Source organism: Pongo pygmaeus, chromosome 21 (assembly GCF_028885625.2).
Source record: "Pongo pygmaeus isolate AG05252 chromosome 21, NHGRI_mPonPyg2-v2.0_pri, whole genome shotgun sequence".
Lineage (NCBI taxonomy): Eukaryota > Metazoa > Chordata > Mammalia > Primates > Hominidae > Pongo > Pongo pygmaeus.
This window is the reverse complement of record NC_072394.2, coordinates 61,479,095-61,621,407: the sequence shown is the minus strand read 5'-3', so window position 1 is coordinate 61,621,407 and position 142,313 is coordinate 61,479,095. Positions and strand designations below refer to the sequence as shown.

The window sequence follows — 142,313 nt, the reverse complement described above, 5'->3', positions numbered from 1 at the left end:
AAAACAAAAAAGTACTTATTATCATATTTTGAATTTCATCAGTTAAAATTTTGTGAAATTTTTTTTTCTCTCGTTACATAATTGCCTATATAACATCCTTGAGTTTGCCCACAAAGCCTAAAATATTTACTACCAGGCACATACTTTAAAAGTTTACTGGAGTAACGTTAGTCGTTAGTGACAATTTCTGAGTAAGAACCTCTAAAAATTCTCTTCTCCAGAAGAGCAATGAGAAAACTGACAAAACAGTCAAAATCAACAATTTTTTTTTTTTTTTTTTGAAACGAAGTCTCGCTCTCGCCCAGGCTGGAGTACAGTGGCGCTATCTCGGCTCAGTGCAACAAAATCAACAATTTTAGAACTTTGAAAATTAACGAAAGGTTTGCAGCCATTAGGAAAGCATGTATTTAAGAAAAATGGCTGAATCTTGATAAGAATAGTGAGCTTTGTGGTATCTTAACTTCCCCTATTTCTATTTCCCTTTCTCTAGTTTTCTGGCAGCCTTGAAAACCAATAGCAGGCAATCAAAGTAAAAACCAGAGCTGGTAGTTACCAGAGAGAATGAAATGAGGTTGAAGCTCTTTCAAAGCCTCCTTCTCAGGAATTATCATTATTTTACCCATCTGGTTTGTTTGCCATGACTGGAAGCTTGTTTAGTGTTAAAAGCCTTTTCCTTGGGGGCATTTGTCAAAACAATTAGGAGCAATTGTTTAATTTTATGCCTGCTTGAGGCAGTAGGTAACAGTTGGGACAAGCAATAGGCTAACCAAAAAGCTGAAAAGGAAAAGTTGGGGAATGAAATGCCGTGAAAAGCCATAGGATCTTTGGAAAGCACACGCCCAAGGCTATGCACAGGCTCATGATGAACCAGTGAGGTTCTTTCATCTCTGGGTCACCTTGAGGCTCTATGCAAGAAGGAAGTAAAGACAAGGCAGATTTGTCAGCTGCCTGGTTCGGTATTGAAGGCATGCTCCAACATACGCACAAAGCTCCCTGGCAAAGACTGGGAGAGTTGTTGATAACAAGAATTTAAGAAAATGTCTTTCTAATAATTAGCTGACCACTAAGCTAACAGAGCACAGACTTCAGTGGCCACACATTATAAGAAATGCAGATTTTATGGAATTTATTCAGAAAAGTCACAAAGAAACGACGACAACAAGTAGCAATAACAATAAATAGCAACATCAACAAATCCTGGGGAAGGGAGAGAATTTGATTTTCAGAGTTGACATAATATGTTATTTTAAGAGGCCGGTTTTCAACAAAAAATTATGAGACATGCAAGGAAATGAAGTATTGCCCATACATAGAAAAAAGGAGCAATCAGCTGGGCGTGGTGGCTCACGCCTGTAATCCCAGTGCTTTGGGAGGCTGAGGTGAGTGAATCACGTGAGGTCAGGAGTTCAAGACCAGCCTGGCCAACATGGTGAAACCTCGTCTCTACTAAAATACAAAAATTAGCTGGGCATGATGGCGGGTGCCTGTAATCCCAGCTAGTCAGGAGGCTGAGATGGGAGAATCGCTTGAACCTGGGAGGCAGAGGTTGCAGTCTGCCGAGGTCGCACCATTGTACTCTAGCCTGGGTGACAGAGTGAGGCTCTGTCTCAAAAAAAAAAAAAGCAATCAATAGAAACTTCAGAGGAAGCCCATGTAATCCCTGTCAATATCAACACAGTCTCTGTCAATATCCAGCAAACATTTTTGTGGAAACTGACAAGCTGATACCAAAATTCATAAGGAATAGCAAAAAACCCAAAATAATGAAAACAATCTTGAAAAAGGACAAAATCGGAGGGCTCACTTTCTAATTTCAAAACTTACTACAAAGCTACGCTAATGAAGACTGTGGATACATCACATCATGTGTAATAGAATTGGGAGCTCAAAAGTAAACTCATGAATTCATGGTCAATTGATGTCCCCCCCCCCACCAAGCTTTCCTTTAATATAAGAGTCAATTGATTTTTGACAAGAGTGCTAAGACAATTCAGTGGTGGAAAGAATAGCCTTTAAAAAAAATGGTGGTAGAACAACTGGATATCCATACCTAAAAGAAGGAAGTTGAACCCTCTTTTGAGGTAATATTCAAAATATCATTGTCCAGATCAATGTCATGGAGCTTTTACCCTATGTTTTCTTCTAGTAGTTTTACAGTTTCACATCCTTTTTTTTTTTTTTTTTTTTTTAGACAGAGTCTCACTCTGTCTCCCAGGCTGGAGTGCAGTGGCACTATCTTGACTCGCTGCAACCTCCACCTCCTGGGTTCAAGCAATTCTCCTGCCTCAGCCTCCCAAGTAGCTAGGACTACAGGTGCATGCCACTATGCCTGGCTAATTTTTTTGTATTTTTAGTAGAGATGGGGTTTCACTATATTGGCTAGGCTGGTCTCGAACTCCTGACCTCAGGTGATCCACCTGCCTCAGCCTCCCAAAGTGCTGGGATTACAGGCATGAGCCACCACGCCTGGCCCAGTTTCACAGTTTCACATTTTTAATCCATTTTTTGTTTGTTTTTTATATGTGAAGTAAGGGTCTAATTTCATTATTCTTCATATGGCTATCCAGTTTCCCCAACACCATTTATTGAAGAGATTGTTTTCCCCATTGTATGTTCTTGGCATCTTTGCCAGAAATCAATTGACCATAAATGCATGGATTTATGTCTGGGCTTTTTATTTTGCTCGATTGGCCTATGTGTCTGTTTTTATCCCAGTACCATGCTGTTTTGGTTACCATAGCTTTGTAGTGTATTTTGAAGTCAGGTAGTATGATGCCTTCAGCTTTGTTCTTTTGGCTCAAGACTGCTTTGGCTATTTGGGGTCTTTTATGGTTCCGTACAAATTTTAGGATTGTTTTTTCTGTTTCTGTGAAAATTTCATTGGAATTTTTATAGTGATTGCATTGGACCTATAGAAATCTTTGGGTAGTATGGATATTTAAACAATATTAATTCTTCTAAACTATGAACACCAGATATTTTTCCATCTATTTGTGTATTCTTCAATTTCTTTCATCAGCAATTTATAGTTTTCAATATACAGATCTTTCACTTCCTTGATCACATTTATTCCTAAGTATTTTTATTTTGTAGCTATTGTAAATTGGTTATTTTCTTGATTCCTTTTTGAGATAGTTTATTGTTAGTATGTAGAAATGCTACTACCAATTTTTGTATGTTGACTTTCTTTTTTTTTTTTTTTTTTTTTTGAGACGGAGTTTCGCTCTCGTTGCCCAAGCTGGAGTGCAATGGCACAATTTCGGCTCACTGCAACCTCCGCCTCCCAGGTTCAAGCGATTCCTGCCTCAGCCTCCTGAGTAGCTGGTATTATAGGCATGCACCACCATGCCCAGCTAATTTTTTGTATTTTTAGTAGAGATGGGGTTTCACCATGTTGGCCAGTCTGGTCTCGAACTCCTGACCTCAGGTGATCCACCCACCTCGACCTCCCAAAGTGCTGGGATTACAGGTGTGAGCCACTGTGCCCAGCCTGTATTACAAAGCACCTAACCTGCAACTTTACTAAATTAACATATTAGTTCTAACCGTTTTTTTAATGGAGTCTTTAGGATCTTCCATATATAAGATCACGTCACCTGCTAACAAAGACAGTTTAACTTCTTCCTTTCCAATTTGGATGGCTTTTTTTTTTTTTTTTTCTTCTCTACTTGCTCTGGCTAGAACTCAGTATTGTGTTGAATAGAAGTGGCAAGAGCAGGCATCCTTGTGTTATTCCTGATCTTAGAGAAAAAACTTTCAACTTTTTACCATTAAGTAGAACATTCGCTGTGGACTTGTGATATATGGCCTTGATTGTGTTCAGATACATTCTTTCTGTACCTAGTTTCTTGAGACTTTTATTCTGAAGCAATGTTTAATTTTGTCTAATGCTTTTTCTGTACCTATTGAGATAATGATATGGTTTTTGTCTTTTATTCTGTTAATGTGTTATATCACATTTATTGATTTGCCTATGTGGAATCATCCTTGCATCCCAAGGGAAAATCTCATTTCCTCATGGTGAAGGATCTTTTTAATGCACTGTTGAGTTCAGTTTGCTTATATTTTGTTGAGATTTTTGCATCTGTGTTCATCAAGGATGTTGGCCCATAATTTTCTTTTTTTGCAGTGTTCTTGTCTGGCTTTGGTATCAGTAAAACTGGCTTTGTAAAATGAGTTTGGAAGTATTCCCTCTCTTCAATTTTTTGGAAGAGTTTGAGATGGATTGGTATTAGTTCCTCAAATGTTTGGTAGAATTCACCTGTGAAGCCATCAGGTCCTGGGCTTTTCTTTGGTGGGAGATTTTTGATTACTGATTCAATCTCCTCATTTGTTATTGGTCTGTTCAGATTTTCTATTTCTTCATGATTCAGTCCTGGTAAGTTGTATGTTTCTAGGAATTTATCCATTTCTTCTAGGTTCCCCCTTTTGCTGGCATGTAATTATTTATAATAATATCTTATAATCCTTTGTATTTCTATGCTATCGATTGTAATTATTCCTCTTTCATTTCTGGTTTTACTTATTTTAATCTTCTCTCTTTTTTTCTTAGCCTAGCTAAAGTTTTGTCAATTATGTTTGTCTTTTCAAGAACCCAACTCTTAGTTTCATTGATCTTTTTTATTATTTTTCTAGTCCCTATTTTATTTATTTATGCTCTGATCTTTATTATTTTCTTCCTTCTACTAACTTTGGGCTTTGTGTGTGTTTCTTTTTATAGTACCTTGAGGTATGATGTTACGTTGTTTATTTGAGATCTTTCTTCTTTTTTGATATAGGTATTTATGGCTATAAACTTCCCTCTTAGAACTGCATCCCATAAATTCTGGTATGTTATGTTTCCATTCTCGTTAGTCTCAAAATATTTTATTTTGTTTATTTTGAGAGACAGTGTGTCACTCTGTTGCCCAGGCTGGAGTGTAATGGCATGATCATAGCTCACTATAACCTTGTACACTGGGACTCAAGTGATCTTCCTGTCTCAGCCTCCCAAGCAGCTGGGACTACCAGCATGTACCACCACAACTGGCTAATTTTTCTATGTTTTATAGAAGGCAGGATCTCACCATGTTGCCTGGGCTCAGGCAATCCTCCCGCCTTGGCCTCCCAAAGCGCTACGATTATAGGTGTGAGCCACCGTGCCCAACCCTCAAGATAATTTTAAATTTCTTTTTAGCCTCATTTGTTGTTAAGGAGCGTGTTGCTTAATTTCCACATAACTGTGAATTTTCTGAAATTCTTTCTGTTAGTGATTTCTAGTTTCATACCATTGTGGAAAAGATAAGATACTTGATATGATTTCAATCTTCTTAATTATGTTGAGATTTGGTTTTTGGCCTAGCATATGATCTATCCTAGTGAACATTCTATGTGTGCTTGAGAAGAACGTGTTTTCTGCTGCTGTTGGATGAAATGGTCTGTATATGTCAGTTAGGTGGAACTTTGTTGGTTGGTTTGTTTGTTTTTGAAATGAAGTTTTGCTCATGTTGCCCAGGCTGGAGTGCAGTGGCGCGGTCTCGGCTCACTGCAACCTCCACCTCCTGCATTCAAGCGATTCTCCTGCCTCATCCTCCCAAGTAGCTGGGATTACAGGCATGTGCCAACATGCCCCGCTAATTTTTGTATTTTTAGTAGAGACTGGGTTTCACCATGTTGGGCAGGCTAGTCTTGAACTCCTGACCTCAAGTGATCCGCCCGCCTCAGCTTCCCAAAGTGCTGGGATTACAGGCATAAGCCACCGCGCCAGGCTTGGAACTTTTTTTTTTTGAGACAGGGTCTCACTTTGTCACCCAGGCTGCAGTGCACAGTGGTGCCATCTCGGCTCACTGCAGCCTCGACCATTTCGGTTCAAGTGATCCTCCTGCCTCAGTCCCGCCAGTAGCTGGAAGTACAGGTGTGCACTGCCACACCTGGCTAATTTTTGTATTTTTGGTAGAGATGGTGTTTCACCATGTTGCTCAGGCTGGTCTTAATCTCCTGAGCTCAAGTAATCTGCCCACCTTGGCCTCCCAGAGTGTTGGAATTACAGAGGTGAGCTACCAGCCAACCGAACCCTTTTTTTTTTTCTTCTGCATTCTTTATTTTTTATTTTTATTTTAAGTTCTGGGACATATGTGTGGGATGTGCAAGCTTGTTACATAGGTAAACGTGTGCCATGGTGGTTTGCTGCACCTATCAACCCATCACCTAGGTATTAAGCCCAGCGTGCATTAGCTGTTTTCCCTAATGCTCTCCCTCCCTACTCCCCGACGGGCCCCAGGGTATGTCGTTCCCCTCCCTGTGTCCATGTGTTCTCACTGCAGGCCGAACTCTTTAAATATTAATAAGAATAAACCTGCAATAGACTGAAGCACATCACATCAAAAATGTTAGTATGATACTAAATAAATTATAATTAATAACGATAGTAATAATTGATCACAGTTGGAGGATGCGAGGGGATCTATACATTGTTTTGAAAATGAGTAAAGAGAGGGGATCAAGCACTTATGTTGCCTTTCCTATACCAACTGTATATTCATGTAACAAAAGAGTGGATGAGAGGAAGTTTCTTTTTCCAGAAGCATAATACATGGAAAGAGAATGCTAAAATTGGATTTTGACGATTTTTCAGCCTCTGGAGAATTAGTGAATGCAGATATTCAATATCAATGGTTGTTCACAATAAAAGGAGAGAAAGCAAGACATTATGTTTTTCCCAATGGAAGTACACAGCACCGCCTGTAAAGTCATCTTGTAACAAAATCAGATTTGAATCTGATGAAGCCTGTAGGCCCAATGGCCAATCTTCGTTATTGAATTCAGGAATTCAATAAACGAATTCCAGACAGTGGGAAATAAACCATTTTAAGGAAGAAAACAGGGAGATAGAGGAGGACCTACAAATTCAGAGACTTGGAAGTCATGTCAAGGAATCTTGTTTCTTGAATTCTTATCTTTTTAATGCTAAAATAATTCATGAGACAATTTCAAATTGAAAATGGACAAGTGAGGGGTTATTTGATGATATTAAGGGAATGTTGTTGATACTTGTAGGTGTGATAATGATATTGTGATATTTTAAAAGTACTTATCTTCTAGGATAAATAACATTTTCCAACAGAGACAGAGACTGATTTGCTGACCTCTTAGTGGTAGAGAGGTGCTGTGATTAATGGGTCCGTTAGTTTTGCTACAAACAGAGAAGGAGAAATCCTTCACATGAAAGGTGAGAAGCCCTATGAAGCTGTCAACCCTCCAGTAGTCTGATATTTTTCTGCCAATTTACCTGAAGGTCCAACTTCAGTGGTCAAATGATCTAATTCTCACAAGCAAGCAGCCAGAGTTTAACACCAGCTTATCTACTGCATAATGACATTTCCAACCCACCTCATCCCACTTCAGCCAGCTCCACATTTTAAGATTCTGCTGCTTTTAACACTCTACTTCTGTTAGCAACTTTCATTTTAGTTGAGGCCAGGGGGTGGGGGATGGTTTCTTAGTCTCTTAGTCTGTTCAGGCTGCTATAACAACATACTATAGACAGGGTGGTTTGTGAACAACAGATATTTATTGCTCACATTTCTGGAGGTTGAGAAGTCCAAGATTAAGGCACACAGGCAGCGTCTGGTGAGGGCTTCTTTCTTAGAGATGGCACCTTCTTACTGTATCTGTACATGGTGGAAGGGGCAAGGCAGCTCCCTGGGGCCTCATGTTTTATGAAGGCACTAATCCCATTCATGGGGGAAGCTCTCATGATCTAGTGACCGCTCAAAGTCCCCACCTCCTAATACCATTGCCTTGCGGGTCAGGGTTTGTACCTATGAATTTGAGGAGAACACATTCAAACCATAGCAGGGTGCTTTGAATTGCAAACCTCAGAAACCTTATTCAAACTAGATTGGTCAAAAGAGAGGATTACCTGTCTCATGTAACTGGGGAATCCAGAAGCTCATTTTACACATCACTGAAACCAGACATCCGAGTTATCAGGATCAGACTAGGTCTCCTGCCTCCGTCCTCTCTCTGTGCCACCTCCTCCTGTCCCTTTGTCAGTGTGCTTTCCTTGTGACAAAGAGGATGGCTTCCAGGACCTTACAATTCCCTTTTCCCATGCCTTCCTCCCGAAAGGGATTTAGGTGGCTGGTTAGTGTTCTGTTTTATTTAACCAATACTCAATTAATGAATATTTGCCTAGTTTCAAATCTTTCAATATTTTATGTGATTCTGTGATGAAAGTCGTTGCAAGTAGGGCCAGTGGCACAATGCTCTTTTTCAGATAAAGTCCTAGAAGTAGAAATGCTGAATCAAAGTTTATACATCAGTTCCCCCCCAACCCCCACCATCACACACACACACACACACACACACACGCACATGCACACACACACACACACTGATTGTTCTCTTTCCCCAGCTTCAGTTTCATGGTCCATCCTGTCAACTACCCTCTTGCTAACACCCTAAACCCATTGCTCTTTACCCTCTGATCATACGTGTTGGCAGAACCCCAGTCTGGGATGAATCAAGTATGTATCATGCATATACCTAAACAGCTAAGTTCTGCGGACAAAAGCCCACAACAGGATAACCTGATTTCCCAGCAATTCCTGATAACCAACATTAACTAAACCATCTGTTCTCAAATCCTTCTTTCCTCAAGTCAACACATTCTCCCTTTCTCTACAAAGATATGTCAAACTTTCTATTCTCTCCTGAAACCTCTGACTTCACCATTTCCTACCTTCACCCTTCCCACTTTCTGTTGCGGAGAGAAAACAGTCCATGTGCAAGCACCCTGTCACCTGCCTAGCACTGAAGGTTCACCCCGTCAGCATCGGGCTGTCCCTCCCAGGGCCCCACCTGTGCTGAGGATCCTCTGCACTCCGCCCTCTCTGGAGTTGTCTTCTTTGGATAATTCCCCCTTCATCTGCATATTCAATCTCTCCCTCCTTTACCCTCAACATTGAAACACTCAGATTGCTTCAATCTTAAAAAGCAAGGCCAGGCATGGTGGCTCACGCCTGTAATCCCAGCACTTTGGGAGGCTGAGGTGGGCAGATCACCTGAGGTCAGGAGTCTGAGATCAGCCTGACCAATATGATGAAACCCCGTCTTTACTAAAAATGTAAATATTAGCCAGGCGTGGTGGCACATGCCTGTAATCCCAGCTACTCGGGAGGCTGAGACAGGAGAATTGCCTGAACCCAAGAGGCAGGGGTTGCAGTGAGCCGAAATCACGCCACTGCACTCTAGCCTGGGCAACAAGATCGAAACTCCGTCTCAAAAAAAAAAAAAAAAAAAAGCAAAATTAAACAGAAACAACTTTTCTTGGCTTAACTTCCTGTGGTCACTGCTCCATGTTTCTCTTCCTCCACAGATGAACTCCATATGAGAGTTCTCTCCTGTTCCAGCTCCCGTGGCTTCAAAACACACTTCAAAAAAGTGTGTGGATTACCCCCACACTCAGTGACATTGACTATTGTAATAGTTTCCATGGGTCAAAAATTCACACAAAGCACAGTAGGGACAGCTCATTTCGGCTCCACCAGGTCTGAGCTTCAGCTGTTTGCTTCAAAAGCTGGGCTGGGATCACCTGAAGGTGTGTTTGCCCACAGATATGGTGGCTGAAGGTCACTGTCAGCTGGGGCCTCAGTTTCTCCCCACTTGCACCCCTCCATGTTGTCCTGGATGACTCTGGGCTTCTTCACAGCAGGGCACCTGCATTACAGGCACAAATATACTAAAAAAGAGAACCAGAGTCAGTCAAATTCATAGAGACGGAAAATGGAAGGGTGGTCGCCAGGGGCTGGCTAGAGGTGGAATGGAGAGTTGTTGAATAGGGACAGAGTCAGGTTTGCAAGGTGAAGAGGGTTCTGAAGATAGATGGACAACACTGGGAATGTGCTTAACTCTACTGCACTGCACACTTAGAAATGGCTAAGATGGGCCAGGCCCGGTGGCTCACGCCTGTAATCCCAGCACTTTGGGAGGCCGAGGTGGGCGGATCACGAGGTCAGGAGATCGAGACCATCCTGGCTAACATGGCGAAACCCTGTCTCTAAGAAACATACAAAAAGCCGGGTGTGGTGGCGGGCACCTGTAGTCCTAGCTACTTGGGAGACTGAGGCAGGAGAATGGCATGAACCCGGGAGGCGGAGCTTGCAGTGAACCAAGATCGCTCCACTGCACTCCAGCCTGGGCGACAGAGTGAAACTCCGTCTCAAAAACAAAAAAAAAAGGCTAAGATGGTAAATTTTATATTCTGTGTATTTTATTGCAACAGAGAGCGGGAGAGAGGGAGAACGAGAATGAATATGAATCAGGAAAGCTTTTTATGACCCAGCCTCAGGGGTCACAGCAGCAAATCGCTGTTCTCTGTCGGAGAGAACGGTGAAGCCACAGGTGTGTGTGCCCAGATTCAAAGGTATGGGGGTAGAATCTGCCTCTTGATGGGGAGAGGGAAGGTTCTGGAAGCACATGTGGAACTGAACATGTTGCTAGGGGCATTCATGAGAAACACAGCCTTCCATTTTGACTTTCCTCATCTCCATTTCCTTCATTCCCACAAATCTCATTTCTTCCCAGTCTAGCTTTTGCTCTTTACCTACCTGTCTAAATTCATAAATGATGCAGGCCGGGCGCGGTGGCTCACGCCTGTAATCCCAGCAATTTGGGAGGCCAAGGTGGGGCCGATCACCTGAGGTCAGGAGTTCGAGACCAGCCTGGCCAACATGGCGAAACCCTGTCTCTACTAAAAATATAAAAGTTAGCTGGGCATGGTGGCATGTGCCTGTAATCCCAGCTACTCAGGAGGCAGACGCAGCAGAATCACTTGAACCTGGGAGGCGGAGGTTGCAGTGAGCCGAGATTGCGCCACTGTACTCCAGCCTGGGTGATAAGAGCGAAACTCCAACTAAAAATATATATATATATATTCAAACATATTCAAAAGAAGAGAGACTAATATAATGACCCTCAGTTTCCCAGCTTCAATAATTATCAATGTTTGCAAATCTTGTTTTATCTGTCCCCCTACTCCCACTGGATAATTTTGCAGGGATTTCATCTTTTCTGGCCCCTAGAAGCACTAGACAGAGGTGGCCATTCCATTCCTCTTGAAACACTGGCTTCCCTTGGCCATCTCCTAAACGCCCTTCCCTTCTCAGACCTTTCTTTCTTGGCTGGTTTCTGTTATGGTCCTCTCGGAACCTCTAGGTGTTAGAAGACTGCACCTCTTGGTGCTGCTGTTGTTCTTAGTCACCTGTCTTATGCTCTGGAGAACACTCCAGCACTCTTTAGTGAAATTAAGTGCCTGCTCTTCTACCCAGAAACCCCACTCCTGGGTATGTGTCCCAAAGCTGTGTCCTCTGGGTCTGTAGGCACCTCGTGCAGTCATGAGTCGACACAGCCTTCTTTGGAGTAGCAGGGAGTGGAAGGCAGCCTGGGGGTCCATAGTAATCATCAGGACTGTTCTAGATGTGCCAGCCTTCCTCTCCTACTACCACATGCTAGAATGGAACTTCCCTGCCATATGGGGTTAGGTGGAGCCAGGTAACTTATCTGGGCATGGAAATGTGTGCAGAAGTGATGAGTATCACTACCAAATGAGTCAGGGAATGCTTTGCTACGCCTTTTTGTCTGGCATAGCAAGCGACAGTAATAGAGAGGGCACCTAGGTCCCTGGGTGATAACAAGAGCAGAACCCTCCTGTCAGTCTACAGTGGTCATGCAGTCTGAATGAGAAATGAGCATTTGTGCCTAAACTGTTACCGTCTCAGGGGTGTATGTTATAGCAACATAACCTACTCTATCCTGACTGACACAGTGACACATGTAGACACTGGAAGCAATGACAGCACATACACAGCAATGTGCATAGATCTGAGAAACGGGGCTGGGTGAGGAAAACACAGAATGAGATCTGTAAGCATATCATTTATGCCAATTAAAAATAATGTGCCCCTTGGCTGGGGATGGTGGCTCATGCCTATAATCCCAGCACTTTGGGAGGCCAGGGCAGGCAGATCGCTTGAGCCAAGGAGTTCAAGACCAGTCTTGGTGACACAGCAAAACCTCGCCTCTACAAAAAATACAAAAATTAGCTCGGCATGGTGGTGTCTGTCTGTAGTCCCAGCTACTCACGAGGCTGAGTGGGGAGGATCGCTTGATCCTGGGAGGTCAAGGCTGCAGTGTGCTGAGATCGCGTCATTGCACTCCAGCCTGGGTGACAGAGTGAGACCCCATCTCAAAAATAAATAAAATAAATAAATAATAAAAACAATGTGCCCCAAACAATGTACATGTTTTTCAATAACACAAAGAGAAGGAACATATCAGACATACTGGAATTGCTGCCTACAGGCAAAGAGAAGTACAGCTAAGGGGAATAAGTAAATAAATAAAACAAGCACCTTGCACACACCAGTGAAAGTCTGGCCACGAAATGAGGAAGATAACGATTCCCATCTCCGGAGATCCGATAGGGGGGAAAAGATCACTGCTGTGTATCTCCTCCCTGGGGGCATCCAGTAATACCAGTTAGGCCTTTTAAGCATATTCACACAAAGATGTATTCTCCCCTCAACACCACATGCACACTAACAGCCTTTTAATAGAAATAAAAGCACGCCAGTGAATACACTGCTTAGCCCGTTGCCTGCTTCTCAGCCTGTGATGGTGAGGTTGGAAGCTCTGAAGCTTGGGACAGGCTTTGTCGCAGACTGAAAAAGAGATTTAGTCTAGGGGAATGAAGCCAAATGCAGATACACACCCTTGCTCTTTACAGAGTATTAGGAACCTTTCAACTAATTTTGCCGTTTGTTTAAGGTATTTTATATTGCATTTCTGTTACATATAACAAATCCCAACTAATACATCTGAATGCCCCTTTAATCATATATTAAATTTCCATAAACTTTGGCCGTTTCTGGTCTTCTGTTTCGTTCCCAGGCTCTGTCTATTCCTGTACTAGAACCGCGCTAGAACGTGTTATAATATGTGTGATATCTGGTAGGGCAACCCCATGGCCAACAGCCTTCACTGTTGGAATTCCATTTGCTATTCTCTTAGATAATTTATTCTTCCAGATGAACTGTAAGATGATTTTGCCACATTAAAAAGATCAGGGTACTCTGGGGTTGCATTAAATTTAGAGTTAACTTAGAGCAGAGGTGTCCGATCTGTTGGCTTCCCTGGACCACACCGGAAGAAGAACTGTCTTGGGTCACACATAAAATATACTAGCAATAGCTGGTGAGTTAAAAGAAAAATCTCCTAATGTTGTAAGACAGTTTATGAATTTGTGTTGGGCCACATTCAAAGCTGTTCTGGGCTGCATGTGCATGGCTAATTTTTGCATTTTTTGTAGAGACACGGTTTTACTGTGTTGGCCAGGCTGGTCTCGAACTCCTGGCCTCAAGCGATCCTCCTGCCTTGGCCTCCAAAAGTGCTGGGATTACAGGCGTGAGCCACCATGCCTCATCTGGGATTTTAAAAATGACTGCCTTACACACACGCACGCACGCACACACCCTCTTGCACACACCCCACACACACTGTTATACACACCCATACTCACACACATTCATACAATGGTGGCCCTTGGCAGAGCTGTTGCTACTTCCTGTCAAAGTAGCGAGTGAGCAGGCAGGTGAAGCTCCCCTCCACCAGGGAAGGTCTTGGACTGTTCCTGAGGGTTAAAAGCTGGGCTTCTGGAACCAAAGCGGGGCTGGAACCCCAGCTCTGCCCGTGAGCTGCTCCCTGACTTCTGGCAAGAGACGCCTCTTGGAGCCTCAGTTTCTGCCTTTATAAACAGTGAGATTTTAAAATATAATGTAATGTAGTCTAATATAATATAAATTGTATATGGTTTAATATGTAATATGTAATTCACCTTATACAGGTGTAATTATATGATATGAAATATACTGTGTAAATATAAATATGTAGTAATGTAAAAGTATAGTGTTATAATATATAATAAAATAAAATATAATGTGGCACAGTATAATATAAATTATATAATTTAATGTATAATATATCAAGTTATGCATATATAATTAGAAAATGTTATAAAAGTTATACATTTAAATTGCAGTTATGTAGCCTTAATCCATATAATAAAATATAATATATTGTCATATGTGATATAAATTATATATAACTTAATATACAATATCATATCACTTTGTACATGTATAATTGTAACACATGAATATATAAATATCAATATGTAGTAATATAAAATATAACAATATTAATAACTTATAAACTATATAATGTAATATAAATTATATGCAATTTAATATGTAACATATTACATAAGTATAATTACACTATAAAGTATATTATAGAAATACATTTGTAGTAATATGTTAATTTATATTATGTAACAGAAATAGGATTTAAAGCCTCTTAATTGTTATGAGCATTAAAGTATTTCAACAGGGTCTGGCACATAATAAACACTCAGTGCGTGTGGTTGTATGGTGTAAGAATAGCAAGCACTTAAGTAGCACACATGTGCATGGTAAGTACTCCATCCATGCTAACTTCTATTATTATAGTTAGATAGTATACGAGTATTAAGAGACTTAGAATGGGGCCTTGGCACTCAGTGAGTGTTAAGCTTTTATTATCGTACACCAAGAGAATTTTCTGTGGGGGTTTTCTAAGCTGTACAATCATATCATCCACACGTAATCACAATATTACCTTCTCCTTTCTCATATTTTCGACTTCAATTTTTTTTGGTCTAATTGTACTAACCATCACTTCCAGACCAAAATTAATAGTGGTGAGAATAGGTACTGTTTTGTTGTTCCTGACTTCAAGAATATTAAGAATATTGCTGGCTGTTGGATCCATACATGCACAGGCACATACATGAAATGACATCAAACAAGCATTTTTTTAATTATCATTTTGCCAAGGGCTTTTGTTTAAAAAACAAAACAAAACAAAACAGAAAGGGACTCAATGCTCTTAGATGCCTTTCAACCCTATTAAGCTGCCAAAGGCATCTTCTCTTTTGACCCATTAACATGGATGGTATATAGGCAAATTTCGTGATACTCGTCCTTTGCATTCTACGGTAAGCCCTTTTGCTGTAGTCTGAATTTTGTTTGCTGTGATTTAGAGCTTACTTTGTAAAAAGTGTGTCAAGCATGGGAGAAGGAGACCCAAAGCATCAATATCATTGTAGGAAAAATCAAATGAGCAAGAAGCAAAGCCCAATATGGCAGCATTCTTCTAAATGTTACCATTGTTGAACTAGCGCTAACAAATGCATGCAAAAGAAAATTCACTGGCATTGTTTATTTCAAGAGCAGCGACAGAAATTAATCCTCAAAACTCCAATGAATTTAAACTCTCACAGTGAAGATTTGGGTTTCAGAAGATGCACTGAATTATCTATGACAAAGCCCTCACTGTGGTCAGATGTGTAGATGAGTTAATTCTATGTCTTTTTATAATTGCAAAAAAGTGACTTTTTTTTTTTTTTTTTTTGAGAGAGGGTCTCACTCTGTCACCCAGACTGGAGTGCAATGGTGCAATCTTGGCTCACTGCAACCTCTGCCTCCTGTGTTCGAGTGATTCTCCTGCCTCAGCCTCCCGAGTAGCTGGGACTATGGAACTATAGGCACGTGCCACCATGCCTGGATAATTTTTGTATTTTTAGTAGAGGCAGGGTTTCGCCATGTTGGCCAGGCTGGTGTCAAACTCCTGACCTCAAGTGACCTGCCCACCCCGGCTTCCGAATGAAAATTTAAATGTTTATTTGAGGTATGCAAGTGAAAAAGCTTTTTTCTTTCTTTTTTTAGACATAAAGAAATAAGACTCAGCATTTCTTTTCAACCTACGTACTGCCTTTGTGGAATCAAGTTTCACTGAGACTTGAACTTGACTTGAGTGAACTTATATTGTCACAGGCTCTCAAAAGAATTCTTGGCCCACACCAAGGATTTCAATGGTTTCTCCACTACTATTACTTCTTAGTAAAAGTAAAAACCTTAAGGCAAATGATAAACTACTATTATGATTTCAATTTATTGCTGAAACTGCTATGAGAATATTTTAACTTCTATAGGAAGGTAACAGAAATGCTTATAGTTGTGGATGAAGGCAATTATATAATTCCATATGGGGTAATTTCTCGGTTGTACAATGAGCTATAATTTTATGGGTAAAGGCTTAACACTTTGTTGTCATGTACTGTTGCTGTAAATTGAACCAGGTAAAGCAAGTTTAATTCACAGCAACAGTACTTGCATGTAATCAAGTTTTGCATTTCCACTTCTAATTAAGAAAAGGCCTCTTCTCTTTTGTGAAATTTAGCCATTTCTGCATTCAATTCTTGTTCCTAGAAACAAATAAGAATTATTCTAGCTATTCTGGTGATAATAATTCTCTTCTTTGAGAAGATGAGGAAACTTTAATATTTCCTTAAAATTTTGCATATCAGCAGTCTGGTTTCTCCCTCACCTTTTACCATTTCTCATTAGGAGCCTCTGTTTCTTTGACTGATAGCTTTTTAAGGCCAATCTAAGTATGATCTGGTACAAAAAGCTTTTTGGTTTGGAATTAAGCATAACATTTTAGTACCAAATTAGCTGAATGAAACTAGATTAAAGAGCTCCCCCATACTTTAGGAGGCCAAGACATTTCAATCTCAAGAGCCATCAGAAAGAAATTTGTCATTCTGAATACTGCTACTGAAGGCTATAATTCAGACGGAAGGATGAAACTGAGAGAGGGAAATATTGAATAACTACAGATTTACCAAATGCAATGTGATTTTTAGTGATCCTTCAGTTTTAAATCATAAAAACCTAAAGAACGCAGTTCAGAATGCCCTCCCTGGCCAGTTCCTACAATTTCCAAGAATCCTGTTTACTAATGAGCTATAAAATACTAAAGCAAGTACCAATCAGGGGATAAATGATGAGAAAACACAAAAGCATTCTTAACCTTTGCTCCAGGAGCTGTTTGGTAATCCCAACCCTGCACTCAATTTTCCATTTCTCAATGTCTTTCTCCCCTCAAACTCAATTTGATGGGGGACACTCTGTTTCCTTTGAGACAACCTGACCTTGGGGAACAGGGTCACAATATTTTTTCTTTATTTCTCTCCTTTTAGAAAAAGAGAAGAACCAATTCTTATCTCTGGTTCATGGATCCTTATTTCTATTGGCTGATCTCAATTTTTCTCAAACTTGAACTTCATTTCTGAAGCAGTGAAGTGTGTATGCGAGGAGGACTGCAGGTAGACGGGGTTCCTAGACTCTTACCTTCCCATTATTGCAAAAGCCTCCTTGACAAGGCCGTCAATTTCCAGAGAAAAGTGATGGAAACGCCCTCCTATTTCCCCAGTTGGTTCATTTCACATCTCTTCAAGGACTATTGGCTTTGTGCCAGGCACTGCTTTGGGCTCCACGGATACAGCAGCACCTTTTATCCCAGACTCTGACATCTGAGCCCTACCCTTCTTCACTCTCCTCTGCATGCAACCCCAAATCCCACCTCTTCCCAGGAAAGTGTGTGTCACCAATTTTGGAAACGGAAGATCCTTAGAGATGCAAGGATCTCTAAGCAGCAAGACGTGAAAGTCATTAATTACAAAAATACAGTTGTGTCTCAAAATGTATGTTGGAAATATGTGGTGTGCCCCAGAGCCTTCCTCGTGGGGGCACCCGCGACCTCAAGCTCCTTTCTCCAACCTTCACCCTCTTCCCACCCTTTGAGTCTCAGTTCAAAGATTACCCCCTCAGAGAGTTCTTCCCTAGCCACACCTTTTAAAACGATACCCCTACAACCACCACACCACACGAGCTTGCTGTAGGTAAACTTTGTGACCGTCTGAATTATCTTAATTATTTAGTTGGTTACCATTGTATTGTCTCAGTTCTCCCTCTAGCATGAGAATGGTTTTCTACCCCATTGGCTGCTGTCACCTGACCACCTAGCACAGGGCTTGGCGGATTGTTGAGTGTCTAATAAATACTTGCTGGATGGATAAAAGTCTGTGCTATGACAAAGGATGAAAACATTTGTTCTTAAAATATGAAAAAATTACTCCTAGTAGATTTATGCCAAGAAATTACCAGACCATCATGGTGATGAAAGACTAACCCAGAAATTTATATCAATAATCCCCCTCTTCTCTGTCTCACCAAGCCCCATATAGATGAGACCCCACTTTGGAAATGTGATTTGCCTCACAGCACAGGGAATGCCCCATTTGAACAGAACCAGCCTGTCCTGGGCACCATCATCTGGTTCAGCCTTAGCTCTCAGGAGGCACTCGACAAAGTTGTGGTTGGGAGAAAGATCTCCTAAACAGCGTATTGTCTATCATTCAGCAACACCACTGCATTTCTTTCCAATCTTACAATCTTGGGTGTTTTGTTGAATCGAGCATCTTGTGTTGGGGGTTTTCTCTTTGTTCAAATCCCCCCTCCTTCTGTCTCTGTACGGGGGAGCTGTTTTCTTGTTCCTTCCTTCTTTCTTGCCTGTTAAACTTTATGCTTCTTAAAACCAAAAAAAATGTGTCTTGGGTTGGAATTTAAAGTTGCAGGAGCCTGGCTACCTGGGTTTGAATCTGGACTCTACCACTTATTAGCTATGTGATCTTGAACCAAGGAAGTTGTTCAACTTTCTTTCTTTTTTTTTTTTTTTTTTTTTTTTTAGACAGAGTCTCACTCTGTCTCCCAGGCTGGAGTGCAGTGGCACTATCTTGACTCACTGCAACCTCCACCTCCTGGGTTCAAGCAATTCTCCTGCCTCAGCCTCCCTAGTAGCTGGGACTACAGGTGTGCACCACCATGCCCGGCTAATTTTTGTATTTTTAGTAGAGACGGGATTTCACCATATTGGCCAGGCTGGTCTTGAACTCCTGACCTCAGGTGATCCATCCACCTCAGCCTCCCAGAGTGCTGGGATTACAGGCGTGAGCCACCGCGCCTGGCCAGTTGTTCAACTTTCTACTCCTTGGTTTCCTCATCTGTAAAGCAAGGATAAAAACATCTTGAGTTATTCCCCGGAAAGTACTTAAATTAGGGACAGGTAGATAGTAGGCTCTCAACAACATAGTTGCTCTTACTATTAATCATCATTCTTTTGTTTGTTTGTTTGTTTGTTTGTTTTTTTAGACAGGGTCTCACTCCGTTGCCCAGGCTGGAGTATAGTGGCTCCATCTTGGCTCACTGCAACCTCCACTTCCTGAATTCAGGCCATCCTCGTGCTTCAGCCTCCTAAGCAGCTGGGACTACAGATGCATGCCACCACGCCCAGCTAATTTTTTATTTTATTTTTTTGTAGAAAGACGGGGTTTTGCCATGTTATCCAGGCTGATCTCGAACTCCCGGACTCAAGTGATCCACCCGCCTTGGCCTCCCAAAGTGCTAGGATTACAGGCATGAGCCACTGTGCCTGCCCTACTGTCATCATCAACATTGGAAGTTTTAAAAACTTTAATCTGGAAATGTAAGATTTTTCTTTCTCTTTTTCTTAATTTATTTTACTTTATTTTATTTTAGAGACAGGGTCTTGCTCTGTTGCCCAGGCTGGAGTACAGTGGAGTAGCTCACTGCAGCCTCGAACTCCTGGCTTCAAGGGATCCTACCACCTTTGCCTTCTAAAGTACTGGGATTACAGGTATAAGCCACTGCGCCTGGCCCCTTGTTTGTAAACTTTTGCTTAAAATAGCCAACACATAGAAAATTAGAATAGTGCAATGGACCCCCACGTACTGATCACCCTGTTTTAACAAGCATCACCTCATGGCCAATCTTGTTTCACCTCCACCCTCCTATCAGTGATATGCTGGAGCTGACTGGCACTGTCTGCTCAGAGCTGACTGTGCACATCTCTTCCCAACTCCATATCCAATGGCATACTGCTGGGAGTTTGAAATCAATCATAGTGGGGGATTTACACCATGGGAATTGGCAAACACTAACATCAAGGCTCCCCACGGTTGCCCACTTACAACAGGAGAGCCTGTAGCAAAACAATTTCCAGAATGGCTCCAACTCCTGCCTTCACCCCACTGTATGATTTTGGAACATCATATTATTTTGTTTCAGTAGATATATCTGAAAGATAAGAATTCATGAAAATCATGATGCTCCTATCACACATAAAAACGTTAACACTAGTTTTCTTAGTATTGTTAAATATCCAGCCATTGTTTAAATTTATCTGATGATTTCATACTTTTTAAAAAATAGTTGGTTTGTTCAAATCAGAAGGTTTATAATATGGGGATGCAATCAGCAAAATCTGGAATATGGAAAACTCTAGAGGACAAACAACTCACTTTCTGAGTTGGAATCGTATAAGGGGCAAGAAAAAGAGAAGAGGTAACCCACAGATGACATGGGATTTAGGAGATGAATCAACCAAATGTAACATGGGGACCCTACGCAAGCAGTAGTCTCTTGTATTTTCTTCTTCTTCTTCTTCTTCTTTTTTTTTTTTTTTTTTTTTTTTGAGATGGAGACTCGCTGTGTCGCCCAGGCTGGATGGAGTGCAATGGCACGATCTTGGCTCACTGCAACCTCTGCCTCCCGGGTTCAAGGGATTCTCCTACCTCAGGCTCCTGAGTAGCTGGGATTACAGGCACATGCCACCACATCCAACTAATTTTTGTATTTTTAGTAGAGAGAGGGTTTTACCATGGTGGTCAGGCTGGTCTCGAACTCCTGACCTCATGATCTGCCCACCTCAGCCTCCCAAAGTGCTGGGATTACAGGCGTGAGCCACCACACCCAGCCTGTATTTTCTTCTTAAAGCTTTCTTGTTTTACCTTTCACATGCTATTGATTAAAAAAAATTTTTTTTCTTTTTAAGAGACAGGGTCTTGCCATGTTGCCCAGGCTGGTCTCCAATTCCTTGGCTCAGGCAATCCTCCCACTTTAGCCTCCCAAAGTGCTGGGATTACAGTCATAAGCCCCTGTGGCCAGCCTGCTATTGATTTTTAAAATATTATTATTATTTTAGAGATGGGGTCTTGTTGTTGTTGCATAGGCTGGAGTACAGTGGCACAATCATACCTCACTGCAGCCTCAAACTTCTAGGCTCAAGTGATCCTCTTGCCTCAGCCTCCCAAGTAGCTAGGACTATAGGCATGCACACTATGCCTAGGCTGGTATTGATTTTTACATGTTAATCTTACAAATCTGTACTTTGTACTTTACTAAATCCTTTCACTTTTTAGTAATGATTTCTCTGTGGATTTTTGGAGGGGAGAGTTATAATAATAATCACCTGTTATTTTTATTTTTATTTATTTATTTTTTTTTGCAACAGGGTCTTACTCTGTCACTGAGGCTGGAGTACAGTGGCACAAACATGGCTCACTGCAGCCTCGGCTTCCTGGGCTCAAGTTGTCTGGCCACCTCAGCCTCCCAAGTAGCTGGAACTACAGACATGTGCAACCATATCTGGCTAATTTTTTAAGTTTTTTTTTTTTGGGACAGAGTCTCACTTTGGCGCCTAGGCTGGAGTGCGGTGGCGTGATCTCAGCTCACTGCAAGCTCCGCCTCCCGGGTTCACGGGACTACAGGTGCCCGCTAGCACGCCCGGCTAATTTTTTTGTATTTTTAATAGAGACGGGGTTTCACTGTGTTAGCCAGGATGGTCTTGATCTCCTGACCTCGTGATCCACCTGCCTCGGCCTCCCAAAGTGCTGGGATTACAGGCATGAGCCACCGTGCCCGGACTATTTGTTAAATTTTTATTAGAGACAAGGTCTTCCTTTGTTCCTCAGGCTGGTCTTGAACTCCTGGCCTCAAGCAATCCTCCTGCCTCTGCCTCCCAAAGTGCTGGGATTACAGATATGAGCCACTGCACCTGTCAAAAAGATAGTTTTGCTTCTCCCCTTCCAATTCTAGGTCTCTCATTGCTTTCTTTTGTCTAATTGAATTGGCTTATTCATCTAATACAATGATAAAGAGCGTGATGTTGTGAGGCATCCTTGTCTTTCTTGTTTCTTATTCCTGACATTAGTGGGAAAGCTTTTAGAAGTTCCTCATTAATTAAAATGTTGACTTTTGGAGATATTATTTATATACATGATAGATACTGTACTAAATATATTATATATAGATATGTGGTATATATATAGATTCTTTATATTAGAAAATCATCCATTCATTACTATTTTGTTGGATTTCTAAAATATGAATCAGTATTAAATTTTGGCAAATATTACTGTATTTGTTCATACTGAACAAACCTTGAATTCCTAGAATAAATCTTACCAGGCATGATGTATTATTTTTAATGTAATATGAAATTATGTTTGCTTATATTTCAAAATATTTATATTGATATTCATAAGTGAAATTAATCTGTAATTTTATTTTTGGGTGCAATCTTTGGCATGTTTTGGAATCAATGGTATACTTTATAAAAATAATTTTGAGGTCTTCCTTTTATTATGTTATGGTCTGGAATAATGTAAGTAGCACTGGGATTATTTGACTTTTAAAGGTTTAATATAATTCCCCTGTGAAACCACCTGGGCCTGGTGCCTTTTTCCTTTTCCTCATTAAAAAAAAAAAAGAAAATATAATACATGTACTAAAAAGTTCCAAATCCTAAGTGTACAGCCCAGTGAATTTTCTCAAATGGAATATATTTGTTTAACCAGCATTTAGATCAAGAATAGAAACTTGCTAGCACCCCAGAAGTTTCCCTCATGTTTCCTTCTTGTCATTAGCTTCCCATCCCGGCGAGAGTCTGGAGCCTTTTTGTCATGGAGGCCTCTCACTGTGCTTTGTGTTTTTCTATGGTACCTGGTCAGCTTAGATTTATGATGTCTCTGCTGGGGTCAGTTTTGGTAAAAAGTACTTTTTTGGATGATTATCTATTTCATCTAGGCTTTCTAATTTATTTATATAGAATTATGCAAATTGTTCTCTTAGGATTTGAAAGGGTTTTATTCTCCCCTAATGTCTTCCCTAAGTCTTAAAACTACAAGCATTGGATATGTTTTTTTCAGATGTTCCATCAAGGTGCATACAACAGGAAATTATAAATCCCAGTCAACCGGGCACAGTGGCTCACGCCTGTAATCCCAGCACTTTGGGAGGCCGAGGTGGGTGATCACCTGAGGTCAGGAGTTTGAGACCAGCCTGACCAATATAGTGAAACCTCAACTCTACTAAAAATACAAAATTAGCAGGGCGTGGTGGCGCATGCCTGTAATTCCAGCTCCTTGGGAGGCTGAGGCAGAAGAATTGCTTGAACCCAGGAGGCGGAGGTTGCAGTGAGTGAAGATTATGCCATTGCACTCCAGTCTGGGCAACAAGAGCGAAACTCCATCTCAAAAATAAAAATAAAAAATAAAATAAATCCCTATCTATGTGTGTATGCATAATAGTGATATTGAAAAGATACAGCTAGGTTCAGTGGCTCATGCCTGTAATCCCAGTCCTTTGGGAGGCTGAGGTGGGTGGATCACTTGAGGTCGGGAGTTTGAGACCAGCCTGGCCAGCATGATGAAACCTCATCTCTACTAAAAATACAAAAAATTAGCTGGGCGTGGTGGTGGGCATCTGTCGTCCCAGCTACTCTGGAGGCTGAGGCAGAAGAATTGCTTAAACCTGGGAGGTGGAGGTTGCAGTGTACTAAGATCACGCCACTGCACTTCAGCCTGGGCGACAGAGTGAGACTCTGTCTAAAAAGACAGAAGAAGGAAGGAAGGAAAGGAAGGAAGGGAGGGATGGAGGGAGGGAGGGGGTAGAGGGGAGGAAGGAGAGAAGGAAGGAGGGGAGGAAGGAAGGAGAGAAGGAGGGAGGGATACTTTTCTATCTGTTACTTTTACTTTTTGAAGTATGCAAACATAGCTGGGTATCTATGTGTATTTCACATGGTGAAGCGTGAATGAAGAGGCCTCTATGAAACACTGACAAAAAGAGGACAAAAGAGATTAGTTTGGGTTGTCTCTCCCTTCCTCTTCTGCCTTCAGCTGTACTGTGATACCATCTTGCAACCATGAGAGAAGCCAAGAGAATTGTGGACACATTAGTCCTGCCATTGATGAACTGCTGAAATAACGGGAACCACCTACCTCTAGAATTCTTGATAAATGGATATAAACTTCCGTTTGTCTGTGCCACTCTGGGTCAGGATTCTGTTACTTGCAGCTGAATGCATTCTTAACTGATACAGTAAATAAAATAGGCAAAATGAGAAGACTTGTTCGTAGCATATGCGTGCATTTTTTAATGTGGGAAAATTATCCTAGAGATACAAAGTCCTCCAGCTGTGAAATAGGAACCTGTGTAACAATTACTTAAATTAAGTGCTTATTGCAATGACCTTTTTAGTGTAACCTTTATTAAAAAGCATAATTTGCTTAAATTATTCACAATGCTTTAGATATGATTTACCTTTTTCACGTTTGAGCTAACTACTGCACAATGGGATAGGACCTGTTGTACAAATGATGGGATGCTTTTTAATAGGGCTTTGAAAGGATTAAATGAGATCTTCCATATACAGAGTCTAGAACAGTACCTGGCACATAGTAAAGTCCTCCAAAAATGTTTATTATTATTATTATTATTACTGAGAGTCTCGCTCTGTCACCAGGCTGGAGTGCAGTGGCATGATCTCAGCTCACTGCAACCTCTGCCTCCTGGAGGCAGATTCTCCTTGCCTCAGCCTCCTGAGTAGCTGGGACTACAGGCGCCCGCCACCACGCCTGACTATTTTTTTGTATTTTTAGTAAAGACGGGGTTTTACCATGTTGTCCAGGATGGTCTCGAACTCCTGACCTCGGGTGATCTGCCTGCCTCGGACTCCCAAAGTGCTGGGATTACAGGTGTGAGCCACTGCACCTGGCCGTTAATTATGTTTTAATAACAATTTTAAATAATGATGTTAGCTATTAGTACTTGATGGCTGGCTTCTTCTCATCCTTCACATTCTCAGAAGAAAATGTACTACATCAGAGAGGCCCTCCCTAGCTATTCCATCTACAGTGAAATCCCTCCTCAAATATCTCCCATTCCCCACTGCCCGCATCCTGCTTATTGCTTCAGAGATTTTGTCACCATCTGTAATTCTTTTTATTATTTATTTAGTAAGTGTGTGTCTCCCTCGCTAGAACATGAACCCCATGAGAGCAGGATTCCCACTGGCTGGCATGGATCCCATAGTCTCTATGTATTTATTGAGTGAAAAGATGACCAAAGCCATCCAAGAAAGTATTATAATAAGAGGATGCCATGGTCTACATAGAAGGGCTATGCAGATGCGGCCATTTTGGGGGGCATAATTTTGTGCACATTTAAGTAAAAGTGGAGGTAAATAAAAATTCTGTCCAATTCTAGACCCTTCTCATACTGCGAATACCCTAATGATTTATTATCATGTTCAATCCAAAAGGTCAATAAATAGTCATTTATAATATTTGGCTTACACATCTCTACAAAGTGTGGTGCAAATTGTTACCTTTAGAAAAATAGGTTGCTTTGCACTTTAATAGAGATTTAAACATCAGATTAATTTTTTTTTTTTTTTTTTTTTTTTTTTGAGATGGACTCTTGCTCTGTTGCCCAGGCTGGAGTGCAGTGGCGCGATCTTGGCTCACTGCAAACTCCGCCTCCTGGGTTCACGCCATTCTCCTGCCTCAGCCTCCCGAGTAGCTGGGACTACAGGCACCTGCTACCATGCCCGGCTAATTTGTTGTATTTTTGGTAGAGAGGGGGTTTCACCCTGTTGGCCAGGATGGTTTCGATCTCCTGACCTCATGATCCGCTCGCCTCGGCCTCCCAAAGTGCTGGGATTACAGGCATTCAGATTAAAAAAATCTTTTTTTTTAATGGCTTCTTGTAATCAAAGATGTAGATGAAATTCTTTATAATTGTTTTGTTTTTTGAAGATACTAAAATTTAAATTGGAAAATAGTTCTGTAGAAGTTTTGCTTGGCACCAGGGTCAGAGGGAAAAGGGAAACAAAAATGTTTTAAATAGCAGCAATGAAGCCTCACATAGGGAAGCAAGTCTCAGACGCAACGGGGTGGCTAGTGGGGACAAAGCCCTGACCTGGTAGGGAGGCAGGAGTATGGCCGGGTGCCACGGTCTGTGGGAAGAGGCCCCACTCACTCACCTGGGTGTGGAATCCCATGGTGACCGGCAGGATTTTCGATGGGGGTCACAGGTCATGGACTCCTGATAACTGATATCATGGGAAGAACACCAGGAGACCTTTTTCTCTTTTCTCCTGGATCTTCCAGGACAATAGTGTCTTGTAGGGACCAAGCAGTGGGCTTTGGCTACTTGAGTTTGAAGCCCATCCTCCCTGCTCACTAGAGACCTCTCTTGGGGTCTCTCTGGGCCTCTTTTACTCATTGTCAAAATAGCAGCTGAACCTATCCCATTGGGTAATGGCTAGCACTAGTAGATCACCTGATAACTGTGACTTTTGTGGCCCTTCTTCTAGAAGATACCATGAAGTCTCTGTCAGTTATGACCAACAAGGTGGGGTTCTGTGGTATCATTTTCCTTGGCATCTCTATGGCCTGGGAATTTTGTGTTTTCTAATTTTGATGGACATGTGGCTGGAGCTGTGACAATCTCATGTGGATTATGCTAAGAAGGTTCCAGAATTTCTATGTAAAAGAGACATACAGGTAGCCATCTTGGAAGAGGAGCTAGGGGCTGGGGTTCAACCTTGATTTCACTGAGCACAGCCTTCACCTGGATGAATGTTTGTGTGGCACGCTGGTCTTGTGGTTGCACTTGATAGCCACTGTCCAGGTTTTAGGTGTGTTTATTTGGGGTGCTTTGGAGGATTATGGGAACTTGTGGGCTAGTCTTTCGGCTGTATTTGCATAGCAAGCCCCAATTTTTACTTGGATTGTATATTTGGGGGGCTTTTGAGGGCTTTGTACTAAAAATTGCATAGCAAGCACATGTGGACTGAATGTTATGTGAAAAGTTGGATGAAAGTGCGGGTCTTTGCTACTTTTCTGCCCCCCTTGGGGCTCATCGCTCACCTCTGGTGAGCTACACTATATGATTAATTTGGGTGAGAGTAATTTGATCTGGAAACTAGAATAGGAGTGGATTTGGGACCTGGATTAGAGAATGAACTTGAAGTCCCATTTGGCCAGCTTCAGAGAGCACCATCGTTGATGCTGATCACTTCCTCCCACCCTTCCTGGGAGCCACCCAGGAAGTGACCACATAAGTGACTACACCTTGGGGGATAAGCCTAGGGGTGAAAGTCTAGGGAACCCACAGGACCTCAGAAATAAGCCACACTCCAACCCATGAGTGTGGACCTCTATCCCCACTCCCAATTATGGTGAATATTTATTATGAGTGATGTCCCACATATCCCCAGAGGCTTATCAGCTATTTGTATTTAAGTTGCATGCTTATATACTGTGCCCATTTTTCTGATGGTTTTGCTTATTAATTCATAAGAACTCTTTGCTTACTAGGGAAGTAAACCCTTTGTTAAATTTTTACCCGACCCAGGCCCTTCCCTCATTCAAATTTTAAGTGTGGTTTTCGTTTTTATAGTCATCCCCAACCCCCTTATGGTCTTTAGATCTTAGGTTATGCTGCAGAGAGGCCCTTTATAAACCCAAGTGTTAATTATAAAATAGCCACTTTAAAAAGTACCTCTTTTATTTAGATATATGTGATCAAATTATGTCAAATTTGTTCTGGTGTGTGCAATGAGGTAGCCTAAATTTTCCCCAAATGGCTACACCATTTCTTGAATAACCCCATTGATTTGAAACACTGTGCTCCTCTATTTCTCCACATAATTTAGTCCCTATCTTATAGCAAAAAAATACACTTCTTGGGAAGACTGGGTCAGCAGGCAAAATGTGTGATGATGTAATGGTGTAAGTTGGTAGACTCTTTGGATAGGATGGCAATGATCAAAATGCAGAGGTGACTGGGGCATAGTGGTTCACTATGGGGTAAAATTTAGGAGGAACAGGAGTGGACTTTTCCTATTGTCTGCAAATTGTTTCAAGACACCTACAGATTAGGGTCACCAGAAAACATACAGTTTTAAGATTTTATACCCACTTCACCTTGGGGCCTCCCAACTTTTGATGTAAGGACCAAGTCAAAACCATGAATGACGGGAATTTGCTCAGAACCACAAATAACTCATGAGAGTCCCATCATTCTTTGCTCACATTTAATTTTTATTTTGATTTTTTTTAATGCTGCACAACACAATATTTATTTCATTTGTTTCTTTTATTTCATTTTATTTCTGTTTGTTTGCTGCTGTTATTTTATTTATTTTTACTGAAAGTGAGAGGGAACTTTTGTGGCCTTTTTTCCTTTTTCTGTAGGCCGCCTTAAGCTTTCTAAATTTGGAACATCTAAGCAAGCTGAAGGGAAAAGGGGGTTTCGCAAAATCACTCGGGGGAAGGGAAAGGTTGCTTTGTTAATCATGCCCTATGGTGGGTGATTAACTGCTTGTACAATTACGTTTCACTTTTAATTAATTGTGCTTAAGGCTTTAATTAAATTTGGGGGTTCCCTTCTTAGAGCAGCTCGTACTGACGAAGGTGCATGCGCTGAATGATGTCACGGCAGTCGTTGAACACACGGCGGATGTTCTCAGTGTCCACAGCGCAGGTGAAATGAGGGTAGCAGTAGTGACGCCCATCTCCACTGGCAGTGCTGATCCTCTGCGGGCACAAACGAGGGGACTTGTCAGTGACACTCTCGCCAGGAACCACCCTATCCCTGATGGGGACACCTACCAGGGACAGCTGTTAGCCTCTGATGTCACATGAAAACAAAAGCAAAAGGAGGGGCGCAAAGAGCTCAAATCCACGCTGGATATGCGTGAACTAAAACCATGGAACTGGGTAGTTGAACCCCTGAATTAGGAATTAAGTAAATTTACATCCATGAGAAAAAGAGGAGGAACAAGAGAGGAAACTAAAGACAGGCTCTACTCACCAGAAACTCATCTCGAATGAAGTACTTGGCCCGGGTCACGCGTGGGTCCTCTCCGGGCTCGGGAGTAGCTATAAAAAAAGGGAATACATATTAATGTAATTAAAAATTCAAGCAGAGCTGGGGTGCCAGCATCACTGTAGCTCCTGAAGTCTTCAAACCCCTGATTTTTCCATATGAGAATTAGTGGGAGTGCGTTTTTCTTGCTTCTCTTATAGATCCTTTATGGTTTAGTGGTGGGAGGGGGATGGGGGTTTTCAGCCTGACCATTTGAAAAAGAACCACCGCAATGAACAGCCAGCAAGAGTGGAAGCCATACACACCATCCTCAGGAGTAGTGTAGCGAGCAAATTCTGGAAAGTAGTCCTCAATCTTCGATTTCCCAGCAAGGACTTTCTCAGCGAGCAGATCTTGCTTGTTGAGGAACAGAATCACAGAGATGGTGCGCAGCCATCTACAAGAAGGGAGGCTGTGTGAATGCTGGGGAGAAGCGCGCTTTCGGCCAGGGGTCTGGCATGCTTGCACAGGGTTCTTTTCTATAAACAGTGCAGACCAGGGCCTCCTGGGCAAGCGCAGGGGGTGGGCGGTCACTCCACAAACCTGTTGTTCCAGATGCTCTTGAAGAGGTTCAGAGCCTCCTGCAGGCGGTTGGTCTGGTTGTCCTCCCGGATGACCATGTTGTAGCTGCTGCTGGCCACCACGAAGATGATGGCAGTCACATCTTAACCAAAGAGAGCAAAGCCAAGAGCATGAGCAGCGACACTGATCCCTAACAACACAGAAGCAAAGCGTTCTTCACGAACAGCCAAGCCCACAGCATCCTACCGTTGAAGCACTGGATCCACTTGCGGCGTTCGTCGCGCTGGCCACCCACGTCAAACATGCTGGCAGGGAGGAGGACAGCTGGTTATTCCAGAGGGACTGGGGTGAATGTCAAGAAACCATGATCTCTGTTATATAAAAAGGTAACAGTTGGCTTACTGGAAGTTGACTTTGTCCACCTGGAACTTGGTCTCAAAGATTCCAGAAGTCAGGACGCGGCAGCGAAGCAGGTCCTAGAACAAAATCAAGGTCAATGGATCTCACCAAAGCCATCCGAAATAGTCAATAATTGCCAATCTAAAGCAAAGGTCTGGAGTAGTTTGGAAAGAGGGCTCAGAGTCCTCTGGTGGTGAGGGGTTTTGCACACCTGATCGCTCGGCACATAGTCAGCCTGCTTGATCACATCGATCTTGTCCAGGAAGCTGGGAGAAAAAGAAAGACACGTGGGGTGTTCACAGCGCTCACATCAATTTGCCAACTATTTGTGTCTCTCTACAAGGTCAGGCTCAACGGAAGTGATCGTCCCACAGTTATGCAGCACTAAGTCAATGGCACATTTGCTTGTGTGTTGGCTACATTTATAACTCAAAGCTGATGCCTTAAGAAGGTTAGGGCAAAAAGGATTTAAGATAAATAATTTGAGGAATCAGGGAACTCTAGACGCGTCTAGCAGCCAGCCTGTGGCCTCAATGCAGTGGGGCCACACAAACAGCACAGCACAGTGGTGGGGCTTTGTTCTGCATGTTTATTTTTATTTTTTCTAATTTTCTTTTTTATTCTTTACTTAGCTTGTTTACTCCTGTTGCTCTCTGGCAACATTCTTGATTTTTAGAAGGTTTTATGCATATCAACCAGTAGAGAAAGGACCCCAAAACCAGGCTGGCCTATCACATTCTGTGCCATTCGGTAATGCTTGACAAAAACATTTTAATTTTCAAATTGCTTGATTAAAATGGCAAACAGTTTGAAAATTGTATACCTCTATATCATTCAGTTAAAAAAAAAAAAAAAAGTGACATTCTTAAAAACATCAAGGACTTTCCCCTCAAGGGCACACGAGATTGTTTTAGTTACTGAGAATCTGTATCCCTTCCCTTTTACTTTTTAAGAATCTCATTGATTAAAGAGAACAAAAGAGGTTGGCACAAAGGGGCCCTTCTCGCCCTAGCCATCCTGAACAGGAAACAAACACAAAGTTCTCTTCCGTTCTGTTTGTTCCATGAAATAGAACACTCCAGATATTAAGCTTTTCATTAAAAAAGCATCTTGTTTGTGTTGCTTGACTAGACAAACAGGAAAATTTACTTTTGAAAGATTGGGTAATTAATATGGAAAATTAATGTTAAAACCAGTTTATTTTTTGGAGGGAGGGGCATGCAGAGATTGGAATTGTTTTAAAGTGGGCTAATGAGAAAAGAAAATCATAAAGAGAGAAAAGTTTATTTAAAGAAACTGCCTAAGTTTTGTGTTCCCCTCTTCCTTTTTACTAGTTCAGTGTTAGTCTGGCTTAGAGGATATACTAACTTGCCCAATCAATCTGACATTACCGCACCAGTCCAGAAATAGCTCCCCAGCCGCCCTGGCCTCCAGCATGTTACCATGGGAACAGAACCACAGTTCTATAAATAGATCATCAGCACCAAATCTTGTGAGAGAGACATCTGGAGTGGAGCCAGCCAAACCCCAGCTCCACAAATAAAAATAGGCAGCTTAAGAAACGGGCACAGTACCAGTATCTGAACTTTAACATAAAGGCAGTTCAACCAGAAACGTGCCGGCCACGGCAGATGCAGGGCTGTTTGAGCCACGGGTGACGGAGGACATTTTAAAAGTTTTAAGCTGCGTTGTTCTCTTTTTCTCTGAGTTTCCTTAAAACTTTTCATGATCTATACAAATGGTGCAGTTTTTAGACAAAGTTTCAGGAGTAATTAAGTGTTGCTTAAAAAAACCCCAAAAACTTCTAAATGATTTGAGAGAGAAAATGAAACCTGACAAAATTCAACAATCTGGCTAAGCTACTGTTAATTAAGGAAACTGTGACTCCCTGCCCCGCCCCCCCAGCATTCAAAACTGGGGTGGTTAAACTCTCTTAATCTTGTACCTGTACTTAACTTCTGACTTGGATCCAAAATACAAAATGCAAACAATTCCAGGATTTCCATTTGTTTTGCGTTACTATAATTAGCGCTTCCAGCTTTCAGTTCGAACTTTTGAGAAAATCAGGGACTTTGTTGAAGAAGGAGTGGGGGCTGGGGGCCATAGGGACCAGCCAAGATGGACTGTTTTTTCTGTTCCTTGAAAAAATATACACATTTGCTTGTATATTAAACCGTGGAATATCTATGTATGTGGCAATTGAAAATAAAGGAATTTCCTATGGGAAGGCAGGGCTGGGGTTGATTGCACAGACTCTAACATAGGCTTATATGATTTATAGATGAACAGTATTACCTCTTCCTCCCTCCCATTTATTCAGGTGGTTTTCACAATCAGTTCCTTGGGCTTGAGGCTACTAAGTAAAGCAATCTTAGCCCTTGGTGAGTCAGCCTGGCACCTTGGTTCTGATTAGCTAATACTTCCTATAGCAAAATCAGTTCCGAGTTTCAGCTACTTGTAATAAGGACAGCTAAAACATCAAACCTCTACTAGACTCCCCTGGCCCGAGTCACAAGACACTCCTACTTCAGAATATCATTAACTGAGACTGCTTTGTGCATTTCTGCCGCAACAACAAACAAAAGATATCTTTACATTTTTGGCTGGGTGTGGTGGCTCATGCCTGTAATCCCAGCACTTTGGGAGGCTGAGGCAGGCGGATCACAAGGTCAAGAGTTCGAGACCAGCCTGGCCAATATGGCGAAACCCCGTCTCTACTAAAAATACAAAAATTAGCTGGGTGTGGTGGCAGGCACCTGTAGTCCCAGCTACTCGGGAGGCTGAGGCAGGAGAATCACTTGAACCCAGGAGGCAGAGGTTGCAGTGAGCCAAGGTCACACCACTGCACTCCAGCCTGGGCGACAGAGTGAGACTCCATCTCAAAAAAATAATTATCTTTACATATTTTTTAAATAACCCTGACCACCACATGCTTGCTATATCATGGGCAAGATGAGGGAAGCCATAAACTATTTCAAAGGCAACTTTCTAGCTATGGGGTACGATGTCCTCTGGGAGAGACCATGGTGGGTGACAGGGACAGAGGGCGATCCCTGAGGGAACGGTAAGTCAGGTGTTAGGCAACAAGGGAAGCAGCTTGGGCATCAGGTAGAGTTGTGCGATAAAATCTGTTTTTTAAGTTCCCCCCTTCTTCATTTGCCAACACACTATGGCAGGTGAGCCCACCTTTATGAGTGACTTTGGAGAAAGATGCTTTTCCCATTGCTACTGCAGGCCTTAACCTGTCCTCCTCGCAGGTAGTAATTTGTTTTATTTGAAAATAACCCCACCACGGTACTGTACTGCTTAGGTGTACAGTTTAGGATTTAAAATCCACTGACCACTTACCATCCTTGAATCAAGACCCGGCGGGAAGGAATAAATAAGGATATGAAATAGAGTTCAAAAGTCAAGACAACACAAAAACAAACTCTACCTAGAGTCACTAAGATCTAGTAACACTAGGCAGCTACTAGAGTCGCTTACCTGAGAGCAGAAATAGAGCAATCAACAACTACCAAGGAGAGAGGAGGCGTAGCTATGTCTTCACCGTTCCTCTTTGTTTTAAAATTACAGCAATAAAATATAGTATTTTTACATTATTCAAAATGTGAGCACTGCCCTATTTCCCTAAATGCTTGGGGTCAATTCAATTAATTACTTCCCACTAATTATAAATACTATGAAACTCACCATCATTTTGCTCTAACAGGCATTAAATGTTTATATAAAATAATGTCGCTGCACTAAAAGAAAAAAATGCAATTAAAGACTTTATAAATAAACAATTGAATCAGATTAGAACTTTCAGCCAGTGGGGTAACTGGTTGGCTTCTATGAAAGGAATCATCAACAAGTAACTTTCAAAGCAGGATCACAGGTTTTCATGTTTTCTTGTTTTTGCCTGTTTTATGTGCTGATGGGTTGGGTGGCGGTTACTTACTACTGGGCACAGTCAATCAGCTGGTACTCGTTGGAGCGTTCGTAGCAGGCACGCACTCCTTCATCCTCCCACAGAGCCTTGGCGTGCTCATAGAATTCCTGAAAGTGAACACAAGAAAGTTTAGAGAAAGGCAAGAGCTTGAACTAATCAACAACAGTGTCATTCGAACCCTGAGACCAGAGTTCCCTATGTGACCGACACTTGGTGTGATTCTGAATTTTGAGCCCAATTAATGAATTAACGCTCACAAAGAACTTTTAATTCAACACGTTAAACATATTCAGAAGTTCACGCAATTAGCTGCTGGTCTTATTGTGAATTACTGGTTTTGGGTAGTTTCTTTTTTTGTATGTGGAGGGAATGGGGTAAGCTACTGAGTAATTTAGTTTCTTCACAGAATTGTTGAGGAAGAATATACATGAATCTGTGTTAGAATATGCCAATAAATGGTTCAATGTTGTGAAAAGAAGAAACTTCATTTGTAAAATGTGCTGGGACTAAATTTTCCTCCTGGGAAAATGAGAATCTTACCAAAAACAATTATGATGGGGGACTTGTAGGTAGGAACATAAAAGTTCAGATGTTAGTAGGACTAATAAAAGGTTATTGTTCTGATACATTTTTAATAGGCTGCTGTTTCCTTTTCCTATTAAATATAGAATCATATTTGAAGAAAGTCAGTGGGTTATATTATATGTATTGTTTTTACTGCTTTAATTTTTTCAAAATAATACTATTTTAAAAATTTAGCTATCTATACTAACTAAATACTACTAATTTCTCTAATTTAAGTTTGCAGCCAAATCCATCTAAAATATACAAACACAAATTCCCACGAAAGCCTGACAAAAGGCAACAATAACTCATTGTTTTAGCTGTAGACAAGTCTCTTCCTTGTGGGTCTTACAAACGCATACATCTTTCCATCTCGTTTCCCGTTCCCCGCTTATAAGCCATTCTCCCCACAAAGGGGCCTCAACGTATATGCTTGGGCTTCAACAGTTTTTTGTCCCTAAAAGTAGTTCTTTAGGAAGCCAACAGTGTCGTGCATCCAGAGGAAAGTCTTTTCCATATGTTCTATTTTATGATTTATTTTTGAGTTATAATTTAGATATATTTCATTTTTTTTTAATAACGAGAAAAGATTTCATTTGCCCCAAGACAAGGACTGACTTTAGAAAACTCTTAATAAATGTTAAAAGGTCACCTGTTTAAAATGAGAATGTCTTCCATTTGGCACTTCACTGAGGCATCCCAAGGTACCTTAGGGCACTTCCAGTGGAGTAAATGGACAATTAGTATTTGTGTGCCATATTTAACATACAGTTTTGTTTGTCCTAAGATGTAAATGAGGGAATAATTAAGCCTGCCATAGCTCAGGACCTTTTTCCTCATACAAATTTACTATCTAATAAAGTGAGATTGTAGTATTCAAGAGTGATGTTTATTTGTGAGGACAGGTGAGCTAAGATGTAGAAGGGGTGACAAATTTTGCTCATCCATCTTGAACAAAGCCCTAATGATTATTATTATTAAATTAAGGTTACACATGAAATTAACTTTTTTCTAAGGATGGACATCACTGAAATGTGGTTTTGCCTGAAGTGTGGTTTGGATGCTCTTGCCCATGTGCAGGGCTGTCACTGATGTTCCTGTATGAACACTCCGCTCAGGTGGGCGGGGCTAAGGCCACACAAGTCGGGGTGTAGCTTACGGGAGGGAAGTCAAAGTCAGGCACGTTCATCACACTCAGAATGTAGTCCACTCTGAACTGGTTCTCGGGGTTGGCCAGCTCCACGGGGGGCACCAGGTTGCTCATGGCGGCCACAATGGTCTGAAAATGATTTAGCAAAGCGGTGAGGGAACAGCACTGGCTGGGAGGGGGCTACAAGACAGAAAGCACAAGGAGCCAGCACGTACTTCAATCGCCTCTTTCAGGTTGTTTTTGATGTCCTGCACTTTGGTTGCCTTCTCACTGCAGTGGGATTGAAAAGAAAAGAAAATCATATTGCACCATGTCAGTTAAGTGTACTGCTTTCATAAAGATATCCCGACTAAAAAGCATAGTATTCTGTTCTTCAGGGAGTTGTGGGTTCGGATCTGTGCAGAGATTGGAGGTAGCTGAATAAACATAGTTGCAAATTATAACCTCCCAAATGTGTCCCGAGGACACGCCCAATCGGGGCAGATTAGCAAATTGCCTTAGCAATCATGACTGTACCAGAAGTTGCACGCAGCTCATTTAATCTTTCATGGGTTTGAAGCCCCCACATTACATACTAACACTTCCTAAAGGCTTCTTCTGGTCCTATCAGCATCTGGGTAGGGGTGAGGCTGGAGTGATAGGTCACTATGAGGTTGGGGTGGAGCAAAACAGTCCCGTGGTTTGACTTGGAATTCACTCAGTTGCTAGATTAGCATACTGAGAGAACCAGTGAGCACAGGTGGTGGTGTTTGTAACAGTTCATTACAGGAGTCTGGTGCGGTGGCTCACACCTGTAATCCCAGCACTTTGGGAGGCTGAGGCAGGCAGACTGCCTGAGGTCAGGAGTTGGAGACCAGTCTGGCCAACATGGTGAAACCCCGTCTCTACTAAAAACACACAAAAAAACTAGCTGGCCATGGTGGCATGCGCCTGTAATCCCAGCTACTAGGGAGGCTGAGGCAGGAGAATCGCTTGAACCCGGGAGGCGGAGGTTGCAGTAAGCTGAGATGGCGCCACTGCACTCCAGCCAGGGTGAGAGTGAGACTCCGTCAAAAAAAAAAAAAAAAAGTCGTATGTGCGATGCTCCAGGCACTGCAGCTACCAGCAGTGAAATTTCTAGTTCGTGTTAGTGCATGTTGGTCCATGTGCAATAGGAATCAAATAAGATTCCACCCCCTAGAAGGCCTTATAATCTAAGGGGGAGGGGGGCCAGATCCCACTGGTAAGTAGAGGTTGAAGGTTTTGTAGCTTTTCCTTGACTTTAACTCGGCCTCATGGGACGGGCTGTGTGGTTTTTATGAATGATCTATATCCAGGGTCACTGGTCCCACAGGTAAAGGCCACACCCTTTGGCTTCTGGGGACCGTAACAGAATGTTAATTTTTATACCAGATTACACTGATCCAAATGCTGTATGTTTTTCAGAAACTAGCCTTCATTAGAAGCACAGCCAGGGAAGGTTCTTGAGTTTATGTTTTTAGAGGGCAAGAAAAGGCCTCTTGTGTGGAGTATGTATCTCATCAGGTCTATAGCCCAAAAATGGAACCAGCACACACAGCACACCTGCTGTACCTGTTAGGCCCTGGGAGGTGAGGGTGTCGTCATGCGGAAAAAAGGTGCTACGGTCCTGCCCCTCTGACGGGGCAACTGAGGCCGAGAGGGGGGAGTCACAGAGGCAGAAACCAATGGGGGTGGGAGATGGAAGGGACAGAGTTTATCTTTTTCACGGTTTGTATATATATAGTTTTTAATCTTTTGAGAGTCCCAGTTTTTGAAGCATTCACTTGGCTGATTCACCAATTCATAGAATGGAGGTAGAAATTAAAACATATAATCCCTCCAGACTAGAACATGACAGAAAGTTAAGGCAAGGGAAAGGCAAAGGGAGGTTAATTAGCAAGAGCAGACGAGCAGGGCAGGGCAGTCAGTGGAGCAGCATGGGTCGGGGGTGGGGACGGACGGTGGGGTCAAGTGCAGGCCTGTGGACAGGCCTTCCACAAATCATTTGGTCTTTCCTTTCTCAAAGAATTATACTTGCAAATTTATTCTTTCTGAATAAATGTTTGTGTACTTCTGGGCCTTCACCTGCTGAAGGATGCCATCTCGCCCCTTTCCTACGTGAAGCCCCTTTCACAGGTATCTGCACCACTGCTCTTCTACGTTGGAGTGAAGAGCTGGTGAAGTTCAGAGGGGTCACGCTCATTAGTGGTGGGGGGTGTCTGGGGTGGGGAGGGGGGACAGATGTTGCCAGGAATCCCCTCAGGGCCATTTAAGTAAAAGTGCTGCAGGTCTGGAGTACCTCAGAAACACAGATGACAGGGAGGTGAGCTTCAGGCCTTGTGTACAAATCTGAAATCTGATTCTGGCCCCCAGACTCTTAAAGCAACCACCTGAGTGAAAAGGTGTGAGTCCTGACCACTCTGTGGGACTGTCTGCTTTGTATGTGCAGAATCAAAGCTCATTTCTGAAATTAAGAATTTCCGGCCTTGGTATTACAGGCTAACATCAATTATTTAGATGTTATAAATTAAAAGGACATGTGTTTGATGGTCCCCAACGTTCACTTTTGAATTCAGAATTTACCTAAAACCCCCTAGGGCAAATCTATTCCCATTCATTAAAAGCAGGCTCCATTTCATAGGTAATGAAAGCTATTAACCTTTGGTTTTGAGGTTCCACAATAGTAAAATTAAATACATTCAGGTACTAAATATCCAAATCTGCATACAGCAAAAGAAAAGTATTTCCAGAAACAAGTTTCTTTCATTCAGTTTGATATTTTGGTCTAAGCAGTAGTATGATAATTGGAAAACTTCCCGTCTTAAAATACGGATATTTTGAGAACGTGTTCAGTATTCATCTACGTATGTGAATAGGTGTGGGAGTATATCAAGTATAAAACAGCTAAAATAGAAATCTAAAATCTAATTCGGGTGTGTAATACTAAAACATAAAATTCTTCCATTGAAGCAATTACTATGTAGATGGAGATATTATACTGGGGGTTGGCAGGTTTATCATCACTTTTACTATTGCTTAATGAATTTAACGTTGATTGTGAAATTCAGAGAAAATTCCTTAGATGTCTTTAAACTACTCAACAAAGGCAAAACATATGCCATTAGCTAGAATTCTGATTCGCTACAAAATTGGGACTAAGGCTGGAAGTACTTTTAGGGTCTTGGCTCCTCCTCCCCCTTCTACGTATAAAGCAGATGGGATGCGTTCAGTTTTTAAGAGCTCCTCCCCTCCCCCCGCTTCAGCTAACTAAGTGGTTGGGGGGAGGCTATTCAGGTCTCCACCTTATCCTTGTGCTTTGGTGGGAAAAGACAGACAAAGGAAGACAGAAGACAGACGCGAGATACAGGGATTGCTGAAACATGCAGAGAATTTTTATTTATCACGAATGTTAATACTTATATTGACTTGCAGAACAGAGTCAGAGAGACGTGCAGGCCAAGGTATTAGTAGGGTTCAAGGGTTTAGCAGGACATCTAGTACACAGTAGGTTGCTCACTAAGGACTTGTCATATCTTGCTCAAATGCCAACTTTTGGTACAGCAGATTGTCAATTAGTCATTTCTTAGAGAGATGCCTTTTTGGATAGTTGTCATACTACATTTCTGCCAATTAAGGATTTCAGTCCATTTTTCATTTTTTCAATCATCGTTTAAGGTCAGGTAGTAGGGGCCCCATCCCCCCTCCCCCCTCAGATAACAGAATAGTATTCTTATTAGAAGTTCCTAAGACCGAGCAATTCCAGCATGCAAATTGTGATAGGACATAGCCGGGAAGATGAGAAACTGTAGCCATCATCTAGGGATAATACATTCTAAAAGAAACAGATGAACAAACATGTGTCAGTTACTTTGTCCCCAGACCCCAATATTTTTGCCCCTCCCCTCCCCGGCCACAGAAGCTGTTTCTTTGAGATGCCCTAAACTAAGTCAATGGTTCTGGATGGTCTCATGAGAAATAGCCACTCCACCACCGCATGCTAAATGAACAGCAGAGCTAGAGTGGTTACCTGGCATGCGTGTGTGTGCGCGCGGCGCGTGTGGCTGTGTGTGCGTGTGTATGTGTGTGCGTGTCTGTGTATGCATGTGCATGTGTGTGCGTGTGTGTGTGTGTGTGTGATGGGTGTGGGGATGCAGGAAGCGAAGAAAAAATAATTTGATAATGAATGGAAAAATAAAAGATGCCATCATGAATTTCCTTATCCACCAGCTAACGTAAAGTGCCTTTGATTCAAATAAATTTGATCATTTTTAAAAGGCCAGAGGCTTTTCGAGATGATTCTTAACGACCTGCTGCAAGGTACCAAGGCGTTTTTCAAAATTAAAGACGGTGCACCATTGCATATTTTAATAAAGGAAACAAATTTTGTTTCAAAGACGTTTGAAATTTTAAAATCAGACCAACCAGTGGGTAGATGGAATTTAGTAGTTTTAAAAACAAGTAGCTGGTTCAAATGGAGAGCTGGGGGAAAACAGAAACCATATGGAAAAACATCAATTCTCAAAATCCTAAACTGATCGTCTAAAGCAGAAAGCTATAACTTTCCCCCAGCTGGATCTCATTCTACTTTAAGCATGGCCAAAAAAATTATGTTACGCACTTTACTTGCTCCAAAATGTCAGGAAATTGTGTGTTATTCACAAATGTATGCCAATATGGCTGATGGGCCTTTAAATGATTTTTATTTTCTTCCCGGGTCTCTGGCCTCAGTTTCCCAGTATGATCTTCATGTTTGTTTTGTTTGTTAAAAAATTTTTCTGTTTTTGAATGTGCCTACCCATCGCTGTTGCTCCTTGCAGCCTGCGGGTCCTCTTCGCCGCCCCTTTTAAAGAGAGATTGAAAGCTCACCTAATCTGCAAGGCACCGCAATTTCACACAAACCCCACACAGTCTCTTCTACATTCCTAAACAATCAGCCAAGAGCAAAAGCAACAATTCGCGCGCCATCCATCCTCCCGTCAATTCTTAGGTCGCCTTTCTGGCTAAATTGGAACATCCACTGAGACTGCAGGCCATGGGGGAAGAATCCCACACCTTTGCTGCAGTATTAACAGAGCTCTCTGGAGACTCTGGTCGGAGACAGGAGGGATGGGTAATTGTTTTCTTGTGCTTTCGCTAAACGTACATGCATTAGGGAGCTAAAGCAGTGATTTATCTCACAATTCTTTGGAGAATATGGCAGCACATAAGGCTCCTAATTCTCCCAGGTCAGAATCTTCCCAATGTTGTAACTTAAGGCACAAAGGCATAAACGGGGGAGATTTCTGCCCAGGATTTCCTGCAAAACTAATGACCTCACTTCTTGCAGTGGAAGGAAACTACCTATAAAATGGTTTTATTTATAAATAATTGTTCCCCATAAATTGTCATTAAACTATGTCTGGACTGTGATGCAGCAAAAAAAATTTCAAAGAACAAAAGCCCACCCACCACCACCACAGACAAAAAAACCCAAACCCCATCGTCATCAACAGGAGGAATTCCTCCTTGAAGGCCGAAGGGCAGCAGTCTACAGTTTGGTAATTGATTAGCTTAGTTCAACCAATGTTAATGGTGTTTATGTTTTGTTTTTGTTTTGTTCCCTGGCACTAAATGTAAGAAAAATAGGTTTGAGTTAGAAAATCCGCATCCAACCTCTGTATTTCTGAAGGTCAAATCAGTATTATCTTACTCTTAAAAATTTAATCGGTATGGCAGCCCACAGAGAGTTAAGGCAAATTTAATAGCTCAGCCGAGCCCTAACAAAACGCAAGATCAGGGAGGAAAAACCCTGTACCACCCAGACCACCCTTTAGGGACAGATGTCACTGTCTCATAGGGAATTCCTAGTTAAGAAGGAAATAGCTTTTGTTGCAATACCGCAGTGAAGAAAAAGAAAAAAGGAGGCAGTTGGATGAGATAAAAATAAGGTATCTAGGCTCCCATGAGGAATACCCCTGTAAACCCTCTCACAGGCTAAATTTAACATATCTGTGCCCTTGTCTGCAAAGAAGGCAAACTGGGAATGTTGCTTCCTCTTTCCAAAAAGAAAGCAGAAAAGAGAAGTTCTGGTTTAAAACCCTTGCCTGGTGTTACAGGCTGGCTCACTTAGGAAGGTGAATCCTTTCTATAAAAATTTTTAAATTTTAGGGCAATCTGTAATGAAGCTGTCAATAATTTATTTCAAAGGTGACTTAGCTTCCATCCGACTCAAGCTAAGGTAAACAGTGGCTGCTGCATCTTTGAAAAATGCTAGCCATGTCCAGTTTTAATCAAAATATTGATCTAGAGGATACATGGTCAAATTATTTTTGCTTAACTACTCTCATGAAGAAGTACTCCTGCAAGTTGCAGGGGGAAAATTTATGCTAGATTTTTCTTCAAATGACAGATTCATGGTTGGAAGTCTGTCTCAGGGTTTTTATTTATTGTCAGGATGGCAGTCTCCACTGGCAGGGCTTTATCGAGGGGTGTGTCAAGAATTAATTTCAGAATTGGTTGATGACAAGTGATGCTAACTTACTCAATAGCACATATGTGCATGTTGATAACCCATTGAGAGTCATACTCAGATAAGTGAAGCAGCCCCCTCTGCATCCCAACCAATCCTTCTGAATTCAGGGTTAAAGTAGAAAAAGCACCCTCAACTAACAGGACTATTTGTATGGGTGATGTCATCCTTCTCTAAACAATTATTTGATCTAACAAATTCTAGAATTCTCCATAAGGAGCTGCTTGCCTTGCTCTGAAAGGTGAAAAAGTTCACCTTTGTTTCCTGGATGCTTAGTAAAGGTTTTTTTGTTTGTTTGTTTTTTGGGGGGTGGTTGGTATAATTAAATGCTACACCTTGACTCCAACTACCCTTTTGAAACGGAAGCCGAAGCAACTCAAGGTTAAATTTTCAACTGAATCCAGGTTTAAGAAAGGAAACAGGACTGTGCTAACCAGCTAGTAATTACAAACTAGTGCCTTCAGGTGCTTGAAATCTAGTGAGGTTAATGCTCTCACACCAGTGAAAATAGACTGGTCAACTTAGTTGTTTGTTTTTTTTTTTTTTTTTACACATTTTGTTACATGAGAACGATGGGTAGGCCCCATCTGGGGTCTTGGGGAGAAACAGCAAGTTCCCCGATTTATTGAATGTTCCCTGTTTGCATTCCTCATGCCAGGCAGGGCTTCCTAACTTGTCTCACAGGTATAATATAAAGTCTCTCCTGTTTAATCTTCATTCCCACTACGGATTGCCACACTGCATTATACCAGGATACCTGGGAGGACTTTTCAAAGGCAAAAATGCCCCTCAGTGAGGCTGGGAGTGCCTAACTCCCAGTCTTTCCATCCTTTAAATAAATGTTCCCTTTTCTTTTCTTTAGGCAGGGGTACTGATTTGTTTTTTGTTTTAAAGGGAAACAATGATTTGCCCATAATGGTAATTTAAAGGGGGACAAAAAAAAAGAGAAACTGTAAACACGGGCTGCCACTTCCAAATCTGTTTCTGGTGAGAATATTATGGAAACGACGTTTCCCTAATAGTTTAAAACATCCTGTGTTGGTTCATTACATTGAAATCTGCGTGAGGTGGGGTGGGGTGAATTTGCAGTGATCAGCATGCGCCGGACAAGGGGGCGGCCAAAGCCACGTTGAAGACACTGCAGTGATGTCTGGAGGCTGTGGCAGGGACCTGGCCCGGAGAGGGGCTGTCACGGGGCCAAGTGCTGTCAAGCGTCCCCTGCAACCAGGCACGATTTTCTTGGGATAGGGAGATGTCTGTCACGAGCACTGATGCTTTCATCAGTAGTATTTGTTGCACCAAAGATCCAAGGGGGTGGGGGACCCTAAAGAGCCCTTCCCAGGATTTTCTAATATGTAAATCAGGAAAAATTAAGTGAAAACTGGCTGCCCAGCCCCCAAAGCCCACCTATACTTCCTAAAGGTTAGTATAAAGTCTGTTCCTCTTACTTGGTGCCCCCCTGCACAGATTTGACACTTACTCTCCATTAAACCCATTAACATGCAGGATCCTCATCTGCTTCACAATGGTGCTTTTACCAGATTCTCCAGCACCTAGAAAATGAAAGTAAGTCTCAGGTTATGAAGGAGGCATTTTAACACTTTGGGCAGGGAGGACTGCTGTTGTTGTTTTGTTTTTCCATAGAAGCAACATGCAAAAAACCAAACACAAAATCATAGACTTGCAACTTTCCTTGACATTTTGACGCAGAGAAAAGGAAATCAATGTCCACCTCAGTGTCTACCTGCAGTATTTCACCATCAAAATAACAAACAATAATTCAAGGTTTGCTGGTTTTAATTTTTCTTTTGATTGTTTAAAAAATTGTGGGGTGGTGTTGGAAAGGGGCAAAGAGAAGGAATGACGCAATTTTGTCATTTGTGGGGTAAACAAGAAAATTGAAGTTAAAACTGTGAAACTGAATCCCTGAACATGAACATTCACACATAAACGTATCTAGACACATAATTTGTTGTCAGATGTTTCATGGTTAAAATACCCGGGATTCCCAACAATGCCCAGACACTGCAGTCTCTTCCACATCACGTAGCGATGCAGCACTTTCCTTGTAAACATTTTCACAACGCAGCTTCTTTCTGTGCAGGTTTCCTACCCCTTGGGCTACTTAAAAATCCACCCCTAAAACTGCATTACATTTTATCGACTTATCCATCCTCCTCTTTCCTCACAAACTATATCTTTCTAAAGATAAATTCCCTCTGGGTACAACTGTGTTGCTGAGGAAAACGGAAGACCATCAATTATCTGTCATCTTCTGGAAAAACCACTTTAATATCAAATACAGTTCCTGAGACCCTATTAGCATTAGGTAAACTGCAAAAACAACAGTAAAAAGTAATATAAGAACAAAACTTTAATCAAAAGGAAAACTATCCCTGGGAAGTATTGAATTTGAAAGATTCCAAGTCCTTCCCAACTCAAAGAGTAGAAACACATGCCTCCATTTTAAATCATCTTTCATTTGTAAAAATACATATATGTTTCATGGAAAAAACACATTTCCATCAAGCTAGAGGGAGGATTGCTATTTTGCATCTTTTTTGCAATGCACATTCTCCAACAGATAATCCACGTGTGAATAGTTTTTTGCCCTCCTTCCACACAAATCTGTTTTTACCTTTTTAACTTTTAATTGTATTGTTTTGTTTTAATGCCCAGATAGCAAAGCATTCCTCCTTTACTTGCCTTTTCACAAGCCCGTAATCAATATCTGTAAAAGTTAAAATTAGTTTCCACAGAAACATTGATTTCAAAGCAAACACTATCTTAATGAGCCTAACTCTGGTAAATTAAAAATATAAATGGCACTATTAAAGAGAGGCCACGAAAACAATACGTAATATTTAGCAGGATCTCTAATATTCTAATTTCAGAAGTGTTAAACTGTATAACAGTTACAGGACCTATCTTTTATAGGCAAAAACAGATCCGTGCCTCAGTTTCCACATTTATGAAATGTGGCTGAAAATTATTTTAAGATCATTGTAGTTCTCTAATTCACTTAATTTTTATGTCATTAAGATGGAGTAAAAAGAGGATTTGGGGCATTATTAGGTTTCCTCTTTTGTGGGGAGGCATTATTTGGTGAGAATCACCATTTAAAAATGCAAAATGTTGTGTCACTGGCTTAAGCTGCAGATTCCTAGGCCAGAGGCAATCAATACATCATGATGTAATGTAGTCATATAGATTAGGACACTTAGATTAGCCCCTGTGACGCAAGGTGTGTTCTGAGTAACAGTCTCAAATTAAGTGGAGACTTTGTGATCACTGCACAAAAAGGTGTTGGAAATTTAAGATATCATTAGCATCACACTTGACTTAAAGTAGTATTGAGATAGCATTCACAGAAAAGATTCTAGACTTTTCCAGATTTATACTTTGAAATCAAGTTATACGCATACTAATATCCCAACAGCATAATTCTGCCTTTAAAAGTTTTAGACAAGACAGCAACACATGTACCATTTAATTACCGAAATTGCAAATGCATAAACACCAAAGACACTTATTTTCACTTAATTAATAATTTTCTGCTTTTATAAATCTGGACCCAGGAGAACAAAGTCATGACCTATGCAAAAAGAGCAAACCAAAAGCCACCAAAGGAAAAAAAAATAAAAACAGCCTTTTATATTTTCTTCTTTATACTCAAGCTGTTTTGTTGAAATGTGACCACGAACTTGGTCTTAACCTAGCAAATTCACAAATTTATTCAGATAGCCAAATTATCAAGGAAGTGGAAAACTTCCATTTTTAATTAATGCTGTGTAATTCTTTTGGTCATTTCATTAAATTTTTTCCCCCCAAAACAGCACCTTAAGGAAAAAAAGGAGGAAAGGCCATCTCCTTATAGTTAACCTTTTTTTATTTTATTATTTTTATTTTTTTAATCAGAGGAAAAATCGCAATCAAAAAGAGAAGAAAAACCCAAAACCAAACAACTAAATGTCACTTGATAAACAACTAATTAATGTCTTTTTATCTCTTCCCACCTGGAGGAAAAGTCGTCTCCTTAGAGCACTCTCAATCCCCCCTCCCACCTTGAAAAGGACAAAAAAAAAAAAAAAGAAACCACGCCATTTCCAGACCAAGAAGCCATTTACAGACAAATGTCATTCTCCAGTTTTATCTGATTTGTGAATGTCTTTGTTTTTTCTTTTCACAAAGCACTCTCAATGTGGCCAGCCAGCAGGAAAATGTGTTTTTTTAATGGTTTATTAAAATAGTGTTGGGGGGGCGCTGCTCGTGGTGGGTGGGGGGGGCAGCTGCTACAATTAATTCTCCGCTCTGCTTTTGAAAAAGCCTGCAAGTCTGGAAGGGGAAAAAAAGGTCATACTGTAAAATGACGTGTCATTTGGCTTCACTGGGCACTTCTCGTACTAACTCTATCCATTTTTTGGTGTTGGGGGGTGGTCTTATTTTATTTGACTCTCCTTCTCCTCCTTCCACGGCCCGGCCTGGCCCGGGACACGTCTGCTCCGCGCACACACAGTCGGTCCTGCCCGAAACGCACCAAGTCGCGCCCAGCGGCAACCGCCCTCCCTCCTCCCCTCGCCGCCCCCCTCCCGACTCCGGCGCCACGACTCCCTTGCGCCCCCTCCCCCCCACTGCACCACCTTTACCGCTCCGATCCTTTCCGAGGGGCTGATGTCACCAGCCCCCCCACTCTCCTCGGCCACTTCTCCCCGCCAAAGCCTCCCTTTGGCGAGGCCCCCTCCGCCACCACGGCGCCCCCCAGCGTCACCCCCTCCTCTCCTCGCCCCTTTCTTCCCCCCTTTCCCTCTCCCAACAAATCTCACACCCCACGGAGGCGGGTCCCCCTCCCTCTACCCGCCACCCGGTTTCCTGTCCCCGAAACCCTCTTTTTGTCGCAGTCTCCGGAGCCCCATGGGCTCCCCCTCCCCCTCCCCAACACGCACCCAAACCCCTGGCGTCGTGTAGGCCTCGCGGAAAAAGAGAGAAAGAGAGAGAGAGGGGGAGAGCGAGAGCAAGAGAGACACTGAGCGGGCAGGCCGGGGGAGGGGGACCCGCGCCCGCGCCGCCACGGCCCCCCGCCCCGTTTTTGAGCCCCCGCCCGGCCGAATCCGCGCCCGGGGGTCCCCCTTCCGGCCTCGCCCCCCACAGACAGAGCCCGCGAACGGGCGGGGGGCTCGGGAGCGCGCGCCCGGGGCGGGGGGCGGGCTCGGCGCGCGCGGCCTGCGGGGCGCCCTTCGGGGGCCCCCGGGCCGGGGCCGGCGCCCCCCGCCCGCCCTTACCCAGCAGCAGCAGGCGGTGCGTGGCCCGGTAGACCTGCTTGTCCTTCTGCAGCTGCTTCTCGATCTTTTTGTTGGCCTCACGCTGCGCCTTCTCCTCGTTGCGCTGGTCCTCGGTCTTACTGTTCCCGAGGCAGCCCATGGCGGCGGCGGCGGCGGCGGCGGGGCGCGGCCGGGCTGCGGCGGCGGCGGGCGCGGGCGGCCTCACGCGGGCCGGGAGGGCCGGGGCAGCGCCGGGCGGGCGGGCCGGGCGCGGGCTCGGCTCCTCGGCAAGGAGCGCGCGGGGCGGACTGAGGGCCGCGGGCCGCGGGGCGCGCGGACGGGCGGGAAGGGGAGGGTAGTGTCGGTCGGACCGAGGGGCGCGCGCAGCTCCCCGCCCCTCGAGCCGAGGCCGAGGGGGCTGATGGCCGCCGCCGGGCCGAGGCGGACCAGAGCAGGAGCTGCGGGAGCTGCTGCCGCCGCTGCCGCCGCCGCCGCTCTTATTGCCTCGGCCGGGCCCCCGCCGCCGCCCCGAGCCAAAAGCGCCGCGGCGGGCGGGGGGAGGCGGGGGGAGGAGGAGGCGGCGGCGGCGAGGGGGGTGGAAGGAGGAGGAGGAGGAGGAGGGCCGAGGAGCGGCCGCGGCGGCGGTGGTGGCGGCGGCGGCGGCGGCTGGGAGGGCGGGAGCCGGCGGAGGGAGGCGGCCCCCCGGGAGCCCGGGGAGGGGGTCCCTCCGCCCGCGCCCGGCCGGGGACGGGACGGGCCGGGGAGACGCCCCCCACCCCCCGGGCTCGGGCAGCAGCCGGGCTGAGCCGAGGGGGGAGAGGGGGCGTCTCCGCGCCAGTGACGACCCCTCGCACGACGCCAACGCTCCACCCCCCGGACCGCGTCGCCCGGCGCCCCCGAGGCCTCCTCCCCCTCCCGCGGGCGCCGCCGAGGGGCTGGGGTGGGCGGAAGGGGAGGGAGCGCGCGCCCGGACTTAGGAAAATTTTCGAAAGAGCGAGAGACACAGAGAGCCAGAGAGCAGGAGTGTGGAAAAAGCGAGGCGAGCAGGAACCAAAGGACAGAGCAACCGAAAAGGAAAATGTGTCCACACACACACACGAACACGAATAAAAACCCACACTACACAGCGATGGTGGTGTCTGGTGGCGGTGGCGGTGGCGGGGTGGGGGGGTCTGACTAGATGAGCCGCTCCTCGCGCCCCCGGCGCCGGGCGCCATGGCCCGAGCCGAAGGCGCCGCTGGCCCCGGAGCGCCCGCGGCCTCTGCGCTTGGCGCGGCCGCCCAAATAGGAGAAGAAGGCGCAGCCCAGGAACACTCGGAAGCAGCAGGTCGCCCCGAACACGAAGCCGCAGCCGCGGCCCTGCTCCGTGCGCTTCTGCAGCAGGAAGTTGAGCACCCACGAGGGGCTGCGCACCGAGAAGACCAGGAACACCACGAGGGGCAGGTGGGCGCTCAGCGCGCCAGCCTTGAGCGGCCCGGGCCGCCACACGATGCCCCCAACACGCGGCGCCGCATAGTAGGCGTCGTCCTCGTCGCTCGAGTCCGTGTCCCACTCAGCCCAGGCCCTACTCGTGCCCCCGGCGGCGGCGCCCTCCTCGGCGCCCTCGTCGTCGGCGGCGGCGGCGGCTGCGGCGGCGGCGGCCTCGGGGCATCGGGCCTCCTCCTGGGCTTCTGGCACCTTCTTCTTCTTCTTCAGCATCTTCTCCATCTTCTTCCTCTCCTTCTCCTTCTTCTTCTCCTCCTTTCGCCTCTGCTCCAGCAGCTTCTTCTCGAGCTTCTTGCGCTCCTTGTCTGTTAGGAACTTCTCGGGGAGCGCCTCCCGCGCCGGGTTCTTGGGGTTCTTCGCGAGCTTCTCGGGGTCCCCGCTCTTCCGCGGCGCGAGCGGCTCTCTGGGCTCGGCCAACGCCGCAGCCGCCGCCGCAGCTTCGGCAGCCACCTCGGCAGCCGCCGCGGCCGTCTTCTTCTCGCTCTCCGCCGCCCGGGCTTTGAGCTTCATGGCCATCTTCAGCATGGTGGCCAGGCCACCTCGGGGAGCTCGGCTCGCGCCTGGCCCGGGCTCCCTGCTTGCCCCCGGCCTCGGGCTGCCCGGCCCCCGTGCGCCCCGTGTCGGGGGGCTTGGCTGCGGTTCCCGCCGCGCTGCCCCGGGGCCGCGGAGCGCGGCTGCACGGGCTTCGGGCTGCTGGGCTGGCTGCCTAAGAGTTAGCGCCAAAAAGGATGAGCAAACGAAAAAGGGACAAGAACAAACCAAAAAGCACCCAACAACAGCGAGAAACCAAAAAGCACCAAGAAATGTCAACTCAAAAAGAAAAGTGCAAAGGCGCGGATGGCAGGAGTCTGTTGTTACCCTCAGGCGCTCCTTGGTTTGGCTCTTGGGCACGCCAATGGAGAAGAGAAAAGAGAGAGAATTGGAGGGTGCCCGGAGGCGCCCCGGGGCAAGGCAGCGGCGCCCGGGCGCCCCTGCCTTGTCCCGGACCCGGCGGCTCTTGCCTGCGCCGGGCGACTCGCACTTCCGCGGGAGGCCCCGGCGCTCCCCGACTTACATGTGAGTGAGGTGCACTCACACGCAAGGCAGCGCCTGCCGGCCGCCCGCCGCCGCCCCGCGCCGGGACAGGGGCTCGCTCCAGCCGCCGCGCCGCAGTCCGGAGCCAGAGAGCAGGGGAGCGCCGCGCCGGCCAGCCACCTGACGCAGCCCGCTCCGCGGTGCCGACGCGACTGAGTGTCCCCGCCGGGGAGCAGAGCTTCTAACCGGCCCCGATGACGCCCCAGCCTCTTCAGAGGACCGACCCATAGCAGCGGCCCCTATAAACCGAAGGGGAAGCGCGAAAAATCGGCCCACCGGGGACGCACCCAAATGGGCCGCCGCGCACTCTGGGGGTGCAGGCCGGTGCGGGGACCGCGCAGGTGTGGGCCGGGGGCGCGGGGGCCGCGATGTCGGGGGGCGCGGGCGCGCCCAAGACGGTGGGCGCTCAACCCCGCCTCCCAGACCTGCCTCCCAATTTTCGGTGAGTGGTGTAGCCCTGGGCGGCGTGCAAAGTGTGCGACGGCGGCGCTTACCCCTGTTGTGCGCCTCCTTACCTCCAGCCACCCACCCCGCCCTCCCAGCGGCGCGTGCCCGCCGAGGTAGGTGTCAGAGAGCCGAATTCGAATTATTTGCGACGCCCGGACGGAGTTGCGTATCTTCGGACGAGAAAAGTGCAAAGGGAGTGCAAAGCTAGCCCTGCTCGAAGCAGCAGGCGCGCCGGTGTCACGGGAGCCGAGGAGCGGTGGCCGTGGCTGTGGAGTCGGTGCTCGAGGCGTCCTCCCAGGTGGGAGAGGTGGCGGCCTTGCCTGGGCGCCCTGGGGGCTCTGGAACAGAGGGAAAAGTAGTTTACGGAACGTGAACTTGTTTGAGGGTTCTTTCAAAACTCGCAAGTGTCCCGCCGCACACTAGGATATAGCAGTGCACGGGATTAGGAGCAGGGTTACTAAATTTTCAACCAGTTGACCCCAGCCCGCCTTTCCTGGGACCTTGGTTAGGTCATCTGCTGCCACCGTGGTGTCTGCTAGGATACGGTTTATTCATTCAATAAATGTTTGGTGCCTGCGAGTTCCGCGGCTCACCATGTGCCCAGGTGAGCCGAGGCGGCCAGGTAATCAGGCTAAGACGTGAGCAGTGTCTTGGATGGGACACAGGCCTACATCCCGGAAAGCCCAGATATGCAAAGTCCACAAACTGTCTTCCAACTCTTTCTTTGACTTCTTAACAGAGCCCATGAAACTTAAGATGTTTGGATGGAGAAGGAGAAAAAAGAAAAGTCTACCTATAAATGGAAACACATTTAACAGTCCCCAGGGGTATGGGGCGGCTGATACCACCAGAGGCCTTGAGCAAACTGTTGTATCATTTTAAGTTAGCTTTGAAAATAAAAAGACACTGTTAGCCATTCAACAGGATGACTGAAATTCCCCCCTTTTCCCCAGTTTGCTCCACTTCGAGTAATAAAAGGTGTGACAAATGAAGATGCCACATATTATTTTTCTTGGCCTCTTCAGGTACACCGCTGCCCCCATTGTACAAGGGCCTCTTTTTTATGAATCTGAAAGGACAACAGAGGGCGATTCAAAGTCACCAAACAACACTTGGAATTAAGAACAGGAAGCACAGCCTAGACACCGTCCTGCCCTGGGCCGCTGCAGACCCCTGACTTTCTGGAACTTGGCTGAAAAGTTGGGGCCAGGTTTTTGTCACACTCGTGATCATGGCCTCTCTTCCACACAAAGATACACCTTATTTTGAAAATGCTCAAAGGAACTATCCTAGGTTGATGCTTTTCACCTAACCGAAGATGCATAAAAATATTGTGCAGATACACCTGAATGTGCTCGTAGGAAAACTCAGCAGTAAGGCCTCAGAATCGATGATTCCTAGGCTGCCTGTAATAGTGATAGTGAGGCTCACTACCATCCACCACGTAAATTAGAACCGCTTGATGACACAGCACAGGTTCTATATCTTTAGATGGTAAATTAAAAATTCCTGGCTGAATTTGATTGTCATTTTAAAAAATTGTTAAAGACTTGTAAGAGGGAAGAATAGGCCAGACATTCTTGTTATGCTCCATTTGTTCAAAAGCATCTTCCTTCCTGCTTATACTGTGGCAAAGCACAGTTACATTGTCTTTAAGAGGCGCAAGGTAAATAGTAACAAATACAACCTAGATACTTATGCCAGGAGCTACAAAGTTATACAATGAATATAATGAAGAGCCTCCTTATTTGGAAATCTCTGAGCTCCATTACCACCTTCCCCTTTTAGATAAACATCACACCTGAACTTTAAAAGGAGTGAAACTGCCCCATGTCATATACTAACATGCTTTCTAGGCAAGGCACAATTGGGACTATTGTCCTAGAAATGGGTAACGCAAGATCAGGCTTTACTCCTTTCAGCTCTCAATCTATGAGGCCACTCTTGAAAACAAAAATTTTTTAAGTGTAGGTTTCACCTATATTTTATTATGACTGACTACTGATGGATAAATAAAGCATTTACTTTGTAAATAAGTGACAGCAGGTGGAATCATGGGTTTACAGGTAAGCAAATGACACCCAGAGTGCTGAAACACAAGCTGGTTTGTGGTCAGCTAGGCTCTCTGTTTTCACTCCACACAAAGTGAAAGAAGAGATTTTACTGAGCTTTTGGCCTCAAATTTGACCTCTTGAGGCCCTAAAAGTTGTGATTTTTTTTTTTCTCAAGGCTACCATGATTTGGAGGCTACCATGTGTGACCTTTTCATATGAGTTAGTAATTTAATTGATCATTACTGTTTTAAGTACGTAGTTTATGCTTTGGAAGTGGGGCAATCTATTAGCATAATTCTTGGAACAGTCCAGATGAGAGAGCTTTCCAATGGAAGGGGCCCCTCGTCTGGCTCAGGAAGAGAAGGGAGTTACGGAGATTTCAGGGAGGGACAAAGGGCAGAATATCTTGGGTATAAAATGCCCAAGGAGAGCACAGATCTCTGGCTCAGGAGACTTGCTTCATGCCCAAGCCAGCCAGTTGAGATCATAACACATCCCTAACCTAAAACACTAGGTCACCTAATGAAAAAACTTGTTTAAACAGATGGTGTCACACACTACACGGAGATATGGCCTCGAAACATTTCTTTCCAACATTCCATATTTGACAATGAACAACGTCCCACATCAGGGTTTGAATTCTGTGGTCTTGTCAGCTTCGTAGTGATAAAGGCAGTTTGTGTCCTTGGCCCCTGGGTATCCTCCTTTCTGAGTGAGAATACCTCGTCTGCCTTTCGAAGCAGTGGACTTGCTACAGCTTAGAATCTTGAAAATACTGTTCTGCCTAATGCTGTCACTCAGTTTTTGGACAAGAATGTTATCCTTGGCCTTTCATTAGTTGGGGTCATTTTAAGTTGTCTTCCAAGAGCCCAGAGCAAATATAATTATAATATTATTTTAATAGCCTAGGAAACAATAAATAGGTTTCCACTGAAACAGAAACTTTAGCTGTAAGGTTTTAATAATAGTATTTAGCACTTCCACGGTGTTTCCTGTCTTCAAAGCACGTTCTGCACTTTAATTAGCTAGAATGACTGAAACTGCTATTGCAAATGAATGTCAAAGCCTATGTCATGTAGATGATGAAAGCAGGAATTGTAAAAAGCATTTCCTAGTCCCAGTTAATCCTTTAAGAAGGCTGTATTACTTTAGACCATAAAAGTTCTTAGAAATCGAATGTAGTGATTATCTAGCACATTTTTTTTCTTGTCATATTCACTAGTTAGTAACTCCAACCACAAAGTAACCCTAAACTTGTATTCAAAACTAAACATGATATAAAACTTCATTTCAGAAGACTTGAAGTCAATTACTGAAGAATTAACTACATAGCCATATGACATTTTCCTATTTATTATCCATCAACTCATTTTAAAATGATCTGTTTTTAATTCAGAACATACTCTAATTCAAACAGAATGTGGACGTACATTGGCCAGTGTGTTTGGACCCAATTTCTTGAGCCAGTGGCTTTGAGATGCTGTTCAAACATCTACTTAAAAGCATGGCACATAATATGAGGGCAACGAGGACGTTTTGCAGCCCTTCTTGATCTTTCCTGACTCTCTGATGGGGAGGCACCATCTGTGAGAGAGGCTTCCTGGTCTCTGTGGACAGACGCCCAATTCCCCAGGCCATCAGTGCCTTTCTCACCACATCCCCATGAGCCCCAGAGTGGGCAGGAATGGACTTTTAACAAAGCCACCATCTACCTCAAGAAGGGGGAAGCTAACAAAAAGAGATGACATGTATTACTTTGTTCCTTTTAGAAGCCTAAATGATATGATGCACATGTTACCCTTCATTGAAGATTCTAGTTGGACAAACAACTTGGATATCAACAGGGAGCAGAAAACAAACCCACTAGCAGGACCAAAAGGCAGACCCATCAGCAGAACACAGGCGGCAGCTTCAACAATTAACTCCAAAATTGAAAGTCAAATCCAGGAGAAGACTGAGGAAGCTCCATTTTCTTTGAGGTACATCAACATCAATAACAGATCAATGGCCCCACTTAATGGAGCTCTTAATTGAGTAGAAAAAAATATTTAAGAGTTTTACCGCTCTATAGCAGGAAAGTTAATTTTCCTAAACTGAAATATCCTTCACTTCCCTTGGGGAAAAATTTTCATGAGGACTAAGGTAATGGGAAAACCTGTTGCTTAGAACTTTTAACTTGGCTTTGAAGATGGAAACTCATCCAGGATGGAGAATAATGTAGGGAGACTAGTTAAAAATAGACACAGACCAGTTTACTTTCATGCTTATTTACAAGATGCCTTATTTAAATGACACTTTGATCCAACATCTTACTACACAAGTGACAACAGGAAAAAATAAGAGGCAGTTGGTGCACCTGGAGATGTGATATTGAGACCAGTCAGGAGGCCTGAGGTTCTAATAAAATTTCCTCAGATAAAAGAAGCCCTTTATAATTGTTCTTATTTTAAAGATTTTAGGGTTTTTTCATGGTATTCACTTCATCAAATTTAGCTCCATAGAATTGGAGTTTAGACAGTTAAAAACACTGGATTAATCAGGCAATTCATTTTGTTTAGTTAAATGCTGCTTTGTGGACATATACAAATGAAACAACTGCTAAATAGAAGTTTTACATCTTTGGATTTTATCTACCTGCCAACCAAATGTAGGTGATCATTTTCAAACAGCCTTGCCATTAGGGTCTAGCCTTAGTTTGGGAAAACTGAGATTCAGACTGGGCCTCAGGTGTCATTCGCCTTCAGAGCTAAAACCCCCTCTCCAGTCCCACTTCCATCTGCTGTTGGTAAACCAGGAGGAATTAAGCAATTAACGTGACATAATTAGTCACACATTTAATTCATCTAGAAATGTAGATACCTTTTCATCGTTTTGTGTTTGCCCACACGTTTTAGTTGAAATTGAAAAATGTGTAATTACCGCTTAGCTCCACCTATTTCCCTGGCTTTTATTTTGAGGGGGGAGCTAACCATCGGGGCACAGGCTGCACAGCTCCCAATGAGGAGGGCTGCCCCCTCTTTTCTCACAGGCTCCAACTCTCCTCCCTAAGGCCATCGCAGCCTTCCTCTGCTTGATTTCCATGTGGTCTCCAGTTGGTTGAAATTAAGCATTTGCTGGGGAGCTCAGGGCTATGCCCTCTGCTCTCCCACTCAGCAGTTTATTGAGGGCTTGGCAGTGTGTACAGAACTCTCACTGGCCTGTCAGGAGCCCACTCAACAGCAGAGCCCGGATGGCACTGTGTCTTTCTAAGGTCCTTGCCGACCACTGGAAGTTATGAGAAGGGGAAAATTATTCAGCCCAAGCGGCAAGCATTTGCAACCAGTCTGGGGATCAGATGAAAAGGAGATTTTTTTATGAGCTACAGACCTCAGCTCTACCCACAGCCACGTCCCAGGGTCTCTGCACGCCGCCCAATACTGGGAAGGCTGCCTCTGCCCGCTTTCTTGAACGTTCCTGTTTTTCGGTTGCCTTAGTCTCTACTACCCTCTCAGATTACGGCTCCTTTTGTGCTAATTACACCGAAAAAATTGAAAGAATGTCGCTGACTTTACAAAGAACACAAAGCAGACTTGCTTTAAAAACTAAATATAGCCAGTTTCTTTCAGAAGGCAGACAGACTCGGCCTTCCAATGATTTGTACTATGCAGATTAATTGCAGATGGCCAATTCATTTATTAGGACCCAAATGACAGAAGGGCTCAGCTATCGGCAGGACAGATTAAAAATGTGTGTTGCTTTTGGGGACCATTTACATAAAATGAGAAGGTCTGATTAATGACGAACTTTTTTTTTCCCAGCACTTAATTGTAAATTAAGATTTGCTGATGATGATGGGCTAATTTAAGCTACCGTGGAAAGAGGAAAGAAATGGAAGCTGCCGATCGTAGGAAGCAGTACCTGTACTGCGCAGGTAAAAATATAAATGAAACGAAAGAAGAAAATCTAACTTCTCATTCTGGAAGGCAGTGGCTGCCACAGATCAAGAGGATATTGTTTTGCAGCCCCTCTTCTCCATTATGTAAGAAACGGCCATTATGTAAGACAGACTTGGGAAGGGGGTATTATCTCTGCTAGCCAAGCAAATTATAGATTACTCCCCACCTCCACCCCCACCACCATGAAATCCCGAAAGAGTTAATAGGTGAACAGCAGCAGCTTGGAATGATTTACTTTTTTCCTAAGGAACATTAAATACTGAATTGCTCATGCTGAAATAACGCTACAGCTGTGATCCGTGGGGCTGAGTTTTGGACACTGGCTCGAGTGACAGGTGTACTCGTTGTTTGCCCAGCTCGGCTGAAATTGTGATGCCTAACTCAAATTTTTTCCCAATTAACTGGTGAGGATTCTGGAGCCAGCCAGGAAAGGGCCTTTTGCCACACGCACGGAAGACATGCGTGCTCAGCCTTCAACAAAAATGTCAGCCTTAGGGGAGAATGGAGCCGTTGCTCCCTGATAATAAAAATAAAAAAATGATGCCAGGCGCGGTGGCTCACGCCAGCACTTTGGGAGGCCGAGGCAGGCGGATCACGAGGTCAGGAGATCGAGACTACGGTGAAACCCCGTCTCTACTAAAAATACAAAAAAATTAGCCGGGCGCAGTGGCGGGAGCCTGTAGCCCCAGCTACTCGGGAGGCTGAGGCGGGAGAATGGCGTGAACCCGGGAGGCGGAGCTTGCAGTGAGCCCAGATGGCGCCATTGCACTCCAGCCTGGGTGACAAACCAAGACTCCGTCTCAAAACAAAACAAAAACAAACAAACAGAAAATGGAGATGGACCTGCAATGTCTAGAAAGATGGGGAAAAGAGACAATCTAATTGGGACAAAGCCCTTCTAGGTTCTAAAGCAAACAGGTTTGTCCTACAATTCAGCTCTTGGAGGATTTTAGGGATTGAAGCAAGTCCAGGATTCTAGGAAATGTGTCACCAAAATTGGTATTATTAGAGAAAGTGGCACAAAGCTACAAGTGCAGAGTCTGATCTGCAACATGCTAATTACATCTATTTTTATCCCAGGGTTGCAGTGACCTAACACCAAGAAATAAAAACTCTGGAAAACTAGCCCTTCACATATAGAAGGTATGATTACCCTCGGGTATGGGAGCCCCTGGGAGAACTTTCACTGGGTCCATGGGTTTAACCTGAGGTGAGAAAGCAGCAGTCACCCAGGAAGGTGGTTGACTTTCAAGAGCACTTGGCAACAGTGAGGGAAGGCACACGGGGAGTTGTGGGATGATGTCAGCATGTAGTAAGAGGGGAACTCTGAAATGTCTAAGGCCAGCCCAAGCAAACAGCGCTATCTCCACGTGGTGCCCTGGTCTGGAGAGGGAAGGAAGAAGGCTAGGCTATGTTTTGTCAAGCCAAGGCTTATCACTGAGGAAGCTTTCCTCAATCCATTCCACTGACAGCAAAGGCCCTGGATCCCTATCTTCTGCCAAAATGGTGCCAAATAGCTGAACCGTACGAAGGAAATTGATATAGAGCTTAATTGGGACCCGGAGACATCTAATCTCCAAGTTAAAGCACCACTCCTTTTACTCATAACCATTGGAGGCATCCCAAAGTCTAGAAAAGCCGAAATGACCCTAAATTCATATTCTGGTGTTATTTAACCCACGCCTCTGGGAGGCGCTCAAGAACAGGATAATTTAATGTCATTCTCAGCCTGAAAACTTCCTTAGTTTTCTTTTAATTAAATCAGTAATTATTTTAAATGCATCATTTCAACAAGATACCATGAGTTAGTTGAATGAATGCATATAAAACCAAAATGTTGACAGGTATAATCCCCAAATCGAATTAATATTTTAATCTTAGGTATAACATACTTTTATATTTCATACCTCGCACATTCTTAAATGTGTTAAATGTGTTTTCCACAACTTGGCATAACTACACATCCACTCAGTTTATTGGGTGGGGAGGCAGAGAAGAGAACTTTGTTTAAAAAAAACAAAACAAAACAAAAAACTATGACTAAAGGATAGAACTCTACAGCAAACATTTAGTTTCTACAATTGATGCCAAAGGTAGAAGAGATTTTGAGAGAAAAAAAATAGATGGATAATTTCTAAAACATGTAAAGCAAAACAGCAAATATGCAAATGCAAAAAAAAAAAAAAAAAAAAAACCCGCAACTAGCAGCATGAAAACCCCAGGGAAACAAACAAGAACATCATTGTAATTGATAGTAATTGAACCCCTGCTTAACCTTCCTCCCAATACCTGATAATTCTGTGAAATCACCCAGCTGTTACTCTTGTTCTTTTAGAAACATGACATTGATTTGTCTAGCAAAGACCCATCATTAGAATTCTGAGGTCTGCTTAATGGGGCCACTAATAAATCTAAGTCATCAATTCTTGACCTTTTGTTTCCTGAAATTCTCAGTATGTGATAAACTGCTGAAAACACATTTTCAAGGTCTGTGACTGTAACATGAAAAATAAAGGATCAAGGCTGCGCTTTGAAGGTCTGATCATATCTGGGCTCTGCCCTGCCTGCACCCCAGAGGGAAAATAAGTAAGATGGATTTGGAACAGCATCTGGGGGTCATATCAATACCCTCTTTTGGGCTGAGCTATTTGCAAATAAAAATGAACTGTGTAAGACTGAACTACAAAGGGAGACGTGCCAAGGAGCCATTGCCCCTTCTCCTGCCTCTCCGTGTTCCCTTCCTCCCCCATCTGCCTGGCTTTTCACTGCACTGAGAGATCAGGAAAAATTCCAGCCAAGAGAGTCTAAATTGGCTATGCACACGAGGAAAAAGAGAGAGAGATTATCTAGTCTCAGTTTTGGTGACTTGAAATAAAAGGTTTGGGTTGGGGAGGGTCAGCTTTTTTTTCAAGGAACAGAATCATGGAAATTTTTTCTTTTTCTGTAAAAGCGAAATGCTTCTCAACCTTATTTTTTGCTGGCTAGATTGAGCTGGTTGTAACCTAAGACAAAATGTGGGCAGGTGCCTTCAGCTTCCTCTAAATTCTAAGATGGCTGCAGGCACCAGACTCTGACAGTGATGTTGCTGAGAGTCTAGCCATAAAGATATCTTTCCACACGGTTCTCCCTCCACGTCTGCCTAGAAGGACTAGCCTGCTGCTTCATTTCCCCCCTCCTCTGCAGCCGATTTCAGATGGCTGCAGCAGAGAAAGTGAGACCCCCACACCTTGTTTGTGTGTACCCTTCCTTCCGCGCCCCTCTGAGTGCATTTGGGCTGTGTTGGGGTAACATCGGGACAGGTGGTTGGCTGAGCTGATCCTCTCAAATATTCAGGCAAACTGGTTGTTTATAGACAAAACATCCAGATGCTTTTTCACGATTGAACTTTTGGCCAAATTGATTGGATGCTTTGGTGTCAAGAAGACAAAAACCCAAGTCAAAAAGGTCCCCAGAACAGGACATTTGCAGGCACTGAATAGTAGGAAGAATTACATATTTCTAGCAATGAAAAATGTGAGTTTTTTAGATTGTGCTAAATGACTCGATATTGACCAGAGCAAAGCTACAAGTGAAAGAATGGATCTTTTTAAGGTTATATTGTTCCCATTTATTTGGCTTTGTGCTGCCGGAAAGTGGCTTGGAGGCTTGCTTTTTAGTGCTCTGTAAAATGTAAATGGTCTAAATTAAGAAGCTATCTAATCTCAAACAATATTAATTGTGACATGAAAAATGAGACCAATTCTTCCGACATTACAATCACCACCACCTCACATTAACTGATCACCTCACTATGTTTCTCAAAAGCCTGAATATTTTCCGTTTCCAAAGTGCCTATTATTAAGAGGAGACAAAAATCCTCAAATACTTTACTTATTCTGATGCTGAAAATGTGGTCTCCTAAAGTGGGCTTCCTTTGGCCTCCAGGCTCTGCAAACCTCTACATCTGATTTGTCTCCCTCCCCCCACCCCCCCCCCGCACCCCCCCCCACCACTGCCTCTGAATTAAAACTCTTCCTAAAATAAAACCACTAAGCAGCCAGACAGTCATAAAGCCAGGATGCTGCTCCTGCATCTCCCTCCTTCCAGACAGAACTGCCGGACCCTAATGTTGCTTTCCAGGAGGAATAGGGGGAAAATGCGTTTTCACATATTTTTTAAGTGTTTTTCCCTAAATGGGTCCATTAAAATCAGCAAGATCACTGTTCCTCCATCTCTGTAGCAGGCAGAATCACCACGCATGGAGATAGGAGCAAATTTGTATTTCCAGTTGGCTCTGATGGGGAGATTGCAGTTGTTCTAGGGAAAGGCGAGCTCTCTATCCCTGCAGTACTGCCTCACAATTTCAAGACCACTGCCTCCTCCCATAAGATTCTGCAGATGTTGTACTTTGCTTGTTAAACCTCTTGCTAAATGTAAGAAATAAAGTTGTTTTACTTGTAAATGTCCATAATTCACCTACTGCAAAGCCATAAGTCCTTGCTGTTTCATTACCAGCTGCCCATTAATAACCATCAAATTAGAAGTGTCTCTAGCAGCATGACAATTTAGTGAGGGGAATAAGAACAGAAAATCACAAATTGTTCAGAGAAGTTGCCGCATAGCAGGCCTCCTGGGGCCGGGGCCCGATGCCCCTTGGTGTTTAGTTCAAGGGCATGGGGCTCTCTTGGGTGACATCACTTCTAACATAGATACTGTGTAATTCAGTTACACAAAAGCAGCCCAGACAAGCAGGCTCACATCATCTCTTGTGCTCTGCGTAAGTCTGCACCAGAGGCTCTCAACACAGCCTGTACTTCCTGTTGCATGCCAGGAAAGGGCCCTAAAACCAAGGAGGGAGGTGAAAGGAAGCACAAAATAATGCACCTTCTTTGTTTTTGTTTTTTTTCCTCCCTCTCTGCTCCCTTCATCTCTAAGGACTCCACAGCTAACCTGGACTCATTTTGTTACTTCCCATTCCCAGGAAGAAAGGCTTTTTCCAACTGTGAGAGTCTAGGATTCACTTATATCTCTTTCTAAACACTACCAGCCCAGAATTCTCAGGCCACTTTTGGGAGTTGTAGCAACACAATAGGTGCCTCCTGTGGACACCATGCCCCCAAACAGAGCAGGGATTACCGGCAAGGCCGGGAGGTGGGAAGTCAGTGACAGCGCCATTCTCTCGTTCTTGCTTGAGCTGACTGTAGCCTCTTAACATCTGGTGCTCCAACTCTTTCCCCATTCCTAAAACACAGCTGGCTTCTGCCCATCAGAACATCAGTCCTGGGCTTCCTGGGCTCTGTCCCTTTATCCCGCTCTGAAGCCCTTAAGCGTCCATTTAACCTCACACGTGACTTAGCACCTGACTTTAAAGAAAAACATCCTTTTCAACAATAAGGTATGTGACCACTTGAAACCCCTCCGAGGCTTTCAAAGCCGGTGGAGCAGAGCACAACTAGGAGAACCAGCCCTGGGGTTAAAATCTCACAGAAGGAAAGGGGGAAGCTGGCACATAGCAGGTGGTTCCTTTGGGTCATCCTATTCACCATTTGCCCCTGGTGTCTAGTCCTGGGCCCCCACAGAATGGGCCACTGGTGCACAGGCTCAGGGAAGGGCTTCTCTCCCCCTCTCCAACTGCATCTGTCATTTGGCAGTGACAGCTGCTTCGCACTCTGTACCTTGGCAGCTCACATCTCTTTCAGAGCCCCCTCTTTTCCCCCCACCACAAGCCTCCTCTGTAAAAACCGGAAAAAAAAAAAATCTTGTTCTTTCATCATAATTAAAGTGCTGTCAGGGAAAATGGCATGGCTGAGTTTTGCTGCTGTTGAAATGACCCTCCTCCTACACTCCTCTTCGCTTCTCTCATTTGCTAAAGTGGTCCTTTCTCTGCCTGAAATCAGGCCCTTTGGTGATGGAAATTTTAGCTTAAAGCAGAGTTCTAAGCAGAATCCTAACCTTGCGAGGGTGGGAGAAAATCAATGCTTTGAGCTGGTGTCTGTTTGCAGCGAGGTGCTGGTGAGGCCATTTTCATCGGGAGGAACGGTGGCGGTGGCTACTTCTGGGCTTTAGATCCACGCAAGGTCTCCTAAATACAAGTCACTGTCATGGTACACAATTTAGCAAAACTTGGAGGCTGAATCTCCCCGTTGACTTAGCTAAGGGTCATGAGGAAGCTATTTAGAAATAAGTACAGAGGTTCTGCATCTGGGAAGATAAAATCCAAACGCTTCTCATGCTCAGAGGGAAAGCATGCCTGCATGTTTACTATCACTGCTGGCCTACGTGCTTGTGTGTCTGAAATAAAACTGTAACTTATATAATTCGATGCTCTCCTCCTCACTGAGTGTTACTGAGTCATACTTGGGTGTGGGGGGGTACTTCTTGTGCGTTGTGGACACCGCATCGTGTAGGGGTCTTTTTAACACCTCATATCATTTTGTGACAATGTCATTCTAATCCTGTTAGCCATCACAGAACTTTCTGAAAGTAATTTCAGGTGGGTGACATTAAAAAAAAAAAAAACCACCCCTCTGAGTGACTTTGAACTCTGCCATTAGAATCCATGACATCTATTCAAATACACATTATGGGAGGGACTCATAATATTCATCCCAGCCGTCACCTACTTACATTATAAGGAAACTCGAGTGTTAGGAGCTTTCAAAATTAGTTTAATTTCCTTTTCCTAAAGATCACACATCTCAGAAAGGCCCCTTTTAACTTACACTGGGGAACTTAATTGGCAGGCTTTTGGGTTTCTGTAAGAGTATTGCTAATATCTGGCAAGTCAAGATGGCAATCTGGGCCACCCTCAATGGAATCATTAGCTGTTAATACACCTCTGAGTAACTCTAAGCTAAGGTGTGAAATCAACCCAAGCGCCACTAAGCCCCAGTTTCTCCTAAGGATATAACCGCAGGACAGTTGGGGGGGCTGTTTATGTAACATACAAACAACAAGGTTGTTTTGCTGCTGGCTTATTTGCTGGCCTGGCCTCCTGCCTCCTTGCTCTTTCCCCTATGCCCTTCACATTATATTTCTTTTTTAAAGAAAGCAAAGCAACCGTATAGTACTCAAGCCTCTTTTATTTCCTGACTGTTGTATGTGTCATAGCCGTGGACGCTGGAGAAAAACATGGGGCTTGTCATTATCGACTGGAGCCGGAATGAGTCAGGCACCCTGAAGGCTACGATCTGAACCTGACTGCCACTGAATGGGGTGGGGGGGCACCCCGCTGCCAGACAGAATAACACTAAGCACTATGCTGCTACTTGGAGATCTGGTGTGAGGGGTCCACGTGTCCTGGGGTCACAGTGGAAGAAAGTCAACTCATTGCTTAGAGGGGTGCTAGGCAGCCATACACTTGGGTTGGGAAAACAGGGTATGGGGCTGGAACTAGAAGGGGGGAGGGGGTGACTGCCCAAATGCCCTCCCCTGTTCCCCCCAATGCCTCTTGTTAGAATGCTACTCTTAAGAACCCCACTATTAAAAACGTGACTCTCTGGGCTTTTGGGCCTCTAAAGCTCTTTATTAAAATGCACATGTCCCTTAAGAGTAGCCTCATCAGCCTTTGCCAGCTAATGGGATTAACTGAAGAGAACACAGCCACCTGCAGGGAGGTAAGGAGGCCTGGGGCCAAATCACTTTTCAGATGTGCCATGTGCTCATCCACGATCACCCAGAACACAAAATTCAGGCATTCCTCTTTCGGTGGCAATTTTTAAGAAGCCACAACTTAATAATTCTATAAATCTCAATCATATTCACTATGGAGCAAAGTTCGCCTGAGAGTTCTTTCAGTTCAGTCACCCAGACAAAAAACCTTCCCTTGTCTTATTTTTAACATAAAAAATAGCTAGCAATCTGTATTATACACTCATATTTTCAAAAAAAACATAAAGGTCACTATCATGTGCTGTGATAGTTACAGCGACCTATCAATAAGACATATTATTTCAGGGGTAATAAATAGATAATTTAAAAGTATTTGTGCAAGGAAAGTTGGAAATTAAATTCTGGAAATTAAAATATGTTTTTCATTCCACAATGGCTGGGAATTAATTATAGTATTTGAATATAGACTATCTCTATCTGCATTAGGGAACAAAACAAAAGAGACCCAAAGCTCAGGATCTAAGATGGAGGACAGGCCAGGAACTAAGATGGAAGGCAGGCCAGGAGCAAAGATAGAGGCAGGCCAGGAGCTAAGATAGAGGGCAGGCCAGGAGCTAAGATGGAGGGCAGGCCAGGAGCTAAGATGGAGGGCAGGCCAGGAGCTAAGATAGAAGGCAGGCCGGGAGCTAAGATGGAAGGCAGGCCGGGAGCTAAGATGGAAGGCAGGCCGGGAGCTAAGATGGAGGGCAGGCCGGGAGCTAAGATGGAGGGCAGGCCGGGAGCTAAGATGGAGGGCAGGCCAGGAACTAAGATAGAAGGCAGGCCAGAAGCTAAGATGGAGGGCAGGCCAGGAGCTAAGATGTAAGACTGGAGCTAAGACGGGGGCCAGCCCAAGAGCTAAAATGGAGTGTTGGAGCTAAGATGGAGGTTGAAAGCACTAAGGTGAAAGCACTCTGTAGTACATCGGGATCTGGCTGCAAACTACACTTTCCCATCTAACTCTCAAAACACTAATCCTAGACATAGAAGATTTCTAAGGTTAGGTGGGAAATATTGGGCCCATCTTCCTAAGAGAATTTTAGTCTTGAAAGATCCTGGAAGGCATAGTTAGGCTCCAGAGAGTGCACAGTGAAAGAAAGAAGTTGGCAAAAGGCAGTTCTCAGCACCACTCTTGGGCCAGGCCTCTGCAGCCCCTCCTGGAAGCAAGACTGCCTCCTCAGCATGGCCAGTAACCCTCTGGGCTATGCCTCCTGGAGAAAGGCCTCATTCAGTCCCATGACTGACAAGTTATCAACAGGGAGGTCTACCCTATCAACAGGGAGGTCTATCCTGTGACTAGCAAAGGTTCAGTCACTGCTGTTTGTGCAGAAATTTTCAGCCTCAGAGTGGCATGAAAATCTGAATGGCTGTGCCTGTCAAATGTTGTTTGTTTTGACCCCAGCAGATCCTTCTAGGTTTTCTGCAGTTTAATTATCAGCACTCATGACACGTTTAGGTAATCTCTGATTTGGTGTGCTCAACTGGGCTGGAAGACTCTTAGCAGGTTGTTGAAGTCTTTTGGTTGACAATCTTTTCATCTTTCCTTATTTATTCCCTGTGTAATCGCTTAGCAGAGACTGCCCACTCTTGTTAACTTCCTGGGTTTGTTTTGATTCCATCAAGGGAGTAGCAACGTCTCATACTTTTGTCTTCCCCACGGGGAAGGGCACATATTTGGCACTCAATACATGTATATCGAATGAATGAACAAATGAAAATGCCCGAATTGAGGCAAACTCACCGACCAGGCAAGGATTCATCCTTCTAAGGGACGTGGCAGACACATGAGCAGCTACTGCAAGCTTAGAGATGCTACTAGACAGACAAAAAGGAGTAAGGCTATTTCGACCTACAAGTTAACCAAAAAATTAGGAAATAACTTATCAGTGAGAAAAAATGGGTACATGTGCTAGTCCCTGTGTACCAAGGACTAGGCAGGATTCCATGCTTTTGCCAAGTTGGACATAACCTACATATGAGTAAACCTCAGGCATGCCAATAGTCAAACATTTGAAGAATTAATTTGTGACAACTGTTTTCACTTGGAACCATGATGGATTTGACTGTTTCCTTAAATTAGGCAGGTCATTTTATGCTAAATTTCCATTAAACATTTCCCAACAACAGTTCTTTCTTCCTGAAGAACCACCATGACCCCTAACTCCCTGACAACTCCAAAATATCACAGAAGGCCCATTTTAAAAACATATTGTGAATGAGTTCCTTTTCTTAGCTATTAGATCAGCAATTATTTTCCCCAACACTGGCCCCTAATCAGCCATTTCGCTAAGTCTCAAAGCAACACAAATTTAGCTCAAATCAATTAGCAACACATTTCTAACTCTTGGCGCTTGGGAAGAGTCTGAACTCCTCCTGATGGGATGAGGCTAACGCCTTGAGAATGAACTGAGAGGCAGGTCAGCCCAGGAAGCCACTTTTGCCTTTGTGGTTGTGCTTTACAAGAAGGCCAAAACGTGGGAGAATGGGGTCCAACCACAACAAATTAGGATGAAATTTTATTTTTTTCTCTTGACCTGATGAATGAAGCCCAGGACATAGAAAGGCAGCTGACGGAATATTTTCCCCACCAATGCCAGGAAGCTGAAGGTCTGCTCTTGTGATTTGCATCTGGCTGTGATGTTCTCTCTCTGCCCCCCACCCCTATCCCAGCACAGAACAATCAACCTTGTCCCTGTTCTCCTCCGGCTAAATTCCCCCCTTTTCTCTTCCCCTCACTTTTCCTTGCTGAACAGAATTGTCTTCCCTCTCTAATGAACATACCCCAAGAGAATAAAACTTGTTTTTCAAAGTGGGGAGGGGGGATGGGAGGAAGAAAGGAAGGAAGGGAGGAAGGAAAAAGAAAAAAAGAAAACAATGCCTACAGTGGGTCTGGCTGGAACCCAATTCTCAAGGACATCGATTTGTAAAATTCAAAGGTTTCCCCAACATCAAAGATGTATACTTAACATATAGGATGCTCACTTTTAACCTTAGGGTTTGCTTTGTTTTGTTCTGGATAATTATCAAATTAAAAAATTTATGATTTTTTTTTTTTTTTTTAAAGAACTAGAAGGTTCTCTGTGTGCCAGACTTCCTAAAACAAAACAAAACCACTTAGTGGGATAAGGCACGTGAAAACACTTGTGCTACATGAAGTGTGCTACACGCAGTGCGTTCCTAACTTTAAAATAAAACAAAAATTGGACCATCATTTTAGAATCAGGAGATAAACATTTGGGAAAGCAGTAAGAGGTGAGAGGGCAGTGGTCAGAGCTCAGAGGGTGGTGGTGGCCCCCGTCTTGGCACACAAGAGAGGCCTCTGTCCCAGCTCTTCTGGTTGGCACTTGAACGAACAAGGGACCTCATGGGGCAGTGAGATGGGGAGGAGTGGATGCCCCAGCCTGGATTGTGAACCTGCCTCTCCTCCCCATACTCCTGTCCGGTCTAGCCAGCCTGGCCCCTCAGCTGTGCCAGCCACACCCTCCTTGGCAGTGCTCCACCCCCTGCCTAGTAGAAGGATAATCACTTGCAAACTGATCCTCTCCTCTGTTCTGGACTAGAAGTTCCTAGAGGGCAAGGACCCCATTTGGTGCTTAGAGCTAAACTTGGCAAAGGCACTCTTTTCATTTTTCTTTTCTTCTCTTTTTTCTTTTCCTTTCTTTTCTTTTCTCCCCTCTCCCTCCTCCCTCCCTTCCTTCCTTCCTTCTTTCTCTTTCCTTTCCCTCTTTTTTCCTCCTCTCTCTCCCTTTTAATTTTTTTTGTTTGTTTTTTTTTGTTGTTTGGTTTTTTTTTTTTAGATGGAGTGTCATTCTTGTTGCCCGGGATGGAGTGCAATGGCGCAATCTCGGCTCACTGCAAACCCTGCCTCCCGGGTTCAAGCGATTCTCCTGTCTCAGCCTCCCGAGTAGCTGGAATTACAGGCATGCGCCACCATGCCCAGCTGATTTTGTATTTTTAGTAGAGACGATGTTTCTCCATGTTAGTCAGGCTGGTCTTGAACTCCTGACCTCAGGTGATCTGCCCACCTCGGCCTCCCAAAGTGCTGGGATTACAGGCGTGAACCACTGCTCCCTTTCAAATTTTTAAATTTCATCTCTATTTACTTCTTTCCTTCCGTTTGCACCTTAATTTCTCTTTGTCTCTCTCTTTCAACAATACACAACTGGCCAAAGGGAATTGGTTTTAACTTCTGAGTCATTCACAAAGGACCCCGGGATTTCAAAAGATCAGAGAAGGAAAAACAAAGGGAGGGAAGCTCAGTTCTTTCCCTGCTCTTCCCTGCTAGTGAAAGGACTGAACAAGTGAAAGAACTGTGGAAGGACGGTGGCGAACACGGAAGAGCTCTAAGGAAACTGCCCTGTAGTGTGTGTTTGTGGAGCAGGGGGATTAATATGAAACTGCACACCATGATTCATGCCCTTTCAAAACTATCCATACACCTGAGTAAAGAACAGGGGGAGATAATGATCAGTAAAATCACAGCAGGGTCAGGGCAGGCTGGGGGGATTTCCTGTAATATTATGATGTCATTTTAACCATAAATACAACTAGAAGAGAAGGCGCCCGGCCAAGTGTGGGATGTGGGTTCCATGTCCTGTGGGAAGCAAAAGTGGGCAGTTGGGCCCCAGAAGGGAGAGTTCTAAGAGGGTGTGGTTCCCTCTAAGGGAGGGATTTGTGCATCTGGCACGGGGAGAAGACTGACCAAGAAAGCCACCAAATAAACAGACCAAACCCCCAACCACCTCTCCCCTGAGAAAAGCACAGAATGGCTGTATTGGTGTTAAAAGTAAGGTCCCCGGGACCCAAGACAGGATGAGAGCCCCAACCAAAACACCCTGGAAACATGGGGCTTTTTTTCCATTTGGGCATCCTACATTTCATCTAGAGAATTCCAAGATCCCACTTTCTGAGAGCAGACCCAGCCATTCTGAGCTCTCTGCTGACCTCTGGTGGGGAGGAGCTCCCGTGGCCCAGGAAAGGTTGGAAAGAGGCAGCCACCTGCCCTGGCCTCCTCTATTCCCCACAGTCTACAGGGTCACCTGCCCTCAGCCACCACTCAGAGCTAGAAGTCAGGGACTGTGAGGAGGAGAAAGTGCAAGAAAAGCTTTAAAGAATCCTCAGAAGAATATGGGCATAAGAGAATAATGTTGTAGGAAAGTTATCAAGTAAAAGAAAAATTTTTAAATAGATGGGTGGGAGGGACGTTTACCTTAAATCAACCCTGTGTGTTCAGTTTCTTTAACTTTACAATTTTAAGAGAGAGGGGAGAGAGAATGTGTCTATGAATGGGGTATGGAGGGTAAATTTGATCAGAAAGAAATAAATTCCCATTGGAGGACTTTGTAGGTCCTTGTGTGGGAGGCCTGTGTGGCCCTTCTCAAATAGATGACCTCATCATTTTCCAGCTGCTGGGTGGGGTGGTGGGGGGGCAGAAATGGAAGGGAAAGGCAACAGTACCTGTTATTGGAACCAAGGAATTTGACCCAGACACCATCGGACCCAGCTTCCCCTCTAGTGGAAACGAGGCCTAAAGAAGCCAGAAGCGGCCTGCCCCAAGGCAGTGCTGAGCCTGAGATGGACAGTAGAGGTCCCGTCCTTAGAGAGGACACCTTTGCTAGTGAGAATGCCCCGGTGTGCCGTGAAGCACGGAGAAGTGGAGAGGGGTTGAGGAGGGGAAGAACTTAAAACTAGCCCTGAGGTCTCAGAGATCCTGAAAAACACAATGATGCTTGCATGAATGGAAAAGCAATGATTTATCCCTAGCAAGTCCCTTCTCTGTAAATAATCATTGACCATGTACCTCAAATTCTACTCCATCTCTCCATATTGTCTTAAATGCCAGCTTCTCCAGGTAGGCCCCTTAGATTTCCCTGGTGGAAACTGGAGCTCTGCTCACCTATGAACCCTTTTCTAGCCCTTGATTGAGGTGTGAAAGAGTTTACCACCAAACTCTGCTCCTGCAAAGATTCTCCCGGTGATAGGGACCCAGAAACTATTAATTATTTACCAAAGGACAACAGAGGGCCCTACCATCTGATTTCCTACACAATCTGCCATTTTGGAACAGACATTTTAAAAAGTATGTGTTGGATAGGGGGTTGGCATACCTTGTCTATTGAAACTTTATAAGATAATTAAATAAGTTTTAAAGTGAGAAAAACATCCCTCCTGTTTTTTCAATTGAGAAAAACTAGAACCAGGGATTTGTCCAAGATCTCAGGACCAGTTCCCAGGAGAACCAGGGCACCAGGGCTGTGAATCTGGAGGTTACCTGATCGTGTGCTTTCCTGCCTTGGCTAAGATCTTCAGATCCACTAGTTAAAAGTGGCCGGGATTTGTCAGATGTCAGTTGCTCAACTGAAAACTTTTAAAAACATTCCTCAGCCTTAGGGGCAGGGGCTGTGTCCTTGGGAAGGAGGATTTAGGGAGGGGGATGCGGGTTCTGCCTTAGGCGCCGGCGCAAGAGTGAATTTTTGAAAGCCAGGCTGTCAATAGTAAAAGCCGAGCGCCATCTGCCAGCCGGTTCTGAGTAGCCTTGTTTTCTTTCATTGTTTCCACTTCCCAGCCCTGAATAATTCGTGTTCTCATTTATTTCCCTCCAAAAAAAGGTAGTTCCTGCTCAGAAAGCCCCCCCAAAATAAGAACCCTATTTAAAAATAAATCTCAGAAGAGAGTGAGAGAGCGAGAAAAAAAAAGGAAAAGTGACAAAGAAATTCGAGAACTCCTTAGGAGGCTGCTTTCCACTGTCCCCTTTCTGGGTTGTGAAACTTCTGAGAAAATGAGACATGAGCCCCCTTTCTCCAACTAAGGCAGCCCTAATGGTCTTGCTTCTTCTTTCTGACCTCCCACCTTCTTGTGCAGAGCAGATGCCCCACTTTGAGCCTGCCTTAACATCTGAAATCAGACCCTAACTCTGGGGAATCAAGATTGTAGGGCCAGAAAAAAAAAAAAAAAGCTGGCTGCGGTGGTTCATACCTGTAATCCCAGCATTTTGGGAGGCCAAGGGGGGCGGATCATCTGAAGTCAGGAGTTCGAGACCAGCCTGGCCAACATGGTGAAACCCCGTCTCTACTAAAAAGACAAATATTGGCTGGGCACGGTGGCTCACGCCTGTAATCCCAGCACTTTGGGAGGCCGAGGCATGCGGATCACCTGAGATCGGGAGTTTGCGACCAGCCTGACCAACATGGAGAACCCCATCTCTACTAAAAATACATAATTAGCTATGTGTGGTGTCGTGCGCCTGTAGTACCAGCTACTCGGGAAGCTGAGGCAGGAGAATTGCTTGAACCTGGGAGGTGGAGGTTGCAGTGAGCCAAGATCATGCCACTTCACTCCAGCCTGGGTGACAGAGCAAGACTCCATCTCAAAAACAAAAAGAAAGAAAAAGAAACAAGAGAGGCGTCCACTATCTGCTATATGTTAGCTTAAGTCTGAGGCTGAGATGCCTGCAAGCCTTTTGGATTCATCCCTGGCACCTGAGTTCCAAGTCTCAATCTCAAGCCTCCTTTCTCAAGCTGTCCCTGTCCTGCCCCCATCTTGCGTCTTGACTTTCTCATACATAAAGCTGAACACAGAGATACCCTCTGCTTCTTCCCTGACAACTCATCAAATTTAAGGTGCTCTCCTGACCATGGCAGGACCCCAGGAATACTTGGCAGAATCATTCCCAAATGGGGCCTTGTCAGTACTTTCAAGAATCAAACTTTAGCCTTTTCCCGATGTCAACTTGGCAAATTCATGGAATCCTAGAATAAAGTTCTAGAATCAACCAAGGTCCCAGGAATGAGAACCCCCAACTTCTAACCCAGTGCTGTTTGTACTATTCTAGGACCCTCCCAAAGAGCTGGAGCTCCTCTGCCCACAGCCTCCCCCATCAGATCAGACCTATGGTAGAAGACAGCAAGGAGTAAACGCTGTAAGCTCACAAACACCAAACTGCCCTAGGATAAATGATTTCATAAGAGCGCTCCAGAATGACTGGATCCCATCGGGAACATTTCCAAAGACTCCCACTCAGAAAGGGGAACCCTCCTGGGAGTGTCCATCCTAAAACCCACACTGGCCATTTGTTTTGCAAAACAAAGTGATCTAATGTGCTTCCTTTTAGCAGCTAAAAATGCCTAATTATAAATAGCTAGAAGTTTTCTGGCAATCCAACTTTTAAAAATTTTCCCCTAACGTCTGGCATTTGTTTTTGGGTTCTGCCCTGAGTCTTCTAAGCATTTGCTTGGAAAGATGTTGCACTTTCACAGGCAAAATTTCAAAATCAACATTCAAAAAGCTTGCCTTTGGTAATTTCTAGGATTCTGCAGTAAGGAGGTTTTATAGTTAGGGGGCACTTTGCTTAGCTGAACTTGTGACATAAAAAGCTAGTCTTCAGACAAGTTTTGATTTCAAATGATATTTTAAATTTTACATGTCTGATATATAATTTATTAAACTACCAATATATTTCTACACCTTCCCCTAAAGAAATCCTAATAGTAAAAGCTAAAGTGTTGAAATACACCTGCATGTCTGGAGTGGAGAGTGGTCATTGTCTATCTATTTATTTATTTTTCTGGCCTTTGCAATGAAGTCAGAGGTCATAAATGTGAAACTCCCTAAGGAAAAAAAAAAGAAAAAAATCTCCTTTGTTTGAAAAAATTAGATCCCTAATGAGTCTGTTTCGGTTGTTACAATCAGATGTTTCAATTTGAAAACTTGATGAGATGAATTCAGATGTTACAATCTGAAAACTATATAGAAAGACCAAATGGGGGCAAAAATATAAACGTGTTATATCAAAATATAACAAAGAAGTTATAAAGTCCCCTTCCATAATGGTTACTTGAGAGAGGCTGGTCAGATGCGAGTTAGGGGCTTAGACCACTGTTTAAAATTAAGATCACAATTTAGTCCTGTTATGATTATTCCAAGAAATAATGGTTACAGAGTCTGCCCTAGGATGGAGAAGGGGGTGTCCACTTTGTCAAAGACCAAGCGCAAGACTCTTGACCAGGAAATATCCTTGGATTGTTACTTCTATTGGCATAGCTATGTTTTATTCCTGAGAGATCTTATGCTCTTTCTCAGTCCAGTCATTCAGAGCTGTTCCTTCCACTGCCCCTCTGTCCTGCAATCTACCTTTCTGCCTTGAAAGATCAGTTGCTAAAAGTTATAGGTCACCTCCATGCAGTAGGCTGGTTCTCTATGGGCCTGGGACTAGGGAGACCCAGCAACTGGGGCCCACACACTGCTTGCTGGTATGTACACATTATCAGTTAAAGGCTCTGCTGCTGTTTTGGGGAACACATATAAAGTGGGGCTCCTGCTACCCTAGAGCTGATACGTTGTCAGCAGCCATCTGACAGATGGGTCCTTCGTGTCTTGGCATCCTTCTCTACAATGCAGAGTGAATTAATTGAGTGTGCACCAGTCAGAGAGAGAATTCCTAGCCTGCTACAGGAAAAGGCATCCTTAAGAACCCCTAAGTGGAAGATGTGATCATTTAAGGGTAAAGGCTATTTAAGCATTGATTTAGCCTAGCTATGGGACTGACTTGGTTAATTAAAGTCAGCTCACTGTTTACTTCCCTGAAATAATTTCCTTTTCTATTCTAGTTAGGGTCACCTGGGTCACTTTCTTCTCTGAGATTTCTAGAAATTACTTCTGCAGGGTTGGACACAGTGGCTCATGCCTGTAATCCCAGCTACTAGGAGGCTGAGGCAGGAGAGTCGCTTGAACTCAGGAGGCAGAGGTTACAGTCATCTGAGATCATGCCATTGCACTCCAGCCTGGGCGGCAAGAGTGAAACTCCATCTCAAAAAAAAATTTTTTTCTCTGGAAAAAAAATAATAATATGTATTTTATATTATATATGCTATATCATATATGATATATATGATATATATAAATGATATATATGATATATGATATATATATTTACATATATGATATATGATATATATATGATATATATCATATAAAATATATGTATATATTTTTTTTTGAGATGGAGTTTTGCTCTTGTTGCCCAGGCTGGAGTGCAATGGTGCCATCTCGGCTCACTGCAACCTCTGCCTCCCGGGTTCAAGCGATTCTCCTGCCTCAGCCTCCTGAGTAGCTGGGATTATAGGTGCCCGCCACCACGCCCGGCTAATTTTTTGTATTCTCAGTAGAGATGGGGTTTCACCATGTTGGCCAGGCTGGTCTCGAACTCTTGACCTCAGGTGATCTGCCCACCTTGGCCTCCCGAAGTGCTAGGATTACAGGCGTGAGCCACCGCGCCCAGCCCCGATATATATATTTTTAAGATATGCAAGTTACAGTATGTATGATCTTGAACTCTCCCCAGAATTTCATACTGATGATGTTAGGGCAGTAGTTATCAATGAGGGGTGACATTTGGCAATGACTAGAAACAGTTTTGGTTGTCAGAGAGAGAGAGAGAGAGAGTGTGTGTGTGTGTGTGTGTGTGTGTGTGTGTCTGGTATGTAGGGGTCAGGGATGCTGCTATACATCCCACAGTGCATAGGACAACCACCCCATGAAAAAATGTCAATAAAGCCACTTGGAGGACCCCTCTGTTAGACTGAGCCCCCCAAAATGCTTCTAAAATCCTGGCATATAGCTAACTAGAAGAATTCACAGCGTAAAAGTAAAAAGCTGGTCTGGCTAAAGCTTTGGGGCCTACTTGAATCCAAGCTTTATCCTGGGGTGGGGGTTGGTGGTAAAAGTCAAGGGGGACCCTTCTTCGCCTTTGCCGGCCCTGGCCATCCCTCTCATTTTCACATAGACATGCCACCTGTTTTCTGCCTTATACTGTCTCACCATCTAGTGGTCACCTGAAATATCAATTCATCTTCACCATCTTTGGGCCCTTCTAGAGCCAGTCATTTAAAAATTCCCATGTTGGGGGGCAGTGGGCAAAAGGAACCCCCTGAATGACGTCAATGATTTAATTAATAAGTGAATTCAGCATCTTGAAGGCTCTAGTAGAGCCACAGAAAGAGCAGCTATAAGGAATTAGGATGGACACTTCCTAAGATTTCGAAAGCCCATGAAGGCCAAAAAAAAAATCAAGGGGCTGATTATAAATAAGGTCTGTCTTTTGAAAAGAGAAACCCACAAGGCTTTCTGCTTAAATCCCTCGGACACAGATGTTACATAACCATAGATTTTAAAAAAGGTATCTATTTAAAAGGATGTGTTCAAGTGGTCTCAGTAATGTAAGTACCTATATACTTCCTAAATAACACTATCTATTCTTGACAGGTTTCCTGTTTTCATTTTTTTCAATTGGACCACCAGCTACTACAACTCTAGAAAAATGGAGGCACAGATATGTGGGTCCCAGAGCCCTGGGGGAGCTGGAATGGATACTTGCTAACACACGGGACACGAGATTCTCTTTCCTTTGGAAGGGTCCTGTCACGGCCCTTCTTGGGTTCTGGACTGTCCTACAATGTCTGACTTCAGTTTCTGTGGATCATGATAAGCATTACTCATTTTTTCCCCCTCAAATATCCCACAGCTTCAAACTTACCTGAATGCAGGTTCCCTGTAAAAATACCATCATGTAATTTGCACATTAGCAATCAGTTTGATGAATGGCAAAATTGTTCAAATGGAAAAGAGGAGAGAGATAGTGTGGTCTTTTGATGAAGGGGGAGAGGCAAGAGCCTGATAAATCAGAAGAGAGAGGTGAGGCTCTTGCAGCCCAGGTCTTAATTTCCTTGTAAGAATCAATGCTCACTCAGTGGTGATACTGAGCTTGTGAAAGCTCAACTGTGACACTCTTTAGAAAGTAGTACAGAGATTTTTTTCCTTCCCATTATCAACTCATTAAAGGAAGTTAAAAGTACTTACTCTGTCCCACACACAGTGTGTGTGTGACAATGTCGGAAACATTGACTGACTCATAATAAATTTGAGATTGGATAACAATTTATACTACCTTTATACCTCTCTCCTCGCCCCAAATTGAATCATTAAAAAACATTTAGTAAGATCGAATGTGCAGTTCTGTGGGCAGAACTCCACAAGTCAAAATACTCCTGAATTTAAATACTCCTGAGGTTTAACAAATTACTCTGCAATGCAATTTGGGATTTTACTCTAAGGAAGTACAACAGAGGCACACTCCCTTAATTTCCATTGCCCTGTCACAGATCAGTTGCCTAACATTCTTCCCTTAGCATAGCTCCCAATTGTTGCATGTAGAAAAGTGCTCCACTGATTCTAACTGGAAAGGTGTGTGCCTCATGTGTGCTCAAAGAGCATGTGACGATCAACATAATGAAAAGTCAAACATTGTTTTGTTGTGTTGTTCCCTACCTCTTTCTTGGAGGTCTCTTCATCTTCAATTCCCATGAGCTGGCCTGGTTCACCATCTGGCTGTTGGAAAGGAAACTAAACACATTTTCTTTTCTTTTTTTTGATGTGTAATAACCATAGAACAATCCAAGCTCAGGTCCTTGAGCTCAGCGTTGGTATTGAGTTGATTTATAGTTAGGAGCTAATCAAAACAGAAGGGGGAGCTGGATAGGCAGGGGTGACAGGTGACACTTTTACAGGACAAGTCAAAAAGTAAGTTATCTCCTCATCTCTCTCTGGCACACCATTCACCTGAGAGTGACTTCACACAATTATAAATGTGGCAAGGTGGCATTCGTCTACTTCTTGAGTTGATCTTTATTTACAAAATGTAAACAAAGAATGAACTCTGAAAGGTGGAGACAGAAAGACAGAATGAGATGGCTGGCACTTTTAGAACTTACATGTTAATAGTCTAATGGGAAATGCAAAAAACAGAAAAACAAAGACACAAACAAACAAAAAAAAACCCAGCAACAACAGAAAACTAACCAAACCCAAAACCTCACTTGGAGCAGGGAGAAAAAAAAAAACCTAGGAGGAAAAGTAAATTTCTAAAATTAAAAGTCGAGGCTTGGTATGGTGGCTCACACCTGTAATCTCAGCACTTTGGGAGGCCAAGGTGGGCAGATCACCTGAGGTCAGGAGTTCAAGACCAGCCTGGCCAACATGGTGAAATCCCATCTCTACTAAAAAATACGAAAGTTAGCTGGGCATGCTGGCAGGCACCTGTAATCCCAGCTACTGGGGAGGCTGAGACAGGAGAATCGCTTGAACCCAGGAGGCAGAGGTTGCAGTCAGCCGAGATCATGCCACTATACTCCAGCTTGGGTGACAGAGTGAGACCCTGTCTCAAAAAACAAAAAACAACAAAAAGAACCCAAAAAACCCAAAACATTTTTGGGGTACTTATATGTGCCAAGCACTGGGTTGAGCATGTTACCCTTTAAAAAAGACTCTAGATTTCTCAAATTGTAACTTTGCTTCTAGTAGCTGGCCCTCTTTTGGGGGGAATTAAGAAAAAAAGGCCAGGTGCCGTGGCTCACACCTGTAATCCCAGCACTTTGGGTGGCCGAGGCGGGCAGATCATCTGAGGTCAGGAGTTCGAGACCCGCCTGACCAACATGGTGAAACCCCATCTCTACAAAAAATACAAAATTAGTGGGGCGTGGTGGTGCATGCCTGTAATCCCAGCTACTCGGGAGGCTGAGGCAGGAGAATCGCTTGAACCCAGGAGGCGGAGGTTGCAGTGAGATGAGATTGCACCACTGCACTCCAGCCTGCGCAACAAGAGCAAAACTCCATCTCAAAAAAAAAAAAAAAAAAAGAATATATCCTCTTTTTGAAATACCTCTCCTCTCCTTTGTTCAGGGGCTTCTTTCCCCCAATTTGTATTCGTGCCTTCCTTCCAGTCTCTAAATTGTATAAAGGCCACTTAGGACTTGCAGACTCTTCAGCAGAACTCCCAAAGAGAGGCTCAGATCCATTCTCCTCTTCCTTCCTAAAGAGAACATGATCTTATGCTTAGGGTGACCACAGGCCAGAACAGGAATCTGATGGGAACAAAAGCTCCATTCAGTCTAATGTAATGAAATCTGTGAAGGTGCGTGTTAGGGCCAGAGTCTCCTAGTCCCTATTCCAAGGGGTCAGAGATGGTCAATTAGGCTGCCCAATGCTTTTAGTTCCCTCCGTTGACTTGTTTTAATTGATGGTGAGGACCTTGTGACATCAATTGGCCCTGTCCCTTCTCTCTTGAAAATTGCTACTCCTCCTGAGAAATTTGATTTTTAAATGGGCAAATGGCATGAGTGCGTTTGAGAGGAACCTCACATTTGCTACTACAGGTAAAAGAAACCAAGAAGTGTAGAAATGAATTGTTGTTCGCTACTGATGTGTCTCCTGAGAGTTATTTAGAGGCATTTGAAGAGCCACAGTTTTGCTGGGGTTGGGAGTAAGTTTTATTTGGAGGAAAAACTAACTCTAAAAAGAAGAAGGAGCATGGCTGGCATTGGGAATTTCAAATCTAGGTTACCTTCTCTAAAAATTAATTTATTTTTTGCTTAATACTAACCTTCCTGGCTGGGCGCGGTGGCTCATGCCTGTAATCCCAGCACTTTGGGAGGCCAAGGTGGGCAGATCACCCGAGGTCAGGATTTCCAGACCATCCTGGCCAACATGGTGAAACCCCATCTCTACTAAAAATACAAAAAAATTATCCAGGTGTGGTGGTGCACATCTGTAATCCCAGCTATTCGAGAGGCTGAGGCAGGAGAATCGCTTGAACTGGGAGGCAGAAGTTGCAGTGAGCCGAGATAGTACCACTGCACTCCAGCCTGGGTGACAGAGTGAGACTCCATCTTAAAAACAACAACAACAACAACTAACCTTCCTGCATAAAAGTCAAAGGTGATTTCTAAGACCACACACTGACGCTTGCTAAATGGAAATTAGCCTGGACTAGAAGTAAGGCATACTTAAAAAAAAAAATCACTACGAAGACTATGGAGCAGAGTTATTTTGATAAGATCATGAGATCCAGACCAGGATTCTAAACATTCTAACACTGTACTTATAATAGAGCTATGCAGAAAAGTAACTGCATTTTATTATTATAATGATTAATTATTATTTAGTGGAAACCTAAACAAGAAGAAAAGCTTTAGACCCTGCAAAAAAACAAAACAAAACACAACAAAAAACAAAAAACTTTAAAGAAAACCTGCATTAAAAAAAAAAAGGAAAACAGTAGCCCAACAAACTGCAATGTTGCAATGCTGGCAGATGAGTTAAAGCAAATATGTAAATGAAATATTACCAAAGCAATGACAGCCATCTCCGAAATGGGAGAGCTCATGTTTCATGTGTACTCAATGGATATTTATAACCAGGGATCTGTGAGTTTTGCTATAATTCAGAAAGTAGCAGACTACTCGACACGTGTCATTTGGCAAGGGATTTTAAGAGCACATAGTATACTTAGAATAATGATGCTTTACATTTAAATAATGCTTTATAGCTTATCATCACATTTCTGGTAAGCATTATCTTATCTGAATTTGAAATTTGAGATCCTTTACCTACCTTGCAGTCTTTGAGTAAAAGTGCCTTATGGCCGGGCGCGATGGCTCATGCCTGTAATCCCAGAACTTTGGGAGGCTGAGGCGGGTGGATCACGAGGTCAGGAGTTTGAGACCAGCCTGACCAACATAGTGAAACCCCATCTCTACTAAAAATACAAAAATTAGCCGGGCATGGTGCATGCACCTGTAATCCTAGCTACTCAGGAGGCTGAGGCAGGAGAATCGCTGAACCCAGGATGCAGAGGTTGCAGTGAGCCAAAATCACACCATCGCACTTCAGCCTGGGCGACAGAGCGAGACTCCTTCTCAAAAAAAAAAAAAAAAAAAAAAAAAAGTGCCTGATATTTAACCTCTGAGCTTTTGGTTTATTTGCCTATGAAATGGGGCTCTATCACATTTTTATTGCCCAGGACTGTTTCAAGAGACAAATATGACTAGATGAAAGGCTTTAAAAAATGTAAAATGTGGCCAGGCACAGTGGCTCACGCCTGTAATCCCAGCACTTTGGGAGGCTGGGTAGATCACCTGAGGCCAGGAGTTCGAGACCAGCTTGACCAACATGGTGAAACCCCATCTCTACTAAAAATACAAACAATTAGCCAGGCATGGTGGCACACGCTTGTAATCCCAGCTACTCTGGAGACTGAGGCAGGTGAATTGCTTGAACCTGGGAGGCAGAGGTTGCAGTGAGCAGAAATCCTGCCATTGCACTCCAGCCTGGGTGACAGAGGGAGACTTTGTTTCAAACCAAACAAACAAAAAATGTAATCAGAATGTGTTATTATTATTATTATTATTATTGCTGGTTACTAATCATATTGAGAGCAGTGAGATTTTCCTTTTCAAGTTAGGAGGATACATACAGTAAAGGGATGATCCCCAATTCTTTTTGCTTAAAACCAGTTTTCCATGGTAAATAATGTGAGTAAATTTTAAACATTAATCTACCTATATGGGAAACATTTTTTTGAGAGAAATCTTTAAGAATTAAAACCAAGGTAGAATTTCAGACTTTGAGAAGCATGAATCTTACTAGGAGACTGAAAAAAGAAAATAATAAATCTATCTGGACTCCAAAATTTTGTGACCTGATAAGCCACGTCCTTCCCACCACACCAAAAGCTCAGTGGAGGCATTGAGAATACAAAAACATGGCTGTATGTTAAAAAAAAGAGAGAGAGAGAGAGAAAAAAGAAAAATAAAAAGGTGCTTCTGCAAGACGGAATACAATGCATCACTGTTGCACTTGGTGGCATAAATAATCAATACAATTGTGATTCACTGTATAAATAAAGCATCATAGCAGAATAGCCATTATTATATATAGCATTTGCCTGCACAATTTTAATAAATGTGGCAGATACTAAGAAACTCTGATCTATTAGCCCCCTTCAGTTCTTAAGGAGGAAATCATACCTAAATGAAGTTTTAAAAAATGTTTAAGCCACCAAAATTATTTTAAAATGTAACAGAAACATGGAAAGTCTATCGGTGGATAGTGTTGAGTAAGAAAAAGGCTTCTTTAAAAAGAACTCTTTAGATATTTTAGAATTTTAATCGTATTACTGATTTCTATCTATCTTTCTCTCTCTCTCTGTCTTTGATTTCTTAAGATTCCCTGTAATGAGATTAAATTGTCCCGGCAATAAAAACAGAAAGGATAAGCACATGAACATACATTTTTTCAAGCAACAGATGAATCTGCATGTCACAAATTAGCAACCATATCAAAGGACGGCCATTTGATCTGCATTTTCAGTGGTAGGGATGTATGGATGTCTTGTTTTATATGTTGGGACTAGAAAGTTAGTAAAAAGTCCTACATGTAAGTCCTCATCCTTCCTCCTCTCCCTGTCCCCCATCAATAATTCAGGTCCAGAAGAGGTACATCACCTCTGCAAAAGGAAGCCTGGTCAAAAACTGTAGCCTGCTTTGACAAACTACAGTGGTACAGTTGCAGCTAGCAGCTAACACTGGCTATCATATTTCAGGCTTATGTTAGACATGGCCCATGGTTTACCAGCCTACCTTCTGGACTATGCTGTATCCAAAGGTGTTTGGCCACCAGCACCTGAGAACAAAGCCAGGACAAGGTGCAAGGTGACCCTAGCAAATTTCCTTTTCTTAAAGCTAATTTTTACTCCTGGTGACAAAATAAGGGGAGACAAAGGAAACTTCTAATATTCTTAAGACTGCTCCCAAATATGGACAGTTTGCTGCAGGATTGATGGCTGCACGATCTATGGTATAAGTCTCCAGTCCTGATGTAAGTGGACTGTGTCTCCTCCACCCCCCACCCCAGGAAGAATAGAAGACTCAAATCGTGGTGCAAAAGCATTCCTTAGTGGAGATCTGCTAGGAAAGCTTCATTTCACAAAGGAGGCAACTGAGGCCCCACATGTAAGGCACATCACCAATTTGACAATTAGGGGTCAGGTACACGCTGTCACTTGGGTCTCCTGTCTGTACGCATTTGTGTCCTCCCACTCCCAATTTACAGGTTTGCTTCCCAGAGCTGTGCTTGGAATATTGAAATGGGTCTGTTATGGCAAAATCAGTTGTCTGAAGGGAAACCAGTGCATTGTCATTTAATGTGCTTTAGTGTAGTTGAGACATTTGAAATTTAAAACAACTACCATATTATATGTTTTTGGGTAAATGATAATGTCATGATCTACCTGGATGGGCATACATAAAATGATCCTCACATTTAAAATTGTGATTTGTGAGAGCCACATCACAATAGCACAGTTATATGCCAATAATGCCATTAATAAAAAACCATCACACATTCTAACATATTTAACAAATGTAGCGCAGCCTTAAAAACTGTGATCTTGAAATCCCTTGAAAGGTCTTAGAGAAAGTCTTAGAGAATAAAATGTAAAAATTAAGCTTGTGAAGTTTGTTTGGAAGTTTTCATTTAAACCACATATTCAGACCATTGCTAATTGATGCTTTGATTAAATATGGCAAAAATAGTTAATGCCCCAGATTTGAAGTTAAGAAGTCTTGGGGGGCGGGGGGAGGGTGGGGAACTGGGAATGGCCAGGGAAAGACTGGGAGATGCAGGAGAGGGTCTTGCTGTGGGGTGAGGAGGGGGATCCTGGAGAGGGGAGGGCACCAAGAGGTGGGGAAATGTGAGCAGAGGAGGAGGGGGAAGGTAGAAGGCCACCAAAATACCCTCCTGATGAGAATATCATGATTTTTAACTTCTGTAATCAAAATACCTTTATATATTTTTTGTATCCAGAGCCAATTTGCAGAAAACCTTACCTTTGACAAGCCTCTTTGCCCCCAGCTAAAGCTGCTTGAAAAAATTTACACGCAAACATTTACTTGTTTTCACAAGTCATATTCAAGGTTTTGCCATACTTTTTCCACACACTTCAAATACACTCAGAGCATTTTTTGAAAACTTTTATTTTAGTTGCATTTCAAACACAAAGGTGACATTCCACTCACAACACATAACCCCCATCTTTTTAAACCAAGCCCCTCCTACTGTACTCTTTGTAAAAATGATTGGCTTACCTCGGGCTCTTCGCTAGGAAGAAAAATTATTTCATATTTTTTAAACACAGCCACGCCCACCCCCTTGGAACCAGCCCCCACGTGGTTTGGGATCCGGACTTGCCTACAGCAGGTTGTGTTTCCCCTTTCCCCCATCCCCCGACCAGGCGAGCTGTGTGTGTGCAGAATACCGAACTGATGTGTGCAGCCCCGGGCGCCTCAGATACCTGTGTGTCTGGTTTTTCAACTGTAAAGGCGGGAGGGTTTGGCGAACGAATGAGAAGTGAGGAAACGCTTAGCGCAAAAGGAAAAAGAGAGAAAGACATACAGGAACAAGGTTACCGAGGCCGGCGAAAAGCGATCCCCCGCTCCCCCAGGCCAGGGGCCCCGCTTATTTCCCGGGAGGCCCCGCCACCTTCCCCGCGTGTCTTCCGCACGGCTCGCCGCAGAGCGCCCGGGCGCAGGTACCACCAGAGTGTGCGAACACTGAAAGTTTTTTGCCCGGGCCATGGCGCAAACCACAACACAGCCCGTTCCCAAGTACAAGTACACAGTCGGCGGCTAATTTGGGGGTGCCGGGATAGGAACAGGGGACACTTGAGCGTATCATGCACAGGCGAACACAGAATATGGACACCAACACACACCAACGACAAGCTGTCTGAGTCCAAGCAGCCGTGCCAGGCGAGGCGGGGGCGCGCCTTCCCCAATGACCCCAGCCCACCGTGGACCCCACCAGCCTAGCCAGGGGAGCCCCGGGGCCCCAGGGCCCCGGGGCCCCTCCCCGGCAGTTCCTGGCTCACCTGAAGCCCCTGCCTCTCCAGCTTACGGTTGCTGGCGCTGGCCTGTCCAGCCGGAAACGACCCTCAGTGTCGCTCGGCACCACTTTTCTCCCTGGAGGGCATATACTTCGGCCACCCGAATCCTCCCAAGATCCCCTCCCGCTCCCAGGGCAAAGTTAGGGTCCCTCCCTGGAACTTTCTAGCAAGTTCTTCCCGCCTTTGGCTGGACCCCCTCCTCCCACTGCCGAGCCCCGAGCCCCACCAGGCAGCCCTGCCACCCCTTCCCCGGTTCCCCGGCGGCCCTGCTGCCCGCAGGCAGAGTCCGCCGCATTACCTAGAAGCAGCAGGCGGTGCGTACACATGTAGCCCATCTTTTCGTCCTGGAGTTGTTTGTCGATGAGCTTACTGCGTTTCTTCTCTGCGCGCTTCTGGGCCCGCTTCTCCAGGGCTTCTTTGCGCATCTGTCTGCGCTTCTCCGCCAGGGGTACCTTCTTGACCTTGAAAAAGCGCGAGGCTTTGGGCTGGGGACTCTCAGATCGACCGAAGCAGCCCCCGAAGGCTTGCACGAGGAAGTTGCGGAGTAAGTTGCGCTGGGGCTTTCGGCGGCGGCGATTTCGCCGATGCTGAAACCAGCGGAAGCATCCGGAGGTCCCATCGTCGGACTCGTCTCCGCTGGAGTCATCGTCGCTGCTGGCCGCCCCTTCATCGTAGTACCCGCGGCGGCCGCGGCTGCTCTCGGACTTGCCCCGCCAGGCAGACGCGCGAGTAGGCCGCGGAGTAGGCGGATCGGCAGCCTGGATCTCGGGGCTGGGGGGTCTGAGATGGATCTTGCGTCTGGCCCCGGAGGCAGGGGCTGCGGAGGCCGCCCGGCGGACTTGGGCTGCCCGGGTGGCAGAAGCGGCTGGGGCAGTGGGAGCCCCTGCGTCTGGCGCAGCTGGGGCGACAGGGGCTGCCCGGGTCTCAGCAGCCGCAGGGGCGGCGGGAGCCTCAGGGGCCGCCCCGGAGTCGGGATCGGCTGGGGCGTCAGGGGCCGCCCCGGAGTCGGCATCGGCTGGGGCGTCAGGGGCCGCCCCGGAGTCGGGATCGGCTGGGGCGTCAGGGGCCGCCCCGGAGTCGGGATCGGCTGGGGCGTCAGGGGCCGCCCCGGAGTCGGGATCGGCTGGGGCGTCAGGGGCCGCCCCGGAGTCGGGATCGGCTGGGGCGTCAGGGGCCGCCCCGGAGTCGGGATCGGCTGGGGCGGCAGGGGCTGCCCCGGAGTCGGGATCGGCTGGGGCTGCCCCGGAGTCAGGATCGGCTGGTGCTGTCCCGGAGTCGGGATCTTCTGGGGCTGCCCCGGAGTCAGGATCGGCTGGGGCTGCAGGGGCTGCCCTGGCAGCGGTATCCGCTGAGGCTGCCCCAGCGGCGGCATCCGCTGAGGCTGCCCCGGCGGCAGGGGATCCGTACCCCGGAGAGGGGACTTTTCCTCCCTCCGCGGCATCAGCGGCTTCTTCCATCTCTGCTGCTTCTTCCTCAACTGGGGGTCTCTCTGCTCGCTCTCTCTTATCTGGGGCTCCGGAGACCTTGATGGGCGGGCCGTCAAGCGCGATTGGGGGGCTGTCCATGTTGACGGGAGTGTCGTCGACCCCAGCGGGGGCGCTGCCAATCTCGAGCGGGGGTCCGGAGATCTCCATCCAGGGGCTGCTGCCCGTGAAGTTAGAAGGAGGTCTGACAGCCTCTCGGGATGGGCTGCCGATGGCGCCTGGGACCCAGAGGGGAGGCGCGTTCGCGGCGGGAGTGAGGCGGACCGCACTCGAGGCCGCGACTGCCGCGAACTGGCCGCTGCCGTCGACTTGTGCGATAACTCCGGAAAGCCCCGGGGGTGGGCTGTCGTCTCCAAATCCTTCTCCATCAAGCTCAAATGGCATAGTCTCCTCAGGGGGAGGGCTGTAGCCTCCTCTGGAGTCAGCCTTTGCAGGCCCGAAGGCTTGGGGCTCCTCGGGAGGAGCTCCGGGGACCCCTGCAGCACCTGGGCCTCCTGGAGCAAGGTCTGGGACCTGTGAGAGAAGTTGACTGCAGCTTCTCTGGGCAGGCTGGTCAAACTCAAAGGGCATAGCTTCTTCTGGTGGAGGGCTGTATCCTCCCAGGCCTGGTCTGGCACCACTGAAGGCTCCGGGCTCCATGAGTGCTGGGCCGAAGGCCTCAAGGCCTGCATGGGCCCCACTGGGGAATCCAGGCTGCTCCAGTGTAGGCCAGAAGCTTCCCAAGCTGGTCTGTTCAACCTCGAAGGGCATTGCTTCCTCAGGAGGTGGGCTGTAGCTTCCATGGGCTCCAGCTTCCCTGAATGCCGGGTTGAGGACCTGAAAGTTGGGTCTGGAGACCTCTGGGGGTCCACAGACCTCGCCGTCATTCTCGATGGGGATGGGCTCGTTGTGAGGCGGTTCGGTCTCCATCTCTTCGGCTGGGCTAGGCCCAGCACCGGGGGCAGCTGCCCCTGGGGCCTCCAAAGGTGGTTGCTCGGGCTGTTCCCCGATTTCAGGGGGGATATCGCGTTGTCCTGACATATGATTGCCGTCGAGGCAGTTGCGCACGCCCATAACACGGTGGCGGCCTCTCAAAATAAGTTTGGGGCTCCGTAAGACGGAGCACCCAACCGAACTAGGGTGAAAAAATTATTACTACTATTTTTAAATCAAAGTACCAGCTGGAAAGTTCACCAGCCTCACTTTCCAACCCTTGTGAGGTTGGGGGGTTCAAGGCCTGGAACCCTAGACTGAGGCTGAAGCAACTCAATTGTTGCTGGTGGAATCTTGGCTCCTTCCTGGCCACTTTTTATGCCCCCAGGCTGCCCCCCAGCCCCTCTTCCTTGGTCTGTCCTTATGCCCTCCTTTCTCTTTCTTTTTGCTCCAGGCCAGTCCCGCCTGCTTGGATCTGACGAGCGTGCCGATTCGGTCCGAAAATCGCCAGTAGCGCTCTCTCTCTGCCACCAGAGGACGCCGGTTCCAGTGCCGAGCTGGCTCCGGCTCCAGGAGCCTGCTCCTGGCGCCAGGGGCCCGAGACTTTGGGTAAGGGGGCTGATGAGCGCAGGCCTCGCAGGGACGTTTTGGCTCCTTCCACTCCTCTCCCTGACTGATTTGGAGTCTTTCTCCTCGCTTCTCTGCTGGCCAGAGAAAGCGCTCCTGCGTTGCGGGACACGTGACGCAAGACGTGGGCCTCGGGACGCTGGAGTACAGGAGCTGAAACCCGCCCTCCCCAACCCAACCTACTCCTCAGGGGAGGGGGGACTGAAGAAGGATTTCATCACCCCAGGATACCCCTGAAACTCTGAGTCATAGCCCCCAGCCTCCAGGCAGCCCCGGATCTCAAGCCCCTAGTCCGGAGCGCAAGGCTTTTGGTGCCTGGGAAGGGGCGCAGGCACGCGTGGGGATGCGACAGGTGGTCGTGAGCCCACCAGAGACACAGAGAGAGGCGAGGGAGAGGGGATGCCGAGTATGCGAGCACGCAATTTGTTTTTAAATGCCTTGGGTGTACTTTTTGCTGCTTTTGTTTGTCACTTGCTGAGGTTGGCTCCGGTAAAGCACGTTAACAGCCCCCACCCCCATCACACTCTAGGGGTCTCCGCTGTGGTCCACAGCGGCGCAAGCAGGGTGCTCCCTTGTTTATGTGGATGGTGACGCAGGGGAATAAGAAGGTCTCGGGTGCGTACCACCAAGAGCAAAGCCCCCTAGGGAGTAGCTGCGGCGGCACCGAGAGAGGGGTGGGGGGCGTGCTGCGCAGAGGGGGACCTCACAAAGCGGCCTCAGAGTTTCGCAGGTCCTGCTGTTCTAGGGAAGGGTTAAAGGGGATTTTGGTTGGGGTTTAATGCCGGTTTAGGGTGGTTTCGAGACTGGACAACGCTGTGCGCACTGAACCCACAGATAAATACCATGCCGCGCGGCAACCGGAGCTGAGGTGCGCTGCTCGCTGCTTCGGGCACCGGCCGCAGCGCCGGTCAGTCAGCCCCTTTAGCCCCACTACAGCCTGTCTCCAGCACCCTTCCAGCCCCTCTCCTCTCGCTCTGGGTATCTTAGGGTAGTCGCTTTACTTTTCCACTGCTAGAGCCCACTGAGGCGACACTGAGCCCGCCAACCGGCCACAAACCTGGCGGTTGCCCGCGCAGCTGCGCTCCTGCTACCATGCTGCGGTGGGCTCAGAGCTAGCCAAAGGTAAATACCCACACCACCTCGTGGCCTTGGTGTGTGCACATGCTATGCCCTGGTCTGGGGTCTGCAGAGGGATTGGAACCCGGGAGAAAAGCTGCTGTTAGGGGGTCACGTAAAACCCGGCAGGTGCGCATCAGGTTGGTCTCACCAGTGAGACAGATTGGCGAGCCACGTCTAGGCACAGAGCAGCTGGGCAGGAGGCAGGGGGTCACCTGACCTGCAGAACCCTGGGGGAGGGGAGGCTGGATGAGTTACACAGGGCGGGCTGCAGCAAGCAGGGCGCACGGCGCGGGCTGCTGTATGAGAGCTGCAGGCGGGCGAACCACCACAAGTTGCGATCCCGTTTAGTCTAACGCATCCCTCTTAGAGCCAGGGTACCACAGGCACCGTGCATCCTTGACCCCCTGCATCCACCATCCACGTGGCCACGCAGCACGGAAGAAGGCGAACACAGTTGGACCCTGGGAAACGTTTGGGATCCCCCAAAGATATATCGCTCTAGCTCTGTGGGTCTACACACTTCCAGATGTCAACACTGAACTTTGATTCAAACTTTGGCCAACTACACCCACGCAAAACGGCTTAACCACTTGAACATCCACTGAATGGCCCAACTGGGTCCCAACACCAACTCACTCCCCTCCGACCCCAGCGCCGGGTCAGCCATTGGGCAGGGGTCATGCCAATCAAGGCTGCCTGGCGAATGAGCAGGGGGCGTCAGACCGGAAACCGGATATGGGTGGGAGGTCCAATAGGGGGCGCCGCGTTGGAACGCCTGAAGAGGTGCTGCTGGGGTGGTTAGAAGCCGTTGGGGGGTGGGTGTATGGCGGCTAGGCCTGGAAGACCACGAGGACCGCTAGCGCCGTGGGGTCATTATTCCTCATGCCACAGGTTGCCGAGCCTCCGGGGAGAGGTGGGGTCCCAGGGGCCAACCCTTGGGTGTGTTGATGGCGGCAGGCTAACCTAGCCAACGGGGTGCCGCTGCCGGGCAAGGTGAGGAGCAAGAAGATTTCCAGGGCTGGGAGGTAGAGGGCCAGGACCCCAAGGAGAGGGCTTACTGCGAGGAGCAGCCCAGGATGGATAAGGAGTTGAGGCCCCAGGGATGCTGAGCCTGCACAAGTGGAAGGTCAGTAGACATTGGGGTTGGAGCCCCAGGGAGGCTGCGATGGGTGCTCCGAAGGGGTTATTTGCTTTCGTCAGGCCTCGCGCTCACCCCCAAAGTACCATTTGTCGAGGAACGGGTTCAGGGTCTCTTTTCGACACCCTCATGGGTCTGTGGGACCCCTTTGTTCATTCTTTCTGATATCAGGATTCTTTGCCAGGGGAGCACATGCATGGAGGTGACTAAAAAAAAAAAAAAAAAAGTTAGGCAAATACCAATCCCTCATCCTAGAGAGTAGAGCAGCATACAAATGAAAGAAAAGACCTCCACTTGGGGGGACCTTGAAAGTCTTGGTGGAGAAAATGGCTTTTTATATGGGCCTCCAAGGAAGGATAGACGCCTTGGCTATGAATAGAAGGTGGTAGTGGGGGATGGGAGACAGTTTGCCCACCACGAACAAAGGATTTAATGGTAGGAAACATGGGGCGTGGCTGGGTAAACACAACTGGCCACCTTGGCTGGCTCTTGGGGAGCAGGGGGAGAAAAGTTAGGAGAAATTAGATAGAATCTCTCTGAGGATGCCATGGAGTATGAGGGCAAGCACTTGTGAGGCTATTTTGGCAGGAAACGGAAAGGATGTTGAAAGTTTTTTGTTCCGCACGTGAGGATTTGAGCCTACTTTTAGGAAAAGCAGAAACAGCATGGAGGATGATTCTGTTAGAGAACAAAGGAAAGGGGTTATGCACAAAGGAGATGTTTAAAGGAGAGACCTAGCACGGTGAAGGAAGCAGGAAGGCTGAAGGACGGCACTCAAGAGGGGTCCCAAAGGATCCTCCTGGAGCAGCTCTTATGCTAGAAAGACACAAAAGATGGAGGAGCCAAAGTGTGGCACCCAGATGGATGGAAGGCTGGGAGTGGGACAGGGAAGTCAGTGGGAGGGGCTGGCAAGGTGGCAGTGCTGATTTGGTTTTAGACATGGCAGAGTTGAAGGAACTTTGGGCAGTTGGGATGGAGATTTTTGCAGCCCGTTATCTGGGAGGAAAGGTCTGAAGTTTAGAAAAAGATAAAGATCACACATTCAAATTGGCAATCGTCCTTACAAAGATGAATTTATGGAGTCAGAGAAAACTCTTTAGGGGAGAAATACATTTGGTAATAGAATCTTGAACAATTGGCACACTGGACAGGAAAAAGGGAGACAGTCCAGAAGTGAGCAGGGAGGACTCAGAAGGGAGAGATGGGAGCACACCAGAGGAAGGGGTTTCAGAACCACTCAGCACATCTCATCTAGACTTGGTGTTTTAGCCTCTGCACTGGTGGTATTTGGGGCCAGGCAATTCTTTGTTGTGGTGACTGCCCTGTGCATTGTAGGATGTTGAGCAGCATCCCTAGCCTCTACCCACTAGATGCCAGTAGCATCCCCTTAGTTTTAACAACCAAAAATGTCTCCAGACTTTGCTAAATGTCCTCTGGGGGGCAAAATCTCCCCCAGTTGAAAATCACCACTATAAGCTGAGAAAGGACCCTTAAATTTGAATAGGAATTGCCTTAATTTAAAGGTAAATTAAGACCAGGAAGAATAAATCCCAGTATTTAACCCTGATATTCCCCCTTTTTTCCACTCCTGTTATTTCTCTGTAGTGACTGGCTACCAGACTCGGAAAAACCTAAGTCCTTTAGGTGAGTGGAGCTAAGAGCTGAAACATCAGTAGTGGGGTCTGGGACCCCAGAAGTGTGGCGAAATGTTCGAGGAGTTGACCCACCTGTGGCACCTGAAAGGCCACAGGGACCTGAGGAATCTGGTATAGTAACAGCTGGGGGGTGATCGGCTAGTGGGTTTACTGGAGTCCACCTTGATTGGCCTGATTGGTTGGCTTGTCTGGTGATCCTCCTGAAGGCTGATAATTTTGCTAGCTCAAGACAGAAACGTGGCCTTGATCTGGAGGGAGATGGCCAGTGCTGGATGTTAGTGGGCAGCGTCGTCCGGGGCCTAACCTTGCCAGGGGCGTTTTTAGGATCTGCCATTTTAATGGTATAATAGCAAAGTACCTTAAACATAGCTTTCTAGTGCTGGATGGATTGCCATCATGGGAAAAGATAAATATGTGATAGGACTGAGGAAGGAAAGTCTACTAATGTGTTTATGCAGCTAAGGAAGAGGAAGTCAGGAGAGGCTGGTGCCTGAAAAAAAGGCCGAGTCAGGATGGATAGAAGCTGTGTGCCAGGGTCTTGACCCCTGTCCTGAGGGGCTGTGTGCTGGAGTGCAGGGCTGCAGTGAGATGATGTGTCAAGTAGGGGAGGACAGGATTGGCTGTCGAAACCCAGGGATGGTTTACTTGAAAATTGTGTATACTTGGCTACTTAAAAATAATAGCGTCTGCACTTGATGTACTAAGAAAGGGATGGGAAAAATTTCTCATGCTTCCATTAAACTCTGCATTTCTGAGGAAAGCCAAACGGCCCCGGTGCCACAGGTGGCAAACAGTGGCTTTTTGAAAATATGGAACCCCCAATGGAAAGAATGTATGTATTTCTTTACCATTGAGTCTCTGAACAGCACCATTACAGCCCCGTTCCTTGGTAGCCGCACGTGATGCCCTGGGCTTCCCAAACTTAGTCTCACCTCTCTACTGATGCTCTCATGGCACATGTATTCAACAAGTAATTGTGTTTCTACTTACATTCTGGGATTCTTACTCATTACCAAAAGCACAAGGCATATCTCAAGTTTGGGTAGCTACCTGTCAGCTTTCTGGGTTTATCCCTGTAGCCAACAAAGAGAAGGCAAAGTAGAGAGAGGGAAGGGAGGTGGGTGAAAGGGAAGGGACCAGAAACCACGAAAAACAGTATTTTTTTGGTAGTCATTTTCCTTTTGGTCTGCGGCTTTGCAGGGAGGAGGTGGGTGGTGAAGTTTGCAGAAGTGCCTTCTCTGTAGCCCATTCATGTCATTAGTTGTCAGTGGGTTTCTTTCAATTGAGGAAAAAGTGAAAGCAGAAAGAGAAGGTAGAAAAGAATTTAGGCAACTATGAAGTTTCTCAGCCTCTCAGTGACAAATGTTTTCTGAGTGCTGACTGAGTAGTAATAGACTTTGAAGCTGTACAATTAATTACTTTTCAATCAAGACTTGCTGCTGCCATCCTTTTCCCTTCAGCCTCTCCTCTGCCCGCCTTGGCCGGTGGAGGCAGTAGCATACTGCTGTCTGCAGAGGGGTCTGCGTGGCCAGGCTGTTTGAAGCAAATGCCAGCTAAAGGAAAATGGCCTCAAATGGATGAGGCAAGATACCAGGTTAGAGGCAGATGCAAGGCTGATATTAGACGTAGTGGAAACAGTCTTTATGAAAATACTTGATATGCTCAGATTAAAAAGCCCCCATCGTGAATTCAGACCCCTTCACTCAGCTAATTAGCTATAGCTCAGCAACCTTCTCAAAAGGTGCCCCAAATTCTGTTTCAGCCAAGGCATGCCACTGTCCTCTGACCACCTGTGCTTGAACAGTGGGTCCAGACATTTGTGGATTCCTTCTCCAGACTAGCTGATGATGAAGCAGAGAATTTCAGGGGAGGAGAGGCCATTCCGGAAAAGATGAACAGCACCATGGGAAAGCAACTAAGAGCCAAAAGTAGGGGTTGGAGGGGAAAGAGGAATCTCGGAAGGTAAATTTGGCTTTAGTGGAAGCTCTGCTTAAAATTTCTGTAATTCATGGTGGAAATTCCAGCCACCCTGGGGGCTTCTGGGCATCATTATTTGAGGGGAATGGTATATTTCACCTTGTAGAACAACCCCAATTACCCAGAGCAAAGTTTCCTAATGAAATCTAATTAAGACAGCAACATAAGCCAGGACACTCAGAAACCAGCTCTCACATGGGGTTGGGGGAAGAAGAAACGTGGTCTTCTGCTGGCTACCAGTCTTTGGCCTGTGCCCCTTGGACCCCTCAAGTTTGAGAGTGGAGACCTTGAAGACCAACCTTGCTGTGAACCAAAACCCAAGGCTTTAGCCTTGGAGCTAGACAGCTAGATTTCTAGGTGTTAAATCTTTCTCTTTGAGTGTAGCAACTGAAGTACTTGTATGAAAACTCCACACCTATGAAATTGGAATTTTTGGACCAGGTCTGTAAGAAACTCTCAGGGGGACAGTGATGTTAACGGTGTCAAATCTGTGAGCCTCATTAGTAGCCCTCCAATGCCATATTTGGCTTTTAAAAATGTCCTTCCTAATGTTGAGCTGAAGTCTGTCCGTTGATGCACCTGGTTCTAACCCCCTTAGCCACCAGATACTTGAAGCTGCCCTCAACCTTTCTCTCTTCAAGACTCTCTTTATTCCTTCAAACAACTTTCTTTATAACCCCCAAATTTCCTGGCTTTGTGACCCCTTTCCCCATTTCTAAATCTTCTTTTCTGCTCCTTCCCAGGGGTTGTCTTATCTGCCCACATCTTCCTTTTTTCTGTGATCCCTCAAACTCTTCTTTTCCTTTTGTCTTCCTTAAATCTCTCCCCACTTTACTGTCACCACTTACCCTCTGTCCCTGCTGCCTGGGTTTATGTTGGCCTTTCTCATAGCCATGTGCCCTGCTAATTTGTAACATACTTACCCTAAAATAAACACACAGGCTATGCCCAGTGGGAGCTGGGAAAGCAGCCTCCCCATTTCTACCCGGGAGTAGTTGCAGGCAGAGTCCTGCCTCTGCTGGCTGAGCACTGTCAACAGGTGATGGTGGCCCCGCATTGCAGGCTCTTGGCCTTGGGAGAACTAAGTCACTAGGCTGTTTATTCTGGCTTCTCTGCCCTGTGAATTAATGGCCACTAGTGCTTGGACCAGCATAGCTATTGGAGGCATTTGAAAAAACTCCTGAGATTTTTAAACAAGGGAAAGAAAACAAATACCAGTAAAAAATTTATGCCCCCCCACCCCCCACGTATGGCCTTTTGATATGTAAGAAAGAAATTATAAAACAAAAATGGGTGCTAAATCACTTTGGGTGCTAAACAAAAATGGGTGCTAAAAATTTGACAGAACTAGATTTTTTTGTTTTTGAAATATTTGCTTTGTTTATCCCATGCATGTGTGATGGAGGCAAAATTGGTTTTGGGGGATGCGGTGTGCAAAAAAGTCTTAGCTGTGACAAGGTCCTGCAGTACATAAACAGATAATGGGGTATAGCTATATGTCCGTGGTATTAAAATGTCATGGGGAGGGGCAAATAAGAAACATGTCTGAAGAAGCTAAGAGGGGAGTGATCATGAAAAAAACAAAGGTTGAGAAAACTGGTTTATCTCAAATAGCTGTAGCTTCTATACCATTTTTTTCAGGTCTAGCTTAACCAGAACACTTAAAACTGTTACCAAAAAACTTTCAACAACACTTGTGGTCACTTAACCAATGTTCCCATCAGTCTGCCGTCTCCCACAGTGGTTAGCCTCTCCAAGCTGCAGTACTGGGTCAGTACTTGCAACCATGCTGCCTGCTCCTGCTCTGAAAAGCTTGTTCTTAGACACCAAGGTCAGGGACAGAAGGTGGGGAACACACACACACACACACACATAAAACACACACTAAATATGACTCTCAGGATGGCTAAATGTTTCCAGTTTAGGGAAAGGACACAGTGGAATTCTGCATTCTCTAAACTGCCTTTGAGACCATTTTGCAACCAACTGTAAAGCAGATTTGACAAAATTTACATGAAACCAACACAAAACAGATTTCTTCATAGCTGGTGCTTTTTTTGTTTTTCGGGGTTTTTGTTGTTGTTGTTGTTGTTTTGTTTTTTTTGAGACAGAGTCTCACACTGTAGGCCGGGCTGGAGTGCAATGGCGCGATACCTAGCTGGTGCTTTTTATTTGATCAACTTTTGAAGTTTTTTGGGACTTCCATTAGGGTTAAAATCACTAGTGTAGAGTCAAATTGGACAACCCCAGGCTTCTTAAGCTAATCAATCTAGACATTTGGAGCTGAAAGGGATAAATAGGATCATCTCATTCAGCGACCTCATTTTAGAAGAAACTGAGGCAGAGGGGTGTTGGGTCTGACCTAAGGCCACTTGACCATGGCTAGAAGCAACCTGGGCTGCTAGCCCTGGGCCTTTCGTCTTAGATCCCACTGCTCTAGTTTGGGACATCAAGTTATAGGAAATAGAGTCATTAGTGTCAAAACCCCACAACAGAACAAGAAATTTCATCTCTCATTCTTGAACATGGGGATTAAAGATGTCATTTGAGCATCTCATCCCTCTGCTGGGTGATTTTTTAGAGAAGAGCAGCAGTTGAGCTGGCACATGACATCACTGGCCTGGAAGCTTAATTTTATTTTAGTGATTTGGTTTTTGTGATAGGTCACCTTCCAGTTAAGAGACATGCTTTACTCACACCATGGTTTCTGCTCAGTTTCCTCTCAAAAGCTTCCCTCTTCTTGAAGAGCAGTATAATAATAACTGATAATTGAGGTAAATCCATGTAGATTATTAAAAAACCAAAAAACCTCATTCTTACCAACACTGAAGTTTCAGCTTTCTTCCTCCTTAACCTTCTACACAGCTGCAGAAAATGAAGGCTGAAGCGTCAAAGGCTGTAAGCAACTCCAGGGTGAGAAAGGCTTGCAGTGCATTAAAGAAACATCTCAAAACAATCCCAAACTGTAACATTTCTAATTCTTGAATTCTGATGAACATAAAAAGTTTAGTTTGCGAAACTTTAAACCTACATCGGGTTGACCCCACACAATATTGGAACATTGCAACATAAATTCCCAGCTCAGATAAGTTCAGTTACAAGAGCACCTTTGGGTCGCCCTCCCCTCCCCCACAAAAGCAAATTTCCATTAAGCAAATGATTAATGTAGTAAAGGAAAGAACTTCAATATTGGGGGCATATCATCATGTTTAACAAGCTTTATTCTCCTGCTCCTCCTCCTCCCTCACCCTCCATTTGAAATGTTAAAAGTGGTTGGTAATTCACCTATGTGGTTAATGGTAATATCTGCTTTTTCTTGAGAGCATATCCTCACCCCACAGACCTCACCTATGTAAAAGGGGCAAGTGGGCCTATTCAAATGCTAACCCCAGTTGAGCAGGGTGAGACAAAGGGCCAGCTGGGAGACTAGTGAGTTGGGAATGCTTGGGGAACTTGCTAGAAATGGCTCTGGAAAAGGAAGGCAGCTGAATACCAGTTTCTCAGGCAGAAAGAAGGTTTGCTAGGTCTATATAGCAAAATCCTGTTTTCTCAGGGAGGGTCATAGGTGCTTTGAGATCCTCGGGGGTTGGTATAGCTCTCAGTTGCTTTATATGGTCTGCACTGGCTTTTCCACTCTTGAATCAGGGTGTAAAGAGGGAAGCTGGGGGAGGGGAATTGAGCGGGGGAGAGTGTGTGCCGGTAGGTAACAGGTTTTCACAATTGGGCTGTAATGCAGATGGCGACGCAGTTTGTGGAAGACTGTCTGAAAGACAGTGTGTGTTCCTAGATTGCCCCTCCTTGCTACATGTGAACATGGTACATTGCTTACAGTTCAGGAAACCTCCCTGTATTGGGCTTCTGTTTAAAAAACAGCAAGATGGGTGTGAGATGTGGGCTCGACACGGAGGGCTTTTAAAAAACTTGTTTATTCATCCTGCAACAAGGCAACATGCTCATTTCTCTAATGAATAAACCTAGCTCTGTGGGAAAACGGGTCTCCCAGAATACCCAGTCTGAAGATAGCTCCCACACTTGAGAGGCACACCAAAAAAATTCAACACAATCCCTGGTTTCTCTTGCTTGTCCCTAGAGACCTTTTGCTTGATGAACTCAGGCTGAGACATTACCAGAGGAAAAACTGAACACTTAATTCCACAGAAAGCAACGCACCATCATTGTTTACATTAAGTAGGAATTTCGATTTAGGGGCAAGCCAAAAGCGGGGCACGCCTAGCCCTTCCGCAGCCTCCAAACTTCTGAGACTAACATTGCTGTCGCAGAAAACCACTTGCAAATAAATTGGCTTCTCCGTATTAGGGAAGACCACAAAGGCATCCAACCACAGTTTGCGCTGCAGCCCGGCAGAACTAAGTCTTGGGCGCCGCGACGCCTTTCCTACGGAAAAGGTCCTGGAAGGAAGACCATTTAAGATATTTTCCTTCCATCATCATCCTTTTCTTAGGAGTTAAGAACCTGACCGTCATTCATTTCAAGCCCTCAAAACGCTTTACTATTCCTCCAAATAATTGTCATCCGAATAATTCAAGCCGGCGCAAAATGAGACACGCACACCAGGAAAAAAAAAATCAATTTCCAAGTCGGATGAGATTTTTTAAAGACATTTCACTTATCAGTCTTTCCCCCCAGGACTGGCGAGGAGAGCACGCCTTCCCTTCCGAAGGTGCGTTACCAGATTGCGGCCGTTTTTGTGCTGGGTCATCAGAGCAGATTCCCCTCCAGGTTACAGATTCTAAGCTTAACTCCACCCGAGCTGAAGATGGCCGGAGCACGCCGCCTTGCCTCGCCTCCCCTCCCCAAGGCTGCCGGAGCCGCCGGCCCCTGCCTCCTTTTCGACTGACAGTCCAAGGACTGGCGCCGGATCCAACACCTTTCCCCAGCTCTGCGCGTACCGCGCTCTTTGGAAACGAATTGTAAGTTATCCTGATGTTAGACGCGACCCCTCTCTCCAGCCTGTCCCTTGTTCCGCTTTACCTTTCCGCTTGCGACCATCTCGAGGGCCTCCAGAGGTCCTGCGCAAACAGCCCAGGACGTCTCCTGCTAAGCCGCATGCAGCCTGGCCACCCGACCAGCTGCGCCAAAAGCTTGGCAATACCCCGACGTGACCATGCCTGTGCGTTCAACCCTGGTAGCCCGTAGGGGCACCCCCCAAGGGTCCCCTTACCTCCTCTACCTTTCTCCCAGGTACTTTCCCCTAACCGCCCGCCGCCGGGAGAGGTCAGCTCCAGCGCGCGGTGGCAGGTGCGCACGCTCTTTGAGGCGGTCTCTGTCCCGCGAGCGCCGGGAGGCGGGCTGTGGCGGCCAAGGCTGGCGCGCGGCAGCTGGAGGCACTGGCGCGGAGGTCCCGCGGCTTAATTGTCAGCTCTGGGACCTGGGCTCCCGGCTCTGAGCTGCTTAGGCGCCGCGCGCGCATGACTTCCCTCCCGGGTAGTCAGTCTCCAGAGTTCTCGCCCATTCCCATTCTCATTACTTTCCGCACATTTCAACAGTGTCTCTACAGCGCGGCTGCTCTCACTTCGTGAAAGTTGGCGCGCGCACCTCCGAACCACATTTTGGGCACCTGAGAAGGCCAACTTATTTGAGACTAGTCTTTCTAGGAGGAAGAAAAGCGCGCAAAACAAGTGACTTACCAATGCCGTTTGGGTGTGCAGCTCCAAATCTGGGGTGCGTTCGGGATTCAGTCGCGTAGCCGGGGCACCAGCTCCGAGACCTCAGGTTGTCTCCAGCGGGACGCACGGGGTGCGCCCCGCCGTCCAACAAGCCTTTGGCCACCAGGGCGCCCCTGGCATCCTGGGAAATTTGGGGGAGCCCTCGCCGCCTCACCCTGACCCCCGATCCCTGGCTGGCCAGCTGAGCCTCCTCTCTTCCCACTCGCCCCTAACCTGCCTTTCCTTCTCACCTCCTTTCCGCCCGCTCCTACACCGCCCTCAGGCTCCCCAATTTAGCGGTGGGCAACTAACCTGAATCCATGAAAACAAGGAGAATCTGGACGGCGTCCTCCATTAGTGACGCCGGATGGGGATGGGTCCCTTTTTGGAAGGGGACTCCGGGGACGCGTCACGGCGGGTGGGCTTCTTCGGCTTGCAGCGACGCCGCTGCTTCTCCTCCTTGGGCTCCTTAGACTCTTCGGGGTCCCTTGGATCTTTGTCCTCGGGCTTGAGCTCCTCCCCTTCCCTGGGGCTCTGGGGCTCCTGAGTGCTGGGCGGCGCGCGACTAGGGGAGGCGTCGGGGCTTCGCAACTTGAGAGCGTGCAGACGCTGGGTGAGGGACTGGCCGAAGATGGAGTGCTTGGGCACCACCGGGCCGCGATCGTCTTCAGGCTCGGTCTCGGGCTCAGTGGTGGGGGCGGTCTCAGGCTCGGTCTCGAAGTCGGTCTCGGACTCGATTTCGGACTCGGTCTCGCTCTCGGTCTCGTAGTCGAACTCTTCCTCGTACTCTAGGCACTCGGGGAGGGACAGCTCAAGGTCTGCCTCCTCGTGCTCGTGGTCAGATTCCGATTCGGGGGACTCAGGGAATACCTGGGCGCTGGAGCGGTGGTGGGCGTTAAGGAAGCTCCGGCGCTGTTGGGCAGCCGCGCGCTGCTGGGCACGGGCGTTGGAGGTGGCAAGGGCGCGGAGGAGTGCGATGGAGCAGGAGAGCCAGAGGAGCGCGGTGGCTGCCCGGCGGCCTATGGGCGGGCACAGGTCGTTGTAATTATGGCGAGCTCGGCGCCACTGCTGAGCCCGGGACCTCCGATCCATCCTCTTAGGCGCACACCGAGAAGCCGGCCTGCCCTCTGGCTCTGCAGAGAGCGGCTCCGAAGCGCATTGGCTGCTGGAGCCGGGAAAGGTACACCCTATGAGGTGAGAAGCTGGCCCGGAGGTCCCAGCCTCACCTCCTTGTGAGGAGAAAAAGGGAAGCACCTACCTGCCTGACCACTTAAGAACTTTCTAAAGCTCCGCGCCTTGCTTGCCTCTCTGAGCAAGAAGAAGGGATGGGAAAAAAGGGAAAGTTCTGTCTCCTCCCGGGCTCCTCTCGCTGAGTCTTAGAATCCGCAGCCTAAGACTTGAGAGAGGTGCCTCCGCCGGTCCTCTTGCCTGGAAGAGGACAGAGGAGACTGAGGCGAGGAGGGACGGGCAGTGAGGTTCTGCGAAGTTGCGCGCCCGGACTTCTGCCGGGCATGTGCAGTAAGGAGGTGGGGGCCACCTCCCCGCGAGCTGCGTAGTGGCGCCGAGGCTGTGGCGCAGACCCTAGTGGGCCGGCAGATGGCAGGAGGGAACCTTGTTTGAAAGGATTTGGGCGAAGCGATGGGCGGGGGGCCTGGCGGGTGGCAAGGAGCAAGCGGCAAGCTAGCCCCAGGTCCAGTACTTGGGCAGGTGGGCGCAGGCTCCCGTGGGGTCGTGCCCCTCCCCAGTTTCCCCAGTTATTGGGGAAATAAACACAGCCTGGGAGCAGCTAAAAACCCAGAACCCCAAATAGCAAATATTCAGGGGAATGAGGGTCTATACACGAGTATTATGCCCCTAGCATTTTCCAATGGCTTAATAGTTTGAGGATGGTAACTTCGGGCAGCCATTAATCGTGAAACTACCTTTAGCAGATCTGTTACAGTGACTGTAATTAGAAAAGTTTCCAAAAAATACGTGCCCAAACAGTCTGAATTGGCTAATTACCTCATCTTCTTCAACAAGGGCCCCCACGGTTGAGGTAGTAGTTTGCAAGTCTGCAAGCCCATCTGAGGACTGCCCTGAGCTCGATTGAGCTGAGAAGGTGGTGCTGGAAGTGGACTAGAGCTGAGAGCATGGGTAAAGGGAAGTCTTTCCTGCGCTCTCAGTACACACAACCACTTCTCTCCTGCGGGGCAGTTCAGGGTGACACGGAGTCCTCACTGGAGGCCCCTTACAACTATTTCCTAGATAGGTGTTTTTGTTTTTGTTTTTTTTGTTTTTTTTTTTTTTTTTTTTTTTTTTTTGAGACAGAATCTCGCTCTGTCACCCAAGCTGGAGTGCGCTGATATGATCTTGAGTCACTGCAACCTCTGCCTCCTGGCTTCAAGAGATTCTCCTACCTAAGCCTCCTGAGTAGCTGGGATTACAGGCATGCACCACTACGCTCAGCTAATTTTTGTAGTTTTAGTGGAGAGGGGTTTCGCCATATTGACCAGGCTGGTTTCAAACTCCTGACCTCAAGTGATCTGCCCGCCTCGGCCTCCCAAAGTGCTGGGATTACAGGCGTGAGCCACCGCGTCCGGCTCCTAGATAGGTTTTTAACAAAGGTAACTCAGCAATACTCATTGGGTGCTTTGCATGTGCCAAGCTGTGTTTTAGGTGCTGAAGGTAGAGTAGTGAACAACAACAACAAAAGTATTGTATTAAGGAAAGGATATTTTGGAGTAATTTGCTGTTAATCAGGAGATTGAATCAGTCAGAATCCCTCTGTACCCACCAACGTTGTTTAATCTAGCTTGAATTCCACATGAGAAAATGATTGGATCAGGGCTAGGGGGCGGTCAGACACCACTAGATCGTGTTGTTGTACTCTGCAAGGCTGAAGATTTGGAGTAAATAGTGCCGCTCTTTCTTGGCCCTAGAAAATCAAATGATGGCTTACAGGAGGAGATCCCTGCAGTGGGAGCTAACCTGGCTGCTGCTTTTGGGGTGCACATGTCTTCAGTCTGGCCCTCCATGATGATTATGGAGTGCCTTTTGGCCATAGTGACAAGTCCAAAGGCGAAACAACTCAGAGCAAAGCCATCGTCCCAGAATCCATGGGAGTATCAAGAAGGTTGTTTCACTTAGGACACATGTCATGGGTTGTGGTCCTTTTCTCCTTCTTGAGTCAGTATGGGGAATCTTAAAAAAAGAGGCTCTACCACTGGGTGGCCCACCAGGCCCTCCTGGTACTGGTACTTCTGCCTGGTGTCTGAAGAGTCAGTCAGGTACCCACAGCCATTCTCACCATGATGGAACTTAACCTCACACTTTCAACACCACACCTGTATTAAAACCACCAAGTGCAGAGTTCATACCCCAGTGAGAGACCAGCAACTGCTTTGGATGTGTTGAGGTTTTCCTTTCTGCATCTTGGCTGTGTCTAGCTTGTATCTTGCACTCTGTGTTAGTTTGTAGCATTAAAATAGTGATTGGGCTGGGCATGGTGGCTCTCACCTATAATCCCAGCACTTTGGGAGGCCGAGGTGGGTGGGTTACTTGAGGCCAGGAGTTCGAGAACAGCCTGACCAACATGGTGAAACCCCGTCTCTACTAAAAATACAAAAATTAGCCAGGCGTGTTGACGCACGCCTGTAGTTCCAGCTACTCGGGTGGCTGAGCCACAAGAATTGCTTGAACCTGGGAGGTTAGTCTGATAAAGTAGGATTGATTTGTCAGACCCCACAAAAGGACAAATGTCTATGTTCCAGTTGTGCCCTGCTCTACCACTTTTCCTGTGGAACTGCAAGGGTTTTATTATCACAGGTGCCTGCGTGGCTGTAGTCACTGTGTGGATATTATCATGGGACACTGGGCAGGGGCATTTAGAGCTGTATATTTCAAATCCTGATCTCTGCTTCTCAGTCCCAACTAATGGGGCACGTTTTCTAGAGGGTCTGCCTGCACTGACCCACCCACTTTATTTCTTCTAATTAGCACAGCTCCATCGACAGCATATGGAACAGAAATATATTACTCAAGCTGATTTCAGGGCACGTTGGGGGAAAATCGGGAATATATGGGTGCTAGTAAATGCCCTTTGAATGGAAACTAATGTCAGCTGTCAGCAACGAGGTGGATTATGGTTCTTTAGTGTACATAAGAAAGTACTTCATTCTTCAGATGGAGTGCTTTTATGCCTATAAAGGAGATGGCAGCCCAGAGCTGATTCACTAATATAGATACACCGAGATTGCCTGCATTATTAAAAAATGTGCATTACATAATACATATTTTTGGACTAGATTCTGCATTAGCAATGTGCTTTCTTTGCAAGATGCATTTTAATCAGCAAACAAACATTTAACAAAACACTGCATTTTTGAGCCCCAGTCCTGTGTAGTTACAAATACATCTCAGTGTACATTCACCACAGGCTCTGGGAGGAAGGAGTGGGGGACTGCACTGAGATGCCATTCCATCTCACACTTAGTGCCGAGGTCAAGCAAATGGAGCCGTACAGAAGATGCTCTTTAAAATGCATTATGTGCATGACTTTAAAAAGTGCTCGCTGCAGAGTGAATTTCAAACAGGAGCAAGTGGGTGATGAACCACCTCTGTTGTTACCGGGCTAAGGAACAAGGGGCTCTCTCTGTCTGCAGGTAAATAAAGTATGGGCATATATCACTTACGGGGCTCTGCTGGAGGGAGGCTCCTAAACCAGTTGGACAGGAAAGCGCAGTTCCCAGCTCACTGCAGTATCATACAGTAAGCTTCTGATTCGGATAAATTGTGGAGAATATTGTCTTTAGCTCCTTAAAGGATTTTCATGTGGAAGAGGCCTTAAGATTTATTATATATGGCTCTAGAGGGCAAAATTAGAACCTATCGGTGGTAGTTGTAGCAGAAAGCCTTCAGCAGAACCCAAAGAAGAATCTGACATGGAGTGGGCTGTCAGAAAGTTGGTGCTTTGTCAGAAGCAATGTGAAGTCAAAGGACAGGTGACCACACACTGGAGATATTTTTCATGGTGTGCGTGAGCAAGTGGGGTTGGAACTTGGTGCCCACCGCAGTCTTATCAGGTTAGCCTCTGATTCCATTGAAGGCCTCTGTAGGCTGTGGGAGAAGGGTTTGGGGGCTCTACTGATGGACACGATCCTCCCCCCACCCTGCCACTTTTTACTATTTTGGAAGCATTGAAAGTGCAAGTGGCTCAGTGACAGGAAGGAATGTTGGGGTGGCAGTTTTAAGACAGGGCAAACAGATGTGTGCGATGGACCCAGCGGCCTGTGGAGGAGCTTTCCTCACCAAGGCAGGGTGTGGAGGCTCTTTGCTCCACAACTCACCACTTGTTGAAGCAAAGAAATTAGTCAAGTCCATCTGTTAATTACATTGGTTCTCTTTGCCTCCTCTCCTGGAGCTGTCTCGGAAATTACAAATGAAGTTGGCTATTTAGCAATCATAAATTGAGCCACTTCTATGATCAAGACACTATTCCGGGCATTGTGGGGAGATCGAAGTAATTGAGGATGAGCAATTCCTGCCATCCAACAACACACACATTGATGTAAAGTGCCCCCAAATATTAAAACCAGATTGCTGACAGGTGTAGAGTAATACGTTCCAGCCCAGATAGACAGGGAGGGAAGTTGAGTAACTGGTTAGAATCAGAGGTACAGTCATCTTGTGATTTTCAGAAAGAGATGAGTCTTTACCTAGTCTGACTCTGAGATTTTCTTTTGATTTTTAAAAGCCCATGAGAATTGCTTTCAATCCACTTGTTTCTAACCATGTGTCTACTGTGTGCAAAGCCGTGTGCTAGTGGCCCTGGGGGAGACAGATGAATCATGGGTTCTCAGAAGGCTTGCAGGCTATTGTCAGAGGTCCCATAGACCTCAGTGCATTTTCCAAGATGAAACTCAAGATAATGGATTGGTTCTGCCCTGCCTGGTGAGCGGGTATAATCACTCTTGAAGATATTTTTTGGATAATCATTGGAAAGGACTATTTTTGGAGATGAAGAGCTTTTCAAACTTTCCTTTGGATAGAAATGAATTCAGGGAGTTTGCAGCACTCCCCACCCCTCACTGTGGCAATCAGCCAGTAAGGCTCAACCCCACCGAGAATTTGGTATTGGCCCCTCCCACCTGTTCCCCAGAGAGGACTAGGTACAATGCAGAAGCATTTGGCTCAGTTCTCTAGGGTGCTATTTTGCTGCTATTCAGACTGCACTGATATCAATTGGCTCTCACCAGTAGAAATGGTGAAAACCTCGAGCTCCTGATTTTGAGATTTGGGGGGAATGCCATCTAGAGCTAAAAGCAAACAATAGAGGGAAATAATCACCTTTTTGACATGGCTGGTTTCTGTCTAGGCCATTGTTGGGATTACAATACTGTATTTGTGCCATTCGTTTTTAAAGGGAGTAGGATCAGAAAGGAGCCTTCGTTTTGTGCATAGAGATTGCTCGGAGCTGTCTTCCCAGTAGCTCCCTTACTTTCTCTTCACTTCGTGCTCTGTTGAGCTTCTCCTACTGATACAGTGCCTACCTCCCTCTCTCTCCCTCTGCCACAGGAGGAGCAATTTCTAGACTCTTGATCCAACGGGAAGCATCTAGAAGCCCCCTTGCTCAGGCAAAGCATCAGTACCCAAGAGGGGTACAGGCCCTCTTGGACGTGGTGTCTCATTTCTTTGCCGTGGCCCTGGAGCTTGGCATTCTATGTTCTCCGGTTCAGCCCCTGGACTCTGACACCCTGCCTTGCTTCATCCTGAGCTCCGGCTGTCTGCCCAGCTGGACCTACACTGAGCTTGTCTGGTTCTTTCCTGCAGCCAGCGGAGACATCATTGTCTCAGGACACCCCCAGTCTACGTGGTTCTGGCCCCAGATGTCCACCTCTGCCCTGCCCACCAGCAGCCATGCCAGCCAGTGAGCTGTGGGTGAAAACACTGCTGATTGCAAAGGACCACTCAACCGTCAGGAAAGCTCTCGGCTCGTAGCTTTGTCTTTTGTCCAGCTGTCCTGGACATCCTATCTTTCCTCTAACCCCTAGACCTGACAGACAGCCTCAAAGTTGTTTTCATCTTATCTGCTGAGGATCTGACTCACCCCATCAGATTTTTGGGAGGGAGAGAGCGAGCACGCCTCGAGCCCAGAGGGGAGAAACCCTTAGTGGTGTCACGGTTTAGGCACACGCTCATAGAAATCCTTGCAGCTCGAGCTCTTCAAAATATGATTAGACCAATTTTACATGTCTAGTCACTGAGGCTCCAGTAGATTGGGACTATTTCTATATGTGCAAAGTGAAGTGGATAATTGAGGCAATTATCTTCAGGCAAATGAATCTGGGCACTGTAATCAGTCCATCCTGATAACTGGGGAGAAATCGGCGTCATTCACTGTAGCATTGCTTTGCGTTAAAGAGAATTCTAAGATATTTGTTTGTTATTTTCGCTTGGCTTCATTTTTCTAAAAGACAGTCCAGTGAAGATGAGGTCCTGCCTCGTGCTGGTGTTAGGATGTGTGGCCCCCTTAGGTCTCAGTCAGGTGTGTGTGGGGTTGATCTGGATGGGTTGATAATCAGATCAATGCCCTAGCAGGGTGCATCCTTGGCTTCCTTGTGGTGGATACTTGGTTTCCACATCAAGGTTTTCTTTCCACTTCTTCCTTCCTTGTGTATGAGAACCCTGAGGTGTTGGATGGGTTGGTCTACAAGGTCACCTCCACTGCTAGGACGATAGGATTCCTAATAGGGCCCATGAGTGACATACACTGTGCATGATAAAATATCGTGGAGCCAGGAGAATGAAAGAAGGGCCTCTCGACGTCAGAAATGAGAACGCACTGGAGGCTGGTGATTACTTCTGGACCCCCTGTTCCCCATCCATTGTTTCGGCTAAAAGTCATCATAAATTGGGAATCCTTCCCTTTACTGGTCTAGAAGTTCCCTCAGGAAGCAGCCGTCACTTCTCTCCCAGCTCTTCACTGAGGAGGGAGGGAAGAGGAGCAAGAGAAGACTTTCCGGTTTTCCAAATGGCAGATTTGGTTTCAGGCATGTGAGGAGCCACATAGAAAAGGCATTGAGGCATGTCAGATTTGACTTAAGTGGAGGAGATCCTCGCCCTTAAGCAATAATCTGTGTATTTAGGGAGCCAACGGCCCAGCAAGAAGTCCAGCAGTGCCTCCTGAGTGCCCGGGCACCTGGTGGAGATGGTGCAGGGTCCCTGGCAAAAGAGCCTCTAGGACAGGAGTTGTGGCCGCCAGCCTGTGTCACACACTCACACTCGCAATTACAGGACAATGGGAATTTAATTAACTGCCAAAGTGTGCTTTTGACCATAAGCATTCTAGGAATGAGGTGCTGTGTGGGGCTTGAGATGAACCTTGGAAAATACTTAAGGAGAGGCTTGTTTTACGCTGTCAGGAAATCTTCATCTTGTCACTTTGTAAATTTTTGACCTTGCTCAGTTAGTTAGAAAAACAAAAACAAAAGCTTCCTGTCCACAACTGAGACAAGAGAGTTTTGCAAGACATCTCTCTGTCCTCGGAGTGTTGTGGCCTTCTGTGGGTTCTGTAGTTTTAATTGCTAGTGGTTTCATTCCTGCTCAGTTAGTGAAATTGCGGCATTTTCCCAGTATCTTAGCGTGACTGCTCTACAGCCTTAACAATGATGATTTTAGACTATATTTTAAGATCTGCTGCAGCAAATGCCTTCTCACTGCATAGTATCTCAGCATTCTCTGATGTTTTGTCCATGTATTTTTCTATATGAATTTAAGAACCATTTTTATCAAGTTTTATAAATGACCTTGGTGATATTTTGACTGGAATGGCGTTCAATTTATAAATTAAGTTGGGAAATATTGTCATCTTTTCTGCATTTAGTCTTAAGCCAGAAGTATGGCCTCTCAATCTGTTCGGGTCACTATTTCTCTCATTAAGGATTTGTGTTTTCTTCATGTAATTTTAATATATCCTATGTGAGTTTGATATGTGAATATATATCATATATTTCCCAAGTATTTGATGCTTTTGTTGCATTGTGAGTGGGCTCTCTTTTTTTAATTATATTTTCAGGCCTCTTATTGTGTATTTATAGAAATGATATTGATTTTTGTACATTTTTCTCATCTTCTCCTACTTTCAGAATTGGTTGGTTTATGAGGCAACCAGCAGCCTACTCAGGCAAACACTCGGAGAAGGTTTCTGGAGGATTTGGTAGAAGAGACTCCCTCATCAGGGAAAGAGTTGAACTAAGTCAGCGGTTCCCAAATGCCAGTCCACAGTGAAATGAGAAAACGAAAGATGTTGTAGTGGGGCTTTCATCAAGCTAAATTTATTCAGGGGAGGGACTTTTGATTTTGATTCTTGATTTTGAGGCTATATAAGCTTCCTGCCTTTTAGAATTTTGATGTCATTTCTTTCTAGAAGGATTGTAGATGATAATTAGGGGTTTTGTTTTGCCTTAAGATTTTAGAGTCTTTGAAAAGAAATAAATCAGAAATGCTTATAATAAATGAATGAATGAATAAATAAAACTGCTTGAATTCTACCCTCCCCAAAAGATTTTAGAATTTTTTTTTTTTTTTTTTTTTTTTTTTTTGAGACAGGGTCTTGCTCTGTCTCCCAGGCTGGAATGCAGTGGCTCAATCTCAGCTCACTGCAAGCTCCGCCTCCCAGGTTCACGCCATTCTCCTGCCTCAGCCTCCCGAGTAGCTGGGACTACGAGCACCTGTCCCCACTCCCAGCTAATTTTGTTTTTGTATTTTTAGTAGAGACGAGGTTTCACTATGTTAGCCAGGATGGTCTCCATCTCCTGATCTCGTGATCTGCCCGCCTTGGCCTCCCAAAGTGCTGGGATTACAGGCGTGAGCCACCGCGCCTGCCGATGTTGTTTTTTAAATTTTGCTTTTATTTAGTTTTCAGTGACTTTATCTAGCAGATTAAAAAGAAAGCAAAACAGCTGGCAACCCAATGTGAGTGCCACACATTTCTTTTGAAATATTAGCATGGTCTAGCCGGTAATATTTCATGGCATAAGCCACTGTGCGTAGATTTTGGTCTAAAATCTCAAAATCTAGGAACCTCCAATTCGGTGTCCTTTGGGTTTTACAGTTGTGATATTTGGTAAATCTGGACTTCTTTTTATATTTTAAAATCATTTTTAGTTTATTCTTTTGGGTTCTTCTAGTTAGTAGTGCCAGTTAGATTGATGTTTTTGTTACTTATTTCGGCTTTCTCTGACTTCTTCATCCTTCGTCTATGCCTTGTGTTGTCCTCTGAAAGTGTGTAGGAGAGAGAAGGGTGAAATGGGGGCATCCTCATTTTATATCTGTTTTTAAAGGGATTTTTCTCTAGTGTCTTTTCTCTGACAGTGTTTAGGTGGGCTTCAAAGGGAAAATAGATGGTATCTTATGAGAGGGCTCAACAGAAAGTTTGGAGGTGAGAAACCAGAAGCCAGATTTGGGACCACACAGGCCTGGATATAAATCTTGCCTCCTTCTGCTTGCTAGCTGACCAGTGACTATGCCTGGTGGCGGTGATGGTGCTGGTTATGATGGTGGTGTAGCATTGGTGGTGATGGTAGTGGTGGTGGTGGTGGTGATGATGGTGGTGTGGCGGTGATGGTGATGATAGTGGTGGTGGTGGTGGTGATGATGGTGGTATGGTGGTGGTGTGGTGATGGTGTTGTGGCAGTGGTGGTGATGATGGTGATGTGGCAGTGGTGGTGATGATGGTGGTGTGGTGGTGGTGATGATAGTGGTATGGTGGTGTGGTGTGGTGATGGTAGTGTGGTGGTGGTGGTGGTGGTGGTGGTGGTGGTGTGGTGGTGATGATGGTGGTGTGGCGGTGGTGATGATGGTAGTGTGGTGGTGGTGATGATGGTGGTGTGGTGTGGTGATGGTGGTATGGTGGTGGTGTGGTGATGGTGGTGGTGTGGTGGTGGTGATGATGGTGATGTGGCAGTGGTGATGATGGTGGTGTGGTGTGGTGGTGGTGATGGTGGTGTGGTGGTGGTGATGATGGTGATGTGGCAGTGGTGGTGATGATGGTGGTGTGGCAGTGGTGGTGATGATGGTGATGTGGCAGTGGTGGTGATGATGGTGGTGTGGTGGTGGTGATGATAGTGGTATGGTGGTGTGGTGTGGTGATGGTGGTGTGGTGGTGGTGGTGGTGGTGGTGGTGTGGTGGTGATGATGGTGGTGTGGCGGTGGTGATGATGGTAGTGTGGTGGTGGTGATGATGGTGGTGTGGTGTGGTGATGGTGGTATGGTGGTGGTGGTGGTGGTGGTGGTGTGGTGGTGATGGTGGTGGTGTGGTGGTGGTGATGATGGTGATGTGGCAGTGGTGATGATGGTGGTGTGGTGTGGTGGTGGTGATGGTGGTGTGGTGGTGGTGATGATGGTGATGTGGCAGTGGTGGTGATGATGGTGGTGTGGCGGTGGTGGTGATGATGGTGATGTGGCGGTGGTGGTGATGGTGGTGGTGTGGCGGTGGTGGTGATGATGGTGGTGTGGCGGCAGTGGTGGTTATGATAGTGGTGTAGCAGTGGTGGTGGTGGTGGTGGTGTGGTGGTGGTAATGGCCAAGAGGTGAGAGAGTGAGGGGGCAGGATTTTGAGGAGCCCAGCCATGCAGAAAGAGCCTAAAATAAAGTTGGAGTTGGCAGTCGAGTTGGATTTTTTTTTAATTTCACTTTCCGGTTCTCTTTTAGTGGATTCTTAATGGAAAGCCTTAGAAGCTGTAGAGTTTGGTCTGCACAGCTGCACTGAATGCCCATTCTAGGTCCTGTACTCTGCGAGGCACTGGGAATAGAATGGTGAATGCATGCAGTGAGGGGGATCTGGAAATAATGAGTCATCGTGCTAAGGAGGGTCTCATTACAACCTGAGCTAAGGACGCTGGAAAAGAAACATGTTCTTTTGTTTTTTCCCCGAGTATACAGCAGAAGAAGCCACCCTATATTTGGGCAAGGCAGGGAATACTTTACTGAAAAAGTGATACGGGCACACTTGAGCTGAGAACTGAAGGGTAAGCATGTGGCAGCAGGGGGGTGGTGCAGTTCCAAGTTGAGGAGTAGCCAGAGGGTGGTGCAGTTCCAAGCGAGGAATAGTGTATTTGCCAGCCCTCTGGCGGAAAGGAGCTAAGCCTGTTAGGGAAACTCACAGGTCAGCAGAGCTGGAGGACAGAGATGAATCTGGAGGGCTGGGCAGGGATCTCTGGGCCCAACAGGTTAAACTGCAGTCTTTCTGTTGTCTTGAACAGCCGTAAACAATGGGAAGCCTTTGTCCTGATGGCCATGAGGGACCGAAATCAAGTTGTCTGTTTTAAAGACCTCTGTGGCCACAGAGTAGGGGGATGGAATTTGAGAGGAAGCTAGAGTTGATAATAGCTGGGTCTAGGGAGGTGGTTGGTTTTAGAAATACATAAAGCTGAGGATAGTGAGAGTGGCTTTTAGAGTTACTTAGGAGAGTGTCTTACAAGGCTTGGTGATAACATGGATGTGGGGAATTGGCTGTGTCAGGATGACAGCTAGGTGGAACTAGATGGAAGCTAGTACTTTTCACCAAGCTAGAGAAGCAGGGAAAGAGGCCTAGGTGTGAGGTAGCAGGAGGCCATGAGTTCTGCCATGTTGAGTGGGGTGGTGAGGCCATGAGTTCTGCCATGTTGAGTGGGGTGGTGGGGCCAAGAGTTTTGCCATGTTGAGTGGGGTGGTGGGGCCAGGAGCTCTGCCATGTTGAGTTGGGTGGTGGGGCCAGGAGTTCTGCCATGTTGGGTGGAGTGGTGGGGCCAAGAGTTCTGCCTTTGGTCTGTTGAGAGCAAGGTGCCTTTAGGCTGCACGTGACAAGGTATCGAGACAAGGTGTCAGACAGGTAGAAAGATGTTCTAGGTCTTGGGCACAGTGGAAAGGCTGTCATAGAAGCAGAAAAAGTCTAGTGCTAAGTGGGAGACAAGAGAGGAACACTCCAAATTGAGTTTCCAACCAAAGTCATTATCAACAGGAGTCATCCTGGAGCTGGACGGCACTGGAGAGATCCAGTCTCAGCCCTTTTATTTTACAAGTAAGGAAACTGAGGCTTAGAGAGGTGGGACCTCTCTAAGGTCCCACCTTAGAGTGGTAAAGCCACTCTTAGACTGAATTTTTCTAGTCCTAGTTCTATCCCTCAATTGTTTACTACACCAAGCAGAGAATCTTCCCATGGAGGTGGAACATGAGCCAAGGGCTCAGATGTCAGCCCCCTTGATATCAGATTTATTTTTTGTCAGCAACCAAATGGACGGTTCACAGCTTCACATTCTTTTCTTGATCACTTTAGAACTGACATTCCTCCAGCTCCTTATTAAAGAAAGAGCAAAGCAAGAGCTGGCTAGATGTGGTTTGGAAGGTAGAAATAGACTATACCATGTCTTTAGTCATGAGCCTGGCAAAGTCCACATGGCAGCCGGGAAGGGTTTGGCCAAGGCTAAAGCCAGTATGACTTGGTGGCACTCTCTTTTTCTGTTGGTTGTTCCAAAAGCACCAGTTATTACTTAAAACTGGCCCCTAAAATAGGAGCATTAAGGTACAAGAAAGGCAAGTTCATTTTTCTCAAGATCCTTTTTCAAGATGTCTATACTGTGAAACTGATAACATATCAGCAGCTTCCCCCAGCCATGACTTCTTAACTTTAGTGTTTAACTGCACATGCAATTATATGAATTACATGTATTATCTAATAGTTTTAAAATATTAGATAAAGCTAAGGCTAATGTCTGCTTTCATGACCCTGCACCAGCCGCAGTTTTCATGCATCACCTCTCAAATCCCCCAGAGGTTACCAACTTGACAAATAATGGGTTTCCATAGAGGATGTCATCTTGAAAAACACAAACATAGTTTCATGCGTTTCATTGGGCTTCACATTGCAGCCTTTTCATCTTTCTGCATATCTTGGAGACCCTTTCCTGCTGGTTCCTGTAGGATTTGCCTTGTTCTATTTCACCATCCCCTCATCGTCTGGGCTGAATAAAGACAGTCAGCAGTCACATCCCTGTCGACGTGCATTCAGCTCTTGCCACTTTGTCCCTGTTAGAAACTGCACTGCCGACCATGTCGCGGTACACACCTCCATGTAAGTGTCACAAGTGTTTCTCTGGAGATGATATCAAGCAGTGGAGCTGCTGCTCGTAGGCCAACACAGAGCGTTGGCTACACTGCACTTCTCTACGAGGCAACCAGTGTGTCCCCACCAGCAGTGCCTGAGTATTTGTCTCCCATCGCCTGCTAGCACCACCCTCTTCTTTCTGGTAGAGGAGACAGTAAGACTGTAGCATCCCCAGGCCCTCTATGAGTCAGGAGAGAGGGCTTGGAGCTGTTTTCCTGCTCTGCTTGTGGGGCTGGGTTTCTGAGGCCCATGACCTTGGCTTCATCAATATTTTCTCTAGCCTGTCAAGAAAAGAAGTTGAACTTCAGTGAAATATATCTCAGAAATTTGCCACAAGGAGAGGGCTAGGGAAACCTAACCAAAAGATGTTAGAAAAGGGAGGCCAAGAGCATCCCAGGTTCTGTGTCCAGTTTCCTTCAGTCCTTCAGGAAGGTGGCTGGGCTGTTTTAGAAATAACATAGTTCAACCAGGTACGGTGCCTCACGCCTGTGATCCCAGCACTTTGGGAGGCCGAGGCGGGCAGATCACTTGAGGTCAGGAGTTCAAGACCAGCCTGGCAACATGAAACACCATCTCTACTAAAAATACAAAAAAATAAAAATAAAAAAGCCAGGCATGGTGGAGCGCGCCTGTAGTCCCAGCTACTCGGGAGGCTGAGGCAGGAGAATTGCTTGAATCCAGGAGCCAGGATCACGCCACTACACTCCAGCCTGGGTGGCAGAGTGAGACTGTCTAAAAAAGGAAAAAAAAAGAAAGAAAATAAAGAAGTAACATAGTTCAAACTGCCATTGGAGAACTCTTAATAGTGCCCCAATTATAAACCATGCATCTCTCCCCGATTATAAACCATGTATCTCTCCCTCACCATCTGATCATTTTAAATCCAGATCCCCTCTGCTAATCCAGGATCTAAACAGTTTAAGCCGGGAATGGCCACAATTTAAAGAATGCTCTCCAGCCTTTGAAATTCAGGTCCCTATTCCCCTTTGGCCCCAAACCCTCCCCCTGCCCGCTCCTTGTAGGCATAGATGAGTTAGTCATGGTGTATAACTAGGGTTACCATAACATTTGTCATCCACCTGGGACATCTTTACGCATGAAAGGCAGCGCTAACCAGGGGGATGCTGGGATGACAGGGGCAGAGCAGGATGTCTGGGCCCCCAGCCCTCCCGTCATGACAGCAGCAGTGTTGTTAATAGTAGTATGACAACATTGCAAAAAAATGTACATGCTCAGTCACATAACTATACAAATAATTAGTATTAATGTTATTATTATTAGCAGTTTTAAAAGAGAAGTAACTTCCCTTCTCCCGCTATTTTTAAATAGACTTCAGCGTGCTGAAAGTTCTCCCATTGAGAGCACTTATGCAGTTGGGTGAACTATCTGCATGAAAGTGACATTTGCTCATCTATCTTTCTTGCTGAAGTCATCGTCTAAAGGTAAGCAAAAGAGTAAGCTCAGGAGAAAGAAAATGGCACACTCTCAGAGACCTTTCTTGGGGCTGCTGATTGAGAGACACGAGGCCTGTGGCCACCAGTTGTCGTGGCTTTATGCAGCAGCAGCAGTGGCAGGGACTCTGGGCTTCCACGCTCCCCTCTCGTCCATGCCAGGAGCATTGCAGCCTCTTCTAGCAGGGCTAGGATGCCCCACAACTCTGAGCCTTGAACAGGGTAGGGGTCCATTCAGACTGGGGGTTGCTGGCCTAGGGTTATGAGTGACTTTTGTTGGCAGAGACTACAGTTAAAACCATCTAAGTGCACAAGTACCTTAGAAATTAGAACAAAAATTCCACTCCCTTAGGATTATCGAGGTCATTTTTGCTCAGACTTTGATTATTTTCACACCACCTTCACGGGTTTTGCCACATTCCTATACTGAACTGCACTTCACAGTTCTCTCTAAGTCAGCTATTTCTTTATGTAAATACATTGGTTTTTAAAGGAAAATTATACAACTGCTATTGAAAGATTACCAGTATCCCTGGCTTCTGGTTAAGTATTTTAAAAATACTCATGAAGACAAGTGCATGCTCTGGAAATGGCAGCATGGCTGATGTCCCTCCAGGCGCAGCCCTGAGCACCTCCTTGATCCTGTCCCCATCCACCCAGTCTCTTCATTGACCTGAGAAATGCTCATCTGGACTCTAGGAGAGATGGTGAGAGATGGTCTTGTATGACACAAAGATTTCCCACCAAAGGGGACAAATGAGGTTTTGCTCCCAGTATCTGGTCAGGTGCCTCTTAGCTAAGGAGTGATAGGAAGAGTTCTCATTCCAACCAGCGGAAGCCTGTTGAGTTTCAATGGGGCTAAATTACTTGGGGCACATTTTCTTCCCATGACATTTGTTGTCTAATAATAAGTCAACAGATGGAGTTGTCTTGATCTGCCTTTACCATGACATTTGCTCCCACTTCACATGTTTATGTTTGCAGATGCAGCCAAGAAGCAGTCGGTAGAGCTGTGTCCCAAGCCCCAGCGAGATGAGCCCGGGCACTTCTTACTTCCTGCTGGCACGCTCTGAAGCAGTGTTCCAGCCAGAAGGCCTCTCACAGAACCCATCCACTCACCTCTGTTCTCAGTCCCAGCTTTTCTGGGGATTGAGTGGGGGGAGCTGGGTCTGTTCTCCCATAGTGCTCTCTGTTCTTGATAGGATGCCAGAAAGTACAATGCTCTCTTCATCAAGTTCAAAAGCAGGCAAAACCAAGTAATGCATGCATGATAAATGTTTACAGCGAGCATATGATAAACTCAGCTTCTGCATTTGGTTTCTTCTGGCAGGGGAGACCACAAGGAGTGGGAGAAGGACATTCTGCTAGATGAAGTTCTTGGCTGTGTTCTTCCTTGGGTTGGGCTGCATAGGGTCACGGGGTTGAATGATAGTATTTTTAAATACTAAATTTTAAAAGTACGTATTCGGACTCCCTCCATGGGTCAGTGGCATGGGACAGCTGAAACCAACCCAGGGTATTTGGGAGTGGGCCTGCTGTGCTATGGCAAAAGGAGGTTGTTTTGAGGCTGAGCTGTTGCTGACCAGCGTGGTGGGACTTTTTGCTCACCTTTCTTCTTTCTATACAAATTAAGAACCCTCAGAAGAGTTCTTAGCACATATTAGGCCCTCAGTAAATATTTGTTGAACAATTTTTCACATGTGTATTTTTAAACTTGTTGTTATGGAAATTTTCAAGCACACCAAGGCAGAGAGGAGGCCAGCGTAGCTGCGCTGCCCATCAGCTTCTGCTGCTCTGCTTTCCTCTGTCACCACACCTCTTCTTCTGGAGCCCTTCACAGCAAATCCCAGAAATCATAGTGTTTCACCCCTGGCACTTTTGGACAGTAGAGTGGGTTCTGTTCTGGATTTGTGGCTCTGATCCACCTAACAGTTCGTTCTTCATGGGTTCTTTTTGGATATATTGAAGCCGACCTCTTCCTCCCCAAAGAGAGCGTGTCAGGAAAATGAAGCCTTTCTCTGTATCTCCCTGTGGGGGATTTCCTCGCTGCATGGGTGTGTACTTGGCTGCATGTTTGTGCTGGGCATTGTGCTGGACCCATGTATCAATGATGAGAGAAGAAGCCTGTGGCCTGGGGCCTCCATGCAAATGCAGGCTGATGGCGCGGTTAGGGGAGCGGACCTTTGTTCCTGTGAGCACTAGGAGTGTTCTAAAGCGACCACCCATCTTTTGAGCCCCCTTTCACGACTCCCAAGTTGATCATTGGTGATTTCCCCCATTGCCAAGTCAGAGTGGACATTTTCAGCAGACAGTACCCCAGCGGACTGCAGCTCTGCCCCTTCTGACAGAAGGCACATTGGGAACGTGCAGAGCCCACATCCAGGGTGATGGCAGTTTTCACCATCCATGTGGAAAGACCTGGCCCCGGCCAGCTGCTGGGCCTCTTGGCACTGTATTAATAGCAAGGCCATGGGGCCCACTGGGGTCGGGAGACGGGGGGGAAGGAGGACAGCTGTGGCGGACATCACTGCATGCTCCAGGCATGTGTGCCCGTCACAGGCATACAGATGGCCACACCTTGACCTGCCTCTCCAAAGCCCCCCAAGCCCCTGCCAGCCTTCTCCTTGTAGGGGCAGGAATTGGCTCGCACTGATGACCCATTTGACAAAGGAGCCAAATTAAGAATGGCATGATTGGAATAGAGGGTTCCAGTGGCCCCGTGTTCAGGGTCAGTTTATGCTTTTATTGGACGCACAGGCATGGGGGCCGAACGAGGCAGTGGTATTTAAACAGCTGGGGATATTGGGTTCTATATGCCAAGGCTGGACAGATATTTTTAAATGTCACAGGCCAAATGGAAGCTCAGTTGGCAGCAGGATGGAGGGGCAGGGGGATTTGGAGGCCACTGCATTGCCGTGGCTAGATATGGCCAGGAGAGCTGAGTAGGATTAAAGCCTGGGAAGAAGCCAGCCTGGGAAGTGCCCGTGAAGAGGGAGCAGGAAGGATCATATGAGGAAACAGTAGGCGCCAGGGGTGGTGGGCAGGCAAGAGCACAGGTGCTGGGGCCAGGGGCGGACAGAACTGTGTGAAAGCACCAAGGACAGGGCCAGAGGAGCCAGGTCAGAGCCCAGCCCTAGCTCGGGAACACGTAGGGAGCAGAGCTGGTGGTTCAGGGCCCTGTTCTGGCATCAGAGAGATGTGAGCACTAACCTCACCACCCTACTTTCCACCCTGGGGCCTTGGGGCAACTTATTTATCTGCCAAGGCAGTTTCCTGACTTCAGGAAGGGGCCAGGAGAGGATTAAGTAAGAACAAGCAGCACCTGACACTCAGAAAAGTGTCCCTAAATGATCGCCGCCTTTATTAATAGTACAAATTAATGGGTGACCAGCCTCCATTGTGGGATGGAGCCGGAAGCTGCTCTCCAGGCCTGCTCTCACCCAGAGACACGGTGTGTTTCGACCACACAGGAGTTCTTTTAAGGATGAATGATGACCGCCAATGGTTAGGTATCAGCAGATTTTACAGAAGCCTTTGGCCATTTGACTTCTCCTGGTCTAGAGGAGCCTCTAGTTTTCTGGGGCTTGCCTCTTCCTGTCCATAGACAACCATAGCTGGGGTGCGGCCGCCCCCTGTCGGCCAGCAGCACACGCACCCCTGTGCCTGCCACCACCTGTGCCTGTCACTCATCTCTGAGTGGGGCCTGGCCTCCTTAGGCATTTGCACTTGCTCTCCCTGCAGTAAAGGGGCGCTATTATTATCTTATAAGAAGCAAGGGTCATCGTCAGAACTGGGCAGGGACCCAGCAACTGAGTTCTGGCTGGGGCCTCCTTGCCTTTGCTGTGACATTGGTCTGGGAGACCTGGGCTGATGGATGAGCATTGAATGACTGGGCCTGGGGAGCCATCATGGCTGCCTGCTTTCCTCCTGGTGGGCCCCTTAGTAAGCTGAGCAGAAACAGAAAATGGCTAGGGCAGTTACCGTGGCCACCTAACATCTGTGCATCCGTCGGCCTTCCCTCATTCTCGTCGGGATAGGGATGACTTAGGAAAGCCAGAGGAGGCCCAGGCTGCTATGAAACCTGGGCCTTGCTTTTCAGCACAAGGATTTCAAGAGGAGAGGAGGTGAGGGAGGAGGGGAGTTTCTGTTGGGGCTGTTGTGGGCCTCAGGCAGCCCCTGAGTGAATCCCTATTTGTATTCAGAATTCCCTCCTTTTCCTTAGTGGGTCAGAGTTCTCTCTTGCTCATCCAGGCCTCAGAGAAGAATCCATGGTGGTTGTGACCACAGCTAGGCCTTAACTCCTTCAGGGCCATATACAAGAAGGCTCAGAAGATCCCCTCATCTTCTGAAGAAGTGTGAGTCTCCTCCTGTAGGCTTCCAAGGGACGCTAGGGTTAGCCGTACTTGCATAGCCTGCCCCACGCTCAGGCTTCTTGGCACAGAGAAGCCCTTTCTCTTACTGATTTATGGTGCCTGCCATGTTCTAGGCATTAGAGAAATGCATTAATTTACTCTTCATGGCAAACTTATGGGAAAACTGAGGTACACACAGGTCAAATAGCTTGCCCAAGGCCACACAGCAGGAAAGTCGTGGAGTCTGGATTTGAACTCCAGTGGCTGGTCAGGCTCTAGAGGTCGCCTTTCAAACCACGGCCCTCAAATGCTGCCTGGAAAATGATGGAGCCGATGGAGGGGTCCGAGGTGATGGCTCTGGTGAGTCAGGAGCCTGCCAAGTCACAGGAGCTGGGGAAAGAGCACACTGGACAGAGGGGACAGCCAGTGGAAGGGCCCTGAGGTGGGAAAGAGCTGGCCATGAGCTGTAGGGAAGCGGGAAACCAGTCTGGCTGCAGGAAGTGAGCAGGGGCTAGGGAAGGAGCTGGGGTAGCTGAGGAGACAGCACCATAAGGGCAGCCCATGGCCATGGCACTGGGGTCTGATTCCAAGTGCAGTGGGAAGCCCTGAGGCTTCTGAGCAGGGCCCTGCTGGCTTGAAGGTCTCCCTGACTAGGAGATGGGATTCTTGTGGCAAGAAGAGAGCGGGGAGAGCAGGAGCTGAGCTGCCCCACATTGGGTAGCTGGGGTCTTTTCACTGAAGGGGATCTGATATGGTTTGGCTCTGTGTCCCCACCCAGATCTCATCTTGAATTGTAACTCTCACAATTCCCACGTGTCATGGGAGGAACTGGGTGGGAGGCGATTGAAGTATGGGGGTGGGTCTTTCCTGTGCTGTTCTCGTGATAGCGAGTCTCATGAGATCTGATGGTTTTAAAAAATGGGAGTTTGCCTGCACAAGCTCTCTCTCTCTTTGCCTGCTGCCATCCATGTAAGATGTGACTTGCTCCTCCTTGCCTTCCGCCATGATTGTGGGGCTTCCCCAGCCACATGGAACTGTAAGTCCAATTAAACCTCTTTCTTTTGTAAATTGCCCAGTCTCAGGTTTGTTTTTATCAGCAGTGTGAAAACGGACTAATACAGGGTCCATCTGGGAGAGGCTGCCTTTCTCTGAGGCCTCTTGCTTGGCAGTGTAGAGAAGGTTCACTAGTGCTTCTGGAATCTTCCTTGGCCCTTTGGGACTCAGCCTATAGTCAGAGCTGGTTCCTTAGGCCTTAGGTGGGGCACCCTTGGAGAGCTCCCTGGGGTAGGTGTCCAGGTGCCATGTATGGCTCCGGTTATTCTGGTGCCTCCCTCCCTTCGTCTACCTTCTGGAGGGCTCGGCTCAGCCTCGTCTTGGCAGCTGGGCCAAGAGGCGGGCTCCGTGGGTTTCCCATGTATATTTCTTGAAAGGTGAGAAAGTGAGCCCCACATGTGTGGCTCAGTGGTCAGCGCCTAAGGCCGCATCTCCAGTTCCACGACAAAAACACCAGGTCAGGTGCATGGGTGGCTGGTGTTCACCATGGCAACACCATGAAGGCATCTCTTTGCCATTCCTGGTGCCCCCACTGGAGCAGGTGTCTGAACTCTGGTGATTGAGAATCTGGGGGCTCTGGTGGGGCACAGAGTGCCCAAGCCCCTCTCCACTAGATGGCACAGCTGCAGTGACAGTACGGACAAGCATTCAGCACCTCTTTTCCAGGAGGGTCACCTGGGGTGGGGTGCGAGAACCCCTTTGCCCTGGGCATCTGTTGGACCTGAGTCCGGGTCCCAGCTGTTCTACCTCACACTGAGGTCGTGGTCACCTGTGTGGGTCTGGGTTTTTTGTCCGTGACAAAGGTTGGGACCAGAGGTAGATGGGTTCGCCTGCTCTATTGTTGCATGATGGAAACAATCCTGGTTGGTTGCCTGGTTTCTGCTTGGGTTCCCATTCCTTGCCCTGGCCCTACAGGATCAGTGGAGCACCATAGCCCTGCCTCCTTTCTCTGGCCAGCCAGAGAGCTTCAGAAAAGGCTTATCTAAGCCTGGCTTCTTGCCCTCTGTTCTTGAGGGCCCTGAAGAAGTTGCCTCTGGCAGATGGCTTGTCTCAGATCACACACAAAGGCCTTGGAGATTGGGACTCCACACCCATTTCATTGAAACCTGCTCTCCCCCCATCAGAAAAAGGGCCATGTTTTCAAAACCATAACTGCTTCTCTCTTAAATCAACAATAAACAGCAGCCTAAAGATTGCCCATAAAAGTAAGTTCCACTGATGGCTGTTCTGGCCGTTGGAAGCAAGGTATCAAGTGTGACCACGGGAGATCACGCTGCAGGTGAGTGTGTATGCACCTGGTTTCATTTCTATTGTTAATCCTTTGCCCTGTTTTTCTCTTTCTTTTTATTCCAAACCTGTCTGCTCCCAAGGGTCCCTGTCTGCTTCCAAGGGTCCCTGGAACCTTCTGCAGCTGTGCCTCTCCAGAGCTCCGCCTCATTAGTGCCACGTTCCTGGTTTGAAAACCATGGTACTTCAACCTCTTCTAGATGGGAGTTAACCTTTGCCCTCTGAAGGAAAGGTTTGATAAAGCAAAGAGAGTTTGGTGAACAAGATCCTTGTGGAGGTAAGAGCTGATCTCTGACGTCCACTGGGAACTGGCTGCTCTGCAGGTTTCTATATCACATTTTCTGCACATGTCCATTAGAATTGGAGTTGGGGCGTATCTAGTTTTGAATAAAGGCCCAGCAGGCCCTCTCAGATGCACCCTGTCAGACAGAGCATACTGTGGATTCTTTAGAAATGGCTTGACTCATTCTTGGTGGTGACCACGCCACCCACAGGCACCTAAAATGAAAGGATTTTTGTTAGCTGGTTACACCAAACCACCTCAGGCAATACGTGGGAGACTCCAAACCAGCTGCTGTTAAAAAAAAAAAAAAAAAGGCAGCAGAGCAGTCATAGAACAGACCCTTCTTACTGCTGCATACAAGATGATCCCATGGAATGCAGGCAGCCACAGGTTTATCCATATGTGCTCTGTGTATCTGGGGCTGCTAGGCTGGTTAGATTTGTGGTCTTCTTCCTCCTGAGGAGGACCCCAGAGAGAGCCAACCTGAGCCCTCACCATTGTTCCTTCCCTGGCAGCACTTACAGAATGATCCTCTAAGACCTCCCCCCTCCAGCCCTAGCTGGGTTCCTAATTTTCCAGCTATTTAATATCTTCTTTATGTCTCAGTGAATGTTCCCAGGTAGAGTGGCCAGACAGACTCATACTGACAGTTCTCAACAGCCAGTCCTATCCTCCTAAAGATCTCCAGAATCAGCCATGTGGACCTGATGCTAGAGGCCTGTCAGCACTGGGGGACCCGGGAGAAGCAGCTCAGGTCTTCAGCAGAAGCAGGGCGGTTCTCCCAGTGGTTTTCCTTGACTGTGAGGAACTAGCCTGCTGCTTTGCTCAGGAGTGAGCTGCCGGCTCCCCTTTGATGTGCTGCGTCTGTTCAGAACCAGGCAGGGGTGCTTCACCGCGGCAGCACTTGAGTGAGGCAGTGGTTCAGGGACTCTTCTCCCGGGGCCCCACACAAAACATTGTTAGCACAGACCTGCCACTCAGATCAAGGTGGCCAGCAGAGCCATCAGAGAATAGCCTTCAGAAGATGAATGGCAAGGCCAGCCGGCAGCACGTGAGGCCAGGGCAGAGACGCAATGAACTGTTCCATGGCGCCCCGAGCCTGCTGCCAAGGCCGCCTTGGAGCTGAGATGGAGGCGGGGTGGCTAAGAGGCGAGTTTGATGTGCATGTTTGAGAAGAGGGCTCCATGGAAAGTGCTGTAGGGGCCTTGGCTGGGGACCACGTGAGCCCTTGTGCAGAGAGGGCCTGTGTCTGTGGATCTGGGGTCCACCACAGGCTACTGAGATGGGACAGGGCTGGGAGGGTTGAGGAGGGGAGATCCTGAGTGAAATTGTGAAATCGGGCCCAGCCTCATGTGGGAGGTGAGAAGAAAGGACCCTTCCGGAGGGCCCCCCCTCAATCCTGTTGTGCCTAATTCAGAGGGTTGGGTGGAGGCTCTCCTGAAGGGCTCTGAAGAGCACTGCACCCACAGCCGTGTGCCAGGAGTGGAGACAGGACAGTCGATACAAGAGGGGCCCCTGTCATGTCAGCTGTGGGTCCCCTGGGGCAGCCGGGCACTGGGGAATGGTGACCTTGCCGTGCCGCGCCTCTGCCACAGTCTCCCGTGGGTCCCCACTGCCGGGATTTTCACCTACCTCCCAGCCTCAGCCATGAGCACCTGCAGGATGCTGTGCCACCCACCCCGGTGCCTGCTCCCCTTCCGGAGGCTCTCTCCACCCTCACTGCCGCCTCCTCGGGAAAGCCCCCGCTCCTTCCCCGACCTCACAGCATGCCGGGTCTGGGGCTTCTGCTGGGGGGCTTACCTGTTTTTCACCCCTGCTAGACTGGGAGCTCCCGGGCAAGGCCGTAGCTGCCGTGCGGATTGTTACGTTGCCCAGCTTGTCTCCACACGTGATACCCAGCAGGTGCCTAATAAACTTGTGTAGAAAGAGTGGTGGATGTTTGCTCTTTTATTTATTCTTCATGGAGCCCAGCTCTGCTTGCTAGAGTCCTCGAAGCAAGTGCGCAGTATCTGACGGTCTTGGGTTGCTTCTGACTCATGGTGGCTGCTTGGGGATCATGCTGGAAACATGGCACCCTCAACTCCTGCGTGGAACCAGTTGTCCCCACTGTGATTCCTCTTGCTGCGGCTAGCCCTGCCTTCATGGCATTAGCGCAGCGGGGAGTTGCGGGCTCACTGTGTTAACGCCTGTCTCCCCCACCAGACTAAACCCCAAAGGGCAGAACTCTCTCATACACTTAGGACGGAGCAGGTCTCAGGTTATTGCTGGACGGACCAATGGATGAGTGGATGGACAGAGCAAAAAGATGAAAAGACAGGAAGGCAACTGGGGTGACAGGCAGGGTGGCCTGACCCTCCCTGTGTGGACAAGGCTTGGTGGGAGGTACCGGGCATGGCTAGGAGGACTTGGGGTGCAAGGTGTCCCCACATCTGTCCTGAGGGCAGAAGCAAGGGTGAGCCTCCCTCCTGCTAGAGCTGGTGGAGTCTCCAAAATAGAGTCTGGACCCGCAGGAGCAGTGGGCCTTCCCAGTGCAAGAACGCCACTCAGAGTTGAAAGTTCTGGGGTCTCAGGGACCCCTGAAGTCCATTCTTGAGCCCTTCCCGTGGCTGTGGCCTCCCCTTAGGCAGGGGAAAGGGGGCCAGTGGGGAGCTTCCCCGGGGACCTCTCTGCAGGAGGCCGCTGGGCACATGGTGGCTCCGCGCTGGCGCTGTCAGCAGAGGTGCCTGGATCCACACCCTGGTGGAGACAGCAGGCCAGGAAACCAGTGGCCCTTCCGCCCCCCACTGGGGCCCCATGAGTTACACCAGCCAGGCCCCACAGCTGAGGCACCAGGCGGAAAAGGCCTTGGGTGAATGGGGCAAGAGGCCAGGGGCGCTGGGGAAGGCTAGGAAGAGAGCAGAGAGGCCTTCACTCACACGCAAGCGCACGCCCCAGGGGTGCAGGCCTTGGGACACAGCTTGGGGTGGGGGTGTGGGGGGCTCCCTGCTTGTTCCCGCTAAGGCTGGTACCCCAGCCCTCTCTTTTGGGTGTCCCCCATGCCTGGGCTGTGCGTAGTACAGTTCCTGGGAGCCCCGCCCCCAGGCCCTGCAGCCCTCACTGCCCCCAGCCCTACTGCAGGGTTGGCCTCCCTTCTGTCACCCCACCTGCCACTCGCCCCTCTGTCTCGGGAAAACCCACTGTGATTCCCTTCCAAGGCTGACCTTCCTTCTGGTGTCTTCTGCCCCATTCCAGCTCCCCTTTCCCCATGGGGTCATTAGATACTGAGCCCTCCCGAGGGCCCAGCCATGTGGGGGTGGAACACGGCAGTCACAGAAGAGGGAAGAGCCCTTTCTGCATGGAGCTTGCTTCTGGAGGGGAGAGAAAGACCACCAACAGGAAGTGGGTGGGCTGCGTCGTGTGTGGAAAAGCGGCACGCTGGGAAATGAAGCGGGGCAGGGGAGCGGCAGGGGCTCTCCCAGGCTTCCCTCCTGCGGCATCTGTGCGCCCCAGGCCTTCACCCCAGTACTGCTGACCTTCGGGGCTGCTTCCATCTCTGATGGGGGCCGTCCTGGGGATTGTAGGGTGTTCAGCAGCTTCCCCGAGCTAGATGCTAGGAGCCACCAACGCCTGAACAAGATAGATGCATTTGCCACCTGGCTGGTTGCTCTCTGTAAACGTGAGCTAAACTGCTGGCCCAGGATGGTTGACAGAGAAAGTCTGTGACTTCCCGAGAGTCCTGGTGATGTGTGATGTGTAGCTTAATACAGAGTCTGGTGAATAGAGAAAGACTTCTCTCCGTAGATGTGCAGAGAGGGTTAGTATATGCACGTTTATTTCCTGGTTCTTTCCAGGGGCTCCCAGAGGACCTTGAAGCAGTGAGGCCACCCAGGCCTTAGTTGGTGGTGCCATTCTCCCATAAAAGGAACCAGGCTTTTGGTGAAAATAGCTTATTCTGGCTGAGCATGGTGGCTCACGCCTGTAATCCTAGCACTTTGGGAGGCTGAGATGGGCAGATCACTTGAAGCCAGGAGTTCAAGACCAGCCTGGCCAACATGGTGAAACGCCCATCTCTACTAAAAATACAAAAGTTAGCCGGCCGTGGTAGTGCATGCCTGTAGTCCCAGCTACTCGGGAGGCTGAGGCACAAGAATTGCTTGAACCCAGGAAGTGGAGGTTGCAGTGAGCTGGGATCGCACCACTGCACTCCAGCCTGGGTGACAGAGACCCTGTTAAAAAAAAAAAAAAAAAAAAAAAAAAAAAAAAAAAGGCTTATTCTTTGGTTGGAGCAAAGACTGCGAGGTAAGCCCAGAGCATCATGTGGTGTCAGGAAGGAAGTGCCCCAGCAATGGCGGCAGGTTTCAGGGACACAGGAGCTGACAGAAGGAGCTCCCAAGGGTCACAGCTGGGACATGGGACTAGCAAAGCAGAACTGGACTGTGACACAATGCATAGAATATCCACAGGTCCAGACTGATAGAAATCATTCAATAAGTAGATGGAAGAGACAAATCTCTTGCACAGAATAATTCCAAATAATTCCAGTAGATACTTCCTCCTCACGGAGATAGAATGTAGCTCCCCACCCCTGAAGTATGCACAGTGCTTAGTGACTTGCTTCCAAAGAGTACACATCGAAGGTGGGAAACGGGCTTCACTGAGGAGAAACCTGGGCAGCTGTGTCTTAGCCAGCTGGAGGCCCGTGTCATCAGGGATCTTCCTGTGCCTAACACATACCCTGGATACCACGGGATGAGGGGGTACTTCACATGGTCTTCCTTCCCCAACCACATCACCCCAACGTAACCATGAACCAAACATCAGATCACCCGAATTGTGGGACAATCTACAAAATACCTGACTGGCACTCCTCAAAATGGTCAAGGTTATCAAAATCAAGGAAAAGCTGAGAGACTCAGCCGAGCCTGGAGGAGCTTCAGGAGATGTGATGATGAAATGTCACGTAGGCTTCTGGATGGAGTCCTGGAGCACAGAGAGGGCATTGGGGAGAAGCCAGTGATGTCTGCGCACCGCATGGGGTTCAGGCACTATTGTTCATTCGTGGTGACAAATCACATGGCAGTATAAGTGGTAGAACCTGGGTGTTGGGGACACAGAAGCTCGGCACTAGCTTTTCAACTTTTCTGTAAATCTAAAAGTTTAAAATAAAAAGTTTATTTAAAGTGTGTGTGTGTGTGTGTGATATAAACAGTTGTGACCCAGCACTCATGAGCTAGGAGTGGTGCAGGCAGACTCTAAACAGAGAAACGGAGGCATCACGCCTTCTGGGAGAGATCGGTGCTACAGAAAAAAACAGGGCTGTGAAATTGCAACCTGCCCCCAACACCCACACGCCTGATGCCCTGATCTCCCACATGTGAGCCAGAGGAAGAGGACAGCGGCAGCAAGGTCAGACAGGGTGAGTCCCCTGTGGGCCATGGGAAGGAAACAGAGATAATGCCCCTCCACGTACATGGTGGGGACATTCTGGGATGAAGGGGTGTGGGGGAACAGAGCTGCATGTGGAGTGTGTGCACACGTGTGCAGCATTTGTGTGCACATGTATTTGTGTGTGTGAGTGCACATAACATAGTATGTGTATACACTTGTAGCATCTGAACTTGTGCAGTATGTGTGTGTGTGTGCATGTGGGAGTGACATGACCACGCCTGTAATGGGTGAGCAGAAGCTCCTTTTCCCGGCAGCTGTGGCAGCTCAGGTGAGAGAGGATTACGGGGGGGTGACATGAGGAAGGTGGGGAAGGTGGGTGGGCAGTGCAGGCAGTGAGGGAAGGGTCAGCATCCAGGAGGCACCTGGGGCTTTGGCTGGAGCCACAGATGTGCAGTAGGTGAGATGGAGGGGGTGGGTGCTGGGTTTGAGTGGGGGTGCAGGCAGGGCATTGTGGGGTGCCCTGGAAGCTGCTGCATGCTCCTGTTTACAGTGTGGGACACGCTGCTAGGGAAGACCCAAGTCGCCTCCAAAACGAAGGCCATGGTCAAGAGACTCGCTGGCCAGCTGGGGCCACCTAGCAGAGATGTCCTGGGGCCTGAGGCTCTGTCGGTCCCACCTTCCTGGCTGTTGGCAGTGGTTTCCACAAGTCTAAGAAACCCAGAGCGCACTCCTGGCAGAAGGAGAGCCGGTGAGGCCTGCCTGCCCACAAACATCTTCCCACACTCCCCTGAAATTCTTCACTTTCTCAAAAGGCAAGACGTTCTTGTAATTAGAGGTGAATCTGGGCTGATGCCACCCTCTCAAAAAGAAAATGTACCCGTGCACCAGGCATTTGCACCTGCCTTTGAATGCAGCCACCTGTGGCCTGCTGTTCCACACCGAACTGGGAGGCCTGGCCTGCAGTCCAGGCCAGATGGAAGGACACACCTGGCCCTGCTGCAATGTTGAGTCCAAGGCAGGGATGAGGGTGGGAATGAGGGTGCCCCCTCCTCAGCTTTCCGAAGGAACAGCTTCCTTCTGGACAGTCCTAGAAAGGCCAGGGGAAGAGGAAGAAAAGAGGGGTCCCTAGCACCATCACCAGCTCCCTGTGGCAAGTCATCACCCATGCCTCCAAGCAGACAGTCCACAAGACAAATGCACACCTACTGCATGCCAGACCCTTATCTGGGCCTGGAGGAGGGCAAGATGGACATGAGCCTGTCCTCATGGAGCTTAACGCCCATGCCTGAGACAGACCCTGGCCAAGTGAATAGCAGGAGGTTAGCAGGGAGGTACAGGGAGGGCTTCCTGGAGGAGGTGGCCAGACAGCCAAGCAAAAGGGAAAGGTGCCCATGTGAGGATGACAACCGCATGGGAAGACCTGGATCTCCTCTCACCCTCCAGCTTGGATTTTCCCTGGGGGTGCAAGCCATTGTTTCACATAGACAGTGACACACCCCACTTTGCATTTTGTAAAGTTCCTTCTAGAACGCCATTGGAGGCCAGAGTGGAAGTCGGGAGACATGGAAAGTGGGTACTATTGGAGTCTTCCTGGGACAAGGTCACAGTACCTGAACCAGGGAGGAGGTGACCGAGGGCAGACAGAAGAGGAACGGGGTCTAAGCAGCCTGGAAGGTGGCTGCCCGCAGCTGTGAGGAGCACGGACAGTGGTGGAGGATGTGGGCTGGGCCGCCACGCGGACAGGGATGGGGAGGCTGGGGGCAGAGGCTTGCTGATGAGTTTGGTGTCTCCCCACTGGTCTTCCAGTGCCCATTTGTAAAATGAGGGAGGTGGATGGACTATTTGCCAAGTCCCCTCCTAGCTCAGGACCCCTCCGAGGTGGCGTAGGTGTATCCTGCGGCCATGGGGAGGTCTCAAACCCCAGCACCTCCAAACTTCAGGAACCACAACCTGTGGCGCAGTCTTGGCTCACTTTGATTAAACATTCAGCTGTACTCGGCGGCAGCCCACGTCCACAGCCGATGCTCTTTCTGCATGGATGACTCACCAGAATTAATGTTCATTTGATTTTTACTATAAATTACGCCTCACATAATTTCTCCATTATGGACAGAGGACGGCTCCTTGGGAAAGACTGGAGCGGCTATTTGGTCGCTCATGCTGGGAAAGCGCTGAGTCATCGCTTCTCCCACGCACCGGCTGGAGGCAGAGGCGGCCACCCGGGCCATGGGCGGGTGGCCTAATGGATACATCTCCCGAATCCACTAATGGGAGTGGCTCACCTTGGCCCCCAGAAGAGGAAGAGGGGAGTAGGCAGTGAGAGCTCCTGTTTTCCTGAACTACCTGAATACGGAAGATTGTGATGTGGAAGGCAAAAAAAAAACAACCAAAAACATCACGCTTTTAAAGATGGAAGGATCTTCTTTCTTCCCTACCTCTTTCCTTCAAATATCATGGCCTGTCCCCAGAATCCATACAGTCCTGGGCAAAATGAGTCAGGTCCCAACCCCGGGGTGCTCTCAGTCTCGGGAGGAGACAGGTTGATCAGGTCATCTCTGAAGCCGGCACACTGCAAAGTGTGTGGGAAGAGCCGGGCCTTCCCAGAGGAAGTGGCGCCTGCCGTGGCCGCAAGGCCGAGGGGCGGGCAGCATGCACCAGTGGGGAACAGCGTGTGCAAAGGCCCTGGGGAGAGGACCTGGGGACGCCAGGTGCCCGAGGGAGAGGGGTAAGCACGGAGCATGGGTGGCGCCAGCTCCCATCCCAGAACTGTGCTCCTTTGTTGGAAAAAAGAGGAAAACACGAGGAGGCTCTGATGTCGTCCTTAAGGAGGAAACAGGCACCATCATCATTCCGCAGATGTCCCTTCCACATGAGGACCTGGCCCACAGTGGGCCTGGGGGCCTGACTCAACCACCTCAGGCTGTGAGGGAGGGCATGTCACAGAAATGGAGGCAGGGCTTGGGAGAGGGGACAACAGCAAGAGAGGCTGCCGTCTTCTTTCTTTTCACCAGTTTTGAAACCACAGGCTACTTTGTAAAAATCCGACAAAACCAGGATTGTGACTCATCAACCCCGACTCCCCGCCCAGTGGAATAAACCGATTTGCTTAAGCCTCCCACTGATCTTGTACATTTGTCTTTTTTTTTTTAATATCTGAAGCTCAAAAGAAACTAAAGTTTACATGAAAAAAAACACCCCAAAAACCTAGCATACTAGATTGAAGCAGGCTCGTGCTTAATCTGTTTTCCAAAAGAATTGAATTAAAAAACAAAGCCCACAAACAGAACGTCACGACTTTTGCCTGCGTCAGCCCCACCACTGCTGCTCAGCCAGGGTGCCCGGAATCGCTCAGCCTGGGGTGCCCTCCCCTGCCCAGCCCCCACCACAGGAACAGCAAGCCAGGCACACAGTGGGACCCACCAGGCAGGGTTTCGATGGGCCCCACGGGAATCCCCTCCCCCACATCGTTTCTGGGACGCCGTTCAACGACCCGTGGCACGGACGTTGTCCCATCACTGTCCCTGTTTGCAGATGTGGAAACTGAGGCTCAGGGTGGTCATTTACCTAAAGTTCTTCCCTTGTAAATATCAGAGTGGACCTTGACCCTGGACTCTGCTGCCAAAAAAACCAAAGGACACAAAAGTCCTAAGAGAAAGCCTTACTCTTTTCTTCCTCCAGACATCGGGTTTATACGGAACAGTAGGTACATGATTCCATTTATCTCAGTGGTTCTCAACTGGGGCAATTTTGCCCCCCAGGGGAGCATTTGGCAATGTCTGGAGACATTTTTAGTTGTCATGACTGGGGTGGGTAGCGTCTAGTGGGTAGAGGCTGGGGTGCTGCTAACGTCCTACAACGCAGGAGAAGGCCCCCACCGCAGAGAACAATCCAGTGACAAATGTCAATAGTGCTCCTGGAACTCTGATTTAGGTAAAATGGTGTTGGTAAAATATGTGTATGCCCGCATGTAGAGAAAGAGCTAGAAAGATATGTACCCAAATGTCTACATTTGTTTATCTCTTGGTGAAAGAATTTGGGTGATTTTTTATTTTTCTATGTTTTTCTGTACTGTTTGAATTTTTTAAGAAACAATGTCCATGTATCATTTTTATAATCAGGAAAAAAAAGCTGTTTTCATTTTGTAAAAATAAAAAAGGGCTTCAGGACTTATCGATTCTGATCCAGCCCCCTCACTAACTAGCTGTCAGGAGCAGCTCTCCGGGAAATATGTCTATCTGGAAGTGAGAAGAGCAATCCTTCTTGCATTATATTATGGGAATATAAAGTAACATTGTCCTGGAAAAGCTCTCTGAGCTCAGAGGAGAAAAATCGTTGAGAATCCTGAGATATTACTTCCCTCATATATTTCCCCTCCGAGATGCTGTGTAGGTTTTTGCAGCATAGCAATTTAGGAGACCCGGCCTCTGTGAGGGCCCCCTATTTGCCAGGTACCTGGCTTGAGAAGGAGGAGCACGGATAGGCCCGGTGAACCTCCTGTCCTGAGGGTGTGTGGAATGGGCACTCCCACCTTTCAAAGATAGCATTTAGTCCCGGGGTGATTTTGATTTTGTCTGGTTTTTCCAGCCAGGGTATAACTGTCATTTGGGGTGGGATCATTCTGTATTGTGAGGGCCGTGGACTGGACATTGTAGGATGTTTAACAGCAACCCTGGCCTCTACCTGTGAGATGCAATACCTCCCTTGCAATGGAATTACCGTGTAGTGCTAAAAAAGAAGCAGAAGGCTCATTGTAGAGGGATCAGAGCACCTCCGCCACCAAATCCAAACAACTGAATGTGTCTACAGACAAGGGCACGTGCTAGTGTGGGAGTGACAAAGTCACATGGGTGCAGACCCCTTGGCTCCGGCCTGCTGGGTGTTCTGACGAGTGGACTTTGTGGCGATAACGCAGGCTCCTGAGTCAGGATACTGGTTTGCTGCATTTCTGAGTCACTGCTCATGTTTTCCATCTTCAAAAATTTTCCATTTGTGTCTACCCCCTCCAAGACAGCCTATGCCCAGACAGGACCCCTAGTGGTCTGGACACCCCCAAGTGCCCCAGACAAGCCTTGCTAGGCCGTGTGAGGTGTGGGACCGGGGCTCCAGTTTTCCTACAAATAATGACATGACAGGTAGGCTGTGTTCCATGCAGCCAGGGTGACAGGAACCACAGAAATGAGCCCACGAACGCTGAAAAAACAAATCCCTCACTTCCTGGGATCGCATAAAGCCAAGGACTAATTGTGAGAAGGCCCACAGAGAGGCTTCTGCGGCCACCCTGCACACCAGTGCCTGACATCAGAATGAGAAGATGCACTTCAAATTGAGCAAGATAAAACCAGTTTGGGGAATGCAATATCTCACCTCGCTTCCTGTCTTTTAAAAAATCCATAATTCATAGAGAACCCAGTCAGGGGTGTGCAGCCCAAACTGAATTATCCTTTTTTCTAAAGACTGAGGCTGGGAGAGACATTTTCTTGACATGGAGAAAATAAAAAGCAACTCTTTTGAGCCCATGTCCCCTGATCTTGACTTCCTTGCTACAGAACCTTCATCCCACGGGGATGGGAACATTATAAACACATGCTAAATGACATTCTAAGACGCATGCTAATGACATGGCTAGGAATTTATCCTGCTGCTGTCCTCACACAGGCCCAAAGGATGAATATACTGGTTTATTCATTGCGGAGCCGTTGGTAATAGCAACAGACTAGAAACAACGTAGGTACCATCACAGGATTGGTTAAATAAACCCCATTCCTCCCTTGTGATGGAATTACCACGTAGCACTAAAAAAAAGAAGCAGGAGGCTCATTGTATAGTGATCGGAGACACGTCATTGCATTGGTGAAGCAAGGTGCAGAACAATATCGTATGCTACCATCTGTGTTTATTTTAAAAAGGGGAGAAAAAATACATGTGTGCACTGGCATGTGTATACCCTGTGCTGGTTCCCAGGAGGAGTGGGTGGCAAGACAGAGGCTACAAAGATGCCTCCCGCCCCACACTTTTGTAGGTTTTGCTTTTTGAACCAGAAATAAGTGCTCAGAAATCAATGTATAAGATTGAACTTCCTTAAAAACAAAAACAAAACCAAAAACATACTGTGATAATTTGTTATATAAAAAAAAATAACATCATAGGGGAGGGAAAATGAATTCCTACAAAACAAACCTGGGCATATTTCCTTAGGGAAGCCCGGCCTGTGCTCTGGACCTCAGCATTCTTCATGCAGCGGTCGTTTTCTAAGGATCCCCTGCTTTTCTAGTATTTTGTGAAGCTTTGGTGTCTTCCAAATAACAACATGGGGCCGGGCCTGGTGGCCCACGTCTGTAATCCCAGCACTTTGGGAGGCCGAGGTGGGCGGATCACAAGGTCAGGAGTTTGAGACCAGACTGGCCAACATGTTGAAACCCCGTCTCTACTAAAAATACAAAAATCAGCCAGGCATGGTGATGTGCATCTGTAATCCCAGCTACTCAGGAGGCTGAGGCAGGAGAATTGCTTGAACCCAGGAGATGGAGGTTGCAGTGAGCTGAAATCATGCACTGCACTCCAGCCTGGGTGACTCACTCCAGCCAGAGTGAGTCTCTGTCTCAAAAACAAACAAAACAACACAAAAAAACCCCACAAATAACAACACGGCCATCCACGTCCTCTAGTCGTGGGCCAAAACTTATTCCAAAGCTCTTGTCCCTTTAACCTTCATTTCCCAAAGCAAAGTAGAGATGGTTTTGGTTGATACATGGACAATTATTATGCTAATGTGCCTGTGCTCATTATGATGGATATTTCCTATTTGTGGCAAGTGATAGAGATTTTTCCATTCACTATGATAGAGTAAAATTTCCTTGTCAAATCATGCATTTAAATAATGAAAGAGCAAAACAATACTAAGAAAATCATAGCACAGCTAGGCCTGCAGATGCAAAAATTCAGAGAGCTGAGACCCTGCTAGCTGAAATTTGGGGTCCATGGCTCTGCACACACCACCCCATCTCCCCAGAAAATCTACTTGACTTTCAGTGACCAGGCCTTTTGGATTCCCTGAATCAGTATGATGAAGAGAAGAGAAAAAAACTAAGCATTTGCTGTGAGCTTTCAATTTCTTTGCAGAGCAGCAGATCCAGGTGTGCAGTCATCAGCTGCGGAGTGGGGAAACGGTCTCCTCAAAGAACAGGGTGCTTTTTACTTGGTCTGTCCATCTCTGAATAGCAATGATGACCTTCACTTTCTACTGCATTTGAGAGCGTATTTTCCATTCCACTTTTTGTCCATTCTCTGATGTCTATTACAGCTTAAGTGCTGCAAATCCTGAGCTGGTAAGAGAGGCCCTAATGAGTCCTGGGTTTGGCTGGATCCACACTTGCCTGCAGCCGTTTCTTAGAGACATTGCGAACGGTGCCAGGGATGGGTTAGGGGAGAAAGCTCTCCCTCTGAAGAGCTGTGGTCTGAGAACTGGTTAATAGATGAGATGGTGATGTTGCTTTATGGGATACTTAAATGCAAGTGATCTCCAAATTACATTGCAGAAAAACACAGGAGGGGTTCCAGTGGAGCGGGACATAATGGCTTCTCCTAATTGGGGCAAAGAGAATTCCAGCCGTGCGGGCTGAGGGTGATATTTGCAGAGTCACTGTCACAGAGAAGCAGCATCTCACAAGCCCCCAGCTCTCCCGTTTGCCTTGGAAATACCCAAAGTGCCTATTTATTTGGAGCTGGCTACAGCATGGCCCTCCTTGCATGCACTCTTTGAAAGACATCTTCTCACTTGTTAATTTTCCTCTTCTAGAAAGCTTGTTAGTCTTTCCTTTCTACTTTCATGGAGGCTGTGAACCTGGAGCTGGGGAAAGGCAAGCTCCTGGGAAACCAGAGTTTCTGGCTGGTCTGTAGAGATGTTTCTGGAAGGTCAGGAGTGGGCCATCTTTTTGAGGGTTTAAGACAATCCTGAAAATAGTGCTGGAGACTGCTAGAGGTAGAACAGACGTGAACAGACTTTGCTTCAGGGAATCACCTGCAGCTACCCTATGGAAGACAAAAAAGAACCCAAACTATTAGACATGGTTTGAATGCTGACTGTGCACACCTCATCTCATTGGATCATATGAGGAAAGTGCTGGCATGATCCCCATTCACAGGTGGGCAGAGAGAGGCTCTGAGAGCTTGGGCGACCCACCCACAGCTACACAGACATGGGACGTTGCAGATGGGGACTCACTCCAGGTCTGACTCCAGAGGCAGGGTGCCACCCCGAGAGGCATGAGGGACTCTAGAGGGGCCAGAACCAGCCCCTGGGTGCCTGAGGAGGGGCGAGGGCTGTCCACAGCTGATTCCAGAAGACACTGCCCATGACGGCTTGTTCAGAATGCACAGCCACATTGGAGAGGGGCCTGGGCATGTCCAAACTGGGGATCATTTTATGTCTCATCAGAGGAGAGGGCAGTGTGGTGGCAGGAAGCTGGAGAGGAGGCTCATGGAGATAGATCCCTGCCTCTGTTGTCCAGCGACTCAGTTCTGGCCCAAGCCTGCACCAGCCACTACAAAGCAAACAAAAGCATCCATCCAGGGAGGGGCTGGGCTCCACTCAGGGGACTTCTCCAAGCTCTCCTGGGTGCAGACGGATTCTCCCAGGGAGGTGTTCTGGAAAAGGCAATCTGCTGGTCTTCTGGTGTTGTGGTTTTGCCTCCTCAGCTGGGCCAGCACCTGTTCCTGCAGGTGGTTGGGATCCACCGCACACTCCTGCCCTCTCCCTCTTCTCTGCGCAGAAGCCCCTGGCCCTGCTCTCCTTCCACTGGAGCACTTAGTTCCATAACACATTCCTGGCCTTCGCTTATCATCTCTTTCTTTGCCTGCAGTGGATTAAGTCTAACTAAATGAAATTGCTGCTCTTGCAGGTCAAAGACAGCCACATACTGGCGATTGTGCGTGTGTTCTTCCGTATTCCATTCTGCAAGGATGAGGCTCTCCTTGATGCCCTGCTGAAGTCTGACACCTAACACAGCGACTGCCCCAAAGTGGGCCTTCAAGAAAAGCTGTGGGACGAGTGGATACAACTGGCCATTTGGGGGCTTGGAATGTCAACTTCCTGGGCTGTCAGCCCCAGAGACAGAACATATTCTAGGTGATTCTGAGAAGACAGGAAGCCTGCAGATGCTAAGGTACTCCAACTGTCCTGCAGGGTCCCTCATGATCCAACCACGCAAGGTCCCAGGCACAAGAAGGGGCGATCATCAAGCCTTCTCACTGCCCTGCTAATGGTGGGCGTCCAGGCAGCAGAGGCAGAAGCCTAGGAAGAGTGCGAGGCCATCTGCCCCAGCCCCCCAGGACGCTTCCTCCTGCGCATGTGTGGGAGCCTGGAACCCTTGCTCACTGCCCACGCTGGAGGGAGTGGGTGTGGAGTGAAGGGCTGGAGGCAGGCGCCAGTGGCGCAGTGGGCCCAGTTGGCTGCGTATACCCAAAGATGACCATTTTATACATCAGTGTCTAATGAAGGTCGCAGGTGAATGTGAATGGAACTAATGAGAAAATAATTATCCAAGCCGGGAAGCCATCAAGGCTCTGGATGTTGAGATTTTGGTGCTAATGGAAATGTGGCAAGGAGAGCGGTGACTGGAAGGAGCGGCCATTTGTGCTTCCCTGCACTTGAAGTTTCTGGTCCCAGAAAATTCCCCAGTGGGGGAGAGTAGAGGGCCAACCATGGGAATTCACCCCAGCCTGGCCCATCCCCAGCCCCAGCCCCACTCCCTTTAATCCTAAGTGGAGCAAATGGAAGGAAGTTCACCTGGGGGTCGACACTGGTGCCTCCTGAACTCAGCAGACCAAGAGGGGCTGCGGTCGGAGGGCAGAAGGGCCTGTGGGGGATCAATTCTTTGCACTGTCTATGTGCTTTAGGATCAGGTTGAAACCCCCTCCTTTCAGAATCTGAAAAGGGCTTGTTCGGGGAGATTGCCCGAGAAGGACGGGCAGGAGGCAGCCGGGGCCACGGCCTCGGAGGTGACGTCTGGGTTCCTCTTCCGAGCCCTGCCGCCATGTTCCTTGCTGTCAGGTAAGGCCACTCGATTGTCTTCCGAGAGAAAGGGACATTCCACCAACCGAACCACCATCTATGCCCAGAGATTTCAATACCTCCAGCCTACTTGGCGGGTTCACCTATTGTTTCTCGTCCATTTTGATAAGGCTGCAGGGGAAGATAAGGCTATAGGCCCAACCCCTCCCAGCCCCCTTCCCATTTCCTGGAAGCCAGGACAATTATGGGATAGAAGAACTGTACCCTGGTGACGCTCCCAGCATTTCTAGGGGCTGGTAGAGTAAAACAGATTGCAAATTCAGGTCATTTCCAAAGACCCCAGGTACATTTCTTGGGGATCTAAATTGCAACTGAACTTGTGCTACCAGAGAGGAAAACCCATCTTCTTGTTCACTCTTAGCTCCAGCCTTCAGGTTCAGCCTTGGGTCTACAAATTACCCCCTGTGAGGCAGCAGCTAAGTTAACGGGCCTTATTTAGCATTTTCTTCTTGTTGGGGGGTGGAGAGCCGGGAGTGTAAGCCTGGCCATTCTGCTACACAAACTCAAACAATACAGGGTGCCAAGCCCTGTCCCACCCAGACTTGCTGGTTTTGAGCTTCCAGGAATGGGGTCCCAGCATCTGTATTCTTACTAAAGCACCCCGTCCTCCAAACCAGCCTTGGAAACGCTGGCTTAAGGATAATTCCAAAATGGATTCTTCATTCAAAAGGTTTCAGGGGAGATTTGAGGTTGAATGGTGAGCAACCAAGCTGATTTGCATGAGGTAGGGGGTGAGAAGTTTTCGACTACCTTGAGACTTGCTCTCCAAACGACTTGAGGCTGTAATTATACATGCAAAATGAAGCTAAAATTTCAGAGAAGTATCTGGAGAATTCAAGTCAGAAGAAGCACGTTCCTCTGAAATACCTAGATAATGAAAGAAAAAAATATATTCATTGCATAAATTGCTCATTAATTCACTCCTCTGTGGGGGCACACAGCTTAAAAGCAGACACTTTGATTAATCCAAGCTGTATTAAATCCTCAAGATGCTTTTTTTTCCCTCTGTGCCTGGATCTACATATTTCTTTCCTCTAAAAAATCATAATAAAGCTGTCCTTTTGCAAAAAATGCATTTCAGATTTGGCTTGGCAGAATGAGCCCTGTAGTTGGTACAATCAATTTGGGTGCACCTTTTTTAAGTACACATTTTAAAATCAGATGCATTCTTTTCAGTTCACTGGAAATGCTAATTTTTTTTTCCATCGCATTTCAAAGTTACATTATGTGTGGCTAAGCGAATAACATCCAACACAATAGCACTTGAGAAAGACTGAGGAGGGGCGCGGTCCCAATCAGGGAGAAAGCCAGGGAAATGGTTAATTTCAAAGGCAGGCAACTGATTGGGGAAAAGAATCTATAGAATTATTTATTTCGTTAAAAAAAAACCCTGAAAATTCAAAAACCACTTGGAAATAACAAGCATCTAATCCTTGCAGGTTGATTTTTCAAGGCCCTCTTAATGAAATCTCAGCATATCTGTTCCTCACTCGTGGACTGCGGGGTTGTCTATGGGATCGTAGACTCAGCGCCACTTTCTTTTACTCCCTTAGCTGTTTCATGCAGGTACGATGGATGATCAGTTGTCCACCTGGCTTTTCTGCTTCTGATTCCTCTGCTTCCCAGACCTTTGGCCAGTTCCATGAAAGCCAGGCCAACCCCACGTAGAAAGCCTCTTACAGGTGAACAAAATCATACAAGGAACTGGTCTAGGTTCCATTATCTAGTGATTTTACAAAAGAGCCTTTTTATGTCGCTGGCTTGACCCAGTAAGAGTTTCCGCAGTAACTTCTCAGAGATCAGTAGTAAATACTTTGTAATGTCTTGTTTTACAAAGCTTATGGAGGAGAATGGAAACGTTCTGTATTAAAATAAACAAACAAACAAAAAACCAAAAAACGCTTTGTAGTAAATAGGAAAGAGGAGAAACATGAACGATTTTGGGGTACTTCAGGGATATCCTTTCCATTCAACGAACACACTGACGTATTGTTCTAATCTATTCATTTATGGAAATGGGCCTCAGATTTGGGATTTTGTAGACCAGTAAAAACAAAACAAAAGCAAACCAGGAGATTGCCACTTTTTTATTTTTTATTTTTTATTTTAAACAGAGTCTTACTCTGTTGCCCTGCCTAGAGTCCAGTGGCATGATCTCGGCTCACTGCAACCTCTGCCTTCCGGGTTCAAGCAATTCTCCTGCCTCAGCCTCCAGAGTAGGTAGGACTACAGGCGCCACCACGCCTGGCTAATTTTTGTATTTTTAGTAGAGATGGGGTTTCGCCATGTTCGCCAGGCTGGTCTTGAAGTCCCGACCTCAGGTGATCCACCTGCCTTGGCCTCCCAAAGTGCTGGAATTACAGGCGTGAGCCACTGTGCCCAGCTGCCACTTTTTATTTTATCAAGAAAGGGCATAAAAAAGCAACCACATATCATAAAAAGAAGAGCATTTGAATTCCCTAAGAGCAACATAAGCAAGAAGGAGCGAATCTCAGGAGTGATTAATGAATGTATTTATTCCACCAATGTTTTCTGGATGCCTCCCCGTGCCGGTGGCATCCCAGGCGCGTGGGTGCGCAAGGTCCTGCCCGGGGACAGCCTTTCCGCTGTGTGAGTGTAGCTTTGTAACAGGCTTGCTCTCTGCTTACCACTTGGCTGGCTTCCCCGTGGAATGAGTGACCAGGGCCAATCCTGTCCTGAGCCGGCGTGGGGGCCCTAGCCTGGGGAGGTCTTGCTGTGCTTGATAGCGCTTTGGCAACCAAGTGCGTGTTCCTCTCTGTGTCAGGAAGTCACGCATATTCTCTGGGCGATGATGTGACCGCACCACAAATCCAGCATGGCTTCCGCCAAGGAACCTGACAGCAAATAGGCAGTGAGTTCCACCACAGCACACGAGCGGCGAATGAGCAGACAGTGGACGGAGAGGGGAGTGATGGGAAGCAAAACCGGACCCACTTCTCTTCCTAAGTACCCCAAGAAAGTCACCACCCATCTGGAAATCCTGACCCAATGACCCAGTTGGTGCCCACAACAGGGCCTGGCCTCAGAAACCCCTCCCTTGCTGCATGGACCCCCTGATCGTTCATTCCCCCTCTTATTCCAGGAAGCACCAAGCACCTCCTGCAAGCCGTCTTGGCATCCTCTTCCCCAGATGGCCTTTGGCTCCGAGCCCTCGTCTGCAATGACCACTTTCACTGCCCTCTGCCACAGCTTTGGGGCACAGACCAGTGAGCCGGAGGGCTGATCTGACTAAATCATCAGAGAAGGACCGTGCCAGTACCAGCCCTGTGCCTTCCAGGAAAAATGTCTTTTTAAAAAACAGCACCCCGCCCCCGCCACTGACCTCAGGGATTCCTCAGCCGTTTATACAAACTCACTTGAAAGGAGGTCTCTGGGCTGTAGCAGCAGAGAGGGTGGCTGGTGCAGGAGATTCATGATGCAAGGATTTTGTAGAAAGATGTTCTAGATCAGAGTGGGCAAACTCGGGCTTTAGGGCAAATCTGGCCTGTCTGCTAAGAAGAAAAAAATACACATATTCCTTTTCTCATATATATATATTTCTTTTTCTTATATATATTTATACACATATTTATGTGTGTATATAGAATATACATATACATACTTTTTCATACGCACACGTATGTTTTGAGACGAGGTCTCATTGTGTTTCTCAGGGTGGAGTGCAGGGGTACAATCATAGCTCACCTTAACCTCAAACTTTTGGACTCAAGCGATCCTCCTGCCTCAGCCCCTTGAGTAGCTGGGACTATTGGTGTGTGCCACAATGACTGGCTAATTTTGTAATTTTCTGTAGAGGTGAGATCTTGCTATGTTACCCAGACTGGTCCCTAACTCCTGGCCTCAAGCCATCCTCCCTCCTTGGCCTCCCAAAGCATTGGTGTGAGCCACCACGCCCGGCCAAGAATATCTTTCTTAGTACACAGAAATGACTCTGGGAAGCCAGATGTGAGCTTCTCATAATATTTTCTTGGGACCCAGCCATGTCTGCTTGTGTAGTTTTCATCTACAGCTGCTTTTGCTGAAAATATGTCCTATCAGCTGGGTGCAGTGGCTCATGCCTGTAATCCCAACACTTTGGGAGGCTGAGATGGGTGGGCCACCCGAGGTCAGGAGTTCCAGACCAGTCTGGCCAGCACGGTGAAACCCCATCTCTACTAAAATACAAAAAATTAGCCTGGCGTGGTGGTAGGCACTTGTAATCCCAGCTACTTGGGAGGCTGAGGCAGGAGAATTATTTGAACCTAGGAGGTAGAGATTGCAGTGAGCCGAGATCACGCCATCGCACTCCAGCCTGGGCAACAGAGCAAGACTCTGTCTCAAACAACAACAACAACAACAAATGTGTACTATCAGGTGCTTTACGGAACAAGTTTTCCAAGCCCTGGTCTAAATTCACTGATGGATTTTCAGAGGGCTCCTTGAATTCTCTGGGATTGTTTACAAAGTGGGACTTTTCCAGAAGGAAGTCCACAGTTTTCATCAAGCTCTCAAAGGGGCCCCAGTCCGCAAAGCACAGGGCTGCTAGACTGAGCAAATACAAATTCAGGACCCCGACCCCCTCCCCCCGGTTCACTGGAACTTCAGATAACTGGATGACTTTTTAGTACAAGTATATCCTATTAGATATTTGGGACACACATGCTAAAAAAATAAATAAATAAGCCAGGTGCAGTGGCTCATGCCCAGCACTTTGGGAGGCCAAGGAGGGTGGATCACTTGAGGTCAGGAGTTCAAGACCAGCCTGGCAAACATGGCAAAACCCTGTCTCTACTAAAAATACAAAAATTAGCCGGGTGTGGTGGCGCGCCTGTAGTCCTAGCTACTCAGGAGGCTGAGGCAGGAGAATTGCTTGAATTCAGAGGGTGGAGGTTGCAAGGAGCCAAGATTGAACCACTGCACTCCAGCCTGGGCCACAGAGTGACACTCTGTCTCAAAAAAAAAAAAAAAAAAAAAAAAAAAGAAATTCATGGCTTATCTGAAATTTCCAGTGTACCTGAGTGTCTTGTATTTCATCTGCAACACAACCAGAAGAGTAAGACGGATGAATTCCTCCTAAGTGTCGCCTTCTCACGATCCCGCTTGCACTCTTGGGCTGACCCCCCTTTCAACAAGGTGATGGAACTCCCCCCTCACTCCTCCTGGGCCCCTCCCTCCAATGTTTCTTGAACCATTTGGTGATCTAGTAAGGAACATGAAGTTACACTTATTTCCTCTAAACTTATTTTTGTATATTTTTATGGCATAAGTGCTTTTCTGATTGCAATTGAAATCCATGCTTATTCTAAAAATGGAAATCCTGGTCAAAATGAACAATAAAGGAAGGGAAAGTATTCCATGAAGGAGCTGCCGGCTGCCACCTGATGGCTATAGACTATTTGGGATGGGGCTGGGCTCTCCCGTGTCTCCCCAGCGCGGGATGTCTTTCTGAGCACTCTGGCTTCATTGTCTTCTCCATGTAATGATGTATTGTAGACATCTCTCCAGAGCAGAGCACGAGCTCCTCCTCATTCTTCTTAACTGCTGTGTCCTACTCAATTGATGGCTGCACCATTGTTGACCTACAGATGAACCTGACACGATCCACCTCCATATCATTGAGGCTCTGGTCCTCTTACTCTGATCAGAGGAGTTAAGAAAATCTAGTATTGCATTGTTTTTCTTTTTATCAAAGTAAGACATGTACATAATTTAAAAGCCAAAGAGCTCTGTAGGTTGAGGATGACAAATCCAGTCCTCAGCCCCACCCTCTCCAGCGGCTCCTCCTCGCTGCCTTCCTAGCTGCCGCCTGTGTCATCTGCCAGCATGTTTCTAAGAACGTGCTTCCGTGGCTGTCTCTCGATTTATCCGTCCCGGACGTTCTGCGCTGAGCTCCTTCCCTGGCAGTGAGGGGTTTGCCTCCTTAGACCCCACGAAGAGTTTCCCTCTGAAGCTCTTGTCCTCTGCTGTCCTCAGGACTCAGCTGAGAGGCTGCTCTCCGACCTCCCCAGCCTCAGGGGCTCCCTTTCC

The 142,313-nt window shown here is 46.7% G+C and overlaps 3 protein-coding genes and 1 long non-coding RNA gene across 19 annotated transcripts; 2 read left to right on the top strand and 2 right to left on the bottom strand.

Annotated features, from left to right (window-relative positions):
* Nucleotides 1–28,147: 28,147 nt before the first annotated feature.
* GNAS (GNAS complex locus) lies at nt 28,148–98,746 on the bottom strand. 12 transcript variants are annotated; one of them, XM_054466811.1, is made up of 17 exons: nt 84,900–86,261; nt 84,023–84,674; nt 83,710–83,800; nt 67,434–67,456; nt 47,385–47,396; nt 43,552–43,624; nt 40,359–40,403; nt 35,779–35,833; nt 35,573–35,692; nt 33,859–33,956; nt 30,127–30,181; nt 29,919–29,992; nt 29,763–29,821; nt 29,538–29,658; nt 29,261–29,391; nt 28,941–29,008; nt 28,148–28,663 (listed from the first exon to the last, which is right to left on the bottom strand). In XM_054466811.1, exons 1-17 carry the CDS (start codon nt 86,259–86,261, stop codon nt 28,517–28,519), a joined length of 3,186 nt encoding a protein of 1,061 aa, XP_054322786.1. In that variant the 3' UTR covers nt 28,148–28,516. The 12 variants fall into 12 exon arrangements, with proteins under 12 accessions (XP_054322786.1, XP_063515147.1, XP_063515146.1 ...); XM_063659077.1 differs by lacking the exons at nt 47,385–47,396; nt 67,434–67,456; nt 83,710–83,800; nt 84,023–84,674; nt 84,900–86,261 and adding an exon at nt 98,615–98,746; XM_063659076.1 differs by lacking the exons at nt 47,385–47,396; nt 67,434–67,456; nt 83,710–83,800; nt 84,023–84,674; nt 84,900–86,261 and adding an exon at nt 98,615–98,672 and having other exon boundaries at nt 35,779–35,837; nt 40,360–40,403.
* Nucleotides 43,591–99,394, bottom strand: LOC129021438 (neuroendocrine secretory protein 55). The gene is made up of 2 exons (XM_054466807.2): nt 98,615–99,394; nt 43,591–43,624 (listed from the first exon to the last, which is right to left on the bottom strand). The coding sequence occupies exon 1, from the start codon at nt 99,392–99,394 to the stop codon at nt 98,657–98,659; it is 738 nt and encodes a 245-aa protein (XP_054322782.1). The 3' UTR covers nt 43,591–43,624; nt 98,615–98,656.
* Nucleotides 50,387–62,539, top strand: LOC129021441 (uncharacterized). Of its 2 annotated transcripts, XR_010125132.1 has the most exons (5): nt 50,387–50,633; nt 54,159–54,368; nt 56,187–56,299; nt 57,405–57,467; nt 58,779–62,539. It is a non-coding gene; the product is annotated as an uncharacterized LOC129021441 (long non-coding RNA). The 2 variants fall into 2 exon arrangements; XR_010125133.1 differs by having other exon boundaries at nt 50,405–50,633; nt 56,187–57,467.
* Nucleotides 88,603–122,156, top strand: LOC134738897 (uncharacterized). Of its 4 annotated transcripts, XR_010125130.1 has the most exons (4): nt 88,620–88,992; nt 90,610–90,648; nt 97,284–97,567; nt 120,651–122,156. XR_010125130.1 is itself a non-coding variant. In XM_063659080.1 (3 exons), the coding sequence occupies exons 1-3, from the start codon at nt 88,969–88,971 to the stop codon at nt 120,790–120,792; spliced, it is 450 nt and encodes a 149-aa protein (XP_063515150.1). In that variant the 5' UTR covers nt 88,687–88,968; the 3' UTR covers nt 120,793–122,156. The 4 variants fall into 4 exon arrangements, 1 of the variants encoding a protein (XP_063515150.1); XR_010125129.1 differs by having other exon boundaries at nt 88,603–88,992; nt 90,610–97,567; XR_010125131.1 differs by lacking the exon at nt 97,284–97,567 and having other exon boundaries at nt 88,610–88,992.
* The last annotated feature ends 20,157 nt before the right edge of the window (nt 122,157–142,313 follow it).

Excerpts from the sequence above, each read along its gene's own strand:
- GNAS (XM_054466808.1), bottom strand. The coding sequence starts at position 86,261 with ATGGGCGTGCGCAACTGCCTCGACGGCAATCATATGTCAGGACAACGC. Across the intron at positions 43,625-84,022 it reads GCACCGCCTGCTGCTTCTAG|GTGCTGGAGAATCTGGTAAA; the intron begins GTAATGCGGCGG and ends TTCATTTTCTAG. Across the intron at positions 28,664-28,940 it reads TCATTCGAGATGAGTTTCTG|AGGATCAGCACTGCCAGTGG; the intron begins GTGAGTAGAGCC and ends TTGTGCCCGCAG.
- LOC134738897 (XM_063659080.1), top strand. The coding sequence starts at position 88,969 with ATGCTGAGCCTGCACAAGTGGAAG. Across the intron at positions 88,993-97,283 it reads TGAGCCTGCACAAGTGGAAG|GACTGGCGAGGAGAGCACGC; the intron begins GTCAGTAGACAT and ends CTTTCCCCCCAG. Across the intron at positions 97,568-120,650 it reads GCGCTCTTTGGAAACGAATT|GGTCCCTGTCTGCTTCCAAG; the intron begins GTAAGTTATCCT and ends TCTGCTCCCAAG.
- LOC129021438 (XM_054466807.2), bottom strand. The coding sequence starts at position 99,394 with ATGGATCGGAGGTCCCGGGCTCAGCAGTGGCGCCGAGCTCGCCATAAT.